This window comes from Ursus arctos, unplaced genomic scaffold (assembly GCF_023065955.2).
Source record: "Ursus arctos isolate Adak ecotype North America unplaced genomic scaffold, UrsArc2.0 scaffold_10, whole genome shotgun sequence".
NCBI classification, from domain to species: domain Eukaryota; kingdom Metazoa; phylum Chordata; class Mammalia; order Carnivora; family Ursidae; genus Ursus; species Ursus arctos.
The window spans coordinates 19,221,938-19,366,116 of NW_026622764.1; positions in this window are offsets into that span (position 1 = coordinate 19,221,938).

The following is a 144,179-nucleotide window of genomic DNA, read 5'->3' on the forward strand; positions in this document are numbered from 1 at the left end:
CAAGACGTATCTTCAAAGGCAAGGGAAACAAAAGCAAAAATGAACTATTGGGACTTCATCAAGATAAAAAGCTTTTGCACAGCAAAACAGTCAACAAAACTAAAAGGCAATCTACAGAATGGGAGAAGATATTTGCAAATGTCTTATCAGATAAAGGGCTAGTATCCAAAATGTATGAAGAACTTATCAAACTCAATACCCCAAAAAACAAAAATCCAGTCAAGAAATGGGCAGAAGGCATGAACAGACATTTCTCCAAACAAGACATACGTATGGCCCACAGATACATGAAAAAATGCTATCACTTGTCATCAGGGAAATACAAATCAAAACCACAATGAGATACCACCTTACACTAGGCAGAATGGCTAAAATTAGGGGCACTTGGGTGGTTCAGTTGATTAAGCATCTGCCTTTGGCTCAGGTCAGGATCCCAGGATGCTGGGATTGAGCCCCACTTCAGACTCCCTGCTCAGCAGGGAGTCTGCTTCTCTCTCTGCCCCTCCCCCAGCTCATTGCTCTCTCTCTCTCTCTTTCTCCCTCTCCCTCAGTCTCTCTGTCAAATAAATAAAATGTCTAAAAGGAATCATTAAAATTAACAACTCAGGAAACAACAGATGTTGCAAGGATAAGAAAGGTTTCCCCTCTTACACTATTGGTGGTAATGCAAACTGGTGCAGCCACTCTGGAAAACAGTATGGAGGTTTCTCAAAAAGTTAAAAATAGAACTACCCTACAACCCAGCATTTGCACTATGAAGTATTTATCCAAAGACTACAAACATAGTGATTCGAAGGGGCACATGCACCCCAATGTTTATAGCAGCAATGTCCACAGTAGCCAAACTATGGAAAGAGCCCAGATGTCCAACAACAGATGAACAGATAAAGAAGAGGTGATACACACACACACACACACACACACACACACACACACACACACACAAAGTATTATTACTCAGCCATCAAAAAGAATGAAATCTTGCCATTTGTAACACCATGGATGAAACTGGAGTGTATTATGCTAAGTGAAATAAGTCAGAGAAAGACAAATACAATATGATTTCACTCATATGTGGAATTTAAGAAACAAAAACAGATGAACATAGAGGAAGGGAAGGAAAAATAAAATAAGATGAAAATAGAGAGGAAAGCAAACTGTAAGAGATGCTGAACTCTAGGAAACAAACAGAAGGTTGCTGGAATGGAAGTGGGTGAGGGCATGGGGTAACTGGGTAATGGGCATTAAGGAGGGCACTTGATGTAATGAGCATTGGGTGTTATATGCAACTGAGGAATCACTAAATTCTACCCCTGAAACTAATAATACAGTATATATTAACTAAATTGAATTTAAATAAATAAATAAAAAGAATGCAGAAAGCATATGTAGGTGACAGCCTACAGGGAAATCAGTTTCACAACCAGAAGGAACCAAATTCTTTAAACAATCTGAATGAGCAAGGAAATGGGTTCTCTTCTAGAGCTTCCAGAAAGGAACAGCCCTACCTGAAACTTGATTTTAGTCCACTGAGACCAATGTTACACTTAAACTTTAAGAAATATAAGTAGGGATGCCTGGGTGGCTCAGTTGGTTAAGCAGCTGCCTTCAGCTCAGTCATGATCCCAGGGTCCTGGGATCAAGTCCCACATTGGGCTCCCTGCTCATTGGGGAGTCTGCTTGTCCCTCTGCCTGCCACTTCCCCTGCTTGTGCATGTTCTCGTGCACAAATAAACAAATAAAGTCTTTTAAAAAACCTGTAAAATAATAGTCTCGTGTTGTTTATTAGTCACTAAATTTGTGATAATTTGTTACAGTAAGAATATAAGAGTAATATTATATAAAATATATTTTATACTATCAAAATACATACAATAGGATATTAAGGTTGTACCCATTTGCCTCGCTTTTGTGTACAGCATGAATATAATAGATATCAATTACAAAAGTGGGTGTGAAAATTATCCTCATATGTCAAACTTACAGCTAAAACTGAGGAAAACTAATTCTATAATTCTTAGAGTTCTCAGAAAGGTCAAAAACATCAAAAGGAAGGCAGACGTTATAGAATTAAATTCTGGAGTATTTTTTGAAGAAAGCCCTGCTGTGCACCTAAACCCCTGCTCCAAGGCGAGTGAGTTGTACTTAAAGTGAGAGATCCTTCAGAGAATTGCTAGAACGCTTAGTATATGACCCGTGCATTTGGGGGACACTAGACTGATTTTGGACTTAGGCCAGGAAAAATATTGGGCAAGTGGAAGAATTGGCAAGCTGCTTCCATAGGAGAGAAAGCAGATGGAGAGAAAGAGGAAGAGATTAGAAGTGTTCACAGTCTTTTTCAAATAGATCTAAGAGAAATGAATCCCAAAACAGATGTAGAACTTGTAGAAGTGTTTACTGAAGGTCATTTTTAAAGGAATCTTATACTAGAGAAGTTATGCTAAGGGGTAAGAGTCTCTAAAAGTTGTTCTTACAGGTAGACATTGATGAACCAAAACCTGAGAGAATATTATAAAGGAAAAGATGCTTTGTCCACATTATGGCATTGCAGTCATCAGTTGTAGGAGTCTCCCCAAAAGCAAAAAAGAAAAAAAGAAGGAAAAAGTAAAAATAAAAACATAAAAAAGTTCTGTACACTTAGGAAAGTGCCATTTTATACTGTCTTGAGACCTAGAAACAATGAAATCACTTCTCCAGGTAAGAAGTAACCAGTCCTCTGAAATGAAACCTCTTTCGTCCCACTGGAGGGAAACAAAGTATCAAGTAGCAAATTGGGTCTGAGTTAAGCTGAAAAAAGCCAAGCTGACCACAAACCTTTTCCAGATAAAAGGCTGCATTAATAGACCTTAGCAGAAGGAAGAGGAGGGGAAGCCTTAGCTACTTGTGAAGATTGAAGCATGCAGATTTAATTTTTATACTGAAATCATGTTGCCAACCTAAAGTTTCTTCAGTGGTGTTATTATCTAAGAGCAAACACAAAACTTCTGGAAGTAGCCAAGTGTTCAACCAGAAATTTACTACTAGGGAAGAGAGGGGAAGGTGTAGAAATTTACCATGAATAAAGTTAAAGGATGACAAGATAAAATAACTTTTACTATGACTAAATCAAAAGTTATGTTTGTTCTGCATACTAGATACAATTTAGTAAAAAACATATTGATACATTAAAAAATATTTCTTGGAGCATACTCCTCCCCAATTGCCTTTCTCTCATTCCACAGGGCTAAATAGTCCTACAGATTTTGTTGGTAGCTTTTTCTCCCATTTGGTAATAGTTTTATGGATATGCATATTCCCAATAGAGTACATTCTTACATTTTTTATGTTTTTAAAAGTTCTATGAATACCTTTTTACTATTGGTTCCTTAACTCTCTTTTCTTTACTCAACATTTGATTGTTCTTTTTTTTTTAAGATTTTATTTATTTATTTGACGCAGAGAGAGAGAGAGACAGCGAGAGAGGGAACACAAGCAGGGGCAGAGGGAGAGGGAGAAGAAAGAAAACGACTGAGCCACCCAGACACCCCCAACATTTTGTTTTTGAGAGTCTCTCATCTTGTACCTGAACTTGTGATTCATTTATTTTAATATAAACAAAAATATTTTAAATATTCAGTATTTTATTGCTTAATTGCACCAGAATATATTTAGCCAATCTGTTGTTAATGAAGATTTGGGTGATTTTGTTTTTCCTGTTACAAACAAGGCTACCGTGAATATTCAGATACACATTTCCTAGTGCACATATATTCAATTTTATCTAGAATACCTGACATAGGCTCATTCATTTTCTTTACCAAAATGCTAACACATTTTGTTTTAGGTTTACTTCTTCTAAGAATGATGAGATTAGACTTTACTTCTTAGTCGGTATTACTATTTTAAAGCTTTATAAGTCTTAGAACACATTTTTTCTCACATTGCTCGTAATTTCTTGTTTATTTTCTTTGTCATTCATTCAATCCTGAAAAACAGCTTCTTGCCTTTGTTTTGGTGTGTGTGTGTGTGAGTATGTGTGTGGAAATGTACTTTCAGGCAGATAATTATAGAATTTTTATATTTGGATGGCCTGCTATAGTAGGACAATTATAATAAAGATGATAAATACATAATAAAACTCTGCTGATATTTTTATTTTATAGATTAGAAAAGCAAGGATCATCATTTGCTTATAGTCACACAGCTAATCAGGGCTAAAATTAGAAAAAAACAAAAACAAAAACAAAACCTGTGTTTTTGCCGTGGATAGCAAGTTAATTATTGAACAACTACAATATAGAAAGGGTGATCAATGTTAAACATTTCTGGGTTCATCGCATTTATATTTTCCTACTTACACATGCAGATATTTTAACAAGCTCTTATTGTTGAAATAAACATTTTAATGTTGTAGTGTTATTATGAATATTTTTGCTTACAGTCAACTGGATCTTAGAATTACAGAAAATTTGTTTGCACAACAGTGAACAATCTATAGAAACCACAGATAGGTGGGTGCCTGGGTGGCTCAGTCAGTTAAGCTTTGCCTTCGGCTCAGGTCATGATCCCAGAGTCCTGGGATTGAGCCCCACATCAGGCTCTTTGCTCAGCAGGGAACCTACTTGTCCCTCTCCCCTCCCCCACTTGTGCTCTCTCTCTCTCTCTCTCTCTCTCAAATAAGTAAATAAATAAATTTTTTAAAAAAAGAAACTACAGATAGGTAAGTAATGATCTTTTATTGTAAGTAATTCTATTTGAATATATATATATTTGAATTTTAGTTATTTATATTCTAATATGTATGTTTATTTTATATATATGTGAACACATATGTATATATGTATATGTATTATGAAATAAAGAAAAACTGAAACCTAAACAAGAAAGCCATACAATATTAGAGTTAAAACTTTCAAGCTCTAGTCATATTTTAAAGTAAATCTTCTTTCCTGGGAAAAAGATCATGCTAACACATCAGTCTGAATACATCTAAAAATTCGATGGAAATTGCCAAAGCTATATGTTGTATCTAGATAAAACAGGCAGTCTATTTATCACTTGGTTTTACCAGACTGAGTTAAGATCTATAACAATCTGTAAAAACTAATTTAAGGAAAAGGTTTTTATTTTCTTAAAAATTGAGGATTATTCCTCCTCTAAAGAATGTATTATAACAGGCATTTTAGCAATACAGTAGTGCCCTCCCCATCTGCCATTTTCCTTTGCATGATTATGGTTACCTAGGGTCAATTGTGTCCTAAGGCAGATGATCCTCCTCCTGACTTACTGTCAGAAGGTCAATAGTAGCCTGATGGCTGTGTTACCATGCCCACGTCATTCCCCTCATTTCATCCCATCATGTAGGCATTTTATCATCTCACATCATCAAAAGAAGAAGGGTAAGTACAGTAACAGTAACATATTTTAAGAGAGACAGAGACCACATTCACATAACTCTCATTACAGTACATTGTTATGATTGTTCTCTTTTATTGTTAGTTATTGTTGTTATCTCTTATTGTGCTTAATTTATAAATTAAACTTTATCATAGGTAGGTATGCATAGGAAAAAAAAATGTGTATGTAGGATTCAGTACTAACCATGGTTTCAGGCATCCACTCAGGGTGTATTCCCTACAGATAGAGGAGATTACTGCTATCTGTTAGAAATTTCATGAGACTATGGAGCACTTAATGACTTCCTTGAGATACCAACATTGTCTCCACTCCCTTAAAAGAATTTCTACCAGCATGCAATTAGTATTTGTCAAATTATCAATCATTTTATTATTCCATTGCTTGTAAACATTTAAACATTATATCTAGTCTCACTTCATTCAATCATGAAAAATGTGACAGACTATGAAAATACTTTATAGATATTACATTATATATGTTTGCCACCAAATACTACAATGTTGACAACTTAATTTTTATTACTCAGATTACTCTCTCTAAGATCACTTTAATGATTCCTTTATAAAAACTTATGTAGAAAATATCATCATTGGCTAGTTCAATTTGTATTTATTTTCTTTTATTTTAAACTTAAATTACCATTAAATCCGTGAATACATTCATTCAGCAAGTATTTTTAGCATCTCTTCTCTCTAAGGACTAGAAAATATGGTAAACATGAAAGAGTGAAGCATAAAACATAGGCTATGGTCTTACTAAAACTTAGATAATTAGCAAAGATCAGACACTAACGCCTGATTATTTTACATTCAATTTGAATAGTTTTTTATTTATCAAGATTGTTTATTCATTCAGCAAAATGAATGAATAAATTAGAGCATGTAAGTCCCAGGATAAAATTGTATGTTATGAAACCTATTCATTTCATTTCTCTTCAGTCTTTAACCAAAAGAATGGATTGCTCTATTTCCAGGATGGTTCTACTAATTAAAAAATTATGTTACTAATTATACTAATTAAAAAAGAAAGAATACAAATATCATCTGCAGAGAAATAGTTAACATAGCAATTCTCAATTCCCTATGACACAAACCTACTTCTTACCAACATACAAAGACTATGTAATTTGCAGGGGATGGTGAATTCATCTGAAGAATCTTCAGCATGCTTGCAACTGTCTACACAAATTCAGTGAAAAAGGTAGAGAAGGCTTCCAACACGATCCTTCAGAGAGATATAGTAAATGGCATCACCGCAGACTGGGATATTTTTTTCAAAATGATGATAGTTTATTATGTAATCCTTATTTATGGATGTTCTCATTTTATTTTTTTTTTTAAGATTTATTTACTTGAGAGAGAGCAAGCGAGCACAAGTGGGGGAGGGGCAGAGGGAGAGAATCTCCAAGCAGACTCCCCGCTGAGCACAGAGCCTGATACAGGGCTTGATCTCAAGACCCATGAAATGTTGACCCATGAGATCATGACCTTAGCCGAAACAAAGTTGGTCACTTAACTGACTGAGCCACCCTGGCGCCTCTGGATGTTCCCATTTTAAACTGTGGATTCAAGCTGACAGGAATAGTCTTTAAAATATAATTTTTAAGTACAAAATTATGAGTTTTTCTAAAAAATATTATTTTCCATTGAAGTGAAGCTAGCATGTATATAATTCTCAGAAAAATAATCACACATTTGGTATTATGTCCAGTATATACGGTTGAAAAATTGTGATTGTAAAGCATAATGAAAAATAAAAGTCACAGTTTAATTTTTGAATATGAAATGGAATTCAGATTTTTAAAATGCAAATTTTAATATTCAAAGACAAATTTATTTTTATGCTTATTTTTTCAATGTGATAAATATGTGTATGTATGTGCAAGTCACTCAAACCTATTTCAAAAATAGGTTTCTATCAGGGCAAATGAAATATGGATAGACAATACAAGTGCCTAGATAAATTATAACTCTGCCATAAACAAAATTATTGACCAAATGTCTAAATAATTCTAGTTGGTAAATTTAGGTTCATAAAATCTATAATTTATATATGTAACATATCCATCAGCTGAAATTAGTAAGTAATTGTTATTAACAATGCTGTTATGCCAGTTAATAATGACTTATGAATCCTATCTACCACAAGGAAGAACAAACAGAATTTGTTGATTGTAACTACATTTAGGGCTGCTTCATTGCACGACTTCAGTACGTATTTTCATATCTTAGTCTATGTATGCATAGTGTCTAGAGTATAAGGTACAAAGTGTGCATCTGTGCACAGTGACTTTGTGTTTGCTTTTATCCTCAAGGCTTTGTGTAGAATTCACTGGTTGTATTTGCAAATGGAAACCAGATCCACAATTTGTAAACCCATTGTTCCTACACTTAGTCCTGGTTTAAGGTTCGACAACACATTTAATATCTACAGCTCAGTTTATTCATCTGCAAAATGGGAATAAAATTGGTGTAATATTACAAAAATATTTTTTGTAAAAGTTACATATGTACAAACTACTGGATTCAGCTCATATAAGTAATCAAAAGTGTAGCTTAATTTAATGATACTATTGAATTGATGAAACTCATCAATTTAATATAGTTATTATTTAATGGCATTAGGAAGACAATTTCATGGCAAAATGAATGACTAGATATTTTAGAGTGATGTCAATTTAAAAACATACTTAAAAATACTACCTATTATGTGCTTATGATGAAGAGAAGTGTAACTTTCGAGAGCTCAACTGATGTGCAAACCTAAGAGAGACACATTGATTCTTAAATATTATTTTCTCTCCTTAGATATTAAAGATTGCGTCTCCTTTGTTTGGCACAGAGAACATAAACAGATTTATAAAGAAGCATCCACAATCATGTCTACATGATGAGAAATCAGTCTAGAGTGCTTCTGAACAAACCCATGTCTGAAGTAAAGACAGTTAGTTATTCTCTGCAGCACTCACACTTCACTCCAGGGAAAGCTCAATTCTTTTTTATCACAAAAGAATATAGAATTGGGAAAAAATTAATTGTCAGAGCCAGAAAGATTACCTGAAGCTATAACAGAAGAGAGGTTAGCAAGCAGAAGAGTGGGGAGAAAAAGAAAAACACTGGTGAGAACACATTATTTATGAAATATTGCAAATGGCCTACTGTAAAAAGGATATAAATATCTCTAAGTAAGCTTAATTTATTTTCACTGTTGAAATTGAATTTTTTATATCAAAATTTCTTTTGGTCAATTACTGTTATAATCCAACTAATGAAAATTCAAGGTACAAGAACAAGCATGGACATTTTAAATTCTGAATGAATTTCATTGGTAATGCTATATGAGTCTACTTTTGAACTCACTAAATGGGATTTCTCAGTCTCAGATTTATCTATCAGTAACTCAACACATTTCCTTCTTACTCCTACATAGCCTATTATCCAGGCAATTAAAAATAAAATTTGTCTAATGTAAAAAATCTTCATTTTTATTCATTAATTCAACAGGTGTTTACTGAGTACTCATTGGACCAGACACAAGAATATAGTGATGAAGAGAATATTTTTTTATGAACCTTACTTTCTACTAAAGGAAGTTGAAAATCTTCAATATAAACAGGTAAAATATCCAACACATTGTCTAGTCATAAGAACAAAGGAGAAAAAGCAAGGAAAGGAGAATAGGAGATGTTGGGGAGGTGTTGCAATAGCTCCAAATTTGGAACCTGAGCTACTAGAGATCAGGTTTACCATTTACAAAAACGTGGAAAACAGATGTGTGGAGAATATCAGGAGATCAGCTCTGGGTGCATTAAATTTTTGATGTATATTTAATTTTCATTGGGGTTCATGAGTCTGTTGTTCAAAGGAGAGATTTAGACTAGAAATAGAAATTTGTAAATAATTAGTATATGCATGTATATGGTATTTAAAACCAGGGAAACATATTACCAAAGGAGTAAATACAGATAGAGACTCAGTTCAAGGGCTGAACAGACTCTAGGGTTATGATGTGATATTTAGATGAGGGGAATTCCTCAGAGTTTACTGAGGAATATTGGCTAGAGAAAGAAGGAAAATAATTTTCATGTGGCAAACTAGAAACCAAGTGAAGAAATGAGTTCCAATAAAAAGAGAAATTAAAATGAAAGAGAGAGAAATGTGATTATATGTGTGTGTGTGTAATGGGCATATATATATATATATGTGTGTGTGTGTGTGTGTGTGTATAATGTGAAGTCTGATTATATGTGTATATATATGATTATATGTACATATATATATACATATATACAGATACATGTGCACACACATATAGTCAGTGTGTTACATGCTGTTGATAAGTAAAGAAAGATGAATATACAGCAACATGGATATTGTAAGTGGAGTGGGTTCAAGGGAGACTGGAAGGAGAAATTTGACACAAGTTATACAGACATTTTTTTTCAAGGATTATTGTGTAAAGAAAAGGATAGGGCTATAAATGGGTAAAAAGTACAAAGACAAATTGTTCTGTTTTGTTTTATTTTGTTTAATTTTTTGTTTGAGTGAGAGAAATTATAGCACATTACTATGTTTATGGAAACAATCCAGTGAATAGAAATATTCGATGGTACTGAAGAAAGGAAGGAATGTTGCTGAAAGGGTAAATACAAATTTAAAGAAAAAGTAATACTTTTTCCCATGCAAAAACAGAGATACCCCGTCTCTTGCCTTTTCATAGAACATTTTCTTCAGATAGCATTTTCTTTAAGTAATTGTAAACTCTTTCTCTGGCCCTTTAATATATGTATACAAATCATTTAAAAGCTAAATAAACGTCTTGCTGGTCTTATAGCCCAAGAATGTTTTTCTCAAGGACCTGGGAAGCTTCCCTTTGAAAGGAATTTAAGGCCTTTATTTCACAGTTTCTGAGAGAAGGTAGGGGTCTCACTTCAGTAAGTGCCTCACTCCAAGTTGCAAAACTACCTTCTGTCATAAAGATAGATGTTTATTTTTCCTTTGGATAAAGCCGGTTAGCTAACACAGATGGTCAGAATTACAGGTGAATTTAGGATGAACTACATGTAACCTAAGGGTGCCATCAAGTCCTCTTAGTTAAGAACAGTTTGTCTTAACATGTATGTAATGGTTGTATCTGCTTGACTTACATAAATGGGTGATTTTTTTCCTGTCATTAGTGGACTCTCTTTGATGTACATCACATTGTGGTTTAATGCTTATTCAATAATAAAACTATTTTCATTCTCCTCTTTTGTGAAAGGTTTTCTGGGTTGGCAGGAAATTTTGTTTTTAATTATATTCCCCCAACACCATACAGTAACCAAGTAGAGAGGTTGGCCTTAGCTAGTTGCTGAGGTAGTTTATCTTTATGGAAAGAGAGAAGGTACAATCTACGGCCACAAATAAGATGGTTGTTTCATATTAAAGACAAGACAGCAGGCCCCAAAGGGAAATTGCCTATGCTACGCCCCGTATCACCGAACTACGACTTAGGGTAATTACAGTTTCTACTCTCCTAGAAATGGAATCTTAAACCAGTCAGTCAGTAATCACCTGATCAGCACTAGTAAGGCAATCTGCCTGATGGACCCCTGCCATTTCCCAGGGGAAGGTATTCTTGCAATAACAAACCTGCTTTTTTGCCTAATGTAAATTCCTTGTCCTGTTCCCTTCAGCCTATAAAAGTCTTTCATTTTGTACAGCTCCTTTGGAGCGCCTTTCTAGCTGCTAGATTGGATGCTGCCTGATTCGAATCAATTTTTGCTCGGTTAGACTCTCAAAATTTAACATATGCATCAGTTTTCTTTTAACAGTAGAGATGGTGGTGAGAACTTATGGAAATTCTCTTTTGATTATTTTTCTTTTCTCGGTGATAAAAGGAAGTGAGGCCAACAATGAGAGATAGGATGTGATTTTTGAAGTGCCAAAGTCGAGGATCACAAATGGTCACCTAGGAGAGGAGGGAGATAAAGGTCAAGAAATGCAGCACTTTTTCTAGGCATTGCTAAGGCCCATACGAGAGGAGTGTTAATTAGTTTAAACTGAGTCAGGTCAGCGTGGAGATATTTTTCTCCAAATATCTTGAAGCATAATAGTTGTTGTACAAACTTGGTGGAGAGTTATAGGGTTATGTTTCAGACAAGTAACCATGAAGAACAATGAATGAAAAGAGGCTAAAGTCATTGAAGGTTTCAACAAGAGAATGATTATAGTGATTGACTGTGGAATTCAGGCTGACACAAACATATCAGTTACTTAAAACATATTAATTGCCTATAAGAGCCCAGACACTAGAATAAAATACGAACAGGAGAGTGTCCTTTGTGTTTTATTAGAGAGAGCACTGTAAATTCATGTAAACACATACATAAGTTAATTACCATCAGAATTGTTAAGGGCATGGAAGAATATGAAATAGGAAGATAGACATAGAGCTGGGAGTGGTTTTTGAACCTGTATATCGGGGTAGGCCTGACTGCAGAAGTTCTGGATTGAGACCTGAACCCAAAGCCATGCTGCAAAGATTTGAGGGAATCACATTTAAAAAAAAAAAAAAAGTGGCAGTGAAGACAAAGGTAGAGTGAGCTGGGACACATTTGAAAGATCAGATGTTGGCCACATAGTCAATGAAGGTTAGCTGGTTGAGGGTTAGATACGGAGGGGTAGGGAGGAACCAGATCAGGGAAGGGACCACATAGGATTTTATTCTGATTACGGTAGGAAGATAATGGAGGAGTTTAAGCAGGAGAGAAGGTTTTTAAAAATGTACCTCTTGAAAATATAACTATGATCATTCTGTGGAGAATGGATGTGGGATCTAGAAGTGGAGCCTGGGAGATCTGAACAAGATTGTTATGGGGGCGCAGGTGAGAAATGATGCTAACTTAGAATAGGGCTTTGGAAGTATAGGTCACTAAATAATCAGATTCTAGTAGTTCTGCAGAGTGGGCGCACAAGTATTAGTGAATGGAAATGGAGGTAAAGTAAAGAAGGGGATGGGTAACCATATACTTAACTATATACTTTTTTGTTCTCTTTGTCAAACCCTCACCCAGGATTTCAGTTGGAGTTTGGGGGTATGCTGACCAAGTTCTACCTCAAGAATGCACACGTCTTCTCTTTTCCTCTCTGTCTCAGTATTTCTTGAAAGTTCTAGGAGCCCTTATCCTCTGTATCAAAGAATCTTGGAAATTCGGGGGAATTAAAACACTTAGAGACAGTCCTCAATCAGTAGAGGGTGGACGCTGTGGGGAGATATCCCAAGTTCCTCTCCTGCAGATGAACAGTTTTAAGAGGCAGTCTGTGTTCCTCTCAGAGGTCCTGATGGAATTGACCACCCAATGGCTACATCAGCATTCTCAGTAACACACCCTACATTGCCTTTCCCCCTTTCTGTCTCATGCTCTCTGCTTCCTTTCTCCTGCTTTGTGGTACCATCTTCCCAAATAAACTAACTCTATCTCAGTCCCTGTCTTAGGTTCTACATTTAGGGTAAGCCAAATGAAATCATATGTTTTTATTAAGGATAAAAATAGAGATAAAAGAAAAATTCCATTCATTAAGGATAACAATGAAACTTAAAAATATTTCAGAGCTTAAGAACAAAAGTAAAAAACCCTCAAACTTGCCTTAGTGAAGTGATAAGATAAAAGGATTTTGAACCTAGAATTCTATACTTAGCCTGAGTAAACAACTAGTATGGGGGAAAAATACATTTTTAGACATGCAGTGCCTCGGGAAATGTATTTCTGAAAAATTGACCCACAGAGTCACTCAACAAAATAGTAACAAAAATATGAATTAAAAAAAAACTATTATGAATGAAAAAATCACCATGATAATTAGGGTCTGCTTGTAATTGCTCAGCACTGTAGAGTAACCAAGATATCTTGGTAGCAGTTCAGTGTACATATTTGAAGATCTACTTACAGGAAATTATTTGTATGACTGCCTGTAAGTAGTGAGGCTTAAGTTGTTGTCTTCATGTTCCAAGCTCTTGAGATCTAGGATAAAACATGGTAGAAAAATAAGTTTTTAGGCTCCTGAAGATTTGTCTTGATCTTTTTAGTATTTTCTAGTAGTAAGAATAAAAAAGTTGACCATGTTTACTCAGAACACCATTCCCTCATATAATGTATATTATCATACAGGTCTTTAAAAAGACAATAAAAATGACAAGATAAAAACTAAATAGAAATAACAATTCTTCTTATTAAGTGCAACATAGCAATATATTATCATAATAACCCCACTTTCGATACCACTGCTACACAGTTTTAAGTTCAAAAACTGATTTCTAATATAGATTGGGTTCCATTTAGTTTTATAATGAGAAGAGTGTTGAAATATGAATTAAGATATTTTTCTTTGATATCTTTTTTACCTGTTGGTAAACCTACCGGCAAGTTTGTGGGCACATGGAATGCAAAAAAGTACTCTAGGGTACTTTCTTGCCTGCCTTTTAATTCCTAATTATAAACTGTTTTTAGGAGAAAGAGGCTGCAGTGAGAGGGAATGCAGTGATGGGAGCAAAAACTATGGGGTATTGGAGGCAAAGTAGGCTCGGTGGGAGATGAAGATGAAGAGGAGGAAAGGAAGGAAAAGGAAAGAGAACGAGTCTGTGAGACAGTTTGAGATTTCCTCAGACCAAAAGGAAATTTCCCAGAAATACCCCAAAACTCCACAAGACTCCTTCCTGATGTTCAGCTGTTCTCTGAATATCTGGCAGGACCTCAGAGTGTCTTTGTGGTATGTGGGAGGATTCTAGAGCTCTGAGCTTTGCCAAACAGTTTGGTAACACAAACATGCATAACAGGTGACCTGAAGAGAACTCAGGGACTGGAAATCATCAGTAACTATTAAATTGACTACTGGAGGGGACCAGTAGGCACTTTGGCCCCAAGAAACCAGGTTCTGCCTTTAGGGCTAAAGGAGACTGTTGATAATGGTGCAGGTTAAATGTCCCATTCCCCAGTTGAAATAAATGCTAAAATCAGGATTAATTTGATTTCTCAAAAATATACAGAGGAAATATATCGTGTTCTTAGGGTTTATAAACTACAGTTCAAAGCAGTTTCATGAATTGCCTCATTCCTAGGCATTTAGTCATAGAAGTGTAAACAAAAAAGTAGAATTGGGGATATACTAGCATAAAAATGACTCCAATTTGAATCATATTGGACTGATTTGCTTCCACCTCTTCTGTGACCACAGTTAAGCATGGAATTAAAGACTGCTGATTGAACGATGTGTGGAGGTCCTGGTTGAAGGGTTTCAGTAAAGACATAAAAAGTGTTGTGTAATTATGATAAAAAGAGATGTGTGTTTTATCTTGTCTTTTGCAGGTTTTTGTTTATTTATTTTAATTCAAACACATTCAGACAGATATTTTGCTTTTCAGTTCCCCTAGAAGCATAGCCTGAGGCAAATACTCGCATGCAAGTAGTTTATTTGAGTGGTGATCCAAGAAACTCTGGCAAGGAATGTGGAAGTGAGGCAGAGAAGGGAAAAGAGCCAACATCGGGTGCATTATCAAGGAAGCTCCTGCTGTGGGTAATTGGAGCTTAATCTTGCTGGTGAATTCTGAGAGCAAGTATACAACAAGCACCTCAGAGTTATTCCTCCCACGGGGCAAGGGAGCCAGAATATTGGTACACAAATTTCCATCCATCATTGGTGGAGGGCTTTCCTTGGGAACCTTAATCTTAGCACATCTGGTTGGCTGTGAGTATCTGAATGTAGCAAAAGAAAGCCTTAGGCAAAAAGAATCACATGCTGGGATTGAGGAGCCCAGCTCAAGAACAGAGACTTTAGGGGCGGGGGCAGGAATTAAGAGCACACACAATACTTTTATCACAGAATCCACCTATCCCTGTTTTCTGGTATTTGACTGCTTGATTCATTGATAAACATGACTGTCTGGCCTTAACAGGCTTTTGAGTTCACAATTTCTGACATCACGGACTAGTTGATTCTCATGATTACAGATTTTTTACTTACTGTCTTAAACAATGCTAGAAATGAGTTTTTAGAAGTTTTCAAGGGAAAATCACACCCAAATGAACTTGTGTTAAATTAGCATTCTGTAAAAATGTGCATGCAATCCAAAATTCACTTGGGAGTGGGGGGAGCCACAGAAATATTCCCTGAAGGATAAATAAATGATCTTATATATATATTTTTTCACATTCTGACATTATGAAGTTATTTGTTTAGGTAATAGAGAGTACGTATTTTCTGTTTTCCGTATTCAAGCTTTCATGCCACTTATATAATTGAACTAAAATTATAGGTCATTTAGAAGGTTAGTAAGAGAGATGAAGGCATAATTCAAATTTGCTAGTCTTTGCTTTGGTAAGTGAATGATTTGGAACATTGTAGAGCAATGGAAAAGGATATGGTCCTGAAGTCTTATGCTCATTTTAGTTCCACCTGATTAAATTAATATTTATATAAACAAATAAGTTTGGGTCAAATCCTTTGATTATTAAACTCTTAAAAAATGAACAAAAATGAATCAAACCATCAAGTTGCATTGTATGAGTCAATGCTAAAATGTATGGATTCCTACGTTTTTAAATATCTGTTATTTACCTTTCATTCATTTATTCAAAACTCACAGGCATCTACCACATCATAGATCTTAAGAATATTGTACACCCTTGTTATAGCAATACTGGCAGAGCCTAGTACTTTCTTTGGTCAGGCCATCTAAGTGGGAATACAGGCACTCATATTAAAAATCTCTATGATAGTGACAAATGCTTTCTGTAATTTAAAGATAATAACCCTGGCATCTGCTTACTAATTTTTGCCAGTGCATATATAAACGAATACCAGAAATTTTGATGCATAAATGATAATGAATGACCACACGGTGGTATTTTCAGCCTTACTTCTTCCAAAAACAGCTGGAGAATAAATGTTTTGTTGTAATTCCTGATCTTAAACTTAATCAAAGGTAAAATAAATTATATTTTAATTTCACTATATAGTGTTCTGTAACAATTACTAAAGGACATTACACATTGAAAGAAAGGATAACTAGAAACAAGTAAGTCATTTTATAATATTAAATTTAAAGATACAGGAAGTTACTGAGTTTTAGAATTTCCATGGATTTTAGAAATAATCTCATTGGAATCATTCTTTTTGAACGTGAGAAAAATGACACTCAGCTTATTGGCATGCCTAAACTGAAATAGTCTGTGGCAGCACCAACATTTGAGCACAGACATCCTTTCTCCAAAGCTTAGGTACAATGTATCATTGCTTCATTAAGAGTGGCAGGGGATCCAGTCTTCTATAACACCCGTAATTATGTTTTTCACCTATCGTAGAGTCAATATCTCTGTATTCCCCTAACCATGCAGCACTGGTGATCCAGCATCTACAGCCCTGATTATAGTCCTATAGTAAATGGAGCAGAATATGTTACATGTTTATTGGGAGCACAGCAGGGAGTTAAGCTGTTTGTGGATGTGTATGCTCTAGATTATAAATAAATCCTTGCCTAGCACAACATGGCAGTGTAACAAAACTCGGCTCTGCCAGTGACCTTAAATAAAAAACCCCAGGCATCTTTACCCAGCCACTTACTCATTCCATTTGATAAGATTTTGGCTGATAGAAAGAAAAAGCTCTAGCTAAATGGTTTTGCTGAAATGGTATAAATGAAATGTAGGGAAAACATGACTGTACTGAGGGAGAGATGGTGGTGGATGAACTTTCCACTGAAAATAATGAATGAATAGTTGCTTCACTGAGAGAATTTTCCAGTAGACTAAATTGTCAAAGATCTTAATATATTATTATATGAAGCCAGAGATTTCCTAAATTCAACCTACTCTCTGAATTTGTCAATCATCTCTTAAACATATTAATCAGTTTAGGGTTCAGTTTGTTAAATCAAGACTTTGTTGTTTTAAATGTAAGTTTTTAAAGTACTAGGCAGCAACTTTTGTACTATACAGTACAATGGATATTGATAGAAGGGATATAATGGTTATAAGAACCCTATGGATATAATGGTTATAAGAATTCTATACTCTTAAATGTATTAGTGTAACATTCATAAACATAACACTTAAAATGTAGCCACTATAAAAGCATTACATATTAACAATAGAAGTGTTCCATTTGGGAAAAGATATTCAAATTTCCACACAAAGGTAACTAATATCTTATTTGATTTGTAAAAGTACATTGTTAGTCAAAATCATCAAATACTGAGCCATCACTCAAGGAAAAACCGTGTTGCATTTTTTTGTGTGAGACGAGTTTCTAGTAGTTGTAAGACACACTTTTTACATAACCATCTTTCACTAAAAAGCCATGAATATTTTGCACACATTCTTTTTCAGCATATCATATTCAGCACCTGCAAAATGGAGTTAAGCCTTGTTCAATTTAATTCAGAGTATTATAATAGAATGAAATTAGATAGGGGCGCCTGGGTGGCACAGCGGTTAAGCATCTGCCTTTGGCTCAGGGCGTGATCCTGGCGTTCTGGGATCGAGCCCCACATCAGGCTCCTCTGCTATGAGCCTGCTTCTTCCTCTCCCACTCCCCCTGCTTGTGTTCCTTCTCTCGCTGGCTGTCTCTATCTCTGTCAAATAAATAAATAAAATCTTTAAAAAAAAAAGAATGAAATTAGATAAAATATGTGAGAACATTTTGAAAATGAAAACCAGTCTATAAATATTACCTCTAGGAAAGTGTTTGAGACATAAATATTAAAAAATAATTCTAAGTATAGAAAACCCAATAAACAGACCCTCATTAAGAAAGATGCTTTTTGGGTTGCCTGGGTGCTCAGTTGGCTAAACATCTGACTCTTAATCTCAGCTCAGGTCTTGATCTCAGAGTCATGAAACCAGGCCCCATATTGGGCTCCATGCTTGGTGTGGAGTCTACTTAAAAAAAAAAAAAAAAAAAAAAAAAAAAATCCTTCACAGCAAGGTACAGGAGTTGCTTTTTGGGGGGGGGGGGGCGATCACTTAATCTCAATGCTGGTAACATAACTGTACTTCCCAGTGCTAACACTTTTTTGTGTTGTGTTTCTAAGTCCTTTTACTTCCAATTAGACTCTCTATTTCACTGATCTTGTCAGGATTTTTTGCCCCATAAATAAACATACAGTTATTACTCATTTGGCAAACCTTTGATTTTAATATGGCTTTATTCAGGTCTGTACACAAAGATATACAAATAAATCAGTGCCATCTTAGTATTTTTCCAGAGTTTGAGAGAACTTGAGAGATCATCAACACAACTTTTTCATATGCACAGTAACTACAATTTTAAATGATTTATATAATAGATATAAATAGGTAATAAAATAGCAAAAGCAGATTAACAAAGAACCATCTGAGAAACATGATGGATGCTAAACTCAGAAAGTAAGCTTGATTCAAGGATCTGCCATTTACTGGGTTTATAATATGAGGTCTTTGCAATTTTTTTTGCCCTCCTCCTCAGATTCTACATGTGAGAAACTATATAAATAAAAATAACATCAAACTTAAAGAATGTTGTTACTAATTCCATGCTTCTATAAAGCAATCAAAATTTCCAAATTCATTTGTAAAATTACTTGCATATTTACTTGTAAAATTTTGTTATATTTTCCAACTCAAGTAAAATACATTATGAAGCATATGAACATCTTAAGTTCACTTATTTAAACTAAAAACAAACAAAAAATAATTCCCAAAGTTGTTTTTCTAGACATTTCACTTTCTGGAAGTAATGGTAGGTCTTGGTTAATGCCAAGACATCTCGTATGTCTAAAATATAAAAATTCAGATGAACAATGAAGAATCCTTTCACTGAGAGACCACAGAGAAATACTAAACAGTTGATTTGCCAAATAACTAGAGAGTTCTCAAAACAACTTACATAAACTATTGCAAGGCAGATAATTTTGTTGTATGAATAAAGAACACAGATATTTAGATATATGCTATCCTTTTTTAATTACAATAAGGTTTTGAAGAATCTTATGGCTAAAAGTATTTTTCATCATTTTAATTTTTGTTTGAGTGTCACATCTTATTGCTTGGCATACCTTAGTCCAAAGTAGGTAATGTAAGATTTTAACTCTTCTAAAATCTATGTGGTAGATGTTAGATGTTTCAACTCTATCAATGAAAACCGCCCATTAATTCTACAGCTTACGTTTTCTCAAATATGAAGGAAATGGATTACAATAACTGTAAAGTGAGACAGAAAAAAAAAGGCCAGCTCTCTCAAATCTCATCAACTCTCCCTTACAGAATTCTCAGCTTCCTCAAATTTCTCTCTATATAGTTCTGTCGATTTCCAGAACATTCTTTCTGATATGATTTGATCCTCTCGGGTCATTCTTTGAAATTTGCCATCATAAATCTCATGCAGTTATAGTCGAGAGAGGATGTCTGTCTCAAGAGCACCTATAGCTATGAACTTCTGTTAAGTTACTGATCGTGAAATAAGGCTGTGAATATCTTTCCTCATCACAACTGAAGTCATTGTTACATAAGTATTCAATCTGCTGATAGAACTGCTAAAATTTAGTCAAAAGTTCTCTTAGTCTTTATTTATGATTTCATTTCAGCATTTTTTCTTTTGGACATGGGTATGATCCCATGATGGTCATGTGATAAATTCAGTGATCGATATTCTACCCAAATGGCACCCTTTCCCAGTAAGATTTACTAAGTCCCTTAAACAGATGGAGCCCTTCTATCTCATACATCATTACCTATATCATGTTATATACAGAAAAATACTTAACACCTTCACTTAAAATTAATTCAACTCATATTTATTATGTACCCACTACAGATATTCAAGATTGTACTGGACAATACATTCACAAAATTAGAGTATAAAGTGATAAGTGCAAAAGAGAATGCTGATTAACATTATAGATTTAGAACTAAGTGCCTGAGTTACTATCTATATAACCATGAACAAATTATTTAACTTTACTAAACCTCAGTTTATTGATCTGTACTAATAAGGGTAATAATGATACTTTGTATGATTGAGGTAGGGATTCAATAAAATTTTGCATATATGCACCTAACACATATAATAAATGCTGCTATTGCTATTATCTTGTGCTTATTATTTCCATTAATATTTGAATCGAGAAGGTGCTATTTCATTTGAGTTTAGAAAAATATTTGTGTTTAGAAAAAAATAGAAATGGAGTATGAGTGAAGATATATAGAGTCAGTGAAGGTAGAAACAATAGCATTAATAAAATAGTATACAGTTAATAGAAAAAAATTAGAAGGGAAATTAATTTTCTGCTCTAATTTTACCTAGTCCCTCCAGAAGTTCTTAAAAGAGAAAAGAGGGGCACCTGCATGGCTCAGTCAGTTAGACATCTGACTCTTGATTTCGGCTCAGGTCATGATCTCATGGTGGTGAGATAGAGCCCTAGTCTGGCTCCATGCTCAGCATGGAGTCTGCCTGAGATTCTCTCTCTCCCTCTCCTCTGCCCCTCCCCCTGCTCATGATCTCTTTCTCTCAAAATAAATATTTTTTTATATAAAAAGTAAAGATACAGAGCAGAAATATTCAGAATAAAATTTTTTAAAAAACTATATACGATTAGAAGAAAATTATAAAACTTTAACTTGATGTATTTCATCTTATAATTATGGTTTAAAATACTATCTCTCGACAATGTCCTAGGAGACAATAAAGCACACCTTTCAAATTTATACAAAACCACTTGGAAAAAATTGTAGTTTTAAATGAGATCACAGCAATTATATATGGAGAGATTATTAATAGGACATATGGTTATTGCCACTGATGTATCGTAACTATATTCTAGCAAGCATGCCTAGCAAAATGAATGTGCCTTTCACAGAATTGAGAAATTGGGATTTTCTTGGTTCGCATAAACATCATTAAGGTTGTCAGGACAATACAAAATGAATGTGCATATGCCATGACATTAAGTGTAACATTTTGGTCAAAACTGCTTTTGGACCACCATTAGAAAATGCTGCTTTTAGAAGCAAATCAAAGGTTTACTGTGGATTTTTTTCCATGTAAAAATGCTTGGTATAATATTCCTATGTTTCTGAAATCTGAATAAATTATGGCATATTCTATTTGGGGAATTACACACTTAAAAAATATTATATAGCTATCAATTTAGTTTATGAAGAGCTACCAGATGGAATTTGCACTATGTTTCCTGTGCCGTCCTTGTCAAGTAATTCTGGCAAGCAAACCAATCAGGTAACAAGGATGGACAGGTAGTCAAAGAAGAGAAAAATGGTTTTACTTCCTCCTATGGCTTGATTCTCATCTTAGTGAATGAAATAAATAGAAAATTTTATATCAGAATGATCACAATGTTAATGATTTCCCCACGTTTAACCCACTTTCAAATTTTTTTAGACTGTGGTCTGTAATATTATTTAACATAAATTATAAAAACCATAACTTTTCAAATGTATTTAAAAAAACACTTGTAATATTGGGCGCCTGGGTGGTTCAGTCCGTTAAGCATCTACCTTGGGCTCAGGTCATGATCCCAGGGTCCTGGGATCCAGCCCTGCGTTGGGGTCCCTGCTCAGCGGGGGTCTGCATCTCCCTCTCCCTACACCTCCCCCTGCTCATGCTCTCTCTCTTTCAAATAAATAAATAAAATCTTTAAAAAATACCTTTAATATTAATTTAAAATTTAAAATAATTTTCATCCTTTAATAAATTTATGTAAGTGAATAGAATTGAAAAAATAATGAAGTACAGAGTATCAAAGATTTTCCTTTTCTACAGTTTATCCAATTAATATAAATGTATGCATAGTCGCATAGATGTTAATATACAGCTGCTTAATAAAGCACAGAAAACCAAATACTTTCCAAAAGGATATATATTCTGGTGAAAAAAGAGAAGTGTGCCAAGTAACACCCACATACACTTGTGTATCACAAATATATATACAGTTATATCTCACATATATGTGATATCTATCTATAGATAGATAGATAGATGATAGATAGATAGATATCACATATATATTCATTCTTGCAACTGATTTTAGCCAAATCTACCTGACAGAATCCTGGTTCTGGTAGAATTTCCAAAATGAAACTAGAACAAATTTTTTTTAATTTAAATTTATTTCATGAAACCTTGAATAACATACAATAAACTTTTCAAATTGTTAACAGTTCTTGGCAGTCGACCTCTCAACTGAGCATTTTCAGCAATGCAAAGAAATGAGGGCAATGATCCCTTATTACACATAGTCTGGAAAATTCTAATCCAGTGGCATAAAAGACTTGTCTTCAAAATATACATCTACATGCCTTTATTCATAATTGCAGGGACATGCATCTTATTTCTAGCCCAGAGTTTTTTCCTGCCCAATCAAAACCTGCTGTGCATGTGAAACCTATTATATTAAAAACACATTTACATAAAAGATGGTTCCATGAAATTTAAAAACGCCATGAGAAGAAAGATGAGTAAAAGATCAAGTTTACGTTATCTTACTGAGCTTGATAAAGCTCATACTCTTCCTTTGATTTTAATTACGTATCACTTTCTATAAATTATTTAATGAAAGAGAGCTCATTGTCTTCAACATATCATGGATTTCCAATAGAATGATTTCTTTTTTTTTATGTTAGATTTGAACAATTCATACTCTTTGTGAATTTCGATTTCTGTATCCCAAAATAAAAAACAAAACAGCAGACTTACATGATTAGGCCTCATATTTACATTAGGCAGTATCACTTGAAGCATTTGAGCTCTGTCTGTCCTGACTGGCTTCCTGTAAGATGAACTCTGTTTTCTAAAGAACACCTAAATGTAACTGGAAAGCATCCTATCACAGTGGTGAAGAGCATGGCCATTAAAGTTAAAGGGATGCTTGACGGTTTATCCTGACACTTAAGATAGAATTTTTCAAAGTAATTGAATATGCCAAGTTTTAAGTTTCATAATCTGTCAAATGAGGTAGTGATAGCTCCTCCAGTTTGCGTGAATTAAAATCTTTCTGGTCTAGCAAGTAATTGAAGAGTAACTATTAATAATTGGTATTGGAAAATATCGGTGAGAGGTATTTGTGATGGTCTATAACAGGAAGATTTACTTAAGAAGGAAAATGATCTCCTATCTATACAAGACTTTTTCAGTGGGGTTTTAACAATTCACATTTAGTTTTTCCTTATCTGGCAGTTTTAAGAATTTTCATGTCATGTTAATAAAATTACTGCCAGTTTTTAAAATAATTTGCAAATCTGTAATACTATCAACCTATACATTACGGCTTTTCCCACTTTTTAAAATAGTTTATTATTTTTCATTTGTAATTGTCTTCATGTATTTATAGAACTGCAAGCTTATCTATAACATAAACAGTTCCCTCATATTTATCAAAATAAGGAATATAAGGAGTCAAATACCATGGATACAGGGTTAATATGTAACACTGGAAAAAGATACAGTAATGTTAGTCACACAGGAAAGAGAATAACACAATAGAAAGTAAGACATAGGACAAAGCACCAAAGCATAAGTTTAAATTAATATGGGCATGAAGGAAATCATTCTTCCCATGCACATAAGTGTGTGGAGAGCACATTCAAAATTTAATGGTGAGAGAGAGGACATGGCTCAAGTTGAGGGAAATAAACCAGAGTCAGATATTAAATGAATATATAGGACAAAGCACTAAGAGCAAGAGAGTACATAAAGCAGAGGAAATGCCAGTGTGAAAAAAATGGAAACCCAAAGCAGCAGAAAACAATCAGGTATTCATGCATATTAGCCATCACAGAGTATAGTGAAAATATAGTTCAGACTTTTGAGTTAGACAGATATGTACTGCATTCGAAAACCAATTCAATTATTATCTGTGTAAATGTGCTTCTGACTCAGTCCACTCAACTGTAACAATAGAAAAGATAATATTCTCTCTGGCTCTTAACAAATGCTAATCAATTGCTATTGATGTTTTGTAGCGATACAGGCAAAAGACAATCTAGGTTTTGAGGTACCTGAAGCTGATAAAATTTGTGGAGCCCTCTTAGGAAAAAAATGTAAATTGCAATTACCAATTTACATAAGAATACGAATTTAGAATGAGAAAGTAAATCATAAATTAACAAATACCACAAACTTCACAAAGTCAAAAATAATAACAAAACAATTTTATTAATGAACAGCTCAACACAGCCAAAGAATATATTTTTTCCTACAATATCACTAGCATATTTTATGACGACTTTTTCATAGTACAGTGATTTCATAATACACTTTTATAGAAATTATAGTTTGCTCTCTCCTCTAGCTTAATTAAAATTTATCTTAAATTATTATTATTAAAGAGAAGCAGGTTTAGAAAAAAGTTCACTTGGGTTCACAACTCAATACTGGAAACATCATGCAAATATTCAGAATTATTGTTAAATTTGGATAAACTGTTAAGAAGATTCTTTCACTTAGACTACAAAAATACAGGGCATTGCAAATTTTCATTTGCTGTGATGTCTTAAATATTAGCTGAACTGATGGTACTAATTAGCTAGTTTATCATGAATGATTCTACAGCATTACTTACATAATGGATTTTGTGTCTTACCTTTTTCAGTGTCAGTATTTTGTATCAAACCAACAACAAATACATCGTGGCCAATGAGTTCATACAATGCGATGATAAGCGGTAGGATGTAAAAAATTCAGTCCACACACTTAAGTACTCAATATTTGTTTTAATGCTATAGGCTTATGCCCTACAAATAGAGGATTTCTGGTACATTCTACTTCACACAATTCCAATACAAGTGAAAAATTATTTTCTTACATTGTATATGCTGCATTACTGAGTATATTCCTGGAAGAACACTACTTTTTTTTTTTTAATTCTTTTTTTTTTAAAGATTTTATTTATTTATTTGACAGAGATAGAGACAGCCAGCGAGAGAGGGATCACAAGCAGGGGGAGTGGGAGAGGAAGAAGCAGGCTCATAGCGGAGGAGCCTGATGTGGGGTTCGATCCCATAACGCCCAGATCACGCCCTGAGCCGAAGGCAGACGCTTAACCGCTGTGCCACCCAGGCGCCCCAAGAACACTACTTTTTTAAATAGACATCAATGAGAACCAATCTTCTTCATATAATTTTATATTTCTCAGGATAGTATAGTTTCCCACAGAATAGCTTCTGGCTTCAAGCATTTGAAATCTTGTTACTCCTCGACTCACATCTGATGCCAGGCAGTTTGTCATAGCACGGTGATGTCATAATATCATTTCAAGGTTTACTCCTCTGGCACAATATGAAGTGAACAAGCATGGTAGGCAGTACAATTACTTCTGGAAGCTAGTTCTACTCCGAGACTGATAGCAAAAATTTTACTGTCATTGGAGGTGCCAGTAATACCCTAAAACATTTATTCCACAAAGTTCAAACTCTACCTTCTCAACTTTTTCTGAGCCAGATCCTAAAAATGACTGTAAGCACTCCAGCACCACACAACAGAAGAACAAATAAGAGTAGAAAGAAACTGTTTTTAAGCAAATGTAGATAAAATATCTTTTTTAAAAAACATAGGACCATATGCATTGACTAGCTCAGACTACCATAAAATTCCTCAGATTTTATGTTTTCATAGTTCTGGAGTCTTAAAGTCCATAATGAAGGTCCCAACAAATTTTGTGTCTGGTGAGAGCTTTCTTGCTCGTGAAAGGGCCCTTTATTGGTGTGTATGCGGGTATGAAGCTAAATTTATACATACAGGGAAATTTATAGGGTTAAAAGCTTATATTAGAAAGGAAGAAAGATCTAAAATAAGTGACCAGAGTCCCTCGCAGGAAGTTAGAAAAAAAGGAACAAAGCACGTCTAAAGTAAGTAGAAAGAAGAAAGTAAAAAGATAAAAGCCAAAACAAAAAACTGAAATATAACAGAGTAACAAAGCTAAAACCTACTTCATTGAAAAGTTCAACAAAAATAATAAGCCCTTAATCGAAGAGAGAAAACACCAATCAATAATATAAGACATTACATATCCTACAGACCTTAATAGGTAATAAAAATATGAGAATATTAAGCCAACAAAATTAGAACCTTGGATGAAATGAGAGAATTCCCTTTAAGACATAAACTAAATTCACTGATGAAGAGATAGGCTGATTAATTCTTTATTTATCAATTACTGATAAGTAAACTAACACAAAAATGAAAATCTGATAATGGATATTTACAAAAATTGTACGGTGAACGTCTTACTACAATGTTAAATACTTAATTCTTGGATCCTAAAATTAGGGAAAAAATGGTTTGCTACCATCTTTCTTTCAAGATTATACTAGGGTATACAAATATTAAAGGCATACCAGAAAGGAAGAAATAAGGCTTTCAGTGCCAGAATATCTATTCCCAGATAGGCAACACTATGCTAACTTATTTATTTATTTATTTATTTATTTATTTATTTAATTGAAAGAGATACTAGCGGGAAAAGATATATTGTCAGATGGGATATAAATGTAACACCCAATTGCATGCTGCTTATAGGAAATTACTTGAAATACTTTAAATTACTTTAAATATAAAGGCATGAAAATATTAATAATTAAAGGATGTAAAAAATATACCATGCCAATAGTCAAAAGAAGTCTGGAGTGTCTCTATTAATATCATCCAGGATAAATTCCAGAGCAAAGAATATCACCAGGGACCAAGAGGTAATTTCATGATTTTAAAAAAAAAAAAAAAAAAAAAAGTGGTTAATTGGTCAAGAGAATTTAGCACCATAAATTTGGTGGCTTAAAACAACAAAAATTTATTCTCCTACAGTCTGGAGGTGAGAAGGCCACAGCCAGTTTTACTGAGTCGAGATCTAAGTGTCAGCAAAGAAATTTCATCTGCAGTCTTTAGGGGAGAATCCATTACTTGCTTCATTTAGCTTCCGGTGGCTGCCAGCACTCCTTGACTTATGGCCTCTGTCATATTGCCTTCTCCTTCTGTTGTCTGTCTAATCTCCCTCTGTTTCTTTCTTATTAGGATAATGGTGACAGCATTTAGAGCCCACTCACATAATACAAAATGATCTCATCCCAAGATCCTTAACTTAATCACCCCTGTAAAGAGCCTTTCTCCAAATGAAGTAAAATTTAAGGTTTCAGATATTAGGATGTGGATTCATTCTGTGGATTTATTCATTTTTCAGGCTATTAGAGTACCTTTATAGTTAGTTTTGAAAAACAGGTAATAATAGAACCCTAGATTTGATCTTTTCAAATTGTTTTGCTCTTAAAGATCTTTGTATTTTAAAGTTAATTTTAAAGTCAGTTCCTCATTTCTCCATAATAATTCACTGGAGATTTGATGGGATTTTTTTATATTTATAGAATACTTTAGGACATATTGTCACCTTAAAAATATTGAGCCTTCAAATCCATTATTTAATTAGAACTTTAATCTTTCTCAACAATATTTTATATTTGTCACTGAACAAGTATTGCACATATAATCACTATCTTCATCCACAGGTATTTTGATTCTTCCTGCTATTGTAAATTATTATTAATTTTTTAAAAGATTTGATTTTTTAAGTAACTTTTGGATTCTTTAGGATTTTCTTTGTATATAATCAACGTTAATAAATATAAATTGACTTTTATTTCATTTTGTTGCCTTGTTACACCAGTTAGAATTCCAATGTTGAATGAAAATTATTAAAGAGGACATCCTTACTTTGTTCTCATTCTTTATATTGTCTAATTTTACAGTTGTTTTTAAAGATTACTTATTTTAGAGAGAGAAAGGGAGGGAGCATGAGTGAGCATGTGAGTGGGGGGAAGAGGCAGAAGGAAAGACTCTCCAGCAGACTCTGTGCTGAGTGTGGAGCCTGATTCAGGGCTCAGTCCCAAGACCCATGAGATCATGACCTGGGCCGAAATCACAAGTCAGTCGCTTAACCGACTGAGCCTCCTAGGCGCCCCTAATTTTACAGTTTTTGTTGCAGAAAGGTACAATCCAGTACCACTTAAGTTCATCATGACTATTCTGATTACCATAGCTGTGTCAAAACTAATTTTGAAACTTAGTGGTTTAACTCGAGCAAGTGGTTTACCTTGCTCATGAGTCTTTCATTTGGGGAGCACTCAGTAGATCTTACCTACTCAACTTGAATTCAGCTGGAGTAGCTCAAGGCTAGGGCTAAAATTATCTACAGGCTTTCTCACATTTTGGCAGCTGATAGTGGTTTAGGCTAATAAGGGCTATAAGTGATAAATAGGGATCTTAGCTGGAATGTCTACATGTGGCTATGTTGCAGAATTTTGTTACAACATGGTAAGCGCATTCTATGAGCAGGTGTCCCAAGAGACATAGCCAGACTAAAGCTTCATCACGTTTTATGTCACAGTCACATAAACCACATTATTACTTTAATCAAATTCTATTTTTTGAAACATTCACAAAGCTACAGCTATTTGCAAGCAGAAGGAAAGTAGGCTTCACTTTCTGATGGGCCTGGTACATTTCTGGAGGGGCAGATAGGATCATAAATACTCCTACAAACATTTGTTTCAAAATACAACATATGGTAATGGTTCGATAATTTATTGTAAAGCTGTATTCTATTTGTGTATTGCACCAAAAAAATGAAAAATGCTAAACGTTCATCCTAAAGTAATGAATTTACAATGAAGTATAACGCAGATGTTAAAAGGAGAAATCTCTACATTTTCTTCTAAAGTATAATTTCCAGGTAAATAAAACAAGTCCTCAAAGTGTACATGGTAGCATAAGTGATACAAAAATGACTATAAATACATAGGTATGTGTATATATGTAGATAGCTCTGGTAGAATACGTAAGAAATTAACAACATAGTTGCCGCAGGATAATGAAATTGGGTGACAGGAAGAGAGAGGGAGAAGGGATAAATTAGCTTTCTTAATTTTTTGTGGATTTTAAATATTAGAATACATGTAATTTTTATATAACACGTACATGACTAGATAAATAGTATTAAGCTGAAAAGACAGCTGTTTATGTTTCTTATAATGTGGTAAATATTATCAAAGAGATGCTGTGAAGGAACTCTTGAATAACCCAGTACTTCTGGGGAAGTTGGAGATGACTTTACCAAGGAAATGACTTTTGACTTGGATATAGTTTTTTCCTAATGTTGGCTCATTTCAGTACTCATCATTTATTTTATCATTTTATAATTACATTTATTTTAGATTTGTTTAAATCTTCTCACTCACCAAATATACATCAGCTTCTTCATTTTCTTTTCTAGTCATTGGCCGTCAGAACTGAATCCTAGATTCAGATATACTGTAACTGAATCATAAACATTAGATAAACACAGGGCATCCAACCTCAAAATGGGAAAAGGGGAGATTGTTTATACCTGTTTGCTCTCTCTAAAGAAGTATATTGAAGGTTGTGTTTGTTTATTTATTTATTCCCCCCAAGGTGTTTTCAACCAAAATAAAAAAAAATAATTTATTAAATAACTAGATAATTCTGTGGCTTCTGGGTGGCTCAGTGGGTTGAGCTTCTGACTCCTGATCTTGGCTCAGGTCATGATCTTAGGGTAGTGGGATGAAGTCCGCATGGGGCACTGTGCTCCACAGCGGGTCTGCTGGAGACTTTCACCCTCTCCCTTTGCCCCTCCCCCATCACAAATAAATAAATAAATCTAAAAAAAATTTAAATCTAAAAAAACAACGACAGATAATTCAGCTAAGTGCCTTGACATAGGTTCTTATTACTGAAACATGGCTGACCGGTGCATTCTTTCCTTTACTTTGCCCATCTAGATGAAGTTTACTAAGTTAGAGCATGTAAAATTTTTTTCAAAATATATTTTTACCAAGAAGAATATTAAACATAGACTAAAATTAGTTCATATGAGTAAATAAAATATTTCTGGGGGAAAATTATGCCTACACTGTCAAGTGGAAGTAGATCTAATACAAACTTTCTACTCTCATAATTTGATCACATCAGGATATCATAAGTATGCATTTTGGTAAATAAAGGATTTGGTTCCTAAATCTAAAAGCCCAATATTGTGATGACAAATAACAGACCTTATATGTCTAAGCTTCCACTGAGAATTCAATTGCTTTATCTTCATTACTGAAGAGTGATACTATTTTTAAAGTATTTTATTTAAACATACAACTGAGTTGTGAATTCTATAACATGGTGGTTTTGTACAGGGTTAAAAATGCTCAATTTTTAGTGGCACAATTTTAAAACCACTCTATAATTATTCATTTCCAGTCGGTCACTATTTAGAGAATAATGACAGCCACTCTAGGAGTATGTTTGAGAAATTGTTGATAAATTTAGCACTTAATAATTAGATTATGTTATTAGAGGAGTGCTAAGTTTCAGGCATTGAAATTTAACAACTCCTGAAACCTCTTGTTGAGGGTACTTGATTCTATTCCCATGGAAACTGTTCCTGCCTTGACAAATAACCTGTAAGTAGATTTTGAAAAAATGAGTGTTAGAGTTTTAAGACTTTGCTGTTGGTGAAAATTTTAAGCATAACAATATACTCCAGGTGACATTTTCTTTTCCTTAACTTTTGGATATTACAATTAGAAAAACTGGGCTTCACATAAAAAATAATTCCAAACTAATTTATATAAATACTTGGTATTTTATTTTATCTTATTTTATTTTATTTTTAAAGATTTTATTTATTTATTTGACAGAGAGAGAGACAGCCAGCAAGAGAGGAAACACAAGCAGGGGGAGGGGGAGAGGGAGAAGCAGGCTCCCAATGGAGCATGGAGCCCCATGCGAGGCTCGATCCCAGGACCCTGGGATCACACTCTGAGCCGAAGGCAGACGCTTAATGACTGAGCCATTCAGGCGCCCCAAACACTTGGTATTTTAAACTGTATGTAAAATGGTATAATACCATTTGTAGGTAGGCTATAACAAATAAAAATATTATTTTTCGAAACTTAGGGAAATAAAGATAGAAAAATGAATTTTTAAATAATAAGCCAACAGTGTAGATAAAATGGAGTAATAGTAGCATAATAAGACAAAAGCAAGAAGAAAAAAAGTGAGAAGGAGAAAAAGGAAGAGCTGGATTAAATAAAAAAAAACTAGCAAGGTGATAGATTTAAAGTAAAACCTATCAATATTCACATTAAATTAAAAATATTCTGAACACCCCAATTGGAAGAGATATATTGTCAGATGGGATATAAATACAACACCATATACATGCAGCTTATAAGAAATCACTTTAAATATAAAGACATGAAAATACTAATAATTAATGATGTAAAAAATATACCATGCCAGTAGTCAAAAGAAGTCTGGAGTGTCTCTAGCAGTATCATCCAGAATAAATTCCAGAGCAAAGAATATCGCTAAGGACGAAGAAGTTAATTTCATGATTCAAAAAAATCCTTCCTCCTTTCTCCACTCTATCTGTCTCTTTCTTTTTTCTTTTTATAAACAATAATTAGAAGGTATCCATTTTATTTTCATTTCTTCAACCCTGTACTTTAACAACCAAGTCTAAAATTCTTTGTGTTTTATGGCTGTTTCAAGTTGATACGGTTTAGCATTCATTTCTTCAACTACAATTAATAACTCTAGTTTTGGGAGAAGATTTGGTTCACAATTTCCAAATGATATGTTTTTCCATAATAAATTAAATTGTCCATAATATCATAAACAATTCTTGGTGTTTACAAAAATAAACCTAAGTAGGCATCATCAAAGTAATCCTGGAAAATGGCACTGGTCTCATCTACAACTACATCACTAGCTTGCTGGTTGGACGAAGTATCAAGTTCTACAAAACAAATTACTTGTTTTGTTTTGTTTTGTTCTATTTTGTTTTGTCAGTTTACCTGGATTGGTCTTCTTATTGATAAAATATTTAGAGAAATCACATTTGAATGGTACATGCATCCCAAAAAGACCTTGTACCTAGTAACAGGACGCTGGAGTTGTTCCTGCATGTTTTTAGTTGCAACCATACCAAAGTTATTTTAAAGCAGTAGAGTTTTGAAGTGGGAAATAAACCTTCTGAAAATATTAAATTGTCTGCTTCCACCAAAATTCACATCCAGTAGAGGTTGGCTCAGGATTTTGCTTTTACTGATCTGAAGTCTATATTTTTGCAAGATAATTGTGGGTCATATCTTTCTCTACCTACAGCTTCCTCTGCAGCCCATGTGGTCAGAGGCATATTGTGTTTCAGAAGCATCAGGCCATCAACAGAGTGTTGCCACATAAGCCCCAGTGAAAGGGTCTGCACAGTAGGGCTGTTGTCCCACCATTTGCATTTCCTTTCGCCATATTCACTCTTGGATCACCTCATGAAGGAGCTACTATCTCCTTTCTTTCTTGAAATTTTTTCATGTACTACAGCCCAGACCATGTGCCCTGGTGCCTTCAGGTCCAGCCTAGTCATAAAACTGGTCATTGAAGGAGCTTGAAGTCAATGAGTAGAACGTTTCCCTTTATCCAATATATGTCCTTTCTGCTTGAATAGCCCACTCCTTACCCTAGAACTAAGAGAAATAACCAGCCTCCTCTGTTCTTTTCTTCTTTAAGGAGGAGCCAGGAAATGGGACTCCCAAGTCGCAGCTTGATCTTCCCTTTTCCTTTTTTTATTTTAATCCCCTGGCCAAATCTCTCTAGGTTGTTTGGACTTCCTAGTTGTTCCAATTTATACATTTGTCCCAGAAAAAATGCTACTGAGCTTCAGTATCATACGTACCATTAAAATAATAATGTCATGAGTAATATAAACACGGCATCAGTTTTTAAAACCTCAGTATTCAATAAAATATAAATCATGCTTTACTTCAAAAAAATGTGGTCAATACAAGCCAGTATATTTTTGGTAAACACACAGAAACTACAGGGTAAATGCAAACCCTGAGAGTGAAAGAAAGGCGCTTTTCATTTAAAATACTGTAATATATTGTCTATCAATCTGAAAGGTTTTCTCTGACATTGACATTTTAGAAATTAACTTCAGTAATGTATATAATTTATAATACAATTTATATATATATACACTGAGATAAAATATGTTAATAATGATCATCAAATTGGTATATATTAATTTTATCTGCATTAAAAATACTAGGAATCAATATTCTATAATATCTTAAAAGCTGTGTTGTCAACAGTTACCCTCATAATCCTCTGGTAGAAAATCATTATTCTTACCATGTTATACAGGTGAAGAAACTTACAGATTTAATGCCTCAGCTAATGATATACAGAAAGACAGTTAAGGCAAGGGTCAACAATCAGAATTTATTTGGGATGTCACTTTCAAACTGCTGTTTCACATTGACCTCTGAAAGAAAATCAATTATATAGAGCTTACTGGCTTAGAGAATGTCAATGCAATGCAGTTTAATTCATCATTAAACCTGTACTGTCTATTTTACCAGTTTATTGTTTACTGTGAATAATAATGCTGAATAAAAACCACATCTGGAGAATAAGGAAAGGTTTATTTATTGGGATGTCTACTAGACCTTAGTAACATTCCTACTTAAGTGCTTTCCTATCACACTGAAGACATTTTTTTTTAAAGGTTTAAATTCATTGAGTGATACTGAAGCAGAAAGTAGAAGAGATCATCATTCTGTCATACCAAATGTGGAGTGCTATTGCTATAATTTCTGGAATTGCATTAAAATATGTGGGGAAGTGAGCTTTCTCAATAAAAAATAATGGATTTAAAGGATAGCTGGAGTGACAGAAAGAGGTAACTAATTTTCCCAATTCCAGGCAGTTTATTTTCTGACAAAGAAAGCATATATCTATTTGTGGGTGGGGTGGAGAGCATTGTTATCTTCTGGAACTGCGTACAGAGAGGATGAGGGATTCATTCAAGGAATCCTCTTATAAAGAAGAAAATATGACAATAAATACAATGCATCCGACTGAAAGTATTGACTGCAGACATACAAATTATTCTCAAATGAATGCTTCTTGAATTCAATATTAGTGAAGTAGAAACTTAATGTTAACTTGTAATTTACTGAAATAATTTTAGTGGGAATTAAAACATCTAAAAGAATGGCTAAAAATTCCTATAAATAGTTCTAAGATAAAATTCCTAAGTAGGTATTTTGTAGGAGCTGGATTGAAGTCTTTTCCTAATTTAATTTGATAACAGTAGTTATGCAAATAAAATATCCTGTGGATTAAAAGTAGGTGATGTATGTTAGAAATAATATATGAGGGAGAAAATGGAATAGGAGTCCTCTGCATTAGACCGTACATGTTATAGATTGCACAACTCCAGCTGGCATCATTTAGATATGCTGTACTATGAAATGTGGCCCTGAAATTGTTCATGTGATGAGCCTGGAAAGGAAGGTTACTATATTTTCTCTAGTTTATTATACAATTGACCTTTTAGATGTAAGAGCTCTAGTGTTACTACTCTTAATTAAATACTACAGAATCTTGTGTCCATCTTTCTGTGCTTTGTTTTAGTCACTTGCTTTAGATCTACCTTCCAGTACTTTCGAAATCTCTCCTCCTCTGTTCTAAAGTTTGCTTAAGCTCTCCACTGAGTTTTTTCCAAAATTTACATTAAAAATTTCTAGATGTTCTATTTATATCTTTTAAAAATTGTGCCCCTTTACATTTTCCTTTGCTGTAATTATGATTGGATTATTTATTTATCTGTTTATACATTTGATGCAAATAATTTTTATAGACTTCCCGAGATTGTTTTATCATCATAAATTGCTTTGTTGTTAATGGTTCCATTTTGTTAATTCTAGTATACTCCCTCATGGATGATTACTATCTGTGTCTTTTATAATTTTAGATAATGCAGGCATCCTCAACAGAGTCAGGTGTTTTGTTTTATTATTTTTTACTCTTGGAATCCCTGGATTCCCTCTAGAGCAATGAGTGCTGCTGTGGGCTTTTATTGTGGAGGGGGGGAGCTACAGTGACTTTCCTGTTAATAGACCAGATTTTGCTTTATATTCTTCCTCCCTTAAGTCCTACAACATGCAGATGTTATGGACTTGGCTCCCTTAATCATACATGGAACAAATTTGGGGATTAAATTTTTCACAGAGGACATTTCTCCCACCTTCAACATTAAGGCCTAGGACAAATTTCTGGTACTTTCCTAGGTGCATATGCAGTTTTTCTCTAATGTAATTCTCATAAGTCTTGGATTATGTTTGGTAGTTTTGATTTGGGTTCTAGTTTCCGACCTCATTTAGGACCAAGGTTACACCTTTTCCTGTCTTACAGATACTTTATTAAACCCTATGTCTAGCAATTAGATCATACAGCTTTTCTATCCTCTCTTCCAATAAATTAATGGGTTTTCTTCTCCTGCTGTGCATTGCCATACATTTTTTTCTAGCATTTTCTAGGATTTATATTTAGTGTGGTAGTATATAATAAAATAAGGTAGGGTATGTATCTGCATATGCTAGGTTCAGCATGTTGCCAATATGTAAATAACTTCATAAGTGTCTTTTGTGTCTTTAGTATATCTCTCTAAGTCAATGTGTCTTACTTTCTCTCTGGATCACACATTCCTGTGCAGTCTTCTGCATTTTCCTTTCCCTCTATGTCATGGTCACCTGATTATGAATTTACATATACACAGGTAATTCATATTGGATATTTAGTGGAACTAAAACATTATTGTTTTAAGAGATATTAAAGATTATGTCTTTCAATTTCTTTCCATTGCTTGGAAATAATGGAAAGTAAAGAAAGTAAAGAAACTCAGACTGAGAAAAGTCAATGTCATTCAGTATGATATCCTAGCAATATCTCACTAAAACACTTTCTGATTCTGCAAATAAAAAACTTGTGGATCATATATTAGTAAAATTTGAGAAATTTTATGTTGCTCTATTGAAGTAGTATCAGAATTACTATCTGTGTTCTTCAAATACAGATCTTCATTAAATTAACTAGAGATAGTAATATGAGGCATGAAAGCGCTTTAAGTTACTTTAGAATAGCAACCTTGATTTTTATACCCATCGTGGCTTTTATTAAGCACTGTGAATGTTAGAAAATGGTTGTATTAATTTTTACTTTTCTGTTTTCTAAATGGTTCAGGTCATATTTACTAATAATTAACTATTTTTATTTAGGTTTTAAAATGTAAATATTATAGAGGTCTTTATAACTAAAGCTTAGTTTTATCATATGGACTTTCACATCAAATCACATATCATATTATATTCATATATCAAATATGTTTTTCAACTTACAAAGGTTGTTTAAAGAGTTTCTAGTTTCTATCCCAGACCAATGAATTAGAAACTTTGAAAATGTCCACTACCCATTTTCTACACATTAATCTTTTTAGTAATAGTACCCCTCAGAATGAAGCACAAAAATTCTTAGCATGTCATGGCTGGTTAATTACCTTTTGGCCCATGTTTGCTTATTCTCTGCATCTCCCGAAATTCCAAGCTAATCCCGTTTCCCCCTTTTCAGGGAATTTTGTGCATTTTATGTATTCCTAAAGATTCCATCTCCTCTCATCCATTCTTTGATCAGCACAAGTTGCTTTCCTTTCTTGGAAGTACTTAGAGTTCCTCTGGCAAAGTTTGACGTATGCCTGAAGTATCAATTCAGATATCACCTGGTTTATAAAATTTTATAGACCCCTCCAGGTGGTGAGAAAAAGATGAAGCATGTGTTGAGGCAGTAAGTTACATAAGAATCTCCATTTAATAATCATGACACAGTGTGAATGTGCATGGTCACCCTCGAGGGTTAGTGATAAACGCTTTTTTTTGAAATTATGTAAAAGATAGGGGGCGATGTTCCCTGTGTTTGCATGCATCTCATCCTCCAAACCACTCGCTCTGCTTGGTGTGACTTGACCACTGGAGTTTAGAAGCTCGTTCACAAGACCTGAGGAGTTATATACTTCTGTAGACTATTTCTTAATCCTTCATTCAGAGTGTTGTGAGGACAAGGAATGTTTTACAAGTGAAGACAAGTAAATTTAAGTACAAAAGACTTTTTTTTAAACCTACTTAAGAATAAAGCAAAACATAAAATTAAAAAACCAAAACAAAACAAAACATGTCTCTCCTACCTCAAGGCAATTTGCTCTTAGTTTCTCACTGGTATGGGGACCAGAATCTTATGATTTCTTTAAAGATCCTGAACCATGTAGTTTTCTTGCACAAAAATAAAATCAAGAAAGATTATATTCATTTTTAAATTAAATTTTATTTTTATTGAGATTTAATTGGCACATTTCATTGTGTAAGCTTACAGTATACATGGTGTTGATTTGATACATTTATATGTGCAATATGATTCCCACCATAACATTAGTTAACAAGTCTATGAATTCATACAGTTATAATTTCTTTCTTATGGTGAGAACATTTAAAATCTCTTCTCCTAGGAATTGTAAAGTGTATAATACAATATTACTAACTATATTCACTAGGTTGTGCCTTAAATATTCATTATTAATCACAAAATATATGTATGTTTTAAATACAATTCAACACTACAATATGTTAAAAAGTCCTCTAGAGAGCACACATTGAAAGTAAAGTTTGCTAAAATACTTCTACAATTTATGATCTAGGCAGTATTATCTATGAATTCATCTTTGAGAAGTACTCACACAATTGCTCACTGATACATTATATGTAAGAGAAAAGAAATAAAGAAAAGAAAATTCAGCCATCTAAAGGACCATCAATCAAGGCATTCTGAGAAAAAAAGCTCTTAATCCTATTTTAATCCTACCTCCTGATGTTAACTATTCTTTATAGTTTCATATGTATTCATCCAAGATATATGTCTATGCAAATACCATCAAAAGATATTTTAACAAAAAGGAATAACGTTATAAATATTCCTCTTTAACTTACTTTTTTCACTTAATAATACAATAATGTGGACTCTATTTTTTGCTATTCCAATGCAATTGCATTATTTTAACACCCACATAATGTTATTTAATACATTACTTTACACACTTTCAAAAGAATAATTCCATTCGTTATGGTGAATTTAAGTGATATTTTATGATACCTTACTTATTTTGTGATATTTTATGATGCCTCAAGCATATATAAATGTTGAGTACAAAAGCAATTTTAATATATAGATAAGCTTAAAAACAAGAAAGAGGGATATTCAAGAGCTAACAAAAAAGAGAACTCAAAGCCATAGTGGTAAGCTGGAATTAAAGTTGAATTAGTGTTTCAGTATATTTTAACTGGATATATATTTAGTGGCTTGGATTTTAAAATTAGGATGGAGATCAGACACATGCATGGTTATAACTAAAACTGATAAAACTTTATAAAGCTGCGAGCTGAGCAAAGCCATCATATCTGTGAACAGAGAACCATTGCTAATGAGTTCACATGCTGCAATCACAAAGCAGACACAGAAACTTACTGCCAAAGGTCAATTAGAAAACAAATCCAGACTTAGGTAAGGAGAGACTTTATTTGAAAAGATTATTTAAACAAAGAGAACAGTCTGATCTCAGTGTTCGCAAGTGTTTCGAAATCAGAGAGAAAATGGTTTTTCTTTTATAGGGAAGGATAATTGAGGTAAGCAGGAACTTTGTAGGGAAATGCGGCAAGCAGATGGAAGTGAATTTACAGTATCAGTGGACCTGTTCAACAGAAAATGTAGTCTCTATGGTCGGTCAATTCTATGGATTTATAGATCCATAGAGAATGAGTTTTTAAGGGGGATGTTCTGTACTATATTGATTGTTGAAGCTTGGAGTCAAGCCAAAAATCAGGGGTCTGTGGGGAGGAAACTACTGAAGATTTATTAAAATTTAGTCAAGCCAAGTTACTGAGTCAGTTATTTGTAATTATGAGCATTTGGTTACAACTGAGATCATTCGTCAATGAGTTGGCAAGTCCATACCCCAGGAACTAAAGATAAGAGAGCAATCTGAAAGAGATTTAATTCATTTAAGCTTAAATACCCTCAAAAGAGAGAGAGAGAAATGAAAATACAGTGATACAAAATATCGTGGCTAAAAAACTAATAGACCCTAAAATGCAAGAATTCACAATATTATAAATAGAAGCTATCAAATAGATTTGATAAAGTACCAAACAGAATTACTATCAAATAAAACCTACAGTCACTGTAATAAAAGAGCAACTTAAAGTAATTTAAACAATAGCTAAGGAAAAGTTAATGAAATGTTTTCGATATAATAAACTGGGAAAAATAATTGGAATATACATAATAGGCAAAGGATTACTATCTATATTTTAAAAACTTAAAAAATAAACAGTATAGGAAATGGTACAAAATAAAAATGATAACTCAAAAAAGAAAGTGTAAAAAGCCAATAAATATATGAAAATTATAAGAAAAATTAAAACAAAATACCATCTCTCAGTTACTATATCAGAAAAAAATGTAAGACTTTTTAAAGCCAGTAGTTAAATTTGGAGAACAGATGATGTTATATACAATCTTTGATGGAAGGTGATTGTTGCCACATTTGAGGAATAATTTGGCATTATCTGTTGAAATTTTATATGTGTGTCTTTGCCCTGGAATATGTGCTTCTATGAATTTATTTAATATGATTCTCTTTAAGTCTGTATAAGTATGTGCATTGTTTTTGACAACAAAAACATTCAAACAATCTAAATTCCTACTCTTAAAATTTTTTAAGAAAATACTTTTTAGGATATATTTGAACAATAAAGTTCAAAAATCTGAGAATTTTCAGATTTTCTTTTTTTGGCCTATAATTTGTCTGCTTTTTTCTCTCTATATATACATCATCAAGAAAAAAATCAGTGAGCTGTACTGCTATGATACATTTTGATCCCAAAATGCATCTTAATCAGATAACATTAATAATTATTGTAATAAGATAATTCACTTATTAAAGTTCTCTTACAGTCTTTGAGGACTTTAAATATTAATATATTAGAAATGTTTTATCTGTTATGGCCAATAAACTGAAGCACTATTTTTTTTTAAATTTTATTTATTTCTTTGAGAGAGAGAGAGAGAGCACAAACGGGGGAGTGGCAGAAGGAGAGAGAGAAACAGACTCCTTGCTAAGCAGGGAGCCCGATGCCAGGTGGATCCCAGGACCCCGGGATCATGACCTGAGCCAAAGGCAGACGCTTACCTGACTGAGCCATTCAGGCGCCCTTGAAACACTCTTTTTAAGATGTCTGTGTATATTCTTAAGACCTAGAGAAGCCAACTCCAAACCTAAGTAGCCTTTATTTATTTATTTATTTTTTAAAAGATTTTATTTATTTATTTGACAGAGAGAGAGCCAGTGAGAGAGGGAACACAGGCAGGGGGAGTGGGAGAGGAAGAAGCAGGCTCCCAGAGGAGGAGCCTGATGTGGGGCTCGATCCCAGGACTCCGGGATCACGCCCTGAGCCAAAGGCAGACGCTTAACGACTGAGCCACCCAGTCGCCCCTAAGTAGCCTTTAGAGCCCTGGAAACTGAGATATTTGTCAACATAACATGAAGGGCATATTTTAATAACGCAAGAGTCAAAAGACTCAAAGTGATGTGAAGTCTAGTGACTCATATTTTGGAATATTATGTTTTTTGGGTTTTTTTTGGTATCTTGCTGGTTATGGCACTGAGATAACTATATTATACAGAAAGAATCTTCTGCCTCAGGCAATAGATGGTAAAAACGTTAAGAACAATGCTTTTGTATTGTGGGAGTGAGCAAGCCTAAGAGAACTCAGCACATTGTCTGGTGGATACAATGCAACGTAAACTTCCCAAATCTGTTAATTCTTCTCCAGGTAGGTAGAGCCAGAGAATCAGAAGAGAAAAATAAAATGTTCTATCTTGGTAAGTCCCTAGGTGGGGCTATTCCATCCATTAATTTAGGAAGCACGACAGTAGAGAAGCTTTGTGCAAACTCCCCATGTTAACATATGATAGATGAAAAAAATCCAGTAAGAAAAAAAAAGTCTAAATGGCAATACAAGGTGGATAGTGTCTCAAGTGCCTCAGGCAGCCTCAACAAATTTCCTGTGGCACAATGAGACCTTGGGGCAACCTGATTATCTTGGGTGCCAAAATGTCCACTGAAGTATAAAGAAAAACTGACATATTTATATAGGCAAAAATTATAAAGAGGACTTGTTTCATAGAATAACGAATTAAATGTCAGTAACCTGCCTGTTGCTATAATTTAGGACTCTGATAAAAGGTGGCCACAGCTGGTGATGGTACCACATGGATAGACAACAAGCCACATCAGTCAGTCTTCTCCCTATACTGCCATATGCCTCAATACTGTATGATATTTAAGGCAGAGTATTTGGAAAGAGAGCACCCATTCAACTATCTGAAAATTATTATTTAATTTGAACTGGGTGAGAAACACAGTGCACTCTTTGAGAGTCATTTCACTAAAGTGATAATTTTTTTATAATTAATGATATCTTATAAAGTACGGAAAGGTTCCTTCTTTTTTCCCCCAGAAAACATAGATAGATCAGTTGATCTATTGATAGATCTATGTAAGTAAATAGATTTATAATTTATCTAAGATTTAATAGATATAAAGATATCTCTCTATAGATGATAGAGATATAGAGACAGAGACAGATGCAGAGACAGAGAACAGACAACAACCAAGATCTTCTCTTTCTGAATTCAGTATATTTTTTATTATATCATATTGCTGCCAGTCTGACTACCTGCCCCACAAGAAATTTGCTTTGATTGCTTTGTACGGTAAATGAACTGGTTTTTCACCTGCGGGCTTTGCTTATTCTTCTTAACACAATTCAGAGTTAATGATCCCAAATAATTGTCAAGCTTGTTCAGGGACCATCTGCCAAATCAAAAGAGACATTTCTCCCTGAGAATGAAAGTGTGTCTGCATATATGTTGTTATATTTATGCCTTGCGAGGAAATAAATGTTGTAAAGGGTCTGATATCATATTTTATAATAAAGGGGTCCATTTTTTATAATGATAATAATTATTGCCACCATTTTCAGAGCACATTTTATTAGGTCCTTTGCTAATGACTTTATGGGAAAGTATTATTAGCTTTATCTTCCAGAAGAACAAATTGTATTTAAAGAGATTATGTCGCTTGCCAAAGATCACCCAGATAATACGTGCCATAGATAGAATAAAAACTGAGAGGCTATTCTTAGCCTTTATACAACATCATTTCAATTTACTCAAAGTGATATGATCTTATGTCTGTATTTCTATTTATAAAGGTATATATCACTTCGAAAGTGTTAATTTATTGGTGATTTCTATATTAGTTGAATAAACCTTGATCTTATAACTGCTTTGTTGAGAATAAACTGCAGGGGAATAAGAGCAGAAGGAAAACCACTTAAGAGACTATAACAGTAATCAGAATAGAGACTGTTTTTAATAGTTCAAAGTGGTGGCAGTAAAGATGTGGTGAGAAGTGATAAAACTCTGTTGTATTTTTCAGTAGGATTTGATAATGAATTGAGAATGGAGTGTGTGAGAAAGACAGTAATCAAGGACAGTTTCGGGATTTGTGTTCTAATTGCCTACACAGATAAAGTTTCCGTTGACTGAACTGGGAAACAGTTTAGAAGTAGTTTTTGGAGTCAGAAGATGGGGCAGCAAAGGGCAGGAGTTAATTATGAACATGCGCAAGTTGAGATGCTTATTTTGCTCCTGACTGGGTTTGGGTTCATTGAGGAAAACAGAAATTTGATAGTGAAGTTAAAATTTATAATGTTGTTGGATGAGATGAGAGTTAGGGTTACAATATTTAAGGAAATCACTACCGAAGGTTTGTGAAGTTATTGCTAAAACGTAAGGCAAAAAAAACACTAAAGCACATAGCCCATAATTTTCAAGTATCACTGGGAAATTTTCATGAATTACTGATAAAACTCCCACTATCTCAGTCTGTACCAATAAAGCAGGTGAATCTCAAGTGATCACTTCTCTGGCTGTGATTCTCATATTTGTCCATACATCTGGATGCCATTCCCATAATTATCCTCCTTTTCTTGTACCATACAAATATTCTATGAGTTCTCCATGGTGATTAATCCTACCTCAGAACCATAGAGGAAATTGATGCCAAAAAATGTAGTTCTTATCTGTTCCTCACCATGCAGAGAGGAACTTAGAAGGAGATATCGATGATACTAAGTTGGAAAAATAAATAATCCAGTACAATTCCTAATTAAAATATTTAGTAAGCTCTTGGATAGAAGAGTTGATTTTTCAGAGAATGAGTTAGTATTAGAATTATAAATTTGGTAGTTGTCTTTGTTTCCTAGGGCTGCCATAACAAAGTACTACCAGCTGAGTGACTTAAAAGAATTGAGTCACAGTTCTGGAGGCATTCCAAAATCAAGGTGTCATAAGAGCCAGGCTGCTCCTCAGACTCTGGGCAGAATCCTTCCTTGCCTCTTGCAGCTGCTGGTGGTGACCATCGATCCTTGGTGGTCTGTCTCTGTCATCACATGAATTCTTCCTCTGTGTCTTTATTTTCGCATGGTATTTTCTTCTCCTTATAAGGATAAGGAGTTGGGTCTACCCTAACAGTCCATCTTAACTTCATCACATCTGTGAAGACCTTGTTTCTAAATAAGGTCACATTCACACATTGACTGGTACTGGGGGTTAGGACTTCAACATATTTGGTGGGGAGGGAAACAATTTAATCCATGACAGTAATCTTCAGAGCGCTGAGGGTATTCAAAGCCTTAGGTCTGGATAAAAACAAGTAGGAAGCCCATTTGGGTAAGGAAAATCTGTGGCCCAAAGCTTCTCATCTGGCACACAGAAGAGATAAGGAATCAACAAAGGAGACTGAGAGAGTGGTTATTAATTAGAAGGGTATATTTGTTTTCTATAGCTGCTGCTGTAACAAATGGCCACAATTTAGTGGCTAAAACAATACCATGTTGCTATCTTTTGGTTCTGGAGGTCAGATGTCCAAGATGGTTCTTACGGACTAAAATCAACGTGTCTGCAGGGCTGTGTTCTTTTCTGGCAGTTTGAGGGCAGGTTTTGTTTCCTTGTCTCCTACGGTTTTTAGAGTTTGAATTACTTGGCTTATAGTTTTCTTCTATTTTTAAAGCTAATTCAGTAGCCCCCCCCCCCCCGCCCCCTGCAGTTTTGCTTTTCGTGGTTTCAGTTACTTACAGTCAGCTGCAGTCTGGGAGGAGATGATCCTCCTTCTGACACATTACACATCATAAGGTCAACAGTGGTAACCTAATGCTATGCCACAATGCCTACATTACCCATCTACTTCATCTCATCACGTACACGTTTATCATCTCACACCATCAAAAGAAGAACGGTGAGTACAGTGCAGTAAGATATTCTGAGGCAGAGAAAGAGAGAGACTACATTCACATACATTTTACTATGGTATATCATTCTATTTTATTATTGCTTAACTGTTGGTAGTCTCTTACTATGCCTAATTTTTAAAGTACATTTTATTATAGATATGTATATATAGGAAAAAGCATAGTATATAGGATTTGGTACTGTCTGTGGTTTCATGCATCCACTGAGGGTCTTAGAACCTGTCTCCCACTCATAAGTGGGGACTATTGCAATAGCCAGTTCAGTTTTTCCCACGTATTATCACTGACTCTGACTCTACTGTCTTACTCTTCCATTTTAAAATGACCCTTGAGCTTACATTGGGCCTATCTGGGCAATGCAGGAAAGTCCCTCCATTTTAAGGTCCACTTATTAGCAAACTTAATTCTATTTGCAACCATAATTCCACTTTGCCATGTAACATAACATATTCACAGATTCTGGGGATAAAGACATGTGTGTCCTTGGGAGGGCATTATTTTGCTTACCACAGAGGGAAGCTAGAAAGTGTAGTATTCTTAGGTCCAAATGTTACAGAGGAGGAAAAATGATTGAGCGCGATTCAGTCTTGCTGATGGCCTAATTAAGTTAACTAGGTTACTTCCTGATGGTTCCATGAGGTTAAGAAATGAAAAATGAGCATAGATTTAACATCTGGGAAAACACTGGTAGTATGAGACGAGCAGGTGATGTGTATGATTTGGATGAAAGTCTCATGTAGGTAATTCAGGCAATGATGGTAAGAGAAAATATAGATAGAGCAAGTACTGAAAACTCCAGTGTTTATTGGAGATGTGATATCAGTTGTCACTAAGAATTCATGCAATCCTCACCAAAACTCTATTTAATAAAGTGGACATTTTTGTTATTTGCATCTCTGTAACATGCTATAGAATTATTCAACATGCTATGATTGATTAATATAATTTAAAAATATGTCATAAATAATGTTACAGGGAGTGTTGTATGGTGTTAAACTATTTACAATTGTGTGATGATGGACATAATATTGTAATTCTGCATAAATCTTGGTCTACTTTATTTTAGATATGGAAACTGAAGTATTAAACGCCCCTTTTATTTTGGGGGAGAATTCTTTAAACAGAGATTATATTCCTTCTTTAGTAGAGAATTAGGAAATGACTAAAAATACATTCATATGTTAAAAACTACCTATTATTTAAAGAGATTGCCAACTAATAATTTAGGTGAAGATAAAAGGTTTCTGAATGCTCTATTAAACTATAATATTGTTTTAGGATTTTATGATATTATGTTGAATATCCATCATTTTAAAATCATACTTTCTGAAAACTGTAGATTCTAAGTTCCTTTCTACCAGTTGGATGCTATTTTCCTTTTATAATGTCCCTAAGCAGCTTGATGCTTCAGTTTCCTTGTTTGTAAAAGAACTGTAAGCCAATCAGTTTATCATACTGTGTTGTAATCATGTAACTCAACAGAACTTGTATAAATTATGAAAAAGATATAAAATTGAAAACAGAAATTCAGATGATATTGACTTTTAGTAACTTTAAAAAAAGTAGTATTTTTTTGGAGGGAGGAGACAAAATCAAATGTTGCAATGTACCTGCAGAATCTCATGTTTCCTACTAGGGAGTTACTAAAGATAACACAGAGATAAGTTTTTATATAGGTTTATTGTTTTCTTTTTGATATAAATAAAAATTTGGAAAAGCCAATTAATGACAAAATATAATCATATCTTTTAAACAAAAGTTATTTCTGAATGTTGATGGTATATTTTGATAGTCATACATTACTGCTATTATGAACACTCATATGGGTTGATAAATATTTAGTTATAAAACATATTTATTTTTCTATACTTGGCTGTGCAACTTGGCTTAAACAGATTCAAAAGTTCTTGTCCCTTAAAAAAACAGACTTAAATTTTTTTTCTGTATCAAAATATTTACAGTGTACTTGACATGTGCCAAGCACTATTCTAGGAGCTGTGAGCAATTAAAACACACATGCGTGCACGCACCTGTCCCCGACCTGCCCCCACAGCTCTGACCTCATGCTGCTTACATTCTATGAGAGGACAAATTTTAAGTAAAATTAAAATATGTATTTATTAATATAATAACATCTATTTAACCCATGTGAATTTCTAAATAGTTTTAATATTGAAGCTAAATCTGATATTTTTAAGGCCCTACATCATAAATCCATATTAATGTGACTTTTTAATGAACTTTTGTTTTTATCTTTGAATATCATTGATTGGGCCAATTGAAAACTTGCCAAAAAATTATAAAATAGTTATAACTATGCACACTGAGATGGCAAGGGAATTTGAAGGAATGTTTAATTTTTATATGCATTTTAATAAAATTATTATAAAATTGTGATCATAAAACATAAATTTGAAGCACCCCCAAGTTTATAAATAAAATAAATAAGTACTGATTTTTAAGTGAAAATTAATGTATGTGACTTTTCTATTCAAATATCATACACAAATTATATTCTGAGGAGTTATCTCAGTTTGTTTAGTTTTTTCTTAGAAATATAATCAGCATGTTTTCAAGATACTGTTTTCCTGTGAACATGTATAAAGAGTTTTTAAAGTATTTTCTAAAATGTATCATTTTTATTTTCCCTATATTGAACTCCTTTGAATATCTAAGAATATTTGCTTATTATTTCCTAATATTTTAATATAATGTAGAAGCATTATCATGAACTTTTAAATTACCTCACATCATTTTATATTCACAAATTTGTATGCATGCAGTTGTCATGAAACTAGCCAGAGCTTTTCACAGAATGTGCAATTAACCAATGTTCAAAATTGCTTTTTCTATCTGGACATACAAATAAGATGCAATACATTTTGCTAGAAAAATTGCATAAAGATTATTCTGCCATATTTTAGCACTAGCTACATAATTGGATGCATTAGGAGTCTAGGAATTTCAGCAAGAATCTGCATTAATCCCCACCAAGCTTGAGTTAGACATAGTAGAAACCCTAAAGAATTCTGTGCTCTTAATTACTGCTCCTTTCTTTTTCGATATAGAACTCCCCTGGTGAAGAACGACTGAAGAAAAATCCATCACTGAGGCCCTCAAAGTTTATAATCCTTCCCAGTGACCTTTCCATGAACCCAAATTGAAGGACATTTTTAAAGAAAAGAGTGTGTAAGTATAACATTTAAGAAACTGACTTAATTAAAACAGTAAACGTTAAGTTGGCATGAAAGCAATTTCTACTAGATCACCTGTCAGCATACCAAACAACATTTTTTGGTTTTGTTTTTAAGCTGAACCTCCTCAACAGAGACCGATATATTTTTTTTTATCAGAGATAATTGTATTTTAAAGACATTTTTAAAGGTCACAACAGACTTAAATTTGCTATAGTTAGAAATAAACTTTTAAAAATATTTAAGAGTTTAATATGAATACTTTACTTTTAAATTCTGAGAGTCTTTTATAAATATCCATGTTTAGGCAATCTTACATATGACTGCCTTGTCTTCACTGTAGCTCCTCTTGATTTATTTCATTTCTAGAATGATTTTGAAAATTGACAATGCAGTAGTCTCTAAGAAACTCCAAATCATGAGACTGTAACATACTTGATATTTCTTAGCCTAAAGCATCATTTAAGTAAAAACTTTTTCTTTCATTGTAATTCATTTGAATCATCAGTACCTTTGTACCATTGCCTGTATTGTGCACAACGATATTTCAGTCTTTTTTAAAAAGATTTTATTATTTATTTGAGAGAGAGAGACAGTGAGCGCATGTGTTCACAAGCGGGGGGGGGGGGGGGGGGGCGGTGAGGCAGAGGAAGGAGCAGACTCCCCACAGAGCAGGGAGCCTGAGATGGGATTAAGTCATGACCTGAGCCTGAAGGCAGACACTTAACTGACCAAGCCACCCAGGAGCCTCTATTTCAGTCTTTTGGAAACGGCCTCTACACAGGTGTTTTCAACAGCTATGAACACAAAATCTAACCATTTAGTGGATATTCATTAGTTATTTCATGTTTGTCACAGTTTCTGGTATCTAACATGTGTTTAAATTTTGTTGAGTTTGTATGTGATCCCAACTGACCTTAAGTAGTGAGGAGAGTAAATAAGGGGGGAAAAAAAGGATGGTTCATTTCCTTCCCAGTGAAAATAGAAACTTTATTTCTTCTTCTTGGTTCTCAAGAGTGTCACTGAAACACTGTTGCAAATGCCATGATTTCCCCTTCCCCTTCATTTTCACCGCTTTCAGCTTTCTGCTTTGGTGTCCCAAACTTGCTATGTTAAACCTTGTTCAACTTGTATAACTTTTCTGTGAGTCAGGATACGTCTGTATCAAACAGCAGAAAGTTAAATCAAGCCCATGTTAACAAAACAAAGGGGAATTGGAGATGGGATGACTGTCAGGGCACCTCAGCACCACCAGAAGTGGAGTTGCCTCCTGGGAAACTGCACTCAGGGATTTGAGCGTTGTTACACCCCATCTTGGTACAATGTTTTCATACCTCTCCAATTGTCAGATTTGTTTTACCAGAATAGCTTCTCTACAAAGCAAGAGGACCTGACTGTCTGATACACCTTAGGTTGCTATTTTAAAATAGAGCTTCAGAGGATTACCAAAAAGTCTATGTTTACAGTGGGCTCCCAGCTTTAATCCTGTCACTCACATCGTTGCTACAAACACTGAAACAAAGTTCAAATTATTTACGTTGGTAAAAAGGATAATTGTAGTAACAGGTTGTTGTAGTAACTGGCATTAGTGTGCTTATAAAACCACCTTAATGAGAGTAAGTCTTTGAATTTACCTGCTTTTACCTTAGAGCAAGGTAAAATAAAACTTTGACATGTACTCATGCCTAAATTCTTTGAAAAAAAAAATGTTCTAGCTATTATTTTTTCTTAATACCAACACCCATATCATGATGACATCCTCTCTTGAACATAGCCTCTACTGTTACACTACTTTAGTTCCTTGAAGCAGCCTTGTATAGTTATGGTAAGAAATTGGATCAGATGTGATTACTGACTGTAACTATAGATTTCAGACCTCCAAGCAGACAAGGTAAAATTCTTATTCATCGTGGAACCTAGAAAAGGATATATCTTATGACTAGTTGATTTATTTTAATGAGTATCTAATTTACATATATGTTTAAAGTCATTTTTGCCTCTTACATGTTATAATATCAATGGAAATATAATTGTGTTGATGAAACTTAATTGCTACTGTATTTCAAATAATATATTGTGATTATTGATATTTTCAGATAATTTGCAAATGCAGAATTAATATTGCCAAAAATACCATAATATAAAAGCTATATAGTTAATAGTTTTCTGATTTTTTTCAGATAACTTACAAAAGCAGAACTAATATTACAAATAAAATTCTAATATAAAAACTATATAGTTAACACTTTACTACTCACTATAGATAAAAAAAGATAAAAAATTAGATGAAATAAATTCAAAAATAAGTGTAAACTCCAATGTAACTTATCTAAAAGCATTGATATAAAAAATGATTTATAATGCTAAAATTTTTTTATGACTAGGTTACAGATGATATCCATCATCTTATGAAATTCTTCAACCTTCCGATCTTTCTGTCGAAGTAATCACTATTATTACCATAACGGGATAATATTTATATACTATATATACTCCATTATCCAAACCAACTATAATTTCCCAGAGTATAAGACCATATTTTAAAAGTGTCTGTACCTACAATAGTAGCTAGAACAAACTATATTATTGTATCAGAATCTATCATTCCTTTTTCTCACTATATTTTAATATGGGACAGAAAGATTTCTTGAAATATACTTCAAATTAACATTATTATCTAATACTAATCATCACTTTAAAAACTCAATAAATTTCTCAATGAGAGTATTAGAAGTGAGGTGTCATCTACAAAATTTTATATTTTTAGAGGCAATACTAATCTTTAGATTACACTTATAATTAGACGAGTCTACAAAGAACTGTAGTAATGTTCAAGCCTGTGAGTAGAACTGGCAGTGAGTCAGAGATTTTGAGTAATGTTTGGCAGGATACATGTGAAATAATCTTTTATCACAAAGTGTTTAAAATCCCTATTTCTGCACTGTGATTTATTCATTGACTTGTTCCTTCTAAGGTGAATAATAGAGCCATTGGACAGTGCATAGCTCTTGAAGTGATCTTAGAGGTACTTCTCCTGACAGCTGAAGTGTTTGTTGTGACATTTAGTATAATTTTGCAAGTTTTGACTATCTTTCAGAAATACTAACTTCCCCATATTTTTTCCCTTAATTCAACTTAGCAGTGTGTTTCCACTTAATCTTAAGAATCTTCTGGCCTCTATGACCATTTTCTTGTGGTAATTTTGAAAATTCCCTCAGGTCCAGATGGAAGACACGCCAAATAAGTTTTCTATCAACAACAGGCAATGCTGAGGAATAAAGACTAACTTAATTTAATTTTACTCAACTTAATCTTTTCATTCATCCACAAACATATATAAAGTACTTGTAATGGATAAGGTACTTGGATAGGCCTTGATGATATACAGAAATATTAAAATATGGACACAGATTTTAAGAGGCCTATGTTTTAATAAGATAAATAGATAAGCAAATCAGTGATTATAAAACAGTGCTTGAAGTGCAGTGGGGGCTATTGAAGATCATTGAAAGAGAAAACAATCCAATATTTGACGATTAGCTGAGGTTAGGAACATGAAGTAAGGGGTTGAGACATTTTGGGTGAAGGAAACAGCACTTTAAGAGCCTGAGACATAAAACAATGGCACATTATGTACTTGGAAAAAAATGTAGATCAGACTTAAACTTCTATTCATGAGTAAGATATGACCTGAATGATTCTTTGCAGAAAACTCCTATAAAACTTGGACGTAAAACACACAACATTGTTGAACAAAAAGAAGTAAGCAGATTGTGGTGGAGGTACATAATCATAGAAAGGGAATTTTACAAGTACATTCCCATCTTTTATAGATTTTATCCTGAGGTCATGCATCATCAGTGCTTCAAATGAGGGGGCAGTGGTAGTGGGAAGTCAATAGCTTGTGGCCTGGAAATTTTGAGACCCGAATATGGAGAGACTCTGGTTTACAAAGAGAGGGAAAAATTGTGATAGGAAAAGAGGCAAATAAGTCTCAAATTCTGTACATCGTATCACTCAATCATGCATGTCTAGACCAAACAAACAAACAAAACCCCACACAACTAAAAACATCCCAAAAAACCCTCAACTAAAAACAAAGGATCTGAAATGAGACCAGAGATACGGCCCATGAAACAGTTTTTGATTCAAGGCCAATTAAAATAATTGAATGCTAAAGCAGAAGAAAAAACTCTCAACAGAGAAAAATAAAATAATCTCCTGTCTCCCCCAGGTGTTATTCACAATTTCCAGGACTCAATCTAAAATTACCTGATAAATGAAAAACCAGGTGAATGGAAAACACTCTCAAAAGGAAAGGAAATGAACTGAAACCAGTAACACGATGTTCCTAATATTACAAGTATCAGAAAACATGGTAAAGTAGGTATTATACTTACCCAAAGAAAAGTTTAACACAATCTACTCCTAATGAAAGGAAAGAGGAATTCTCAGCACACATATATGTATGAGAAGAAGGAAGCAAATGGAAATTCGAGACCTGAAAAATATGATACCTGCAGTAAAAAAAGTTCATTGGATAAAATTAACAGTTTAAAGGAGATGGTAGGGGAAAGGTAAAGTAACTTTGAAAGTACCGCAATAGAAATGACCCAATGTGAAGAACAAAAAGAAAACATATTGTAAACAATGAACAGAGCTATGGGATTAATTAGATAATATCAAATAATCAAACGTCTGTATATTTAAAATCCCAGAGAGAAAGGAGAAAGATTAGAGCAGAAAAATTGTACATATATATACAATTGTATATATATACACACACACACATCTCTCTATATACACACATAAATACACAAACATATGCACAAATACATACATATGCACACAAATATGTATGTACATATAAACATGTGTATCATATAATTTGAAGATATAACTCCTTTAATTTCCCCACATTTGATTAGCTAAATTTTCAGATTCAGCTCATAGAACTAGATCAGTTTTTTAGTTTGCTTTCCATTTTGTTATTTTGAAAAAATGTCTGTGTGTGTGTGTGTGTACATTTTATATATATATATTTATAAATAAACGCATGCATATATATGTATATATACATACAAATATATATGTGTATATGTGTGCACATATAATAGTAAATATATTTTATATATGCATGTATACATATACACACATACATATGAGATTTAGAACTGTTATGAAATTAAATTCTGTTACTCAACTCAACAATATATCTTGCAACACAAATATAGGTATAAAATATGGACCAGCTTCATAATTTTATGCCCAGTTTGCTATTGCTTCACTTTGAACTGCCCTCTCCTTGCTATTGATGCATAACAGCTGAGGTTGAGCATCTGTACCCTCCAATGTTAAAGTCATTAAAGGCAATACAGAAGCTGTTGCTCTGGGAGATGTTATGTGGTGGTATCATTTCGTGCATGAGGGTATCCATTATTTAGTATGTTTGTTTATTTGAAAAAAAAAATTGTATAATTTCTTCAAAATAGGAAGACTGCCAGAATGGTCTCTTATTAATTGAGCAGTCTTCTTTATTATTTATAGCTATTGATGATGCTAACTTTGAACACTTGGTTGAGGTAGGTCATAACTATTCATTGTATAAGTTTGTTTTTCCCTTCTGAATATATGAACCTTAGTCAACTTTTACATTGGGATTGCAAAGTTTGTTTTTTTTCTGGTTCCAGTTCTACCTTTGCTTCTACATTTATTGCCTGCTTTCTTCTACAAAGAAGCAGTTTCCATAAAGGTCAAATTTTAGCTTATATTAGATCTTGGAGAAGTGTAGAACATAGAAATTCAGCAGAGCGAGAACGAGACAGAAGAGGTTGTGAACCAATGAAAAATACTTTCTCAGAAATAGACCAGACAAAAATCATACAGCACTTTTTAAAGCTTCAGTGGCAGAATCAATACCAAGAGTTGTCAGAAAACCACTCGGTACTGATATGTCTAGATTTGAGAGGATCAGCACAGACTATTTCACGCCTTATTAGGGGATTGAAAATGTATACAATTATTCTAGTTTGGGAAGAATAAATGGCAGTTTCCTTAATCCACATGCCTGGGAAATTTATAGAGTTAGGATGCTTGAGGAAGACATATGGAAGATGAGACTTACTAACGGTATCAGGCGGTAACAAAACACATCAGTGATTGAGTTGTATTTGGATTGATATATCATCTTTTTATTAGGATCATACTGATGCATAAGAAGTTGTAAACAATTGAACAATTGACAATTGGGCAGACCTGGAATTTAAGTTGTATTATTTACAATAAAGGGACCCCCAAGAGAGTATAAAGAAGAGCACATCATAAAAATAAATGATATAATTTAAAATGTAAATCCAGATTCCACTTATGCCTAAGAAGTAGGAAGCCAGAAAGAGTGTCACTTCTATCACCATCACAACAAAAGCAAGGTAATCTTCAAAAAAAAAAAAAATCTTAAATCCACCCATTAAAATTTGAAGTTACACAGCAATGGGATGACCTAACATCTAAAGAAAGACAGATGAATGTAAGAAGAGACAGAGCACAAGCACTCCCTCACTTACGGCAGAGGGTAAAGAAGGGAAAGATAGAAGTGCCTTACACATGATTAAGAAGGATTTAGTTACGATTCTTAATTTGTTGCTAAAGACTGATGTGGTTTAGCATGAGAGCTGTAGACAGATTTTGTAGCCACAGTTGTGTTTTTCATCACGAAACTCCACAAGGCAAACCCAAGAGAATCTGCGGGAGGAAAAGAAGGCTGGATAAAGTCACCCACATTGTAAGGTCCTAGAAGGTAGAGGCAGCCATAAGGAAAAGACAAAAACCTTGCCAAAACTCTTCTCTTCTTAGGACAAAAGCCTGAAATTGAAAGGAGAGTAACAAACCTTGTGGACCATAAGGTAAAATTTAAATGTATTGGAGATGGAAAAGGAAAAATATTTCTTTCTTAAGGGTGTGGTCATTTGCAGGCATACATATAATTTCCTTAGACATGACAGTGGGTAATAAGGGTATTCTCTGTCTCAGGACATACTTAGCTTTTAGAATACCTTTTTTTCCTGGTCTCAGAAGCCAACATTTCTCACTGATTCTGCATTTTCTCCAACAAGCTAGCATGTACTGAGTAAAGGCAAGAGCCATCTACCTCAGGGGAAGAACAATAACACAGAAAAATTAGGGATTTTGTAGCTACAGTTTTCTTTGAGAAAAAGGTACATGAAAAAAATTGAGGGTAAAATAGGAATGATAAGGGAAAACTCCAGCAAACTAGTCCCCACTCTCTAATCATAGGTAACACTAGATGTCTTTGAGTTGATACTAAACTCATGTTAACTATAACAGAAAGGAAACAAAACACAGTTCTATTGCTGACTAGAAAGTTCAACCCCCTATATTAGTGGCTTAGCAGTAGGAAGAGTATTGATATTAAGAGTCATAAATATAATTTAATATAGAATCAAATGTTCCTCACAATGTTTAGTATTCAAAAAACATATGACACACACAGATACAAGGTAAAAACCCATTATAAATTTAATGAGTAGGAAAATAAAACAGAGTAAGATGGGGTGGGGAATTTTAAATAACAATAACTAATATGTTAAAAGACCTAATGGATGGGACTTTTCATTTTTGGTTTTCAACATAAGGAGCTTGAAAGTTGTCCCTCCATCCTAACAGCAAATAAAAAGCTGAACAGACTGAAAAATCAACAACTGTTCACGTGAGGACATAAGACAAACTGCTGCCCCCATGATTGGACAGGCAAATACAGAGAATAATAACTTAAAGGAGTGCAAACTGTGCAGTAATGAGGAGTAGAAAAGCCTAAATTATATTTGATGAATTACTGGAGGCTCAGTGTAAACAACTCTGAGAGTTAAAAACTCCAGGGGAACCCTGTAATTTTCTAAGACTTAACTCATAATAAATATGGGAGAAAAGTCCTCCCCTGCTTCCAGCAGGGAAAGGGGAAAAGGAACCATTTTGCAATATGCCAGAGCACTCTTCTTACTAACAAGGCCTGACCTAGGAAGAAACTACTTAGTCAGAGCCTAACCTTCTGGGGGTATTATTAGAGCCTAATTGACTCGAAGGAAAGGAAACCAACCCCATCCTTTTCTAGTCTTCCATGCAAAAGAAGAAAAATATCCAATGACAGCTCAGTCTAGCCATCCTCTCCCAACCTAAGAGTGAAGGAAAAAACACAAAACAAAACACCCTGAAAACACTTTTCAAACACTTCACCATCCAGAAGTAAAGGCTCATTGAAGACTGATACATAATCATAAGGACTATAGAATGCTTTCTGTCCTCAGACACCTTACCAGCACATTACTAAAAGCCTATTTATTTTACCTGGTACATCATGGCCAATCCAAAAAAAAAAAAAAAAATTGCAAGCCATACCATAAGGGAAACAACACAATTTGAAGAGACAGTACAAGCATCAGAACCAGGCATGGTAGGGATTTTGAAATTATCAGATTGGGAATTTAAAACAACTATTATTAATTTGCTAAGAGTTCTAATGAATAAAGTAGACAGCATTCAAGAACACATGGGTATTGTAAGCAGAGAGAAAGAACCAGAAAGACCTGCTGGAGATAAAACATACTGTAATAGAAATAAAGAGTAACTTTGATGGGCTTATTAGTAGATGACATGGCTGAGGAAAGAATCTCTGAGTTTAATAGAAATGTCCAAAACTGAAAGCAAAGAGATCAAAGACTGAAAAAAAAATCAGAATATCCAAGGGCTATGGGATAACTGTGAAAGGCATAACATGAGTGATGTGAATACCAAAAGGAAAAGAAAAAGATAAAGAAACAGAAGAAATATTTGAAAATATAATCACTGAAAATTTCCCCAAACTAATATTAGACAACAAACAACAGATTCAGAAAACTAAGAGAATGTTAAGCAGGATAAGCGCCAAAAATTTAGTCCCACATATAATTTGCAAATACAGAAAAATCAAAGATAAAGAAAAAAATCCTGAATGAAACCAGAGAATTAAAATACCTTATTAATAGAAGAACAAATAATTACATTTGACTTCTCTTCGGAAACCGTATAAACAAGAAGAAAGTGGAGTGAAATATTCAGTTCTGAGAGAAGAAAAAATAAAAAACAACTACCAACTTAGAATCCTATATCTTGCAAAATATTCTTCAAAAGTGAAGAGAAATAAATACTTTCTCAGACAGACAAAATGAGGCAATATGTTATCAGTAGACCTGCCTTGCAAGAAATGTTAAAAGAAGTTTTTTTAAACAGAAGGAAAATAACATACATCAGAAACTAACATCTAAATAAAGGAGGAGCTCTGAAGAAGTGAAAGTAAAATAAAAAAACTTTTGTTTTTTTATTCTTAAAGATTTATTTATTTATTTTAGAGAGACAAAAAGAGAGGAAGAGCACAAGTGGGAGGGGGAGAAGGAGAAGAAGAGAGAATCTCAGGCAGACTCCATGATGAGGAAGGAGCTCAACGTGGGACTCGATCTCACAACCCTGAGATCCCAACCTGAGCTGAAACGAAGAGTCAGACATTTACCTGACTGTGCCACTGAGGCACCACTTATTTTTCTTATTCTTAATGGACCTCACAGATAATAGTTCTTTCAAAATAATATGAACAATATGAATTATGTATGCCTGTGTATATATTTTATGAATATATGATTACATAATATAACATATATATTCTTTATATGCTAATATATAAGTAAATAATATATAAATAATAATATAACATATAAGTAATATAATACATATATGTAAAAATATATAATATATAGGTAAATTATATAATAACATATACGTAATACATATAATAATATATAAGCAAATAATAATATATAAGTAAATAAATGATATCAATGATATAAGGGATGAAAGGGAAGAATTAGGATTATTTTGTTATTAAAATGTACTCAAAGTACCTGTGAAGTAGTATAGTGTTATCTGAAAGTAGACTTTGATTAGCTGTAAATGTATATTGCACACTCTATAACAATCACTAGAAAAGTAAAAAAAAAAAAGAAAGGAAAAAAATTTCATACAGAATTCTCAATTAAAAGCACACAGACAGAAAGGGAAAGACTGGAAGACAAAAATAGGAATGAAGAATAAGGGCAGAAAACATTAACAATTGTGGTAGATATTAACCTAACTATATTAATAAGTCTGAATGTTGATGGCTAACTGTACCAATGAAAAGACACAGATTGTCAAAATGGAACAAAAATCACAACTATCTGTTGTTTACAAGAAACCTACTTTAAATATAAAGACATATAAATTAAAAGTAAGTGGGTGGAGGAAATATACTATACTAATGCTAATTTAAAAAGAAGTAAGAATAGCTTTATTAATTTTAAACAAAGTAGACTTCAAAGCAAGGAAAGTTATCAGGGATAGAGAAAAACATTGCATAATGATAGAGGGGTCAACTTACTAAGGACAAAACAATCTTTACTTTGTAAGTGCCTAACGATAGAGTGTTAAACTATGTGAGGCAAAATCTAATAAGACTGCCGAGATAAAGAGATTAATTCACTATCATAGTTGGAAACTTTAATAGCCCTCAGAAATGGACAGACTCTGCAAGCAGAAAATCAGTAAGGACATATTTGAGCTTAACAAAAACATCAATCAACTGGATATAATTGACATCTGTAGATCACTTCTTTCAACAATAGCAGAATACATACTCTTCTCACACTTACATGGAACATTGGTCAAGGTAAGCCACATTCTGAGCTATAAAATACACATAAAGAAATTTAAAAGAGGGGGGATTGGGTGGTGCAGTAGGTTAAGTGTCCAACTCTTGGTTTCAGCTCAGGTCGTGATCTCAGGGTCATGAGACTGAGCCCCACATTGGGCTCTGTGCTGAGCATGGAGTCTGCCTAAGTTTTTCTCTCCCTTTCCCTCTGGCCTTCTCTCTTGTGTGCTTGCTAGCTCTCTCAGATAAATAAGTGAAAGAAAGAAAGAAAGAAAGAGAGAAAGAAAGAAAGAAAGAAAGAAAGAAAGAAAGAAAGAAAGAAAGATGAGAGGAAGGAAGGAGGGAAGGAAGGAGGGAAGGAAGGAGGGAGGGAAGGAAAGAAAGAAAAGAAAGAGAAAGAAAGAAAGAAAGAAATCTTTTTTAAAATAAATTTGAAAGAATAGAAATCATAATTTTATTTGGTCTCCTCTCAGACCACAAAGGAATCAAACAGAAAGATAACTGGAAGATTCCAAAATTGTGGAGATTAAACAACATACTTCTAAATAATACATGAATCAAAGAAGAAATCTCAGAAGAAATTTAAAAATATTTTGAAACAAATGAAAATGAACATATAGCTTATCAAAATTTGTGGGATGCAGTGAAATGCAATGCTTAGAGGGAAATTGATAGCATTGAATGTGTATATTAGACAAGAAGTAAGATCCAAAAACAATACTCTGTTTCTACCTTAGGGAGCTAGAAAAAGAAAAAAGAACAAGTATTTGATAAAATCCAACACCCATTGATTATAAAAACTCTCAGTAAAAAATTGAGAACTTCCTCAACTTGATAAAGCATAGCTTAAAAATACCCTACAGGTAACATTATACTTAATAGTGAGAAACTTGTAGTTTTCCAACTGAGATCAGCTACAAGGTAAGGATGTCCCCTCTTTTCACTCCTTTTCAATATACTAGAAGTTCTAGCTAATGAAATGAGACAAGAAAAGGAAATAAAAGTATATAGATTGGGATGGAAGAAATAAAGCTGTTCAGACATGACATGATCATCTAGTGGAAAATCCGAAAGAACTGAAAAAGAGGCAGAAAATGGAGTGTCATCATTAAAATTCTGAGAACACAAAGCAAAACCCTTAAATCCATGCACTATACTCTGTGAAAAAACATTCAATTATAAAGATAAAATATATTTTTTAAAGAAGTGTTTTTATTTCCATCAGACTTTCACTGTAGGAAATGTTAAAAAAAGATTCCCCATGCAGAAAGATGATAATTCCAATAAATAAATGATTTTCTCCATAAATAAATTAATTCTATGAAACTTGGTAAAGTAAGGATAAACATAAAAGATAAATTATTATGTTTCATTTATTTAAAAGATAGTTGACTTTCTAAAGCCTTTAAACATTTTCAGCAAAATTTGCCCAGAGCACTGTCCAGCCCTGGGACAACTCCTAATGAGGAAGAAGAAAGGGAAACCTTCTTGCTGGTCTTTGAAGCAACTGCTAGACAGGCTGAGGCTACAACCACAGTCCTTTGAGAAGAGTCCGCTTCCTCTGGCACCGGCGAATGAACCAGAACTTCAGGCTGCCATCCAGACCATCCTTACTCTTCCAGCCAATCTTGTGTTTGGGGGATGATGGGCCATTTAAAACACGCACTGCGTTCTTACCACAGAGCGTCAGCTTCTTTCTTCAAGTCATCCCCTGCCCGTTGCGAGTTTTGAATAGATTCCGGTGTTCTGAAAGTCAATTCTAACACTTTTTGCCAGCTCATTAATTACTGCTGGGGAGGAACAGAGCTCTAGAATTAGCATGCTTAACCCCTTACTCTTCTTCTCTACCTGAAAATATACTAAGTATGTGTTGATCTGTTTATTTATTGCATGCCTTAGCATCCAAAAATGAAACACAAATATAGTGATTTTATTTTGCTCATCATCTGGCCGTGGTAGTATAAATCATGCAGGCCCAGAAAAGAATAAAGCAGGACAGTAAACAACAGAAGATGACCATTAAAAATCTAACACTAAACTTGGAGTAGTAGTCCAGGGAGAGTATTCTTGTTAGGTTGTCACTCTCCTCTTTACTGCAACCAAGTTTCCAAGCAGTTCTGCAATTCCCTGGGGACTTACTATTATGTCAGTTCAGGGAGAGGGGAAAAAAAAAAGAGCTGTGGGAGGTAGACTACTACTTAAAGTCTTGTTCCCAGAGAAGTACACATCACTTGTGCCCCAACCTCATTTGGTTACATGTCTGAGAAATACAGTTCAAAAGCAGAGAGAACGGATTTTGGTGAGTTACAAGCAATTTATTCTGTGGAATAGTTAGAATTGGTTTCCTTCCTGGTCATTACTAAAGAATGGTGGTTAGTTTTCTTGGGAAGAGTAATTCACTTCTTAGGAAGTGAAATCCAGGAAGAGAAGGTGCATATGGTAAGGTCTGGAGACAGGTAAGAGTTTGGAATGTTTCATATCTGAAATATGGCATGCCCTAAAGGGAGAGTAGTGAACATGTTGGAAAAGTATGCAAGGACTAGACCAAACAGGATATTTGTGCAATATTTTATATTATAATTATATATTTATATTGTATATCATATGTACAAAATTTTTAAAATTGTATTTGTGTTGCAATGTGAAGCTTCTTAATAGATATTAACCAAATGGAAAGTGAATTGATTTTACATATTTTAGGGATCACTAACTCTGTAAATGCAGAATTAGCATGAAGCTTAATATATTCATGATCAGTGAGGAAGCTTTGACTAACAGAATGGCAGTGAAGATAAAAATAAATATATTATGTTTAGAAGTAAAATCAATAGAAAATACTGATTTTAGAAATATTGACACAGACTTGCAATTTTTAGCCTGAAAAAAAAAATTTGTTTCCAAATAATTGAAAAGGTATCATGTAGTAATGTTCTGTGTTACTATTTGAGGTCATTCTTTATACAGTACCTTCCATAGAATACATTCTTGATACGTACATTTTAAAGTAATGAGTGCTTTTTTAAAAAATATTTTATTTATTTGAGAGACAGAATGAGCAAGAGAGAGCACGAGTAGAGGGAGAGGCAGGGAGAGAGGGAGAAGCAGACCCTGTGCTGAGCAGGGAGCCAAATATGGGGCTAGATCCAAGGACCCTGAGATCATGACCTGAGCCGAAGGCAGACGCTTAACCAACTGAGCCACTCAGGCACTCCACGAGTGCTTTCAAAGACAGAAAAAGTACAACACTAGGGGCAGAAAAGAGAAGAATAGATGGTGCATATGGAAGACATTCAGCTCAATATAAAAAAGAATGGTCTGAAAATAAGAAAACGTTTTAATATGAAACCAGATGTTTTAAAGCCAATGGCCTTTTCATAAAAGGTGTTAGATTATCTGAGGTTAGACACGGAATCACAGAGAAAGAACTACCCACTTAGTGGAAGACTGAAAAGCTCTGTTCAAACTTAATGGACAAGGAAACTTTGTGCTTAAATAAGTATTTGAAAACAATGTAGACAAAAAACAAAGTCCAAAAGGGAGACAAATCCTGGCGAGTCGTCTTAGTACTAGCTAAAAAGATTGCATATGTCCTAGCAGGTAATGTGCCCGTGGCAAAGATAAAGAGCATTCAAACTTGCGTTCTATACATGTCATTCATAATTTTCCCTAATACTATAATAAATATGCATATTTTATTTAAAAGAGGCAGTGTTTAGATTCCTCTAATATGACTTAATTGATGAGCCAATGCATTTTATACTTTAAAATCATACTTTTTTGTGGTTAAATCAACCTGAAAATTGATACTTGGTATAAAAATGTATTTGTATTTTAATATTTTTTGAAAGAATTATTAGAGCCTTGATTGAACCTATTACCTACTGTGAAAATGAGAAGGATTTTTAATTAGTTTTATTGAAGCTGTGCAGATAGTGATAAATGATGAAAATCTTTTTTTATTATTGCTTGTTTTTGTTATTAATAATTGTATAATGGAATTCAGTATATAACCAGTTCACCTCAATTGTTTAATTTTCAAAGTACATTTTACTGAAATACGCTTCATTAGAAAAATTCAACTTTGGAAATGGAAAATCCCTTCAAATCCGAATGGCAGTTAAATAAAATAGTTCAGGTTGATCCTCTCCTCAAGGGAAAGAAAGAGTGGGTCTAAGTCAAAATACAATGGGAAAAGAGGGGATTTGACATAAAACGTTGCAGAATAATGTGACATGTGTTCATAGAACTTTCATTAAAAACTCAAAAGTAAATTTCTTTAAATTGGCACTCAGATATGAGCATTTGTTCAAACAGCAGAATTCACATTGTAGTAGTTGCATAATCAGCAAAAATGTCAAACATTTTCTATGTTATTCCTTTTTCCCCCTCTCTGTTGCAGTGACAGAAGTAAATTGAGTTTTTATGGACATCCTCTGTTGGGATCAATAGTGTGTTTGACAACTATCAAATGGTAGAGTCCAGGGGTCTAATGTTTTACTAAAGAGAAGGATTGGCCAGCAAACTGTGACAAGGACCCTCAGAAATAGTGTTTTTGTATCTGCTGATACTGGATTTTAAGGAAAACTATTTTATTTTATTTACTTTTTTATAATAATTTTTATTATGTTATGTTAGTCACCATACAGTATATCCTTAGCTTTTGATGCAATGTTCCATGATTCATTATTTGCGTATAACACCCAGTGCACCATGCAATACGTGCCCTTCTTAATACCCATCGCCAGCCTATCCCAATCCCCCTCCCCCCTCCCCTCTAAAGCCCTCAGTTTGTTTCCCAGAGTCCACAGTCTCTCATGGTTCATTCCCCCTTCTGTTTGCCCCCCCTTCATTCTTCCCTTCCTTCTCCTACTGATCTTAAGGAAAACTATTTTAATCTAAGTCTGTAACTACAGTCAGCCACCACCATCATCTCCCTCCCAGTATGCTTTCCCTTATGTACAGGGAATTACAGACTTGCAAGGATTCTTCTCTCCGTAGAACATTTAGAGAAAGGGGATTTTGACTCACAGTGGTTTTTTGAGTCAGCCCATTGTAACAGTTAGTTCTTTATTTTCTGATTCTGGTCAATCTGCTTGGTCCACTTTTAACATTGTTGCCTAATGTGATCTGTATGTTATAGTTACTTTCCTCCATAGTTCTGATGCTTCCACCCATCTACCAGCCATGTGTTCTAGCTTCCCTAGAACACCACCACCTTTGGTCCACTCCAGGTAGTAGGCTTCCACAGAAAGGTTGAGCACAACAGATGATAATTTCAGCATCATCCAGAATGTGGTGCTCTCCTTTCCTAGTTTTTTGAATATGTCTAGCTCTGCCATCCTAGACTCTTGGCCTTCAATTGCATATCTCCAAAATGTTCCATTAACTTACTGAAACCTGAACAAGAAAATATGGAAATTTTGAATTACAGCTTTTCTGAGCTGCCAATGTCATCAACCTATTTGGTATTCCCACTTTAACTCATAACCAGAGAAATTATATATTTTTATGTAATTAACTGTTCAAGCTTTGAGAATAATGGCTGTGGATTTTCCTGTTACTAGGATTACTATGCTTGGCCTTCATTCCCATTAATTCATTGAAATATATACCCTTTTCCTTCCTCTCAACCTTTGGGTGCCATTTTATTTTTAGGTGAATTTCTTGTAAAAATATACATTCAGCTTCACTCAATTTGATTCCCCAGCAAGGGTAATGAAGGCATTCATGTTTAAGGTGTTGACTAATATTTTCATTTTTATTACTGCTATCTCAAAAAATGGTTTATTCCTGCTAGCCATTTTATTTATTATTATATTTTATTTTTATAGTAATTACATCATATTATAATTATATTCTATTTTTAGATACCCTAAAGTTGTATATGGAGATATTTAAAATATACTTTTATCAATATCAAGACACAACCTTTTGATAGCCCAACTTTTGTCCTGGGGATCTGTTATAGTAACTTAATGAGTTAAAGATCCTCATTAGATAGTGAATCTCTTAGAATTAGAACTTTGCACTATTTCTATCTCATTTCCCAGTGTCAGAACAATTTATGAGATAGGAATCCATCAAAATCCTAGAGGAGAACACAGGCAGTGAACTCTTTGACCTCAGCTGCAGCAACTTCTTGCTAGACACGTCTCCAAAGGCAAAGGAAATAAAGGAAAAAAATGAACTATTGGGACTTCATCAAGATAAAAAGTTTTTGCACAGCAAAGTAAACAATCAACAAAACCAAATGATGCCCGACAGAATAGGAGAAGATATTTGCAAATGTCTTATCAGATAAAGGGCTAGTATCCAAAATCTATAAAGAACTTATCAAACTCAACACCAAAAAACCAAATAATCCAATCAAGAAATGGGGAAAAGATATGAACAGACATTTCTCCAAAGAAGACATACAAATGGCCAACAGACACATGAAAAAATGCTCCACATCACTTGGCATCAGGGAAATACAAATCAAAACAACAATGAGATACCACCTCACACCAGTCAGAATGGCTAAAATTAAGAAGTCAGTAAATGACAGATGTTGGTGGGGATGCAGAGAAAGGGGAACCCTCTTATACTGTTGGTGGGAATGCAGGCTGGTGCAGCCACTATGGAAAACAATAAGGAGCTTCCTCAAAAAGTTGAAATAGAGCCACACTATGACCCAGCAATTGCACTAGTAGGTATTTACCCCAAAAATACAAATGTAGTGATCCAAAGGGGCACCTGCACCCCAATGTTTATAACAGCAATGTCCACAATAGCCAAACCATGGAATGAGCCCAGATGTCCATGGACAGATGAATGGATAAAGAAGAGGTGATACACACACACACACACACACACACACACACACACACTAGAATACTACTCAGCCATCAAGAAAATGAAATCTTGCCATTTGCAATGACATGAATGGAACTAGAGGGTATTATGCTAAGCAAAATAAGTCAGTCAGAGAGACAATTATATGATGTCACTCATATGCGAAATTTAAGAAACAAAGCAGAATAATAGGGGAAGGGAAGGAAAAATAAAACAAGACAAAATCAGAGAGGGAGACAAACCACAAGAGACTCAATCATAGGAAACAAACTGAGGGTTGCTGGAGGGGAAGGGGGTAGAAGGGTGGGGTAACTGGGTGATGGATATTAAGGTAGACATTTAATGTAATGAGCACTGGGTATTATATAAGACTGATAAATCACTGAACTCTACTTTTGAAACTAATAATACACTATATGTTAATTAATTAAATTTAAAAAAATTAAAAAAGTAAAAACAAAGTACTTATGGACAAAGTGCCAAAAAAAAAAAAAACCAAAAAAAAAAAAAAAAACAAACCTTCATGCCATACAGACTGAACTCAAGGAAATAAGAATAAAAAGATTATCCCCTAGATCCTATTGCAATGATCTTCAACTCTCCTTAAGGGTCATATCTTCTTCAGTACCCATCTTTTATTCAGCAATGCGAGCCTCTCCATTTTAGTTGATCATGCTAGGAAATAAATCTACCCAATTGTTCATTTCTTCCTCAAGTTGTCTTCATTGTTTCTATAATATTTCCCTATTCCAGCATATATTTGAATTACACTCTGCCTTTCATTTAGTTTGTGGCTGGATTCTGTTTACCCATGGTCTAACTACTACCTTCCTTTTTCAAATCTCTCTCAGTCCATGTCTCTTCAGAATTTAATTAATGGTTAATTTTCTATTCCATGCATATGCATATGTTCAAAATGAACATTTTAAAACTACATTCAGTAATTATCAATACTTGCTACTAAGTAATAAGAATACAGAAAGTATGAACAATGGTTTTATTTGCAAAGAACATTCAAAGTTTAGAATTACCTGTATTGAAACTAAACATATTCTTGGGCTATTATAAAAATGCATTTTCACATTGAACAAAGTTAATTAAAATATAATATCCATTCAAAGGATATAAGGTCTCACCTGACCCAGGATTAAATTGTATAGCTTCAGTTGTTTGTTTATTTATGAGAACTGAATCCTAGAGGATCATTGATAAATTCAAGCATCCAGAGGCATGTGTTCTCAGAAATAATTGAAGAAACTGGTAATGTTTAATCTGGAAAAAAGAAATATTGTAGGGCCTGTAATAATTATACTCAAGTGTTTGAATAAATTTCCTTGAAAAATTAGACCACCTTACCTCAATGAGAGGAACTCATAGCATAATTGAAGGAGATAGAAATTAATTCATTATGTGAAAGGACTATTAGATGTCAATAAGTGAAATTGGCCAGCTTGGAAATTTTTATATCTCCAGTGAGTGGAAACATTCAGAGGCTGGATAGCCATTTATTGAGATACTTCAAGAAAAAAGGGGTGGTGAGTGACTATGTGATTGATTGATCACCTCAGATCTGTTCCAATCCTAAATTATTGAGTCTGTGAAATAGCTTTAGTCTCCTCCTCTTGTTCCTAGCATCCTCATTTTTACTTTTAAAATGTTTATAGATTTATAATAGTATTATAGCAGTCTAATGGGATTATTTCCTCAGAAAACAAATGAGTAAACTGAAGGCAGCAATACAAAGTGATTTCTATAAAGACCCATAAGGAGTTCCAAAAATGGAAAATATGGTAGGTTGGAAACTTAAACCTACCCTAGAATGATTAAATTTATTGCAGGTACAAACCTAAATATAAATATGATATAGTTATTTATTTCACTGAATAAGTAGAAATTTCAATTTATGGAAAAGAAGATAATTACTGCAGGAGAGAATATTTGCTATTATTTAAGGAGCTAGCTAAGGGACCACCATGCCTTGGCACATTGTGAGATTCTATTTATAGATTAGTTTGTTGCTGTTTTTAAAAAAAGTAGGGTTAAGGTTAGGTTTAGAGTTATTTGTAAATTGATAAGTCAAATAATTAAGTGGATAACCAGTTTTTGATATCCCATTCTAAGTATGACATTGGTAACATGGTCCATTGTTTATTTTAATAATGCACTGAGGAAAGAATTATTATCCTTCTGATATAGGTAAAACTTTTATCCATCAGGAATGGTCCATGATGGGGCACCTGGGTGGCACAGCGGTTAAGCGTCTGCCTTCAGCTCAGGGCGTGATCCCGGAGTTATGGGATCGGGCCCCACATCAGGCTCCTCCGCTGTGAGCCTGCTTCTTCCTCTCCCACTCCCCCTGCTTGTGGTCCCTCTCTCGCTGGCTGTCTCTATCTCTGTCGAATAAATAAATAATAAAATCTTTAAAAAAAAAAAAAAAGAAAGAAATGGTCCATGAATGTTTTTATGAGGAAAACAATACATGAAAGAACATATGATACATATGATACAGGAAAATAGGACGATAGGAGAAAAATTGCCTTCGAGTCACTTAGATCAGACAGCAAGTAGGGAAGAACTTAATCTCAATATTTGGACAGTCATATGAAATGGGAAGCTAAAGGAAGTGGTAAAGGAGAGAGAGACATAACTGAAAGCAGCACATGGATAGGAGAGATCAGAGCATGATGAATACTTTCAAAATTGTAGAATTTGGGAAGGAGATAAAGTCTGGAGAGGAATTCTAAGAAGCTTTCTGAGTAATGAGCTCAGAACACCCATGAAGGTCTTTTTAGGGAAGATTCAATTAAAAAAATATATTCTTTGGGGCACCTGGGTGGCTCAGTCAGTTGAGCGTCTGACTCTTGGTTTCAGCTCAGTTCATGAACTCAGGATCATGAGATCCAGGCCTGCGTCTGGCTCCACACTCAGTGGGAGTCTGCTTGAGATTCTCTCTCTGCCCCCCCAACCATGCTTTTGCTCTCTCTCTCTCTAATAAATAAATAACTCTTTAAAAAATAAAAAAAATAAATATCATTCTTTATTGTTTCTGGAGTCAGATTTGTGTTTGTATTAAATTATATTAAGTGTAAATAAATTTGTGTAATATAACAACATGTAGAAACTGAACCAAAGAGGAATCTAATGTTTTATAAATTATTTTCTTCATATATAATTCTAATTTCAAAATCCAAGTTATTACCAAAGACTTGATTTTATAATTTATTTTCACCTGGATGTTTCCATACAAAATTGTTCCAAATAATTATCTTCAGAAATTGATTGGGCATTTTGTACCTTTGGGCCAGCTTAAGCATAGGTTGTACTCTATAACACAAGAGAAATGCATAATGATTAATTATACTTGGTCACCAGATAAAATAATTAAAAATCCATTATAATAAGCACTAAAATGTAACTAAGTTAAGAATCATGACCTATTATTTAAACTTAAAAAGCAACATAACTTGAAGCAATTGCAGGTAATCAAACTCTATTTGAGAATTGTCCCCTTCCTCACACAAAAAATTTGTTCAGAGTTGAAAATAGCATCTTTGTTTTTTGGTAGTTTACTGACTCCCCGCTGTATATCTTCACCTAAAGTAGCATTTTAGAACAATTAGTGACTGTAGAGATGATTATAATGTCACAAATGTGGGATTATGACTTTAGCTAAAGAATAAACAGCAGGAGGAGAAAGTCTATTAAGGAGTAAATATCCTCTTTCCAGAGAAGTATGGTTTGCAATTAGAAAGAAATGGGAACAAGAGAGAACAAAAAGACTCAGTTATAAGCACTTATAAATTTTTATATTGTTGTTAGTTTTTATCAGGAAAATATTCCTATTAAGTAAACAATCCACTGATAATAAAAAAATTAGAACATTATAATTTTGAGATGTTATTCTTTCTCTAGGGAAAGAGAATGAAATGTTTTTAGAATGGCAAAAATGATGGAGTAAAACATAACTAAAAAGTTTGAAAAATACCAAGTATATATGTAACTATTAACTTTAAATGGCTAAACAGGGGCTCCTGGGTGGCACAGTCGTTAAGCGTCTGCTTTCAGCTCAGGGCGTGATCCTGACGTTAGGGGATCGAGCCCCACATCAGGCTCCTCCGCTGGGAGCCTGCTTCTCCCTCTCTCACTGGCTGTCTCTCCCTCTGTAAAATAAATAAATAAAATCTTAAAAAAATAAAATAAATGGCTAAACATACTTAATTTAATAAGTTGAATGAAAAGCTCTGCTAAAGTACAAGGAAAGCAAGTAGACATCAACAATTTGAAATAGTCACCTCATCCATATCATAATATAAACCAGATTAAACAAAAAATGGATAGATTCAAGGTCCAGTCTGTGCAAATATTTATTTCTTAACTTAGATCAGTATTATTTTTCAAATAATGTTGAAAAAAAAGAGAATATAGAATGATAGATACGTAGATAGATAAATAGACGATAGACACAAAACGATGGTGGGAGTCAATTGAGGTCATAGATCATGTTTTTGAGGAAACTCTTCCAAATGTAATTTCCTTCTAAAATCTTTTATCTTCAATTCCCTAAGTAAAATATATATTTACAGTGATTGAAAGAAAAATATTAATATATCTGAAGGACAGGTAGAATTTTTAATTAAAAAAAAGCAGAAGGAAATCTTAAACTCCTAACTTCATGTTGTAATAAGTAAATTCCACATGAAATAAGATTTTTGGCTGACAGTTTTTAGGAAAAAAAATTGGAATTCTAAAAGAGATAGAGAAACATGATACAATAATGACCAAATAAGGAACCTGAATACTAGAGGGAAAAAAAGCAATGAGTTCTCATTCAAGAATGTTAAATCCAAGTTAGTTGTCCCTACAGTAGACTGGGTAATGGAGAGAGTAGTAGGAAATGAGGTTGGAGAGAGGACACAGCTAGATCATTTTATTAGGGTTCTCCAGAGAAATAGAACCAATAGGATATGCATGTATGTGTATATGCATATACTTACAGATACACATACAAACACACACGTACACACACAAAGAGACTGATTTTAACGAACTGGCTCATGCAGTTGTGGAAGCTGGCAGGGTTAAATCTGTATGGCAGGTCAGCAGGCTAGAAATTCAGGAGTTGATGCTATAAATGTGAGGCAGACTTTCTTCTCCAGGAAATCTCAGTTTTTGCTTCTATGGATTTTTAACTAATTGGATGAGGTCCATCTACATAAATGATGGTAATACCTTTACTTAATGCCAACTTATTGTAGATGTTAACCATCTAGGTTAACCACAATACCTACATTAGTGTTTGGTTAAATAACTAGGTACTATATCGTAGGTAAGTTGACATAAAACTAACCATCACAATTAAGTAGAGACTTTGGGACTGTGTCAAAAGATTGGCATTTAGTCTAAATGCCGTGAGAGGCTTTGATGGGTAGTGGGCAGATGGAAGGAAATGTCCAGACTGTAAACCTGGGGCCTAACAGCAAGATATTTATATTATCTGCTTATTTATAACAGTGGTTTGGAACAGTAATAGACATATTTCAAGGATGATGATCAAGTGGATTGATTATGAACTCATTTACTTAAGAAAACTTCCCAAGCATCTCAAGAAAATTCTCCCAAGCAAGGCTTGGAGCAAGGCTCCCAAGAAAGATAAAGAGTTCATTTCTACAAGTGTTTATAGAGATAATTTATCAAAATACTCAAGGAAAACTACAAAGATATTTCCTTAGACTGAATTTTTGCTTTGTTTGCTTTTCAAATTTCCAAATGTTCTTTTTTAAAAAAAAAAGAAATTCAGATAAATACAGTATATTCCAATTAAAAAAAGATAAATTTGCATTGATTTTTTTCAGTATAAACAGATTTATTTTACTATCTAATCAGTGAGAAGATGCTGCATATATATTTTTAATAGCTAAAACAAAAATTGAAGATGGATCATCGACAATGGGAAATTGGACTTAACAATTATGGAACACAGGGATAGAATAACAATGTAGGTGCATTAAAACATATTATGCTTTTATGACTTTCCTATCCTATATTGTTTTTCTTAGCCTAAAAATATTATCTCCAAGTCTTTTCTAATAAGCATAATTAATTTTTTTCTCCATTTCCTAGATATGCTAAAATTATGTACTATCACCACTATTTTAAAACTCATAAACTATTATTTAATTCATAGAAATTGTTTTCTTAATATGAGTTATCTAGCTTATAAAAATTATAACTCTGCATTCATATTGAACTCTTTCTTTAAGGACTCAAATAACTTTAGTCATTAGCTAATTGAACCACCAAATAATTACATCCTTGTAATTTATAAAGCATTTAATGGTTTCCTTCCTTTCCTTCTTGGATATTAATCTTTATTTGGATTAAAAATATGATACTTTGATAACATCTGTTATCATTCCATTATTTGGAATGGCTTAGGTGAAAGTAACTCAATTCTTAACAATTGTAAAAATAGCAAAAAATTTTTATAAAGAAAATATAGGGCTTGTTTCTATATTTAGGCAGTCTATTCAATACTAGAATTTCATTTTATTCACAATCATGATTCAATGGTAGGCAAGTTCATAGACTGGAAAGACACATGGAAATGTACAGTACAGAGTATATAGAAGGTAAAGTGTATGTTGTAAGTTCATCATAACTAGCATACTGTCTTTTGGAATAGATTGGTAACTATAGAAATGGACTTAATCATTTTGAGGAACTCATACTTGACTACTTTAACAAGAACATACATCACTGCTGAAGTTGCAGGGGAACTTGGTTTGTATGGATAGTTGTTTGACATTAACACTGTACTCCAACCTGACCCAGAGAGTCTATCTTCAAACACGACTCCCGTGGTACATTTCAACTCATCCTGTGTGGTTGGTTCCCTATTGAGTTCATCTATAGCTTCTATCTTTGCTTTTGGAGACCTTTGACTTCAGAAGTTATTCTGAAGAAAAAATCACAAAGGTTCTAAGAGTTATAGATGCCTCATAACCTCTACTTAAAAAAAAAAGTTCTTGTGATAGTATTACTAAGGTAGGACTCATTAGTAGTATAGACTAAAGTAAGAAAAGTCTACCCAGAATGTCACAATAAATAATAATACAATCAATAAAATTCTGTTATTTTTATATAAATTTTATATTTATATTCTGTTATATTCTGTTTTTATATTTATATTCTGTTATATTTTATATTTTTCAAAATATAATTTTAGATCAAGTTGTAAAAATGTGTAAGAGTAACCTAACTTGCAAATTATTCTTGCACTTAGTATAATATTAAAGGATTATTTAGAAGCCACAATATTGTAAATATTGCTCACAAAATCCGTAGTAAACTATTTTAATCTTTTTATTTTCATTTTTTTGGGACAATGCCATTTTTTCAATGTTATAGAAATGATACCTTCCTAATTAATAAAGAGATTTACAATAAGAAGTTAAGGAAACTTTGTAGATTTTTTGTTTTCATAAAATAGCAGAGGCAGACTTATCTACTCACTCATGCATTTAACAAATACTATGAGATATCCTACTGTGTGCCAGGAATACTGCTAGATACTGGGAATGAAACTGTTGAACCAAAAGAAACACAGTCCCCACTGCTATGGAACTTTGGTCTAATGGATGCACCAGCCTTGGGGAAAACAATAAATACACTGCTACAGATTGAGATATGTTCTAAAGGGAGGCAAAGGGGTTCTGTGAAAAATAAGTTAGAAAAATATCGTGATTTTGAATGGGGTGTGGGGGTGAGGAAAAGCATCTGAGGGAAATTTATAGCTGCCTTAAATTCTGATGTTTGAGTGAAATTAGAAAGCATAATGTTAGGTATCAAAGATTTGGCTTAAAGGAAGGACTAGTGCAGAGAGGAGGGAAACAATTTAAAGAACCTGTGGTTCAAGAAAACATGGAATGTTGGTGGAATTGATGCAGGGTCAGTGTGACCTGAGCAGATGCAACCAAGAGCAGATTCAGATTCATAATCAATCAGGATAGAGAGGTAGGCGGTTATCACATCACTGAGCCTTTAAACCTTTTGAAGAAATGATTTCTTTATCCAAATAGCAATGGAAAGCTGATGGAAATGCTAAAAAAAAGTGAGTTAAATCATCAGTTTAAAAATGTTTTTGGCTTTCATGTGTAAGACCAGAGTATATGTACAGAGACCAGCATGAGGAACACAAAAGGTCAGCCATTGAGATGGCAAAGAAAATCTGACTTTGGACTTTGTACATTGACTATCGTTTGTGAGAAAGAGGAAGAGGAATGGATGAAGGACTTCACATTGTCTGGCTTGTACTTCACTTATTTCCAGTATTTTGGGGGAGCTGGTACTTTCATAGGATAATTGGAATTTAGTTTTAGAAATCATTTGAGATGTCGAGACATTCAATGGATGTGTATCTGGTAGCTAGTCAGGTGTACGAGTTGGTAGCCTAGGAAGAGGTATTGGCAAGTATATAAATGTGGATATTATCCACTGATAAGAACCACGGAAGCTCTAGGGATAAGTGATTTTCCTAAAAGGAAAGCAGAAGACAATTTGATAAGAGAGCCTGATATGATACCATTAAAAAAAGGGATAGGCTCATAAATTCCACTTTTAGGGTTAAATATTAATAGAAAAATATTTTTCTCAACACGCTCATTCTTGGAACCCCTCCCATGTTCTTACTCAGTTTTATTTTACTCTTAGTATTCTTCGCCCTTTAACATACACTATAATTTGCTTATTTATAATAATCAACTTTCTATTTTCTCTGACAGCAATGCAAACTCCAAAAAGGAAATTTTATCTTTACTGTTTTTTTCTTTGACAATACCTTGCACACAGTTGGTGCTCCATGAATATCTACTGAGTGAATGAATAAGTGAATGAATACTCATTCAATTGTAGAACAGTGATATGTTTGAAATCATTGAGGGTACATGATAGTGGAATTCTTTGTTGGAAAAGAGGCTGGAAATGATGTCTGTGTTCAGGTTATCATAGGACCTTGAAGACTCTGTATTTCAGAACTTTATCATTTAGGTGATTTTAACCTACTAAAAAATTTTATAAAAGAAATGACACAATAAGACTGGTATTCTAGAATGGTATTTCTTGTGACAATATGAAAACTATTGGATTATAGTAAAACATTTATAAATATGACTTAGAGATCTGTCCAATTCCACAGAAACTTGGAAACGTTAATAGCAGTTTTGGCAAGAATGTGTGTAAGTTTTATCATTGCAATCTTGATAAAGCAAGTGATGAATGAACAGCAAACCTAGAATTAGGAAGCAATTTAGTACAATGGACAACCTAGGGTGCGGTGTGTTTGTGTGTGTATGTGTTAAAATGTGTCACAGAGAGGAGACTTAGGATTTACAATCTGTTGTTCATTTTTTTTTTTTTGGTATGGATTTTGTGTGCAAAATTCTAGCCATTCCTAACTAGCCTAGGTCTCAACTGTCTCTCAAAACTTAGCTGGTTGAGTGCGGGACATCCTTGTTTCATGCCCTTATGTATTGTATGGGTATATAACCAATTACTGTCAACTTCTGTCCCCTGCTCAGTCTGGGTATTTCCAGCCTGTAAGCTGACACTCAGAACATCTGGATCCTTGTGTTATGTTGAGTCCACTTTCCATTTTCGTATTGAGAAGTCAGGAAAGAGAGGAAAGAAATTGTGCTCCCTTTCTTTAACCACTAACCACTTTAATCACTATAATAGTGATTTGGGCATTTACCTGTTTTCATAGGAAAGCATAACCACATTCACTGGGGAATAGTTCTTATAATCATTTAAAATTTTCTTCCTGAGTTCTGAATTATAATGTGTCCCCACCCACTACCCTGACAGAGATAGTATGGCTGATTCATCAGTGTATTGAGCTCTGAGTATGTAATAGGAGAAGGGAAAGAACAATATAAATTTCTATCCACAGTTAACTAGGGGATTAGTGATAAAATAATGCTAATAAACCAGGCACTGAAAATTGGAAAACAGCTATTGTATGAATAATACACTTTCTTATGTCAAGGACAAATAAAACCTCTGAGATACCCTAGGTGAAACTGAGTGATGATGTTTCCACGCTACCACTCTAGTCCCCTCCCCACCCTTTCACCAGCTCTGGAATCCAAGTTAGCAAGTAACACGCAAAAGTAAATTTGATTGCTGTAATTTGGCATATCTACTGTTCATGTGTCTCATCATATATTTATTTGATAATTTCTAGAGCACTAAACGAACACCAATGATTGTGTAGGATTTTTTTTTTTTTAAGTTAGCAAGGCCATTCCCTTCTGTCACAATCCCCATGCACATTTTCCGTATGTTGCACCTTAACTTATGGCAATGTTGCAGACCTCTATGTAGATACACGGTGAGGGTTTGGAGTTACAATGAGTGTATTTCAACCCTATCCCAATCACTTTTTATACACCTCAGTTTTCTCACTGAAAATAAAGATATCATCTATTGAGTAGAGTGCTTTTGAGGAGTCAGTGACATAATCCACGTAGGGCACATAAACATGATGCCTAATTTGGAGAAAGCCTTCAAAATGACATATTACTGTGGCCATTAGCATAGCCAGTGATCATTATCAAGAGTACTACATCACAAATGTATCACTAAACAGGAGTAAATGTGTAATCAACAAGTGTGATTCAGTCAGAGAAGGGTTCAGATGACATTTTTTGTTGTTGTTTATTTTTGGAAAATCTGTGCTGTCACATGTGGCATGTATCTATGTATATTTATGTCTTGCCATAATATATATTCTGCATTTGCTTTTCCATGTTTTCTGACATTCTTACCACTCTTTAGGTATATACATTTTCTCCAGGAACTTCTTTTTTTTTTTTTTTTTAAAGATTTTATTTATTTATTTGACAGAGATAGAGACAGCCAGCAAGAGAGGGAACACAAGCAGGGGGAGTGGGAGAGGAAGAAGCAGGCTCATAGTGGAGAAGCCTGATGTGGGGTTCGATCCCATAACGCCGGGATCACGCCCTGAGCCGAAGGCAGACGCTTAACCGCTGTGCCACCCAGGCGCCCCACTCTCCAGGAACTTCTGAAAGTACAATTGCAATACATTCTATGTAATAGAAACAAGATATGAAAAATAATTTTGTTAATTGATTTCTTAGCAAAAATTAGGAAACTAAGGGAGTGAGGGACAGGAATAATCAGCTTTACTGTAAGGAAGGGAGCAATAAGAGGAAGATGACCTTGAGCAGTGACTTGTAGGAAAATACGGTAATTGGAACCATAGTCATAGAGCACAAAGACGCTACAAATAAAAGTATGAAGAACAAACTCAGAGCCCCACAGATTAGCCCTAGACCAGAACATCCATCTGTCTGTCTATAGTGCCAGATTCATTGACAGTAAATAAAAACAAATAGCATTTAGAGTAGAAATACAGACTATATCTTTATTAATATTTCATAACTCATTTTAACTATAAATGAGGGTTTTAATAATTCTTGAATGATTGCGAAATGGTTTCTGTTATGAAATATTGGCAGATTATCATGCATGCAACAAAGGTTTATTTTGATAATTATTTATATTATTACATGTAGAATTATTGACAAAAAAATCTGTTTGAATCGCTTCATTTAAGGAAGTGTTTATAAGTAAGGAATACATAGTTTTATCTCTAGGGAGGACAAAATTTAATGAAGAGTAAATTCATTGTATATCCAAGTATGAGAATTATAATATTTTTTCTCTATTTACTTGGGTAAAAGAAAGACAGACTTTATAACATGTATATTATTAATCTGTTGCCAGTCAAAAATAGTTCATTATAAAAAAAACAACATTAAGAAGACAGAGAATCTGAAGAGTACTGAATGCAAACTTTTGTTTTACATATAAACAACGTGAAGTACAAATATGTGTGTCATGTGGTTCAGATCATCCAGAAATAGATATGTTCATATTTACATTTTAATTTGTTTATATCTGTATTTGTATTCATATTATTAGTACTATTAATATTAATTTATGATATTAACTTCTAAACATTGCTTCACACATTTTAATGCATAGTAGTCAGTATAATATTGTTTTATTTTTAAAATATTCTTTTTTTAAAGATTTTGTTTATTTGAGAGAGAAAGAGAGCACTAGATAGAGCAAACACGAGTTGGGGGCAGAGGGAAAGGAAGAAGCAGGCTCCCCACTGAGCAGGAGCCCAAGGAAATCCTCAATCCCAGGACCCTAAGATCAAGACCTGAGCTAAAGGCAGATGCTTAACCAACTGAGCCACCCAGGCACCCCTCAAAATATCCTTCAAAAGATTCTAATTCTTTTGCTTTCTTTTTATTCCATGTTATCACTTTTTTCTCAACAGCTTTTATATCATATTGCTTCTTTCTATATTTTCTATATTTCTATATTCACTTTTCCTAAAAAATGTTTTACTCTCTGCCTCATGATTAATTTCTTCAACTATAGATTAAAAGAGGAATGTAACACTAGTATTAAAGGTGCAGAACTATTCATCCAAGTGACTGTAACATCAGTTCTTCTGGAAAAATCTCCACTAACTACTTATATTATTTTGGGTTAGTTCATTAATTTACATAATACTAATACTTACAAACTAGGTGAATTGCTTTAGTCTCTTTTTTACTACAAGATATTTATATTTTGCTTATCAGCTTGAAAAGCTATCAGCTGCAAGTAACAATAATCTAATTAAGAGAGGCTTAAACTATACAGAGCTTTATTATCCCACTTAACAAGACTGCTAGATGGAGGTGGTTGCTGGCATCAATTTTTCTGCTCAACAAAATCATCCAGGATCTGCTCTTTTCCTTTTATATTCCTCTATAATCCCAGCCTTTGGGTTTTTTTTTTTTTCTTTTTCTTTTTCCCTTCCTTTTATCGCCTCATGGTTACAGTAGGACTGCCACAATCTTTTGCATCAAATCTATACTTCAGGTCGGATGAAATAAATGGTAAAGGTAGCAACATAAAGCTCCTGTCTTGCACTTTCACAAGAAAGTAAAAGTTTTGCCAGAAGTTTCCCAGCCAACTTGCCTTTTTGTTTCACTAGCTGAAGTTGGGCATATTGTCTCTTTGAACAAAGTGGAGAAAGGGGAGTTGTAAACCTGTGTTGGCCAAATAATGGACTGTGCCTGCCATGGTATCTTCTATGGATACTTTGCTATTTCTAGCTCCTGGACTCTGTGAGGACGTTAGCACTGTAACCAACTTATCTTTATGTGATTGTGCCTAGTGCTATTGAATTGTTTATAAATTGGAACATTTTTTTCTGTTCTTTATCTTAAAAATCACCCTCCTGTTCTGGTCTCAGGCATTAACAATGATTGATTTAAAACAAAGGAAGAGGGAGACCCATGTCATCAGTCCTTCTTAGCAGTGGTTCTGAATCGTTTATTGAGTTAAACGATATCTAACAATCTGCTCTCTATTTGTCAGGTTTCTCTTCCAAATGTAGACACTGATAGCAAAGTTCTTTTTTTTTTTTTCATTTTTACCAGTGAATTCATAAAAGTTTTTAATATTGACAAAGACCCTAAATAAAGCTCCAAATTTTTGCCATTGTTAAAAAAAGTGTTAAAAGTGATGAAGTGCATTAAACCAACTTCTTTTACAAATACAATAATTATAGCACATCTGGCATCATTTCTGCTGGCCCTGCCCTGCTGCTTTTCCTCAGTGGGGACGTGGGCTGCAGATGTTGCCGATGCAGCTGGATAGTCACCCACATTCTATCACCCTAAGGCACAAGAGCCAGAGCCAAAACCAACTCAAAATTCCTGCTGCCAAAAACCTTCAGAACAGCAGAAGTGCCTTGAAAACAAATAGGTCCTGAATCATCAAAACTCAGCTTCATAGAAATTATTTTATTTATAAAAATAGGCCAAGAAGTATAAATTGTTTCATTTTTCCTATAAAATATTTATAAAATTTTGTTATGAAATTCTCTAATCATTATAAACCACATTATAAATATTATCTATTTTATCCTCTGGATCCAACAGAAAATGATTTTATTTAGAAGAGGATTTAGTGTCTATTCTCCTGATGCATGTGTATATCTAGAAAGTAAGAGTGCTTAAGATATTGTGAAAAAGATGTTTTCCTCTGAATTGAGAGTTATATTTTAAGAAATAAAATACGTGTAAAAGTATTAATATATATGTTATATATTAATATATGTGATGGGAATGAAGCTACTTTCACTGTATTGTGCTCCCTCTTCTCTGACAGCTAAAGAAAATTTAATAAATAATTTCTTCTAGAAAAGCCAAGGTTTAGGTTTGCTAGTAGTCCTTTCTTTGTCTCATCAAAACATCATTATAAGATACTTCCCCATTTTCTTTTGGTGAAATCAGATCTTGAAGTACTATACTTCCCTTTCACTCACTTTCTTCTAGATTTTTAAACTTTCCTGCTAATTAGTTTCCATAGTATTAGTGATAAAAATAAATTAATGCAATGATTAATTTAATTACTTACTTGCCATAATGAAAGGGTATGATTAAAAGTGAAACAATTTTCTAACATGTTTATGTATAATAATTAATTTCATATTTAATCCACTCACAACTTCTGCATTATTTTCCCATTGCTGCTGTGACAAATTACCACAAACTTAGTGACTCAAACTAACACAAGTTTATTATTTCACTGTTCTGCAGGTCAGAAGTCTTAAAATCAGTTAGTCAACAACATAGCTGTGTTTCTTTTGGAGGCTCTGGGGGAGAATCTAATTCCTTGCCTTTTCCAGCTTCTGGATATTTCCTCCTTTCCTTGGTTCATGGCCCTTCCTTCATCTTCAAAGCCAGCAATATCTTCAGCCTTCTCTCCTTCTCTCCCTCTTATAGTTCCATCATCATATCTTCTCTGACTCTAACCTCTTGCCTGTTTCCCTTTTTTAAGGACCGTTGTGACTACATCGGACTCACTCAGACAATCCATAATCTCCCCACTTCAAGATTATTAACTCAGTTACATTTGGATTCCTTTATTAAGAAAAGTTGCATATTTACTGATTTGGGGAATTAGCATGTAGACATCCTTTGGCTTCCATTATTCTACCTACCCAACCTTCCCTTGCAATTATCACATAAAATTTTACATAAAAAGGGCTGCCTCACATAACTACCTATCACTAGTTCACTATCTAGATGGGAATGATCTAGAAGTGAGCTGAAAACAAATGTAGAGGAAAAAATAAAGTACATGTCATTAATTTTACATTCTTTATTCATGGAAGAATGTATTGATCCTACTTTGTTAATGATTTGTCATGGCTTGATTTCCTTAACCACAGAGATTTAGATGGAGAACATTATTTGGAGAAGAAAGTGCTGATGTAAAAGCAGTTGTAAGTAGAGACCAAGAGCCTGATAGTCTTCCTTGGGCCAAGGATCAAATTCCAAAGAGTCAGTAAACTCAGGTTGTATATAAAATTCGAGTATGCATGTAGAAACGCTAAAGTATTTTACCATATTCATGAAGATATGGATTCCCCAAACAAACTGTACTACTGTGAAAGAAAGAAAGATAAAGTTATGATAACAGTTCAAAATTATCCCATCTAAGAAACTCAGCAGGATGATTTACATTTGGGAAATATTTCTAAAGAAGATTCTTCAAGTAATTAAAATTATTTTGTTTGGAACAGGAAGCACTTGCTATCTGAAATATTTACGTACAGAAAATATAGTACTAGTGATACAAAATGCTTGCTGTTTTTCTTACCAAACAGACAACTTTCTTTTGGAGTCATTGATCATTTCGCTAATAATTTCATAATGTTATTCCTAAAAGAACAATTATATAGACTATAAGCATTACGGAAAAACACATTCAAAATATGTTCATATGGTGAATCTTCAACTTTGAAGCCTGAATGGGGTTTCTGGTTATACACTAGGCTGAAGTGAATCCTTTATTTGGGCACACATTTGACTAATGCACACATTTGACTAAGACAATACAGAAATTCTATTGTGCTAATCAACGAGTTATCTTTCTTGTCTCAAAATATGTGAATATGCTTTAATTAAGCCTCTAATTGCATGCTGATTTTAATGTGTGTAGAAACAAATTAAGAATAATGAGATATTAAATAAAATGGTAAGTTTTCCTCAGCTCTAGAATTTGTAGAACTTCCTTCTCTTGATAAATATAGAGATAGTTGTGAACATTACTTTAACTCTTGACTTCATTTTATGTTTGTACAGCACAAAGTATAATTTTTCTATTTGCTCTTTCATGGATCTCTAGTTATCTTTATTTACTTTTGTTATGAAAAATTTAATTTGACCACATGTTTTTCTTTCTTAGAAATTTGGGATATAAGCAATCAATCTTTACACTCCATCGTATTACCATGAATTAAATTAGTTGTCAAGTGAGAGGACTATCAGTTCAAATGCTTCATTGTGCAATATGCACATTATAATAGAAGAATTACCTTACTTGCTATCTATCATTTTCAAGCAGTCTTTAAAAAAGACATAAGCAGATGTCAGACATCTGGAAGTTTCTGGTGACAGGTCATTTTGAAAGAAATAATTTAAACTTTGAAGATAAAAATGGAAATATGTAGTTACCTTATGCTGTCATGGAATTCTAAAAAAAATATAAAATAATCTCCCTTCTTAAGGTTTTTGTATGTTTTGAATATACAGCTCTATGTTTTATAGGTTTTACATCCATGACAGGGAGAGGGAATGAATGAGAGAGAAAAGGAGGGCGAACTATATGAGTTTTACCATGTATAATATCCTCAATGATTTAAAAAAATATTTTAAAGTGTTTACTTAAATTCCAGTTAGCATACAGTGTACTGTTAGTTTCAGGTGTACAATATAGTGATTCAACACTTCCATACAACATTCGGTGCTCATCACAACAAGTGCACTCCTTAATCCTCATAATCTAAAATTCCCCGAGACTAGATTAATAGACCAGAATGCATTGATTTTGTTTGGAAGGAAAAAATCGCACATAAGAAATTGGGATATTTCTCTTTTAAATGCTAAGTGAGGATAACAAGCATGTTTGGAGTAAGAGGTCACAAAGATAGGATAAAGTAATATGAGCTAACATTTATTAACTAAACCAAATGCTTTATATAAACTGAGTTGAGTGGTTTATCTTTAAAATCTTTTTTCCAGCCCTCTGATACTAAGCTTTAGAATTAACTAAATTTCAGACATAACAGTGACTAGGCCTATACATGTTAAATAACATGTAAACAGTAATATAGCTAGTAAGTTCTTAAGATTTGGGATTTGAATACATTCATTCACTCAACAAATGAGTTAAGCGGGTGCCAGAACACTGAGGATGCAAAGTCCTACCCTCATTGATTCTACATTCTACATTCTACAGGAAGAATCATACAGTAAATGGGTAAAAATTTAATAGATCAAGTGATGATAGATAACAAGAAGAAAAAAGTAAACAGGAGATAAGAAATTAAGTGAACAAACCTTACAAATATGTGGGGGAAGAACATTCCCTGCAGAGAACTAGCAAGTATAAAGCATGTGGGTCAAGAAAATAAAAATGCAAGAAGCCAGTATTAAGACTCTGCGGTGACTTATTAGGTGGGACACCAGATAATGTGTGGCCTAGTTTTACAGATCATAGTAGGGACTTGAAGTGTAGTCTGATATACGAAGACATTAGACAATTTTGAGCAGAGAAAGGACATGCCATAGCTTACATTTTAAAAGGATCACTACTGGCTATTGGTGGGATTGGGTTGGAAGAAGAAGTGAGATAAGTACAGAGGCCAGACAGGGGCTAACTAATTGTCTGGGAGACAAAATATATTTGCATGTACAAAAATAGTAGTGATGAAAGTGTTTAAAACTTTGCAACCATTTAAAAAATAATCTCTATAAATTTTAGACATTGATGAGAGATACCAAATAAGTTTATGTCGAAGTCTGGAGGACTGCAACATAAAAATTTTGATAAAGGTAGAGATTTTAATTGGAAAGACCTCAGCCCTGGGTTTGGATGAGAAGGCCTGGGGAAAGATCATAGTTATAGAATAGAGCCAATGACAAAACTTTATAGAATGGTTAGAGAATGATTTAGTATCAAGCTGAAAAGGAGGACATTGGAAAAGGAAGTCAAGGTTAAGTGGGCAGTGAGTTCAAATGGAAGCAAGTAGAAAGTGTTAACCTAAAATGAAAGAAATATGATTTCTTCTTAATTGGCTAGGAGTAGGAAGTAGTAGGAAGTGCTATCTTTAAAAATCAAAGAAAGTCGATTTCCTCTTAATTGGCTAAGTAATTTGACATGTTAGTTTATGTTAGTTGAGTATCATGAAATAAATGGTGGATTTTGTTGACCGTAACAGTAAGAGTATCAACAGAAAAGTGGGGGACATAAGCCAGTTTGAGGTGAGTTAAAGAGTGGAAATTAAAAACCGTCTTTAAATAAAAATGACATCAACAAGACTGATGCAACAGTAAACTACCAGTTTTCATACCAAATGGCTGGCATTTAATAAAATAATCACCAAACCTCCAGGAAGACCAAATGACAGAAAGAAAGAAAGAAAGAAAGAAAGAAAGAAAGAAAGAAAGAAAGAAAGAAAGAAAGAAAGAAGAAAGAGTAAATGCAAATATATTACAGAGGCAGTAACTGATGTGGGGTATGTGAGTGAGTTTATTTGTTGATGTTGGCTTTCTGTGGGGGGATGGTTATTTTTATACACAATATTGTGAGTGGGGAACTAATTCTCAGTAAAATAGTGATTGGTGTTATAAGGAAAGTGAGAGTAATTTAAGGAGTAATGCTCTTCTGAAACTTGAAGGAAATGGAGATTCAAAGAACAGAACACAAGTAGAGTGGATTTTTTTTTTTTTTTTTTTGATAAATGAAGGGACTTTTTTTTTTCTATTGTAATAGAAGAGAAGAAAGAGAATGGGTGAACATGTAGGTAGGATTATATGTATGGTAGGATGAATGATGTCCCCACTAAATTTCTATGTGCCAATATCTGAAACCTGTAAATACGTTATCTGCCGTATCAAAAGGAATTTTGAAGACGTGATTAAGTTAAAATTCTTGAGATGAGGTGATTAACCTGGATGATCCTGGTGGGCCAAAATGTCATCAAGGGTCTTTGGAGGCAGAAGGGTCAGGATAAAGAGGGAAATACGAAGATGTAAGCAGAGATCAGAGTAATGCCATTGTTGGAAGAGGCCCATGAACCAGGGAATGCAAGCAACGTCTAGAAGCTTAAAACCAATTCTCTCCCAGCGCCTCCAGAAAGAATGTAGAGCTGCTGGCACTTTAATTTCAGTCCCTTAAGACACACTTTTGGAATGCTGACCTTGAGAACTGTAAGAGAGTAAACTTGTGTTCTTTCAATCCACCTACCAGGAATTTGTTAGCAATAGGAAACTATTACATTAGGTTTGATTGTGGAAAGATAAGGAGATTGCAACTAAGCATTTCTTTCTTATAGAAGAATGTACCTCCTGAGATGCACATAGAGCATTCGAGAGTAGGAGGTAATAGGACAGAAGAGCATGCATAAAAATTTTGTACAGAAGATGAAAAATTTAGCCAAAAAAGGAGAAGCAATGGAGTTTCTCAGGAAATGAAAGAGAAAACAGTCTCATCATGTGTATAGGTTTTACTAACCAATATTCATGGTCTTGGATGCAGAATAGAGACATTTCTTATGACTAATCTAGAATTGTTTTCAATGTGGTAAAATGGAGTGAGGGATGCACAAGTGATTTGAGAACATTGGCTGGAGAGTGAGTTTTAGGATGAGCAATGAATCACGACAAGAAGTTCTGAAGCCAGAAAAGGGTTGATGAATAGTGCTCCAAAAGGTAAAGTCAAATGGTTTAGAACTGAATAGGTTGATGGTTTGTACCAGGTGTGGGGGGGAATTGGATGCATAATTATAGAATACAGTAATCAGAGTGGGTAGCAGTGAGAGACAGAGTCCAGGATTTTGGATGATTTATCATGTTCACTTTACTTAGTGTAAAATCACTAATAAAGGTACAGAATAATAATTTAAAAAAAGAAACAGGTTTAAGTTAAGAACAAAAGTCTTCATTCAAGGAGAGCAAATCACCAAGAAGACAAGTGGCAGCAAGAAAGAGGTAGTGGAGAAGATAGTGCAAATGGCATTTTCTAGATGGAGATGACATTTTTCTACAGGAGTAATTTTTCAGAAAGGAGGAATTAATATTTGGAAATTCACAATGAGAAACAAGGATGATATTATTGCAATCTATGTAGTTGAGAATACACGTGTAGATTTGAGAAATGTGTACAAAACCAGTTGTTAAAAATAATCATTAGTGAGGTAATGAATGATTTTAAAAACCTCTTTTCATAAACAGGACATACCACAACAATAACGCACAACAATGTATCATCACTGAGATTTCCTTACTTCACCAATAATTTATTTTTACTAGAAATTTCTAAAGAGAGATATAATAAGAAAATTATTCTTCCTAATAATCTGACAAGGATCTGCTTTAACCTATTATAAATATGTAAAAATTTCTTAAGGTATGACTGCAAATAGATGCCATAGGTTGATCATCTGTTTTGATCTATATAATATCTCACAAGGGACCTCTGCGTGTTTCTACTAATCGCAGCACAGAAATTGATACTAGAGTAATAAAAACACTGTGGGAAACCAATCCAAGCCTGCAGTGGAGTTGTATTTTTGTTTTTTCATCATACCCTTAGGTACAGCAGCTTTGGACAGATATGGACCCCAAAGAATTAAAGGAATCTTCAGACAGCAGGGCCACCAACAAAGAAATTCATTTCTATTAAATTTTGGCAACCCAGGATTTGAAACTTGGGGATTTTTAGTAGACCATAAAACTCTCAATTAATCACATTAATTAAAGCATTTTAATTAAAGCAATCATTAATCCTTGATTAAACATAAATCAATACCTCATTTCTAAACTCGGCTTATTTACAATAAGAAAGGGGATAAAGTTCATCAAGTAAAAATGAGACAAATTTTAACATTAGCTCTGATTTTGTTCTATAGCTGAAATGGAGCTGCTGGAAGTGCTGCGACTTCTGTAATCGTGTCAGTAGGCGTTGTTTCATCATTCATATAACTAAGCATTTTTTTTCCTACCATGTTGTCACTTTAGTCTCCACGGGAAATTAGTTATGTTATAATCATTCTGTTTAAATTGCATATTTATTTCTGAAAATATATAGTGGATTACCTTGATGCCATGTCAGGAAAGACAATTTCCAAAGTAATTTTCAAAATGACATATTAAAATGGATTTCTTCCAATTTAAGAGGTAGTTGTTAAGTTGGTTACAAATTTTATTTAATACTTTTATGGAAAAAATGGCTCAAGGACAATTTATTCTTCTGAGGGGCATATGTTTATTTAGCAGAAATACTATCGTCTTTATTTGGAGTTTGGTTAAGCAGAGACATTATTGTGAAATTATAAATAAAAATGCAAAATCTATAAGAAATTCAAAACAAAATTAACCGGATAATAGATTTGCAAGACTAGTTGAAGAGAACAAAATGGCAGCAAGACTCAAGTGTATCCACTTAAGTGTTACTTTATTCACTTCTCTAATCAGATTAGTCTCTCTGCAATTTCCCTGAAGCCTTTTAACATCACTTTACATATGAGTTAATTCCAAAGCTGTATAAGGATAAAATGAAGGTCAGTGTGAGGCTCTGTATGACTCATCACCTGATCTCTCCGAACTTTATGTATAAAATTCTAAGATTAAAAAGTCACATTTTTCTTGGTTTGGCTACCGGCATTCCACACGTCTCTGAATCATTCTTCTTACAGAATATTGACAAAGGAACCAAGGGTTGGGTTTTTTGTTTGATTGTTTTTTACATTGGCTGCCTTTCAACAATCAAGGGGATGACTGCATACTCCAGCAACAGGCAGAAAGACATCAAAGGAGGGCTTATTCATGACATTTCTATGCGTTTGGGGACAGGATCCCATTGGTTGCTATTTTACCTGTTTTGATTTTGAAATTTTTACTTTTTTAACTGAAGAACTGTGATTTTTGGTTGGTATGACATTATGTTACCTGTAAATTTCCCTTTCTGTTCACAATCTTATCTTGACTTAAAGCAGTTTTTTTGCTGCAGTCAACTCAAAAAGAGACTCCCCAAATCCCTAGCTCTAAAGCTCCTGCAGCTGTGGAGGGTACGGACTCCAGGGCCTCCTCTCTCCTATAAACATGTCATCTTCTCTAAGGCCCGTACCACTGGCTGTGCAGTCTTCTCGGGGTCACTATTGAGATTCTGTCTCCTCACCCCCTACTTTCTTGTATGGACAATTTCAGCTGCTCTATTCAAAATCCTTCTGTGGCTTCCTATAATATCTTGAACAATACCTGAACTCCAGTGCTGGTATATCAACCCTCTGCCTACCTTTGCAAGCTTATTCTGAACTTCCTCTTGATCACCAAGCATTCAACATACAGGTTGTTTTCCAGAATCTCAAATAAGCCCATTTCATCCCACTTCTGGTTTGTAATGCACACTTTTTCTTCTCATCAGAGGCAAGATGCTTCTCTTTCTTTAGAACTCAATCTAAATGTCTTTCTCTCAGAATCAAGGTGTAAAGGAGTCCATTTGTTCACTACAATAAGACTACCCTCTCCGTAATACTAAAATAATTTCACTAACACTGAGAAGTTAGGGGATCTTCACTTCTCGCAGGAAAGCTGAGCTTCTGTTATGAAGGAAGTCCAGTACAAAATGCACCAGTATCCAATTACTTATAGCCAATCTACTTAAACCATACTATATTCAAAAGAATTTTATGTGTTGTTTGTTGCAAAATATATCTAATCTCAACATATGTGTTTTCTCCTAAGTGTTGGTTCATAGTCAAAAAATTGACTGAAGCCTTACCACAGTAGAAAAGATCCATTTGATTTTTAAGAGACAGTCTACCAGGACTCTAAGCCATTGGCAACTTTGAAACAACATTTAAGTACTATTGTCAGGCCCAGAAACTGTTCATCAATCTCTTTCTTCTATTTGCCTTCAGGAGTGAGAGTCCTCTACGGCTGTATGTTGAACCACATTTTAAGCTCTCCTCCCCTTCCCTGACACTGCACTTTCCAAGAATGTTGCTAGTTTCTGATGTATTATAGATAGCCTCTAGAGGAGAAGCAGTGCTGGTACAATCACAAATCACACAGTGGGAATCCAAGACTCCAGGTGATTTTTACCTTCGAAGCTAAGCATATTTGATATACACCTCATTTTTACCTCAATACAATGTCGAAAATGTATATTTAGACACATACTTGAATCGTAAATATTATTCAAATTCATCCTATATTAGGCACTTTTGGCTTTTGTCCAAAACAAAGCCTCGAACAGTGCTAGTCATACACAGGTACTAGTGCAGGGGTATAGAAACACTTACCCACCACCAAGACAATTAAACTGATCTAAAAGAAGGCTTTAAAAATTTCTTCAGATCTAGCAGGTTTAAAGCGTGGTCCGGATCAAGTTAGCATTAATCTCTGCTTCCATGAAGAATTCTAGGGTTTTGATTTAATTTGACATGTAGCCAGTAACCGCACCTTAGTTCAAGTGAACCATGATGAGCTAAGGGAATTTATAACCCGATATAAACCGGGCCCAGAAATACAAAGTAAAATTAAATTGAATACCATACAATTTCACAGTGTCTGAGAGTCCAGAGTTTGGGAGAATTCTTAAGGATCATCTCTATTTTCCCTGGCCTTAAGCACATCTTTCCATTGTGCTGTCTGATATCCTTACCATTCTTCAGAACTTCAAAAGTGTCTGTCTTTCCCCATGCCTGGTAGTTCTATACATATCCAACCTTTCGAAGTTTCATCTTGTATCCCAAGTAATTTAATAATTATTTTCCCCCAATCAGAACTATTTTACTCCCTAAAGAGCAATTTAGTATCACCTTTTTACATAATAAAATGTCTCCTGCTTATCTTTTAATATAATGAGCTATATTTAAAATCACAGACCATTTATTAGTTTATTATTGTGACAGGACTAGATCTTTTGAGTAAGTCATATGTTATCAGATTTGACTAATCACTCAATTTGTTACCATGTTTAATTTAGTAGCATCTTATTTAGGATATTAACATATTTATTTGTGAGATAGGTTCATGACTGTAAGATTGTGTTTAAATGTGCTTTCCATTCCTGCTTTTTATAAGCACATGGCCCCTTATCAGAGCAAGAAGCAAGAAAGGAAACATGTTTTCTCCCTTTCTCTTTCAGTCTCCACAAATGTCTCCCATAGCAGACCTTAACTAGAAACTAACTGTAGAATATGGAAAGATGAATGTGAATCCGAGCAAGGGAGAAATATGGATAGCTAATACTGCCCTTGTTTCTTTATCTTGTCACTAGACTGTAGTTAAAATGAGCTAAAACCTTCCTCCATTACTCTTTACACATTTATTTTTTCAGTTCTTATATTCCTTTTGTCCTCAGCTATTCTGGTTAATTACCTCAATGCAGCTTGGGTGGTCAGTGTTTTATCATTTGTAGCATGGCTCAAATCTTCATTCTGCGGTACTTTTAGACTTCAGCAGCCTTGCTTGTGCGAGGTTGCTATAGTTTTTCATTAACATTGTGACTGGAATGGTAGTTCTATGAGGCAGAGCGGAATACACCACAGGTTCCTGGCAAAATCTTCCTCATATGAATAATGTAGCAAATTTGAATAAGAAAAATAACCATACTTCTCTTTTTTGCCTATTAGTCTTATGGTCTGATAAGAGTATCACGGCAAACAGCCAATCTAGGCTTCTATATCAGTGGAAGCATTGTTGAATACCCTGTCAAAGCAAAAATTGTACTCAACAAAGTTAAAAAGCAAGGGAGACTTTATTCGAAACTATTGCAATAGGGGAGAGAAACAGAATTCAGCCTGAGCTTAACTCCACTAAACTAAAAATAAGATAAAATTAAATTAAATTAAAAAGGTCAAAGAGATTTTAAGAGCTGGAGTAGGAGAAATCATAAGCCATTTGCATTTGCTAACTGGCTTTACTCAAAGGTAATGTAAATTCTCTGCTAGTTTCATGACAGGAGAGAGTATTACAACTTGGCCTGTCATAGTTAGGCCTCTACATTCCCACAGAAACTGGGATACAAGGGGCCCTATCTCCCTTGATAACTGCATTTCAAAGAGATTGTTCCCAGGGCCTTGAGAAAGACATTCCTGGATTATAAATCTGGCAAGAGTCTTTAAAAAGTCTTTATATTGCAGAGAGACAGTTTAAGAATGCACAATTACAAATTTTCTTTTTTTTTTTTTAAAGATTTTATTTATTTATTTGACAGAGAGAGACAGCCAGCGAGAGAGGGAACTCAAGCAGGGGGAGTGGGAGAGGAAGAAGCAGGCTCATAGCGGAGGAGCCTGATGTGGGGCTCGATCCCATAACGCCGGGATCACGCCCTGAGCCGAAGGCAGATGCTTAACCGCTGTACCACCCAGGCGCCCCAATTACAAATTTTCTAAAGTAAATGCTCTAAAAAAATTAAAAAAGGAAAAATTACAAATTTTCTAAAGTAAATGCTCTAAAAAAATAAAAATAAAAAGGGAGTTTAGAGCCTAGAGTCAGGAAAAAGCCTGTGTAAAGTTCTGTCTATCTAAGAGTAAGTTAAGGCCAAATAATTGGTCAGTCCTGATGGAATTATTTCTACATTGCATACTAACACCTATAAATAGGAAACAAAATTTTTGTGCCTCTCCTACATCTACTCTTTGATACCTGAACTAAATAAACATCACTGGTATGGAAGAAACAGAATTATTTGTCTGTGACTGGTTTAGAACAAATGCTGCATTCTAGACCACGACCCACGTTCAGTGACTCTCACTGCACCTTGCTGTCTGTTCCAGTACCGGTGACAACTGGCCGATAATGTGTAAAAGCTGGACTTTATCATTCCCACTGAGGACTCAGGGCGACTTCAGTGGCCTCAACTGCTCACCTGAACTAAGGGATTCCAAAGTACATCCTTTTGTGCTCTTTTCAGGGATGTTGGCCCTCTCCTTACAAATAAATTGCCCAGTATTGGCACACACCCCTGGGCCCTGTCGGGGGTCTTATTAATAGTTGGTTCATCAGACATACATGACAAAATGACTTCGACACCACCACCTCTCTAACTCTTTTGAGTCTTTCTTCTAGAAATATAATATCAATTATATATTTAGTGTTAACCACATATATAATTTTAAATTTTGTAGTAGCCATATTAAAATAAACATTTAAAATATGTTAATAATGTATTTTATTTAATTCACTATAGTCAAACAATTATTACTTCAACATGTAACCAACAGAACATCTATTAATGATATTTTACTTCTGTTTTGCACTAAATCCTCAAAATCTGATGTGTATTTTAAACTTAAGCCACATCTTGATTTGGACGAGACACCGTTGCTTGATAAACACATTTAGGTAGTAGATACTGTAACGGATACAACATTATTTGACTATACCCAGAAATTCCTGATAATTTAATCTCATGTTGAGTATACTACCCCTAAATCTGTTTCAGAGATCTAGCTGAAAGAGAGAGAGAGAGGGAGACATTGCTACATAACACATTTTTCCTCCCCTCTTAGTTTAGCAAACTTTTTCACAAATTACCCATGGTTTGATGATATGAAATTGAAAACCATGAACACTTTTGACATCTCAGGTTCAACTTCTTAACTGGCACCCTGGGATAGGCTGGCATCTGAATATAATTATAGATCAAGACTCATTGCTGAGTAGTGGGAATGAAGAAAATTGACAGGCACTCCAAAAGATAAGTATCTAAATTAAGGTCTTAATGGACTTCCAATTAATACAAGACAGATTTCATCAGACAGTGGAAGGGGAACTATCTTTGCTGACTAGAAAGGTTCAGTGAAATGTGGAGTTTGTGGTCCTTGGAATTACTTAAGTGTCATCATTCCAACTTTCAGGGGCCTTTGTTTGCTTGGTTGGTTTGTTTCGTTTTATTTTTTTCAATGAGTAACTTTACCAAAGAACTCTGGGAAGTCTGTGAATTCAATCTGCATAACAATTTATCATGCACTGATAACAAATTCATTGTATGGTTTTTGGCAATCTGATATATTTTTATGAGAGTCATAGAAACTTACTGATTTTCTTTCTGTACCTTGAGCATTGAATTAAAAAAAGCCTGTTGTCTTCTTTTTTGGTTTTTCAGTACTGTGAGAAGCAAGGGCTTCAGAACCCTTGTCTTTTGCATGCCCAGTACAAGTGTTCTGTTAGCCAGTGCTTGGTCTTCTATAGCTGTTCCTTCCCTTCTGTAGGCATTTTATTCTAGGCAAACCACAGGTAATGATTTAAGTGACAGTTTCGACATTATGTGCCCGAGGTTACTACATTCCCATTCTCTAATGTCAGTCTCATCCTCATTGCCTTCAAGCCTACAGTAGGTCAGAGACCCTCAACCTGAAATCTTATCCTTGAGGGTTAGCTGTCTGCCACGATGTTTGGTACTGATTACGGAGTCACTCATGTTTCAGCTGCAATTCAGTGCATTTTTCATGAAAAAGAAATTTAATACAATGCAATGTTCAAAACAACAACACAGAAACCCCAAAGAAATTGGAACCTAATCTATTTGAGCTACTCAAGAGAGAACATACAGCATAGTACAATTGTGAGAAAAGTAGATTTCCACTGATATTTAATGTTTTTCTTATTTTATTATAAGTGATACATTTTTATTGTAAATTAATGTAATGATATTTATTGGGCATTTTCAGTGTGCCATGAATCTTGAAATTGATTATTGCATTGATCATAGAGGAACCATACAAGATTAGTACTGGTACAATAACTTCTTTTCCAATAAAAACGTGAGGCATATGGTAGTAAAGCAACCCAGCCAAGGTCACACAACTGTTAGGGCCAGAACCAGGTCTTGAAGTTGAGTCTCCCTTTCCAACTGAAAACCCCATATTTTCAACTATTATGTAATACAGCATCTCAAAATTTAAAATTATCAGCAGTATCCCAGAGGTCACTAAATTTTGATAGAATAGCTGGCACTTGCCAAGCTGATATAAATAGATATTTAATGTTTGTCTCTTCTGGTGACATACATAGGTTAATCTAGGAAGAAAAATGAAGTTCAGAACACTGTATGAGTATTTTGACTTAGAGCCTACTCATTATTTCACTGTTACCATTGCAGATAACATTTAAAGGAAATTTCTAATGTCTGTTCCTTTACTTGCAGGGTACACAACAGCCATAGAATATGATTTTCTTGGTTGTATTCTTTCTTGTAAGGAGAGAAATGAACAAAGTGACCATATGTGTTCTTTCTGGATGCTTTGAATTTATTTCTGATTAATATTTTAAAATCTTGAAACCCACATACAGAAAAGTGCAGGTAGCATAAGCATACCTTTCAATGCATTTTTGTAAATCGACCCTTCATAAACTTCATCCAGATCCTGAATCTGAATATTACCTGCACCTCAGAAACCTCCCTCAGGTCACCTCCCAACACCACTTCCATTTTTTCCAAGGTAACCTTTCACTGACTTCTAATTCCATAATGCATTTTGCGTGATTTAAAACTGCATATAAAGGAATTGTAAAATGTGTGTTCTTTTGATTTTGGCTTCATTGATTAAGCATTATCTTATTTATGTTGTTCACATCTGTAGTTAGCTGATTTACTTTGATATGGAGTATTCTACAGGACAAATACCACTATTTACCCATTCTACCATTGGTGAAAATTTGGGTTATTTTACATTTCTGGTAATTATTAATAATGTTTTAATTAGAATTCTCATTCATAATTTTGATGAATGTTTACATACATTCCCATTGATTGGAAACATGTTCAACTTAACCATAATATTCCTAAGAGATTTACCAACTGGGAGATTTTGACTCCCATCGACAGTGTTTGAGTGTTCCTGTAGATCCCTATCTTCACGAATACTTGGCTTTGCCAGTCTTTTCCTTATAACTACTTAAGTGAGTGTGTAGCTGTGTCTCAGTGCTCTTTCTGAACATGTGTTTGCACGACTGTTAATATAGTTGAGCACCTTTTTACATACATTTTTGGCTAAGTATCTCTTGAAGTCTCCTGTCCATTTTTCATTTAGGTTGTCTTTCTTGATTTACACAATCGTCATATATATTTTGGATATTAGCCTTTTATCGGTTATATGTTTTTCAAATATTATCTCACATTTAGTGGCTTGCATTTCCATTCTTGTAATTGTGTATTTCGAAGAAAGAAATTCTAATAACATTTGGAGTTATATTATCCTAGTGAGAGTGTAAATGTGGTTTCTAAAGAGTAGTTTTCATGAATGACTTGCCTAATAGGTATTCTGAATTTGACATTTCTGTTTCATATAAGAAAATTATCTACTAACTGCCCAAAGTGGTTCAGTTTCCTGACTGTAATTGATAAGTCTCAAGGCTTTAAGTTGCAACACTTATAAAATCCAAACTGAAAAGAAATTCCTTCAAATGAATACCTATATCTACTAATTCTCCTTCCCTTTGAAAATTATAGTTGTTCACGTATTAGTAGTTCAAGTTGAATTTTTGTTAAAAAAAAAGTCTCTCACACCCAAGAGGAATTTGTTCCCATAGCAATAGCATAATATATTTTGTTTATTCTTCTAGGCTGATAGCACTGCAGACTTTAGGTTTTGACTGATACTGATCTATTTTATTCTTCTTTGTAAGCTGAGGAATATGCTTGCTCAATTTCACAGGAGACTAGACCCTATCAATTTTCACTATTTTCAAAATTTCTAACACTTCCATGTGATATTTTGAAAAGTGTGTCCCATTTCAGATTACTTCTGAGGAGTTGAGACTTTCTGTTTTCTTATAGACTGAACATCTTTGTGGTTGTGGTCTTGTGAAATATATTTCATTTAATTCTTTCCTCTGCAGAAAACAAGTGAAAAGCAACTTCTTGGTCTCTTAATCCACTCTAGTGCAGGTCCTACTAATATGGATTTTATGCTTTTCCTGAGCACAGTATTTTATCTTTTTAAATTTAATGTTGTAAGGAGATGTGTGTGTATGTGTGTGTGTGTGTGTGCATGTGTGAATAAGAAGCTACTTCTAAGGCTATTCAGTGACACCAGAAGTGAAAAGACATTTCACAGTTTTTTAGAGTGACATCAGATAATCTGAACACATTACAGAATTTCCTCATAGGAAGGATTTCCTTTCAATTCAGTCACTTGAAACAGACAATATTATAACAATAATTAACCAGAATCGTAATAGGGGAGACAGAAACACAATACAAAGCAAGTATCAATCATGGCATAGTTACTTCATTCCCTGCCAGAGATCTCGGTTTCTGAAATGGTAAATCAATCATAGATGTTTGAAGTGAATTATGAAGGAGGAAGAAGATTATTGAAGTGTATTGCATGTTTTGACAGCAATTCCACTGTTAATCCTTAATTTTACAAATAAGCCTCACTTCAATGAGATCGTTGTACAGTGTTACACAATACATAAGATGAGGATTTAGAATTCAGACACAGTCTTGTAAGACAACAGATCCCACACATGCTGTCATCGGTCCCCCATAGGCCTTTGGAGGTGATCTTGAAAATGGTGGTATTTGACCAGTTTCCAAGGTTCCAAGCTCTCACCTCTCAAATCCACAGGTAGGATGCAGGCAGTATATGTTCTTATTCCTGCTGCAACAACTTACCACAAGCTTAGTGGCTTAAAACAACACTTTTTTTTTTTTTTAACCTTACACTTGGGGGTATCAGAAACTCTAAAGTCAAGGTGTGGTGTAGGAGCAAGATGGAGTCACTCATGTTAAGCAGTATCTTAAGCAGCCAACGGCATTGCAGCTAAGACCAGATATCCCCCAAACCAGCAAAGACTGGCAGTACTAAGGATTGATAACAGGTAAGACCACAGGAACCTGGAAGAACCAGGAGCTGCTAATCATTAGAACCAGAAGAGGCCTGAGAGACCCAAGACTGACTAAACTCCTTTAAAAAGGGAGGACTTCTGTAGCCAACTATCAGACTCTCCAGACGCCCACTCTTTTGAATCTGACTGCATTAGAGAGGCAACTGCCATCGAAAGTTCTGCCTGACTGATCTCCAAACATAATAGAAATCCTCTACTGTGTGAACATAATAAGCAGTAAGTGCGACAGCTGGCCTAGACTGGACCGAATCCTTATCTGAATTGTAGACTCAGAGACTAACTTTAAATTTGGTTTGTTAACTGCTTACCCTTTGTTGTATCTTGTTTGTTGTGTGACTTTGTATCGGACTTTGTTTTGTGTTATGTGTATGAAGCCAAGTTAAATGTGTAGTGAAATATTGAGTTTGGAATCGCGAACATGCTTTACAAGTGTGGTAACCTTGCTTTATGATTGAAAAAGCTGACCGTGTGGAAAGACACAGCTCGTATACATGCGTTCATAGGGTGCTCGTGACAGGTAGATAAGGCTATTCTTTTTCTTTCTTTTTCTTTTTTTTTTTTTTAATTCTTATTTTGTTATATTAGTCACCGTACAGTACATCCCCAGTTTTTGATGCAATGTTCCATGATTCATTATTTGCGCATAACACCCAGCGCACCATGCAATATGTGCCCTCCTTAATACCCATCACCGGCCTATCCCAATCCCCGACCCCCCTCCCCTCTGAAGCCCTCAGTTTGTTTCCCAGAGTCCACAGTCTCTCATGGTTCATGAAAGGCTATTCTTTTTCTGAAGGCTCTAGGGGTTAATCCGATCCCCAAAATTTTCAGTCTAGAAACCACCTACACTCCTTAGCCTGGGGCTCCTTCCTCTCTCTTCAAAGTCAGCAGTGCAACATCCTCAAATGACACTTTGTCTCTGACCTTTGCTTCTGAGATCACACTACCTTCTCTCTCTGACCCTCTTGCCGCTTTTATATAAGGACTCCTCTGATCCCATTATGCCCAGCTGGCTTATCCAGGATAATCTTCCCAGCAAAAAACCTTTAACAATCAAATTTGCAGAGTCCCTTTTTCCATGTAAACTAACATATTCAGTTTCCAGGGATTAAAACATGAACATATTTTGTGAGTGGGAGAAATTATTCAACCTATAACAATACACCTTCTGGCCTTTAAAGATTCACATCCATCCACATACAAAGTAAATTCAACCCATCTCAATATTCTTCAAATTCTCAACCCATCACACCATCATTCAATTCAAGGTCCCAATCTCATCTAAATCTCATCAGCTCCAAAGTCTCAAATTTCATTATCTAAACAAATTAATCCTGATTTACAGAAAGTTCTGAATCTAATCCATCCTGAGGCACAATTCCTCCATATCTGTTGACCTGTTAATCCAGAAAAGAAGTCATTAACTTTAAAAATACAATGTTGAAGCAGGCATAAGACATAATTATAGAAATACCCATTTAAAATTGGAGAAAACTGAAGGAAAAAAGGAGACATGGGTCCTAAACAAATTTGAAACCCAACCTGGTAAAATCTATTAGGACTCTTTTATTTATTTATTTAATCTTTATTGAGGTATGATTGACAAATAAAATTCTTGCGGTGAGATCCCAGAATAGAGCAGCCTGGTGACAACTGGACTGTAACCCTGTGCGATCCTAAGCAAAGTACTCAGCGAAGCTCACCAGAATTCTGATTTAAAGGACTGCTAGATTCTGGAGAATTTTTGTTGGTAGACATATGGTGATTTTTAGTAAGAATCTTTTTTTTTTTTTGTAAGTACTTACAATCACCTATTTAATAATCTCTCTCAGAGTTTAATTAGGTTTACCATTTATAGCTTGCAGAGTATGTTTTCTTATTTCTGAAATGAAATTTTGAAAGAACTCTTAAGTTTGTCTGATTTTATTCTTCCCTCCATTCCCCTGTGATCCTCTGTCTTGTTTCTTAACTTCCAGATATAAGTGGAATCATATGATAATTGTCTTTCTCTGATTGACTTATTTTGCTTAGCATAACACCCTCTAGTTCTAGCCATATTGCTGCAAATCGTAAGATTTCATCTTTTGATGGCTGAATAATATTCCACTGTATATTTACACCACCTCTTCTTTATCCATTCATCTGTCCATGGACATCTGGGCTCTTTCTAGGGTTTGGCTATTGTGGTCATTGCTGCTTTAAACATTGGGGTGCAGGTGCCCCTTTGGATCACTACATTTGTGTTTTTGGGGTAAATACCTATTAGTGCAATTGCTGGGTCTTAGGGTAGCTCTATTTTTATATTTATTTATTTATTTATTTATTTATTTATTTATTTATTTATTTATTTTTTAAAAGATTTTATTTATTTATGTGACAGAGAGACAGCCAGCGAGAGAGGGAACACAGCAGGGGAGTGGGAGAGGATGAAGCAGGCTCCCAGCGGAGGAGCCTGATGTGGGACTCGATCCCGGAACGCCGGGATCACGCCCTGAGTCGAAGGCAGACGCTTTAACGACTGCGCTAGGGTAGCTCTATTTTTAACTTTTTGAGAAACCTACATTTTTTCCAGAGTGGCTGTACCAACCTGCATTCCCACCAGCAGTGTAAGAGGATTCCCCTTCCTCTGCATCCTCACCAACATTTATTGTTCCCTGACTTGTTAATTTTAGCTATTCTGACTGGTGTGAGGTGGTATCTCATTGTGGTTTTGATTCGTATTTCTCTCACGTCAAATACTGTTGAGCATTTTTTCATGTGTTTGTTGGCCATTTGTATGTCTTCTTTGGTGAAATGTCTTTTCATGTCTTCTGCTCATTTCTTGACTGGATTATTTGTTTTTTTGGTGTTAAGTTTGATAAGTTCTTTGTAGATTTTGGATACTAGCCCTTTATCTGATAAGACATTTGCAAATATCTTCTCCCATTCTGTTGGTTGTCTTTTGGTTTTGTTGACTGTTGCCTTTACTGTGCAGAAGCTTTTTATTTTGATGGAGTCCTAATAGTTCATTTTTGCCTTTGTTTCCCTTGCCTTTGGAGACATGTCTAGCAAAAGTTGCTGAGGCTGAGGTGAGGTTGCTGCCTGTGTTCTTCTCTAGGATTTTGATGGATTCCTGTCTCATATTGAGGTCTCTCATCCATTTTGAGTTTATTTTTGTGTATGGTGCAAGAAAATGGTCCAGTTTTATTCTTCTGCGTGTGGCTGTCCAATTTTCCCAACACCATTTGCTGAAGAGACTGTCTTTTTTCCATTGGATATGCTTTCCTGATTTGTCAAAGATTAGTTGACCACAAACCATAAGGAGACTCTTAACTCTAGGAAACAAACTGAGGGTTGCTGGAGGAGAGGTAGGTAGAGGGATGGGGTAATTGGGTGATGGGCATTAAGAGGGCAATTGATGTAATGAGCACTGGATATTATATGCAACTGATGAATCACTAAACTCTACCTCTGAAACACTTAATAATACACTATATGTTAATTAATTAAGTTTAAATTAAAAACCCCTTCTGTCTCTATGATTAAAGTTGTTATTTGGAAAACAACAACAACAACAACGAACTGTTAGGAAATAAAAGAGTGTTAAGAAAAAGAAAAGAGTGTTGCACTTAGTCTGTGCTAATTTTGTTAGCAGAAATTGAAAACTAGTATATGGGCAATAAACCACATGATTAATGACATCAAGACTGCCATGGTCTTATAGCATCCGCTTTGGGTATTCTTCTCATGGAACACAAAGTATCTTTTTGTAAATCATAATAGAGCTTGTAAAGTCCCTTCAAAGTTTGGTCTCAAAAAATTTGGGGGTATTTTTGATTTAGTATCTGGGACTGTTTGTAAATGTATGATCAGTTTCTTGTCCATTGCTGTGGTGAGAGGCAGCATATAAAATGTCATTGAAGAAGAAAACAAATATTCAATATCAGTGGCATAGATACTGGTCATTCCTGGAAGACTTACACTCACCCTCCATTATAAAATGATAATTTAATTATGGAGTTTTGAATGAATTACTACTTAATAAAAGCCAAGAGAGAAAGTCAGCTCAAGGTATTAAAAAAAATAATTCTGTCATCCTTGCTTGGAGAGTTAATTCTCATGACCATTAAAGAGAGGTGCAAGAAATATTGGAGAATGATATATTGGTATAACTCAATCAATATTAATGACAATTGTGTTTTGTGTAAAAATGATGTTCGAGACAAGATGTTGGGTATTAGTAATCATGCACCAAACTTAAGGAATAATTTTAAATTTCTCCAAAGACAGCTTAATAAAATGTAATCAAAATCCAAGAATTAACCTTAACTTCTATTTTTAAAAAATGTGTGTTTAAGATATTTGAAGAAATTCAGTGCTTGAGTGAGAATTTAGCATAGCTAAAAGATTCTGAAAACCCACTGAGATTCACATTACTCAGGCTCTTTTTTACATGTAAGAAATTTCTGATCTTAACCAGTGGTGAGGTTTTATTATTTTTGTTTGAAATCTACTAGGAGTATACAGATTTTTTTTTAATTATTTACTGTTTTCAGGAAGTTATTAAAATAATCTAACAATCTTTGGAATATAACATCTCACACTGCTAAGTATGTTAAACTGTTGAGTTTTAAAGAGATATTAATAAATAATTTATAGTAGATTAAATAAAGTTTTAAGAAGTTATTAAAAGTAAATTTTTCTGTTCTTTAATCATCCTGGTTTTACAATAAAATATGAATTAGAGTTACTTCCTGAGAAAAAGGCTAATAATGTAACCTCCAAATACTAAACTTAATACAGTGAAATTGGAGAGATGCAATTAATGGATTAAAGGGATTTGAATAAATTAGCAATTTGTCAATAAAATCAACAAATATCCACTTACATTAGATCATTTAAGTATTAGACTAATCATGTTCCTGCCTGTTATCTTTAAAAATAGATCTCAGGTTAAACCAGAAAAGTAACATGCTAATGTGTTACAGTGTATGAAAAATTGTTTTGTGATCAAACTCTGCTTCAGACCTATTGACAGTGATGTACATTTATACACTTCTGACAGGACTGACTATGTTACACAGTGAAACACATGACTGATTGGACTTTATTCAAGGTAATGTACAGAATCAATAGTATATTTAAAGGACCTGGAAGAATATGTGATTCTTAACAGCTTTAAATATTAAATTTGTTAAGTTTTCTTTCTTTAAAAATAAAAAAAAATCATTGTTTTCTTTTTTATTATGGACGATCCAGTTAGGTAATTCATCTTTGGATAAAATAAGCACATTTTCACACCACTTCTCTCTCATCTCTGTATCTATCTCTATGTCTATCTGTCACTGTCTCTCTTTTCTCTTCTTGTTCTTAAAAGTGACAAAAACTCTTTTTTAATTTCAAAAATCAATCCTAGTAAGCTGGTAGTAATTATAATAACTTATGATAATGGGAAGTTCCTATGAGAAATAATAGCAATAAATTATCATTGTTTATATACCAATCAAGTACAAAATACTCTTATTGGCACAAGAGTATTTTCTATACACAAAATTTTATCATGTTCAATAATTAATTAAATTATGCCATGCTGATCTAATTAAAACTGTGAGATTTTACATATATATGATAAATGCATGCCAAAAATTTAAGTGTTAAAAGAAAAAAAGCAAATTAATCTTTCATGAAAACAAAAGTGTTTCATATGTTATATAATAATAATGGAATATATTAATATAAAAGACATGCATATTATTTCCTATAATGAAATTATTAGCTTTCATTAAATAACTCGTTTACTATAAATTGTTTAAGGTAATGGATTATATTATTTCCACTGAGAATGTAGTGTGAGTTTCACTATTACTTCTCACCTCAACTTCAAGGAGAAAAACTATTTGCTTACCTTGAATTAGAATATATTAACCTGAAGCATTGTGGTTTGGAAGAGAATAGAAAATAACTTTCATATATAAATTTATTTTATAAGTATATTGAAACTGATGGCATTAAATTTTAATCTTATATTATGCTTATAAAATGGAAATGACTTAAGTGTTTGTTCCAGGTAAAGAATTTTTCTCACTTAACTCATTTTTACCTAGATCTTCCATCATATGGTGGAAGGAAGAAGCATTATAGCCTAATAAACATAGGCACCAAGTTCCAGTCAGAAATTACCTGAGTGCAAATCTCACCTCTTCCACTTAGTGGCTGCGTGATCTGAGACCGTTCTTAATATCTCTACAGAGGGGTCTCTTTAAACCTCTGCTGTTGCTGTCTTGAAATTCTTAACATGTTTAAACAAAGAGATTCGCATTTCTATTTGGTGGTGGATTCCACAAATTTTGTTGCTGATTATGGTCATAAGTTAATATGTATGAAAAATCATCCTTAGAAAATGCCTGGTATGAAGTGGTATTAATTCAACTCTTAAATTCCTGAAGTTCTGAATATATTTACCAGGAAGTCAGTTACATATATTGCTATTTTTCCCCATTTATCTTTTTTAAAACTTTTTATTATGTTATGCTACTCACCATACAGTTCATCATTAGTTTTTGATGTAGTGTTCCATGATTCATTGTTTACGTATAACACCCAGTGCACCATATAATACATGCCCCCCCTTAATACCCATCACCAGGATAGCCCATCCTCACAACCCTCCCCTCTGCAACCCTCAGTTTGTTTCCCAGAGTCCATAATCTCTTGTGGTTCATTCCCTTTTCTGTTTACCCCCGCTTCATTCTTGCCTTCCTCTCCTACCCTTCTCCTGCTATTCCTTATGTTCCACAAATGAGTGAAACCATATGATAATTGTCTTTCTCTGCTTGACTTATTTCACTTAGCATAATCTCCTCCAGTCTCATCCATGTTGCTGCAAATATTAGGTAATCGTTCTTTCTGATGGCTGAGTAATATTCCATTGTATACATGGACCACATCTTCTTTATCCATTTGTCTGTTGAAGGACATCTCGGCTCCTTCCAGAGGTTAGCTATTGTGGACAGTGCTGCTATGAACATTGGGGTGCATATGGCCCTTCTCTTCACTATGTCTGTATCTTTGGGGTAAATACCCAGTAGTGCAATTGCTGGATCATAGGGTAGCTCAATTTTTAACTTTTTGAGGGACCTCCACACTGTTTTCCAAAGTGGCTGTACCAACTTGCATTCCCACCAACACTGTAAGAGGGTTCCCCTTTCTCCACATCCTCTCCAACATTTGTTGTTTCTTGCCTTGTCAATTTTTGCCATTCTAACTGGCATAAGGTGGTATTTGATTTGAATTTCCTTGATGGCTAATGATGTGAAACATTTTTTCATATGTCTATTAGCCATTTGTATGTCTTCATTGGAAAAGTGTCTGTTCATATCTTCTGCCCATTTTTTGATTTGATTATTTGTTTCTCGTGTATTGAGTTTGAGAAGTTCTTTATAGATCTTGGATACCAGCCTTTTATCTGTAGTTTCATTTGCAGATATCTTCTCCCATTCTGTGGGTTGCCTCTTAGTTTTTTTGACTGTTTCCTTTACTGTGCAGAAACTTTTTATCTTGATGAAGTCCCAAAAGTTTTTTTTGTTTGTTTGTTTCTCTTGCCTTTGGAGATGTGTCATGAAAGAAGTTGCTGTGGCTTATGTCAAAGAGGTTACAGCCTATGTTCTCCTCTATGATTTTGATAAATTCTTGTCTCACATTGAGGTCTTTCATTCATTTGGAGTTTATCTTTGTCTATGGTGTGAGAGAGTGGTCAAGTTTCATTCTTTTGCATATGGCTGTCCAATTTTCCCAGCACTTTTTATTGAAGAGCCTCTCTTTTTTCCACTGGATGTTTTTTCCTGCTTTGTCAAAGATTAGTTGACCATAAAGTCGAGGGTCCATTTCTGGAGTCTCTATTCTGTTGCATTGGTTTATGTGTCTGTTTTTGTGCCAGTACCATGCTGTCTTGGTGATCACAGCTTTGTAGTATAGCTTGAAATCAGGCAACGTGATGCCCCCAGCTTTGTTTTTCTTTTTCAACATTTCCTTGGCGATTCTGGGTCTTTTCTGGTTCCACACAAATTTTAGGATTGTTTGTTCCAGCTCTTTGAAAAATGTCGTTGGTATTTTGATTGGGATGGCGTTGAAAGTGTAGATTGCTCTGGGTAGCATAGACATTTTAACTATGCTTATCCTTCTGATCCATAAGCATGGAATGTTTTTCCATCTTTTTGGTGTCTTCTTCAATGTTTTTCATCAGAGTTCTGTAGTTTCTAGAATATAGATCATTTACCTCTCTGGTTATATTTATTCCAAGATATCTTATGGTTTTTGGTGCTTACATATATTTCTATTATGAGGTATTTTTTATTCTCAAGTACAATGTATATCCAGTCTCCTGTGTTGTTAACACATTGTTGCCCATCAGCATCCTCTTTCAGTAGCTACTGTGTTCATGCAAGTAATCAATATGTTAATGTGGATAATTTTGGATTACAACAAACAAATTTTAACTTAATTTTTTATTTGTTTAACCAGACCAAACAGTACCCCTCACCTAAATATTCTTGTTGTGGTTTTTTTGTTGTTGTTGTTTTGTTTTGTTTTTCTTTTTGTTTTTAACTTAAGGGCAAAGAAAATCCAGGACAGTAATTTGAGTTGCTAGCCTGCAAGGTCTTTCCCAGTGAATGATGCAAATGTTAGTGTACCATTATTAGGATTCTTACTTGACCTCTTAACCTTTTAATCGACTTTAGATTCTTAAACTAATATTTCTGGGAATTTTTTTGTTATGACCATAGAGGAAAAATGAACTTAGTGTCTCTCATTTCTGTGTATAATTGTTAATTTTTCTTTCTAAATTTAAGGTCCATAAGAAGAAGAAACATGTTAATTTTGCCATTGCTAAAATATTTATTTTTATTTCTTTACAAATATTAATAGATCAAAACCTATTTTTGAATGAATAAATTGATGTATTGAAAATAAAATGTGGATTGTCTACTAGCCAGACCAAGTCTTCTGGATGGCAATCCTCCAAACACATATACCCACCTTTAATTTGGCACATAGCAAACCTTTTCAAGCTCCAAACATTGACTTTTCTTCAGTACAGAAATATTTTCTTTTTTCCATTACATCAGTGGTCATTTCTTTTAACACATTTGTTCTAAATTTCCATCAGAAATTCCCATTATTTAAAGGTTTCATCTTTATTTATTATGGGAAATTGGTTACATGAATGTTGGAAGAAAATGTTTCTTAGTGGAGCCAAAAGAGAAAGGGGATTATGAGAGACTAGAATGGAGGAGGAGCTCCTTCTGTACCTTGGCTCAAACATATGACTTGTGTTCCTGATATTCTGGATACTGAGCCACTTTCAATGGTTGGGTTGGAATAGCACTGCTGTTGAGTAAGAAACCAATAGCCTGATTACACTGAAGACCACTGCAGCCTCTGCCTACTACTATAGCTCCTGGAAGATCAATCAGAAGCAGAAATTGAAAAGAAATTAAATGTAACGATGTCTTCTTTCTTTGATTAAGAAAAAAAAATACTTCTTTGTTCTGTACCTGCTAATCTGTCATTTTCTCTCTCCTTACATTCACATATTCTCCTTCAGTTCACAGAATGCTTTTTACTTAGGGTTCTGTAAGTGTCTCCCATGTTTTATTAATAATTAGGCACCTTTCACGTAATAATCATATCTCTAGTCTTTGGGAATATAGATTGCATTAAAGATCATTCCTGCCATCTTATGAAGTCTCTTTGTATGCCATTAGAGAAGTCATCAAATAATCAAATATAAAGTAGAGGAGAAAAATATCTTGTAGTAGTAAGAGCTATATGGAGAACTTAAATGATGGTACAATACATAGTGACGTCAGCTATTCTAGATGAGGCAGAGAGGAAAGCCTCTCTGAGAAGCTAATATTGTATCTATGGTTTGGGTGACAGGAAGGACCCAGACATCTGAAAATAAGAGGCAGAGATTATCTTAGGACAAGAAAAGAACTAATGGAAATATCATAAAGCAAGAAAAAAAATGGCATTCTCAGGTAACTGAAAGAAGGTAAGGTTTGGATGACCTTAGGATTTGAACCAGTCTAAAAAAAATCACATTTTAATTTAAGTATGATGACAAGTCATTGTATTATTTTGAGCAGAGGAGTGACTTAATAAAAAAAAAGACATATGTTTCTACTCATTTAGAATACAGTAGAGGTTATAAAAAGACTGTGGCTTTTTCTTGTAAGCTCTCTCTCTTTTGCTTTTAGGAAAGATGTCTGTCATGTTGTGAGCTGTCCTCTGCAAAGTCCTACATTGCATGGGATAGAGAGAGCTCACTGGTCAATAGTGATGAATTGAGGAGAGGCCCTCAGTACAACAACCTGAACTGAATTCTAACAATAATTATGTAAATGATCTTGGAATTGAGTTCAACTGAGCCTTAGATTGGAACTCAGTTAATTTCCCCTGTTAAGACTTCAGATGAGACTGCAGTTCTGTCTGAAAGCTTGCCTGTCATATCATGAGACATCCTGATCCAGAGGAACCAAACTAAGCCAAACCTGAGATCCTGATTCATAGAAAATAAGATACAGTATATTTTCTTAAATCACAATGCTTTGATTTAATTACTCCATTAGTTAAATCCTGCATACCAATAGTGTGTATGTGCCAAGATTTTAGATTTAATATAGTATAATATTGGGATAAAACATATAAGGCATATATAAATATATTGTGTCTAAATTTCTTAAACTATGTGTAAAAATATGAGTGCAATATCACTAGCTATAGTTAAGTCAAACAAGGTTACCACAATTCTCATGAAATCTTCATTTATTGAGTGGTCAGGAACTTCTGATGTCCCCCTAGTTAGAAGACATTGCTGTATCAGTCATTTTCAAGTTTCTTTTCCAGATACTTGAAATTTAAAAAAAAAAAAAGTATTTGAAAATTGGCAATGAGCTTAGATGTTAAGGTAAAAAGAAAGATTATGATTTTATTTATGCATGAAAATATAATGAGAGGAATGCTATGTGAATGCAGAAACCAAAAGGGAGAGGAAAACTTTGAAGATGGAGACAAGTTATAGCAGCAGTGTGACAAAGAAGCAGACAGATAGCAGTGGGCAGAATCATATTAATAGTGGAACATTAGGAGAAAGATTTATTAACTGCTGCAGTTACTTATTGGGTTAGAACAGTTTTAAATCTTCCAGGGCCCATGACTTGTATGTACTGTCTGTGGACTTTGAAAATGTTATCCCCTAAAGGAAATTATGAACTGAAATACAATGTAAGTCATGTATATAATTTAATTTTTAATAGCCACATTAAATAAAGTAAATGGAAATATTTATTTAATATATTTTATTTAACTTATTTATCCAAAATCTTATATCAATATGTAATCAACATAAAATTTACTAATTGAGATATTTTACATTCCTTTTCCCCCAAAAAACTAGCGTGTATTACTTATAGCACACCTCAATTCAGACTAGCCATATTTGAAGTACTTAATATTTACATGTGGCTAGTGGCTACCACAGCTTAGCCCTTATACCATTCCACATTTATTCTTTTAATAAAATCACACAACCATCATTTATTATGATTGGGGTTTGTTGCTTGAAATCAAAAGATCCTAGCTAAAATATAAATTAATTATAGCTAGTTGAATTCATGTGCATTATTAAAAAATAGTTAATGTGAAGGAAAATCACAATGTCCATGGTCATATTTTAGGACCATGTTTTTCAATATTTTTGTAAATTACTTGATTAAAGATGAAGCATGATGGACTGATAATAAAATTTTCCCTGAAAATGACAATGTGAGGATGCTTCAGAACCAGAATTCCTAAGGGCTCAGCAAGACTACATCTACCAAGTCCATATTTGATAGAAACAACTATAAACCTCCAAATTAATGTTTAAACTTAGCTTTACCATGCAAGACAGGAAAGGCACAGCTTATGAACATCATTTCGAGCAAACTTAGAATTGTTAGTTGATGTAAAATTATGATAATCCCGCAGTTTTATAGTTACAGTTCCCTTGGTAACAGTAAGAATAGCTGGAGAGAAATCATCATGATACCTCTGGCTGATGTAGACAGACCATATATGGAAGGAGGAGCTCAGTTTTCACTGAGAGACATTAAGAAAGATTTGAAAGCCGGGTAGTGGAATAACTAGTCTAAACTAGGACTCAAACCACATCCAGAGATAAACGAATACAGAGATTACAGATGTTCTACCCGAAAAAGAGTAGACAGCGTGTGTGTGCTTTGGGTGAGGCTAGAAAGGGGGGCCCGGCAGTCTGGGAATGAACTGGAAAGAGATTCTGCTCTCTTTAGATAGTTGAAAGAATTATGCTGGAAAGAAGGAATAAATGTACTACAACTCAGAAGAGATAACTGGGACCATTGGTACAAATACCTGCAAGACTTTGGCCGTATTTATCTTAAAGCTACTCCCATAAAGAATTAGGTCTTTCAAAGCAGTGATTATCTGAGTGCCTTAACTGTTTTAGCAACAAATAGATGATTCTTGGCTAGACTTACAAAAGATTCTTTTTATTTCTGAAAATCTTGCCTTCGTGTTATTCTTTGAAATGCATATATTTTGGCCTTCTGATAATTAACAATAAGAGGAGAAATTTAAACAAAACAATTTAAGTATTTATAAAGTAAACATTCAATACCCAGAAATAAAACTTGACATGATTTTGGTGTCTAAGTATTCATTTCTAGTGTTATTTTTATACATTTAAAAATGGATGTAAACGTGAGTGTATTTGCATGCAATCTCTTATTAGAAAAGAGAATTATACTATAGGTATTTCTTATGTTACCCTTTTTAGTTTGACAAGATTTTTTACTCCTTTCCAGATCAGTTACTAAAGGTCTAACACATTTTAACAGTTAAGTAATATTCCAAAGTATAAAAGTGCCACAATATACTTAATCATTTCACTATCAATAGATATTTATACTTACTCAGTTTTCATAAGCTGTAAGTGAACATCTTTTTCTATACCTGAGAAAGATTGCCATAAGTGGAATTGACCTGTCAAAAATTAAAATTTCAGTATTATTGATATAATGTATTTACTTGAAAATGCAAAATAATGCATCCACCGAATGGATTTCATATAGAGAACACATCCATAAAAAAGGAACATATAAGCAACATATAAATCTTAAACTGTTAGATTTCAAAGGACCTAAATTTTGTTAATATTTCTTTTTGTCAGTTGAAAGATTATGGCTTACCATACACACACAAACACACAAACTCTTACATCTTAATTTCAAACAAAAAATATTCATGGATATCTTGAACATTTATACAAAATTAAAACTCTGTCTTAAGCATGTTGGTTTATGCTATTACATTTCTTTTTACTGAAAAATTCAGGTTTATAAAAATAGTTTCAGAAGAAAAATTTCTCTTTAAAACATGTCTTTAACTTTTTCTGACTGTAAAATACAATATCACTTTAGATTGACCATGAATACACTGAATGTTACAACTTAAAATAAAACATAAAATTGGATATTTCCCAGAGTCCACAGTCTCTCATGGTTCATTCCCCCTTCTGTTTACCCCCCCCCATTCTTCCCTTCCTTCTCCTAGCAATCTTCATATTTCTTATGTTCCATAAAGGAAACAAACTGAGGCCTTCAGAGGGGAGGGCAGTGGGGGATTGGGATAGGCCGGTGATGGGTATTAAGCAGGGCACATATTGCATGGTGCACTGGGTGTTATATGTTAATAATGAATCATGGAACATTGCATCAAAAACTGGGGATGTACTGTATGGTGACTAATATAACAAAAAAAATTATAAAAAATTAAAAAACAAAAAACAAAAAAACCCCATAAAATTGGATAAATATTTTCCCCTGACATACATTTAATAAACAAATCATTTAATAGGATTTGAAATCAATTTTTAAATGTCTTTTTTCAAGTATCTTATATTCATGCTATGCTTATTTTTATTTTTATGACCTTATAAGTTGCTTTTCAATATCAAAAAAATTGCTGTTCTCCTATGTTTCATTCTATGCAGATTTTAGTACAAGTCAATTCCAATCAGGATTGCTCCATAATCCCTTAGCTCCCATACACTATTGAATTATCTTTCTAAGTAGTCTCTGCTGCCTCATTCAGAAGCATTTTAAATTATGTAAGACCTGTTTCAATTACTCAGAACATTTTACAAGTGATTTCTGGACCCAATTTTATGATATTATTAAAATGTAATGTATTTCTATTTGAACAGTTTAAATTCTATATCTGCATGTTGAAATACTGAACATACATGTTAATCGACGAAATTTTGATATACAAAACTGACAAACTTTTGAATATGCAGCTTAATTTGTCAAGTCAAAAAATAAGTGTATCTGGATAGTCTGCAAAGATTGTGCTTGAACTTGTTTGAGCACAGTTCATATACAGAGTTTGGCATAAATTTCATCTTTATTTTTTTTATTTTTTTAATAAAAATGTATTATTATGTTATGTTAGTCATCATACAGTACATCTCATGTTTTTGATGTAAAGTTCCATGATTCATTACTTGCATATAACACCTAGTACACCATGAAATACATGCCCTCCTTAATACCCATCACCAGCCTATCCCGTTTTCCCACCCCTCCCCTCTGAAGCCCTCAGTTTGTTTCCCAGAGTCCATAGTCTCTCATGGTTCATTCTCCCTTCTTTTTACCCCCCCTTCCTTCTTCCCTTTCTTCTCCTACCAATCTTCCTACTTCTTATGTTCCATAAATGAGTGAAACCATATGATAATTGTCTTTCTCTGCTTGACTTATTTCACTTAGCATTATCTCCTCCAGTCCCGTCCATTGTTGCTGCAAATGTTGTGAAATCGTTCTTTTTGATAGCTGAGTAATATTCCATTGTATATATGGACCACATCTTCTTAATCCAGTCATCTGTTGAAGGGCATCTTGGCTCCTTCCACAACTTGGCTATTGTGGACAATGCTGCTATGAACATTGGGGTGCATATGGCCCTTCTCTTCACTACGTCTGTATCTTTGGGGTAAATACCCAGTAGTGCAATTGCTGGATCATAGGGTAGCTCAATTTTTAACTTTTTGAGGGACCTCCATACTGTCTTCCAAAGTGGCTGTACCAACTTGCATTCCCACCAACACTGTAAGAGGGTTCCCCTTTCTCCACATCCTCTCCAACATTTGTTGTTTCTTGCCTTGTCAATTTTTGCCATTCTAACTGGCATAAGGTGGTATTTCAATGTGGTTTTGATTTGAATTTCCTTGATGGCTAATGATGTTAAACATTTTTTCATGCATCGTTAAAATGTAAGTAATATATATCTAAATTATCCAGAAAATTTTGACATCCTCCATTCATATAATTATTTATTTATTTAAATGTTTCTGTAATCTGTGCTATTCCTAGGAAAATTATTGTTACAAAAACAAGGTCTTAAGGATATAAGTTTATATAATTAAAGTATGTCTCTTAAGACTTAACAAGAAACAATAAGAAAACAATCCAATTAAAAAACAGGCAAAAAATGTGAATAGACATCTTACCAATGAATATATACAGAGGCCAAAAAGTATATGAAAAGATGTTCAACATCCTTTATCAGGAGTTACAAATTAAAGCAATGAGATACCACTATGTCCCCAGAATGATTAAAATTCAAAAAAAAACCTGGTAACACTAAATGGTGGCAAGGATTGGAGTAACAGAAACTGCCAATCACTGCTGATGGGAATACAGTAGCTACTTTGCTGTGCAGTCTGGTCATTTTTACAAAACTAAACTTAGCCTTACCATATGATACACCAGTTACCTCCCTAGATGTTTCTAGGAATTGCTAACAAATGAGTTAGAAAGTTATGTCCACACAAGACCTCTACATGCATGTTATGTCGGCTTTATTCATAACTGCCCCAAACTGTAAGCAACAAACAGGTGAATGGATAAACAAACTGTAATGCATTCATTCAATGGAATATTACTCAGCAATAAAAAGAAATGAGCTATCAAGCCACAAAAACACATGAAACAACAGTACTACATAGTGCTTAGTGAAAGAATCCACTATGAAAAGGTTACATACTGTATGATTTCAACTACATGGCATTCTAGATAAAGTTAAATTAGGAAGACAATAAAAAAATCATTGGTTGTCAGAATTTTGGGGGGAAGGCAAAAGTGATAAACAGGTGGAAGACAGGACATATTCAGGGAAGTGAAACAATTTTGTATGATGCCGTAAGAGTGAATGAATGACATTATGCTCTTGTCATAACCCAAAGAAAATAACACACAGTGTAAACTCTAATGTAAACATATAGACTTTAGTTAATAACAATGTATCAATATTGTGTCGTCAATTTTAACAAATATACCACACTAATGCAAGATGTTAAAAATAACTATTTGAGGGGGATACAGAGGGAGATGTTATATGGGTACTCTGTGCTTTCTGCTCATTATTTCTACAAAACTGTTCTGAAAAATAAAGTGTATTAACTTTTTTAAATGTTATGCACCATAATATAGATTTGACCATGTACTGTGGATTTTCACAGGAGAGGAGATGAAATTTACTAATTTACTTACAGAAAAGAATTTTCTTTTCTCTCTCTCTCTTTTTTTTTTTAAATAACTTTCTTATTTAAAAATGAAAAAATGAGTAAAGGATAATATTTCACATCAGGTTTTGTGATCTCTTCTGAAAAATACATGAGAGTGAAAAATAGGAAAATCCTGAACAAGATTACCTTTTAGATTAGGAAAAGGTTTTTGGAAAAAATCTCATTATCATGCTCTTTGCTGATACCTCACAAAAATTGTAGGAAACCGGGGATAGTCAATCAGCCAAATTAGTGAAATATTTTTATTTCTTTTTATCTTAGGAATAATCTTAATGACTCCTAGAATCATGGCTGCCTCATCTTCTCTGAAGCAGACTGTATTTTATCTGCCATAACATAGGAAAAATTAGAAATTTCAGAATACCCAGAAATAGAAGTCAAGAATATATTTTCATATGCTCTTTATAATCTATCAAATGTTCAAACCACATGCAGTATAAAGTCCAGCCATAATGTTCAGTGCTCTGCCTGTGTTGCTCTCTGGGTGCCTGGGAGTGTTGGGAGATGCATCTCTCTGCAGACTAATTGCCACTTTAGGGAGTGCAGGACAAGAGATCTTCAGATGCTTTTATGTCTTTCCTTGGATGACATGGTAAAACAATGACAACCTCACTTTTCTTTACCTGGGGTAAAATAGGCATGTTTCTTCCTAAACTATGAAAATGATAAAGCAGCTAGTGGGATTCTTGCCAAACAAGGGAAGGGTAGAGGTTTTAAGCAATGGATTTGTAAATTCAACTTATTCTTTCAGAGTACAGATAAATGAACTTCACAAAGACCTTTGACTAACTGCTTAAAAACACTCATGTCTACCTTGAAGAAGAAAAAATTATGTGGGTATGTCATATCATTTCATGACATTAGTGGTTGTACCCAAAATACATGAAAATGAAGAAGTATGCATTCACCTTCATTATGATGCTGAGTAAATTAGGAAAAATACATAAGTATTAATAATTTCACCATGCAAAGCGAAAATATCCAAAAGTATCCACTAAAGAAGATGAATGCATTACATTTATAATAGAAAAATAGAAAATATACTAAACATACATAGTCCCTTTTTTTGGCCTACTATATGGCTTTATTTTTTTAATTTGTGGGGTTTTTTATATTTAAGAAAATAATATCATTGGAAATAGGACAGAATAGGAGTATTTTGTTGCTTTCCAGAATGGCAGAAAAATAACTATTTAATCATTGATCAATTTTCATTTTTACACCACTAAATTAACATAATTTAATCCAAAATTTGGGGATCAAAATGGAATAATTATAATCTAGATTAAAGTGTTGGTTAGGCTCTTTGATTTTCACATAAGGATATGGATTTTACGAATTAATTGAGCAATAAAAAGTCTATCCGTTCTTGATTGTCTGGGATTAATTATTCAATAATGACATGAGAAACTTTTTACTCAGATCAAATTATCTTGAGGTACCAAAGAATTGCTTTAAGAAATGATTTGAGGAGGTTCAGTTAGTTAAGCCTGTGTGCATGCACACGTGTTCTCTTTGTTCTCTTTGTCTCTCTCACAAATAAATAAATAAAATCTTTTAAAAATTTTTTAAAAAGGAACTGATTCGAGGCCATTTTCTTAGAGCTCATTGATGTAACTTACTGTAAGAAATAACTTTCTGAAAACTACTTTGCTTTTTACTATAGAGATACATTGCCAATATCAATTCTTTTTTCTAAATTTAAATTCAATTAGCCAACATATAGCACATCATTGGTTTCAGATGTAGAGTTCAGTAATTCATCAGTTGCATATAACACCCAGTGCTCATCACATCACATGCCCTTCTTAATGCCTGTCGCCCAGTTACTCCATCCCCCCCCCCACATCTCCCCTCCAGCAATCCTCAGTTTCTTTCCCATAGTTAAGAGTCTCTCACAGTTTCTGATACTCTATAAACTCAGTATGAAGGTCTGCTCAAGAAATCATTTACACAACTAAAGATCAGTATAACTGTATTTCCTTTAAGGTGAAATGACACATGTTGTCAATTGTTGATGGTTAACTTGTGAGCAAAGTGTCAGCAGCTTACAGGATATGGAGCAAATTAGATAGAAATATATATTTTTAAAAATTTCATGGTGTTATCCAACAAAGAGAGTGTTTTGTGTAACTCTCTCTGTGAAAGAAGTATCCTGAATTTTGAAGTTACCTTTTTGCTTGCTGACTTAAAATGATTGAAAGAAAATCTCCTGAATATTCCACATAAAGTTTTTCTTGTTAACATAACTTTTTTGGGTGGAATCCAAATATTATGATATTCTCTCCTTCTCTCCCATGATTACTGTGAAGAGACTGGTTGGTCCAGGACAGACAGAGGTCCTTTGATGGCTTAGGGCTAATAGAAATTAGTTTTCGCACTTAGACAGACAAGATGCAATTTGCAAGCTGAGCTGTCCTGGAATGTCGAGGTCAAAAAGCTAATGATTCAGAGTGGAATATTTAAAACTGAGAGATGATTGTTTCCTTTGCTGTGCAGAAGCTTTTTAACTTGATGTGGTCCCTCTTGTCTATTTTTGCTTTTGTTATCTGTGCTTTTTGTGTCATATCCAAGAAATCATTGGCAAGACTGATGTCAAGAAGCTTTTCTTCTGTGTTTTGTTCTAGTGGTTTTATAGTTTCATGTCTTAGGTTTGAGTTTTTGATCTGTCTTGAACTGATTTTTGTGTATAGTAGAAGACAGGGGGCCAATTTCTTCTTTTTCCACATGTATATGCAGTTTTCCCAACATAGTCTGTTGAAAAGACTCTTTTTGACCTTGTGTATTCTTGACATCCTTGTTAAAGATCAGTTGACTATATATATTATCAAACATACATGCACGTATGTTTACTTCTGAGCTCCCTAGTCTGTTCCATTGGTCTACATGTTTATCTTTATGCCAGTGCCATACTGTTTTAATTACTATAGCTTTATAAACACATATTGAAATCGAGAAGTGTGCTATCTGCAGCTTTGTTCTTTCTTAAGATCACTTTGCCAATTTGGAGTCTTTTGTATTCTATGTGAATATTAAGATTTTTTTCCCTCTTTCCTCATAAAATGTCATTTTATGACATTATAACATTAAATCTGTAGATCACTTTGGGTAGTAGGGACATTTTAATAATATTAAGTTTTCTGATCCATGAACACAGGGTGTCTTTCCAGTGATCTGTGTCTTCTTTCATCAATATTTTGTAGTGTTCGGTGTACAAGTTTTCACCTTTTTGGTTAAGCTTATTTCTATGTATTTTATTATATTTGATACTGTTATAAATGGTATTGTTTTCATAACTTGTTTTTGGGTGGTTTATTGTTAGTATATAGAAATGCAACAGATTTTATATATATATATAACCTGCTACTTCACTAAATATTAGTCCTAACAGTTTTTTTGTGGAGTCTTTAAGGACTTTATGATATCATAAGATATCATGTCATCTGCAATAGAGATAGTTTTACATCTTAATTTCTGATTTGGATGCCTTTTATTTCTTTTTCTTCCCTAATTGCTCTGGCTAGAACCTTCAGTACCATGTTTAATAGAAATGGCAAGATTGGGCAACCTTGCCTTTTTCCTGATGTTAGAGAAAAAGTTTTCAGTTTTCATCAAGTACTATGTTAGTTGTAGGTTTTTTACATATGTCCTTTATTATATTGAGGTACATTCCTTTTATAACTAATTTGTTGAGCGTTTTTACCATAAAAGTGTGTTGAATTCTGTTAAATGCTTTTCTGTATCTTTTGCAATAATCATGTGATTTTAGTAAACAAACAACAGAATAAAAGACGACCTACATAATAGGAGAAAATATTTGCAAATCATATATCCCGTAAGTGATTAATGTCCAAAATATATAAGAAATTCCTGCAACTCAATAACAAAAAATTAAATAACCTGATTTAAAAAAAATAGACCAAGGACCTGATTAGATACTTCTCTAAAGAAGATATAAAAATGGCCAACAGGTAAAAAGAAAGTGCTCAAAATCACTAATTATAAGGGAAAATGTAAAACAAAACTATGAGCTGTCACCTAACACCTGTTAGGTTGGCTATTATTAAAAAAAAAAAAAAAAAAGAACAAATGCTGGTGAGGACCTGGAAAAATTGAAACCTTGTACCCCATTGGTGGGTATGTAAAATAGGAAACAGCAGTATGGAGATACCTCAAAATATTAAAAATATAACTCTTATATGATCCAGCAATTCCACTTCTGGGTATATATCCAAAAAACTAAAATCAGGATCTTGAAGAAGATATGCACACTTCCATATTCATTGCAACATTAGTCACAATAGCCAAGATATAGGGAAAAAAATCAAAGTTTTCATTGCTTATGAAAGGATTTTAAAAATCTGATATGTTCCTACAATGGTATATTATTCAGCCAAGAAGAAGAAGGAGGAGAAGGAGAAAAGGAAGGAAGGAAAGAAGGAAAGAAGAAGGAAGGAAGGAAAGAAAGAAAGAGAGAAGAGAAGAAGGAAGGAAATACTGCTATTTGTGACAACATAGATGAACTCAGAGCACATTAAACTAAGCAAAATAGGCCAATCACAGAAGTTCATATCCTGCATAATTCTACTTCTATATCTAAAATAGTCAAATTTATAGAAACTGTGCAGGATGTTTGCCTGGGGCAGGGGGTGAAGAGAATGAGGAGCTGTTGTTCAGTGGGTATAATGTTTCAGTCATGGAAGATGAATAAGTTCTAGAGATCTATTGTATAAACATATACCTATAGTTAATGCTGTGCTCTCAAAATTTGTTAAGAGGGTAGATCTCATGTTAGGTGCTCTTGCCACAAAACGTAACAACAAAACAAAATGAAATAAATGAAATTTAAAAACCCCAAAAACAAAGGGACACAAGGACAATTTTGAAAGTGATATGTATGTATGTGTATTACCTTGATTTTGGTTATGGTTTCACAAGTGTGTGTGTATATATCCTAACTCATTAAATTAAATACATTAAATATGTACAGTTTTTTGTATATCAATTATACCTCCATAAAACTGTTTTTAAAGGTTTAAAAAAAACTGAGGGAGATGATAATCATGGAATGAAGTGATTGTGCCAAACTAGGAATTCCAAGGAGAATCAAATAGGACAAGTTGAGAGTAAGAGAAGTTATGGATAAGAATTCTTTGCTTTTGGTCTAGCGGTGATCAACATGGCACCCTACCTTGGTCTTGTTTTGCTTTAGTCAGAAGTTTGATTTGATTTAGTCTATGCAAAATATTCTTGTCTTAGATTTTTGAAAATGCATTGATTTGTTTCTTAATATCAGTGCTTTTAAGAAGGCCATATACTCCCTTTTAGCAGAGCCCTTAAGCATATTCCATGCACCATACAACACTTTCACACATTTAACTGATCTGCATGGATCTTAGAAGCATCTGAAGATTTACCTGGTGACCCAGGACTTGAATTAACATTTTGGGGGGAGGCAGATGGCCATGAGGTTTTAACATGAATTAAAGGTTGAATCGTGTAAGAGTACTCTTTTTTGAAGGCTCTAAATCAACTAAGCCTAGTAAATATTCAGTCTTTCAAATGCTGTGGTCACCTAAGTACCTTTTATACCAGTGACATTTACCACCTGTAGCAGCTTCCACTACGGCGTGCTACCCAACATAGAGATTGTTCCCAGCCAGAGAGGAGCCAAGTCAACTCTCTGTAGTTTTTGAACAAATATTTTTTTTAAGTATGTACATTTTATAAAATTGTATGTAATATATACTGTATATAATAAATGTGTATACATTAAATTCATGATTCAGGGGCAGGAGAGTACCATCTTGACAATATTCCATTTGGAAGGGAAAGATAATCATTTTTTTATAATAACTTTTTATTATGTTATATTAGTGAAAGATAATCATTTTTAAAATAAACACTATTGTCTTCCAGTCTGCATACCTATGGGAACTACCATTCCAGTCACTCATTTAGTCAATCAGTTGCTGGTGATTGCATAATATTTATTGAACATCTTGTGTATAACAACATCTGTTAATAGAGGACAGAATGCTGAATAAAATACAGTTTCTGTCTTTAGGGAGTTTAAACATAGGATGATAGTCATATAAATAAATTAATTAGTTAAAACATTTTATAGATATGGATATATATTTATTTACATTTATATATAATATAAATTAAATTATAAAAACATATTGATTTATTACATATGTAAAACTAGAAGTATACGCAAAATATAAAATGGGTGTATTGAAGTGCAAACTGTAACAACAAAGCTCTACAGAAAACATCATTTCTGAGCTAAGATTAGAACCTAAATGGAAGGTCCTTGAGTTCAAAAAAGTAAGAGGGCTTCTGGTTAAGTTGCAAAAATAAGTGTATATACAGAAAGATAATGAAATGTCAGAATGCCTTTGAGAAAGTTTAACAATCTGATAATCTAAGAATGCAAGTATATGCAAGTAAGGATAGGTGGAAGGTGGTAAAAAGCAGCAAAATAACAAGCCAGATAATAGGCAGAGGCCACACCATGGTTATTCCATCCCACATTTCTTCAAATCAGACATAATTGTTTTAGACAATAAAGGCACAATGAACTCTGGTCACTCGGCCATTGCTTCTTTTTAAAAAAACTACAGGAATAACTTGACCTTCACCCTAACTCTTTGCAGACTTTCCAGATCTACTCTCAAACAGGACTCCTACCCAATACATGAGCACAAATTATATAGTTCAGTCAGAGAGTCTTTTTACATGTATTAAATAAAGTAGATTAAAGGAAAAAAGAAAGAAGAGAAATGGAACTGGTAAATGTGGGGGGGGAAACATTTTAGTTACATATCCTATAAGCACAAAATATTTTATATTTCTTGCTGGGTTCACAAAAAGTAATATGAATCATTAGAAGGAATAATTTTTAAAAATGGATCATAAGTGTCTTATTCTCTTTTGCTTAGAATGATCCCTGCCAGAATGCCAACCAGGAAGTAGAACTGGGGTCAGGACTAGGGTGATGATTGCTTGAGCATTATAGACAAGTGAGGACCTGACACCAATCTGGCTTCTTAGTCAAAATAAAAGCAAAGGAAAAGGTGTTACACTAGGATCCAGGTCAAATGCATGCGATTTTGTGCACAGGTGACTATGGAAAGTAATTGGATGTTAAAGCTATCAGAAAGGAATTATAAAATACAGTAAAAGGTAGGACAAGGTTATAGATTAGTTTTCATGTTTGAAAAACACCAGTATACTCTTCTTTCATGCTGGTTGTTGTATGGGGCAGATTTAAAGATCAATTATTGCCAGGTAGATTTAAGAGGCATTGGGGAAGTACATATTCATTGAATTATAAGTTCCATAGGCAGGGATTCTGCTTTATCATTTTAATTATCTTTGTATCATGATGTCTAATATGACTATTTGCACATGGTAACAATATATATTAAATAATTAGATTATCAGTAAAGCAGTGCATTTGAAGCCTAGAAATATAAGTAATAGATTTTCCATCAAATACAAACAACAATTTCTATAAGGTTCAAACAACTTCCAATAGGAGAAAATAGAGAAGATATATCCAAACCTATGGATAATAACCTATGGTAATTATTCTCACAAATGGGAATTTTATCACATAAAATGAGTTACTTAAGTGGTATATGGCACCTTATCTTCTAGAGGAAGCCTTTTCTTATCTAGCCAAAGATCTACTCACCTGCCAAATGTGATGTATCACATGTATTCATTTTAATTTAAGGGTCTTGGCCTTGAACTAAAATGAATGCTCTTTGAGGAACCACTTATAATGGGCATGCATATTAGAAGATTTGCCTGAGTACATTTTGGAACTCTGGAAAAATAGAAACTATTTTTATTTTCCAGGGTTGCATCTGACAACATCTCATGGTTGACAGGTCAATCCTAATAAAACTATATATCTGACAATCTAAATGGCAGGCAGAGGATAGAGATCTATCTCCACCTAGAAAAGTTGATGGAATATGTCATAAACTAAGAGGACACAATAATATCATGACCTTGTATTTAATAAGTAAATGATCCTTAAATTTAAGTAACTTGAATCAGTTCCATGATACTAACTATATTCTTCTGTTCGTTGGATGAAATTATATGGTAATATTTAAATGTACCAGAAAAAAAAAAAACCAGAAAATATGAACATTCTGTTTCAAGGAAAAGAAAAACAGCAAAGGATTATTTATATCATATATGTTATACTTAATAAATGCAATTATAAAGGAGTCTCCAGAAATTTTTATGTCTTTTTAAAACTTCTTACACACCCAATAAATTAAGTGGTTATAGTTACATAAAATTAAAATTAAAACCATTTTCTGTGGAATTAAAATAACAATTTTGGTAGGTTTTATTTTTTTATTTTTTTATTTTTATTTTTTGCTGTTGTTGCTTTGTTTTCAGGGAAGCCACATTTCGTTGACCTCTTATTACAGAGTGTAGCTCAGCTAATTATTCCCTGGTAATAGTAGAAAACAGCCAATGCTTTTCCGTATCAACACTAATGCATTGTTTGCATTTGCCCCGTCAGATGTCATTAAAATATTGATGCTGATCATCAAGTGATCGTATCTTGCCATCTGCGGTGCTTCATAGATTTAGTCAAGCTTCGCTGTAGTGTCTTCCATTTGAAAAATGAAGAAAGCTTGTATACAAACTAGGGAATCATAAAGCAAATGTTTTAATTGTTTATAAAAATACAATGGTTGCTATGTTTATGAATTTTGACTAGAAAATGATTGTTTAAAATTTCTATTTATATTATATAATGTTTTTCTATTATATAATGTTTTTCAAACTACCCTTCTTTTTCTCCTAAAAAAAAATTTTTTTTAAAGTAATCTCTATACTCAACATGGGGCTTGAACTCATGACCCTGAGATCAAGAATCGTGTGCTCTTTCTTTTTTTTTTTTCCTAAGAAATAATAGTATGAGTACGAAGCTTAGATTTAAGTCTGTTTTTCCAGGGTTTATGGGAATTTGCATTATTTGATTTTTTTTCAAAGAATTTATATTATGAAGATAAAATGAAATTTACATTTCAGGAAGGGTTTTTTATTCCAACAATGGCAGAGTAACTTACATTGAACTAATATTCTTTTAGATAACAATTAAAAACTTTTAGAGTAAAAAACATAAAAAAAAAAAGCTATCTGAAGACCTTCCAGTGCAACAGGCAGAATCTAGTAGAGCTGAGAATTCACTCTTTTCTCACCTGTTAAAGAAACATCAGCAATGCCTGTGTAGTAGAAATAATAAACATTCACTTGCTATAGTAAAAGTAATGAGTAGAAGCTCTTTAAAACTTTACTTTTTTTAACCTTAAAATAGACTGTAAAGTGTTGTCTTATTAGCATGATGTTCAATCAGTACTTAAGAAGGTTAATTCTTGTTCAAACTCTAGAAACATTTTAAAATAGTCACATGAAGACAAAAGAGGTTTAAATAAAAATTGTATGTTATGTGGGTATTTAGCTGAACACCCAGCTAGGCAGAAGAACGGATTGATTTTGTTTTTTCCGACAAAATCTAAACACCACAGAGAAGTACTTGTCACTAGGCATTAATACCAAAGAAAGATAGCTGTGGGAAGTATCCTTTAGCGGAAATGAGAGAATCTGATAAGATATAATTTTCTATCCCTGAGACGTTAGGGAGTGTAATACTGAAATTACTTTATTGGTTTGCTTCTCACCCCCAAAATGAACCTAAGAGAATAAAAAAGAGAATAAAAAAAAATTTTTTTTTTGGTCTAAGAGAATAAAAAAAAATATTTGACATCTTAGATTTCAGGAGATCCCAAGGGGAAAACAAGTAAAGATTTTAGGAAGAAAAAAATTTAAATATCAATGACTATCAGAGTTAATTTCAGACATTTCAAGTAAAGCAGAGTTATGCCACCCATGATCAAAAACATTTTAAAAGATTATGTATTTAACTGCGTCTGATTCTGAAAGCTGAATTACTCACACTATGAGAAGATCTAGTGGGGAAAGAAGTGAATTTATACTATAGTGGTCATATCATGAGAGAATATAGGAATGTATCTAAAAAAATGAGGTAGCTATGATTAGCTTAGAATATCCAAGCCAAGAAAGAATGAACTATAATGAAAGACTACAATGTAGGCACATCTACGATATTTAATGTTGCATGAAAAAACAATTTGCGTGAATATTAAAAAGTTTATGCAAAGTTTGGAACAACCGAAGCTAGACATTATATTGTGTGGGGATGCATGCATGGGTGAGAAATGTAAATAATATAAAAGAAGGTAATGATAAATACAAAATTCAGTATCGTGGCTGCCTCCTGAGTCAGGAGAAAGGACTGAATGAAGTGCAAACACATAATTAAATACCAGGGTTTCAATGATACAATTTTTAAGCTGAGCCGTGGTTTCATTCATGACTGGTGGTTCCATGGTTTCATTTTATTATTATGCTTCATAACATATACTTTTGTATGAATTTTGTACAATGCAAATATTTTTTAATGTGCAGTTTATTTATAATGTATAAGATTTTTATGATTTGGTTGGCAATGAAAAAAGTGAAAATATTCAATTGGTTAAAGGTTGTGAGCAATTTTATATGGATAGAATGCATGAAGATAATCAGACAATAAAAAGTAGATTGGTGTGCAGTTGTACATTTAGTTTTTGAAAAGAGCATAGAAAAAAATTTAGACATGCATTTTATGCAAATCATATTTCTGGCAGCAGTTGTCTCCTTCTTGCTACAATGAATGCACAGAATGTTGTCGTCTTCCCTGACATTCAAATTCAGTAGGAGCAAAGATATAAATTCTATTTTCTACCTTTACAAACTTTAAGTTTTAATGCTTAGCAAGGATAACTCTGGTAAATACTGTTTTACTTAGAAATCCTAAAATAGGTCTGATTATATCTAAGAGAAAACATATCTTTCAAAAAATAAAATTAATAAAGAGCACTATTCAAATAAACTTTCATTCATTTACTTTTCTTTACCTTTTCACGTCTTAATGAATGCCAAAAGCAATCGATTTAGTAATGATTTTGATAGAACACTTTAAAATCTTTATTTCAACTTTTGATTTGATAGCAGCTTTTATCAATTTTAATTGAATTAGAGAAATAAAATTAAAGGAGGAGATTTGCTTAGCCATTGATATTTTATTACTACATTGTTGTTTACTTTTATTTATATATCTTGTCATTTACTCAGTGAAAAATGATAAATTCAATCCCTTTGCCTGGAATTGTAACAAAACTAGAACTGGGACAGAAAACTATTATGCTGCTTCCGGGTTGATTAAAAGCGCCAGGCGCAAGACAAATTAGTTTAAATTATGTTAGATTTCTGATAATTTGGCACCACAGAAAAGTATTCGATATTAAAAATATTTTTAAATATTTTCATCTAGATTTGAAGACAACAGCATTGTCCACTGTATTTTAATGCATGGCCCCCAAAAGACTGCTGAATGCGTAGAACTAAAAAGAGGCCAAATATCAAAGGGATATCAACTAAGATGGCAGCTCTCTGCAATTGCTAACGATGACTTCCAAATCTTTTCAGCTCTAAAGCTTTAGAGATCAAAGAGCATCATAAAGCCTCCTGACATGTAAGTGTGATCTCTTTAAACATTATACTAATCCAGGCAAGAAATATGTGTTGCTGTAGTCTGTTTTTATAGACAGTGTTTTCAGTAGGTATGCCTGTTTATTTAAGTTGCATCGCTGTATAGTTGTCAAGTATTCACATCATTATTTAACTTATTTGTATCACGTTCTCTCAAGAAAAAAAATTACACGATAGTTTTCAAGCATCTTATATGGAAAATTACTTTCACATCTTTTTGTCCTTTGATCACATTTTGGTAAATATAATCTGGGGTTAATAATCACACTATTATTAATGGATTAATGTTAAACACGTATTAAATAATATTTTGTTATATAAATTAATTTTACTTCTAAATTTAAGAATTCGACTATAATTATGATTTACTACTGATAATAAAATAAAATACCATTTAGATAAATAATGTACCAAGGACAAAAGTCTTTAAAGAATATTAGGCCATCTAGTTTAGGCTAAATAAGCTTTTGAAAAAGTTTTAGATTGTAAGCAGATGTCTATGCATTTCTATATGTGTGTATATTTACAATTAGAAAGTACATAAAGCATGCAAAAATATAAAGAGCAGAAAGAAATAGAGAAAGAATGAGATGAAGTTATTACAGAAACTGATCAAACAGACATCCTTATTTGTATTTATAATTCTGCAGTTGTACACTCTTCCCCATTAACTTTTTCATTTTGGGATTTTTCCACATATGTAAAATAATGAGATATTTTTATAAGGATCTTAAAAATCCCACCATGTTCTTTTTAGGTTCAACAATATTTGAATATTTTAGGGAATTTCAAAATGTTGATTTATACATTTTTAATATTATTAGTTATTAAACATGTTGAATGTCATTATATTAAAAATGTTTAAATTTGAATTTTATAGATAACATTCAATCATATGACTACACAACTTATTTAATCATTTGTTATTGTGTATATGTAACTCCCAAAGGCAAACAATGGAAATATTGAGTAATAAAATAAATAATGATAACACTGAATTATAACTCACAGAATGAAAAAAAATATGTGAATTTCTTTTGAGGAAATAAATAGATGATAAAATTATTGGGCAAAAGTTTGAGGAAAAGTAGAACAATAACATATGCTCAAATTATCTCCCCTCAAAATTGTTCTTTATCACAAAAGAAAAAAAGAATACCTTTAATGTGAAGAAGTCTTATGGGAGTCATCTTAACCAGTTGAACCAGTCATCTTAATGAGTTCAATGCCACCAATAATAAAAAGTACCAACATCATGTATTCCCTGGCATGATACACGGAGAAGAAACATTACTTCTGTGGTGTTCTTGCAAAAACATATAACCTCAATTAATTTAATTATGAGAAAACATCAGATAAACCCAAATTGAGGGTCATTCTACAAAATAAATAACTAAACAGCATTCTTCAAGTGTCAGGGTCATGAAGTGTAAGGAACAACTGAGGACTGGCACAGATTGGAAGAGATTAAGAAACCACAAATTCAACTTTCAATCACACAAGCCATATTTCAACTGTTCAATACTTTAATATGGCTAGTGATTGTCATATTGAATGTCACAGATTATGTGATATTTCCATCAATGAAAAACATTCTATTAGAGCTACTCTGAATTATAAGAGCTTGTATAGTCTCCTGCATTATCTAAAAGTGAATTAAATGATTAAAGCAATTTCATAGAATATCAAGATTCTGTATCTAGTGATTTTTAATCTTTTAATTCCCCAGGTGAGCCCCCATAAAAATCTGACTTAAGTAAAATTATCTCCCCCTACTAGTTAAATAATGGAACGCGTCTACTTTAGCACCATTATGTATGTGTCATTTACCCAGTGTTTGACTATCTCAGAATAACTTTTAAATTAACTGGAAAACCATATTTTCAAAGTCAAGTTGAACAAGAGCAGCATACACTTAGGGAAGTATGTTTGTGTATGTGGGGGAGGTGTAAGGTTAAAGGTTATGGTAATAGGACTACTTAAATAACGTAACTGACAAGGAAGGGATAAATCAGTGGTGCCAACTCCCTTGTTCCTTTCGCTTGCTCTTGCCAAGTGAAGCACTTGGATGAGCTTAATGATGAAATAGGGTTTTAACAGCTCCCTACATAATATGTTGGCTATATTAAGCCATTGAAGACTCCATCTCCAATTCAGAAGTGAAGTCAGAGAATGGATTTCAGGTATTTTCTGAAGAGGATAAATATAAGACAACCATTAACAGCCCTATTTTGTGATGATGCGTCAGGATGTGTATCATCTGCTTCCTCCAGACACATCAATGATGACTGGGGAAAATCCACACCGATCTCATTCTCTCAAGGCTATTACTTCAGAAGAAGGAGTTGTCAACTCGTTGTTTTCTCTTTCAAGGAATCACTTAGAGGATTGACACATAACTATTATCAGTTCAATTGGTTTTCTTTTTTTTGGGCAACTGAGTTAGTAGAAACTAATGAATTTAAAAAGGAAAAGTGCAAACAAGTATTGACCAGTAAAACCAGCATTTCTATTCACTCAAAATTACCAACTTTTAAATACTATTTTTTCTGCCCAATTCTCTCATTAGGCGATGAGACGTAATTTATGTAGGAAATTTTCCAGAAATAGGTTAACAGTTAGCTCTTATTGCTTCATCCTCTAAAATGAGATAATCACCAGCAGAAATTTTAAAGCCCCACATAAGCCAGCTAATTATATGTGCACTTTGTCAAATGAATGAATGAGAACATACTGATTCTAATTAGTTAGCAGTAGATGAATAAAGATGTATTTAAAATATATCTATATGCATTGTGCAAGAAAATGATTATTTTCTAGTTTTATTCATTTATATAATAGGAACTCAAACATTTTTTTACTAGAACTATAAGGCCATTTCATGTATGTAAATATATATTCCATTTGATTGTGTCATAATGTCTCGTTTACTCACAGGATATAATTACCTGGTGAGTCATATTGTCAATTTTGAAAAATTTATATAAAACTAGATGGAAACAGTCTGTGTTTCATTTGACAGTCATGTTTTAATTATTCAGAATATACCAGTTAGGTGTTTATCTTATTTTGCTTGAAATTATTTATTGTTCTACTTCAGGGTATAATTTAATCATTGCATCTGTATTTTTTCCATTTCTGATTACCTAAAAGGAAAAAGAGGATAAACTCTTCCATATTCCAGTCACAAGTCTTTGCTGACACGATCCATTTATGTTCAATAATTCACCTCTCTTGTGTCACTCAGACCAACTTGGTATTCATATCTCTGAGTTACTTGACATTCATCAGGGTCTTGTTCTTTTCTTGGTCAGAGATGGAGGAAAGAAAAATAGTCGTAAATACATGAGGCTCTGGCATGAATACACAAAGAACACTATTCTTGGCAAAAATGCTCTGTGTCTGAAATGTCAGATACAAGGCTCTCATACAAAGCATGCAGAGAGAGTGAGCAAGCTAGCAAGCAAAAGATTGAAACTGTGCAATTCGGGGGTGAAAAATCGACCATCTCAAGTGGCTTAGACCAGGGACCAGTGACAAATGTGGCTCTGTGAAAGTGCTGTGCAACTAAGGGGTCATTGTCCTTAGAGTCCTCCTATGACAATATCCTCCCTCGCTTCTCACTCTCAGGGACAGAACTGAAAACACAGTTTCTCTGTCATGTACAAAGAGCCTCACATTTTCCTCCTTGGTCTAAGGTAAGGCCACAGTGACACAGGGAGTAGATACCTTTCATAATTTTATTCTCACTTCTAGAAGACATTTTTAAAAGGACAGTTAGGCTACCACAAGGTTAAAAAAGGAATATGATCTGTCACTTAACAATTATATATTCTAATAAGGTAAATTATCTCTAATAAGGTAAAGGAAGAATTGGGAAGATAAGGTTTAAGTGATCCTTATCATCAATAATACAAATGAAAACAATATCACCCATTAAAAATTATTTAGCCTTGTGAACCAGTTACTGAGATAAGAACTTTCACTATTTCCTTAAATCTTCAGGACACCCTTATGAATAAAATATTATTATTATTATACATTTTGGAGATAAGGAAACTGAAGCCCAAAGTAACATAGCTAATAAGGATAAAGGCAGCTTTCCATATATTTCTTTCTGATCTCACAACCCAATTTAATAATCCGATTGCACCACTGCTTTAACAGTCTTTTAAAATGATATCAGTATTTTTATTTCCTCTCCTAAGAACATAATAAAAATGAAAAAGAACCATCAGAACAAATTTCATGCCATGAATTACCTGAAAAGAATGTTTCATGTAATTCATGAAGTTTCAAAGTGTAATATATTCCATAATATGTTTTTCTGGAAGATTTCAATAGTTGATGGTTTGAACAAATTCAACGTAACTCATTAAGTCCATTATTAAATAGGGCAGGTTAATAACATGGGATCTAAATGATAAGCACTTTACAACATTGTGATATTCTTTGTTATAAGGAACATTTTTATTTGGGAGGGGAAAAGCCTAATATAGAGAAAAGATGGCATACTTGTTTGTGAAATACACTTTTAACAGCCAGTTTGCATTTTTAAATTCTGTATACCAAAATTGAATTTTAAATGTTATTTTCAAAATATTAGTCTCCCTTCTTCATATATCTCTTACGTTCCTAAGGTAAACTGGTTTTTAATGGGCCGAATTTTCAAAATTACATAGGTCATCTAAGTTTTCCTGTATTTTGATTATGTCATATTTTGTTTTCTCAGTGTAGACATTGGCATTATTTAACCTACTCTTCTGATCAGTTAATTTGCCATGACTTTTAATTGAGTTTTATGAGATACACAGGAGTAAACTGTGTAAGCTTATCCAGTGCCTTATCTTTAGCAATACAATACACACATACACATACCCACACACACCCACTCACCTACACACACACACACACACACACACACACACACACACAGAGCGAGACAGAGACAGAGAGATGTCTAATAACACTAACTTCAGATATGAAACAGGAAAAAAATTTGAGAATCTATTTTTATTTGCACAGAACATGCTTAAGGGAAGTGAAAGAGTATTAAAGAATAAAGAGTAAGTTGCATGCAAAAGAGAAAGAATCAATTTAGAAAAGTTCAAATTATGTAGTAAATTATTATGGTAGAAGAGCCTAGTAAAAAAAAGAGATTAAGTAATATTTTCCATTAAAATGTACAAAATGTTTTCATATATTATTGAATTTCACAGTAAGTTGTTGAGGGTTGCAGAACGCCCATCCTACTAGATAGCACTCCCAAAATATTCCTAATGTCCAGTTGAAATTTTATGGAGAGTGAAGGAATCAGAAGACCCTTATGGACTTCTTCAAAATGTAATTTACTAAAATCAGTGATTATGGTCATATTTCAGGAAGGAAGGAAGGATGGAAGGAAGGAAGGAAGGAAGGAAGGAAGGAAGGAAGGAAGGAAGAAGGGACTCAAAGATACAATTTTATGTATTCAAACCCATGGAATTCAATAGCCAGTTTTCTCCTAAACCTAATGTGGACTTCACAGTTCATAAAAATGTACATGCAACAGTAGATTTAAAGCCTGGTAGAAAATAATTTACTATAAAGAGACTTGCCTTGATTGTTTAAGCCCTCAATGTTACAGTTAATAAATTAAATAAAGGTTTACCAATATAATAAATTAATGTGAGCAATCTTTAAGGAAAGAAAGGGGTGAAGAAAAAACTAAACCACCAGGACTGTGTAGCAAAGTTGTTTATTAAGTCAATTAGTTACACACACATTAAGTATTGATTTGTTATGAGGTATTTGCTGTTTTTGTTTTTTAGATTCTCGATGCAGTTATATTTTTGGTTACATGGTTTATATATTCTGCAAAATCCATACTCTACTAAGAGGTAGACGTTTTAGGATGAATTACTTGACTTAATCCTACATATGTCCCTAACATCTAATTTCCTTAATTATTAGGAATTTTAAAATTATTTTTTAAGATCATTGTGGCAGAGGACATTTACATATTTTTATCTGAAACTTTATTTTCAATATATTTTCATGCATTGTGGGTTTTTTTAATTATGAAGCCCATTCAGCATTAAATTTGTGAGAATCATGGAAGTTTGAGGATAAAATGGCTGAAATTAAGCAGTGCAGTGAGTAACTTTTCTTTCAGAGGGAGTGGAATGCCTGCATCTTCTGCATGATAATCAGTTCAGTGGCAGAGACTATTGATTATCTAATTGTGATACCTTTTAATTAAATCTGTATTCAAATACCTCAAAGGGAATGTGATCACTTGTGAAGTAATGCATTTTCCATGTTTCTCATAAAACTGTGCCTAATGCTTTAATTCTGTATTCTAAATAGTACTCCTAGAGATAGATTCAATGCTTTCCCAAAAAATATTGATTTATATCCTCATATTTGACAGCCTAACACATTTTCCAAATGGTCCCAAACCTTTCTTTACCATTTAGGATCTTAAAAAATAAAGTGTAGCTTTTACTTTATTTAGATCTTACCATAAGCCTAATAGAGACTTTCTTCAACTGTTATCTTCCCAATGAAAACTATCTTGCCACCCCTATTTAAAACCCAATGCCACCTAGATTTTAAAATCCCAGTTACTCTGTTCTGTATATTTCGTAGAATGTTTATCAACCATCTTAAGTTTTCTATATAATATGTTTATTTATTCTGTATATTGTTTATTGCCCATTGGCAGATACTTTTATCTATATTTTGTTATATATATATATATAACAATACAAGTGTATATATATATGTATATATATACATATATATATGTATATATATATTTGTATTAATTTTTGAGTTGGGCATGAATTTGAGAATATAATATTTAGTTAAAGTGATGTTATATTCTTTCCAGATAGTGATACTACATAAATGTCATAATGGCAGGAGATGGGGTTATGATTTTAAAGAAGATATAAATCAAATGAGAAATTTAATGTTCTCAAATTTAGGAACACTTCTTCCTTTGAGATTTTTGTTTTATTTTAGGATTGTGTATCTTCTAAAGTGTCACCCTCACAGCTGTGACTTAGGACCCCCATCAAAGCAAGGACCTTCTTAATTCATCTTAGTATTAGCACATTACTTATTCACTTTATGTCCCTAAATATTTGAGTTGGAAGAGGCTACATCATAAACTATTACAAATAAAGTGATTATCAGAAAATCTATTTCCTTTATGTTCTAAATAAAGTAAAGTTAATTGCCTGTTTTATAGCACGTATGTAGCAAGTATATAGCAAGCTTCTCCTCAACATCCTTTTGATTTATTATTTCCAATATGAAAATATCACCGTATCTGCCCTCATCTCCTACTTACACCTGAACTATAAAAATAAAATTTCAGGGGCGCCTGGGTGGCACAGCGGTTAAGCATCTGCCTTCAGCTCAGGACGTGATCCCGGCGTTGTGGGATCGAGCCCCACATCAGGCTCTTCCGCTATGAGCCTGCTTCGTCCTCTCCCACTCCCCCTGCTGTGTTCCCTCTCTCACTGGCTGTCTCGATCTCTGTCAGATAAATAAATAAAATCTTTAAAAATAAAATAAAATAAAATTTCATTTTGTCTTGCAGAAACAATCACCTTATCTCTCTAGCATCATCATCATCCACATCATCATCTATCATCTTTTTTCAGAATGTGGAAGTCATGTTATCCTTCTGTTCTTTTAATAAAAGGTAGGGAAGAGCCATAGACCTATTATAAGGCCATGTTACTCCATTCACAATATGTGGTTGTGGTAGCAGTCACAAAAACATTATTTACATCATACACACACACACACACACACACACACACACACACACGCATATATGGTCTCTTGACCATATTTGAAATTCACAAAGTTATTAGAATCATAGCACTCAATTTAAAAAATAGTATACAAAAAAACACTAGGATTGAAATATACCAATAAGGACACATATTGCACTAAATGAGACATCACAATAAAAATGGGAGAGATTAAAAGAACTGTGATGTTACAAAAAATACTTGAGATTGAAAATATGGTATACATATGTGGGAAATTAGAGAATACTACAAATGCCACTCAGTGGCTGTATTAGTTTCCTAGGGCTGCCTAACAAAGCATCACACAGTGGGTGGCTTAAAACAATAGAAATTTATTCTTTCACAGTTTTGGAGGCTAGAAATCTATAATCAAGTTGTTGGTAGGACCATACTTTCATTAAAAGCTCTAGGGGAGTAACATCCTTACCACTTTCATCTTCTGGTGGTTGCCAGCAAACCTGGTCACTCCTTGGCTTGTAGATGGGTCACTCAATGTCTGCTCCACCTTCACATGGCTTTCTCATCTGTGTGTCTGTGTACAGATTTCCCTTTCATTATAAGGACAATAATCAGTGGAATAGGGCCTCCCCTAAACTGATATGACCTTATCTCAACTTGATTACATCTACAAAGATCCTATTTCCAAATAAGGTCCCAGTCACAGGTTCCTGGAATTAGAACTTCTACGTATTTTTTGGGAGAGACATAACTCAATGCATAACAGTGGCCTACACGAACCAGTGTCAGTAATTTCTTACATGAAAGAATTTTTAAATCTATTAATATTTTAGACCTAACTACTCTTAATATCCTCTCCAGTGCCCCGCTCTCTGTTTTCGCAGTCTGATTGTAATGGGGGCTAAAACAAGAAAGGGATGGGGAGAGAGGACTAGGACATTCAGGTTGCGGTTTGTTTCTATTTGTGGAATGTCAGGGCAAGGTTAGGTGGAGTTGTTATCCAGAGATGATACAAGATAACTAAATTTAAAGTTATATTTAAAGCAATGACCAAGGAATATTGCTAATGTTCAAAATCAATCTTTTCAGCTGTCCAATAATAGTACAGTGGAAGAAGGGAAATAAAGCCTCATGCTGTCAAGTGAGAAAAATGGGTATATTTTAGGAAATGGTGTACTTGTGTGAATTAAGTGGTTTTGTTTGCGACCTAGGGTATTACTCTCTTGCTTTTGGCAGATATTGTCTTACACAAGTGCTGGTCATCATGATCCTTCATTTAGGTAGATCAGGCTACTCTCAAATTATATCTTCAATCTGTGAATATTTTTACCTGACTGAGCACATTGGCATCTAAATACTAACATATACAAAGAATGTCACAACTATGACCTAAACATGAAAATCTTTGCTACATGACTTTTACATTTTTCAGTTAAAAATAAAACCACACCTTTTTTACACTCTTTTAATCCTTTATAAGTTATTCAATTATTTGGCTCCCTGTATGCCCTTTCTTTCTTTTTTCCTTTCCCATTGTCACCCTCCTAAATCAGCTTTTCTGCCTCTCACTTTGACTCTTGTAAAGGCTTGATAATTGGCTTGCCAACACTAGTTTTCTTCTGCTCTGATTCCCCCTTTGGAATTTCACTGAAGGGTTGATCTCCCTAAAACACATCTCTGTTCAAAATCCCGAGATTCAATTAAGAAAGAACAAACAAACAAAGAACACTCCAGTGTTTCAAAATGTGATTCAAACCACTTTCCATTCACAGAATCCACTCACTATTTATAACTTTTGTGAAAATAAACATGTTTCATGCTCTTGCTTCCTTATGCATTTTTCCTCCAATTACCTCTGTTTGAAATAATGTATCTTCTACATTTACATTTATCAAAATTCTTCCTGTTTTCCAGGGGTTGGCCAATGAATAACATTTTATATTTTATAGCTCACTGAAATGTAGAGGAAAATTCCATCAGAACCACCTATGTATTAATTTATCCTTTTAAATCAATCCAATTTATTTCTGCTACAGAAATCTATCTATGGTACTCTGCAAGTGTCATTTCACATGCAAGCTACATACACAGGGCTCTGTGGTCATGAACTTCTAATCTAGGGCTTGTGAACTCCTGTATATAACTCAATTTCCACTATTAGGTTTAATACAATGGGTTTTTCAAAGCATGTTTGCTAAGCATGGAAATTATGCCTTCTCACTATTAAATATGATGAAATTCCTCATGCTTAACCTCACAGAGGTAGTCCTCAGACAAAAAGGTGAGACATACTTCCTGATTTTACACGTTGAAATTAATGTGTCAAGATTTAGTTAGTATTTGAGGGGCGCCTGGGTGGCACAGCGGTTAAGCGCCTGCCTTCGGCTCAGGGCGTGATCCCGGCGTTATGGGATCGAGCCCCACATCAGGCTCTTCCACTATGAGCCTGCTTCTTCCTCTCCCACTCCTCCTGCTTGTGTTCCCTCTCTCGCTGGCTGGGGCGCCTGGGTAGCGCAGTCGTTAAAGCGTCTGCCTTCGGCTCAGGGCGTGATCCCGGTGTTCCGGGATCGAGTCCCACATCAGGCTCCTCCGCTGGGAGCCTGCTTCTTCCTCTCCCACTCCCCTGCTGTGTTCCCTCTCTCGCTGGCTGTCTCTCTGTCACATAAATAAATAAATCTTTAAAAAAAAAAAAAAAAAAAAAAGATTTAGTTAGTATTTGGCAAGCCGCTCTCACATTTACGGAAGACATCCATCTACCTACGTAATGACAATGACAAGTGATAGAAGATAGTTTAGTGAGGGAGCATGAATCTCAAAGTAATATTCTTTTTGGAGTAATGGGAGCTATTAAAATTTAAAAGAGGATGGAACAATTTGGAATGATATTTGGAAGCAAGGAAATGCTGACCACACTTTTTCATCTTAAGAAGGATTAAAATTTAAGTCAATAAATAGGATTTACTTGACTGGTTGAGAGAAAGCCCGGGATGTAGACTGATTGTTCTTTGAAAAAATTCATGGGCTGAGAGTACAAATAAAAGGTTGCAGAGTGAATGGACATGTAGGACATTTGGTTGCAGATGAAGACATGCAGAAAATTTTTGAAATGAGAGTCTTGATAAGGAATGATTACTATGGAAGTTTTATCACATGATAATCAAGGAAAATAGGGATTCTGTCCTGAGTAAAATTATTAGATTCATAGGGTAGCAACATGGGCAGTATAATAGAAGTGAGTTTCCTGGATACTGAGAGAATACCTTTTAATCAGTGATAGAGAAGACACCCAAGGATCAGCCATCGGAGGATGTGTCCCCTCCCAACTCCTCACATCCTTTCAAATAATCCTCAATATTTATTTTGTATCACGGTGTTCCATATGGTCATACCAAGTGATAAATCTGAAAAATATTTAGCATTTCTTTATTCAGTGCTTGTGTCCTCACCTTTCCTCAAACCTGGTACTGCACAAATCAGCAGGGAGATGTTATGAAAGGAAGGGAATACAAAGGAGCAAAATTCAGGCACAAGGCACATAAATAAATCAAATTGGATGAATCTAAATTGATTAAATATATGTATCTTAAAGAGTATTTTTCAAGTAGAAGACCTAGAAAATATGTCCTCTTTAAAAAAAAAAAAAAAAAAGCTCTTTTCAGCATTTTTTTCATCCTCCACCAACATCACTGCCTTCTAATACTATGGATAAAATTTTTAGCTAACATGTTCCATATGAATATAGCCACAAAGGAGACAAAATAGCAATAATGTCATCATTACCACTAATTAAATTTTGGTTGCACAAAGTCTAGGAAATAATTCCTTCACTAAAACTCAGTCTCAATTTTAATTTGTTTAAAAAATTGTTTCAACAACTTAGAAAATATTTTGTGAGATAACCCAAAAGGAGAGAAAGAAGAATATTAAGAAAGTTTAAAATCACCTGTTCTTGGGTGCCAAGGTGACTCAGTTAGCTAAGTGTCTGCCTTCAGCTCAGGTCATGATCCTGGGGTCCTGGGCTGGAGCCCCATGTCAGGCTCCCTGCTCAGCAGGGAGTCTGCTTCTCACCCTGCCCCTCCCTCTACTCATTCTCTCTCTCTCTCTCAAATAAATAAATAAAATTTTTAACAAAAATCACCTGTTCTTTAGTTTCTAGAAACAATACACAGACCAGGTACCCTGGATTGCCAGCTGACCCTTTCCAAAAAAAACCCCAAACCAACCTGTTGATCATTTACAGCTGTTATTTAAACCACTGCAGTAAGGAAGATATTAGAGGGAGAACATTAAGAGACTGAGTGCTTTTACAGCGGTACTGGAAGGTGGGCAACTGGTTAGTATTGGGTTGATGTTACAGCATGCTAGCTTTGGATTTGTAGAAACAAGAGGAGAGGGAGCTTTGGTGGGCAAGCTGTAATCTTGATGAAACATCTATTTCAGTTGGTTCACAGTCTTATCTTCCAAGAGCAGATACATTTTGGAGCTGACCACTTGTTCTCAGTTTTGCTTGTAAAAGGGCAGGAGTTCATATCTCAGTTTGCAGTATTCAGAACAAATCAGAATTAAGAACTCAGTTATGTATTGCTTTTGGAAAATAATGGGCAATTTTCTTGTATGCAAAATAAATGTAAGGCTATCTATCTAATGGGAAGTTGTAAAGAGTAAAAGAAGTAATATATGCAAAATTCCTGGAAAAATAGTTAGTGCTCATTATTATTCTATTACCCATGATAATCATTTAACAATTGCTTTGCAGTCCTCCATCTGCATCTGTATCTAAATTTATCTATAACTTATCCATATCAATATTTAAATATCCATAATGGTATTTAAATATTTTTTATATCTTTACCATCACTCTTTTTCTAGTAAATTTCTTTTTTTCTATTATACTATGTCTGAGATTCATTCAGGTTTATTATATAGCTCTATTCATTCATCATCACTGCTGATAAAAATTTAGGGTTTTTTTCTTTTTAAAAATACAAGCCCTGTTGCTCTATCATTTTGCTTTTGTTTTTGGTGTAGATTCTAGAAAATTTTAAAGATATCTGAGTTAAATTGAGTCATAGGTATGTATGTTGTTAATTTTGTAAAATTTGTCAAATTATCCAAAAGAATTATAGTTGTATACCTTCCCCAGCAGTGTATTAAACTCCCAGTTACTCCAAATCCTTGCCAAGGTATGGTGTGTTAGACTTTTTAATGTTTTCTCTTTCTGATGGAGATTAAATTATATTTCATTCCAGTTCATTGAATTTGATTGTTTCAAGTGAAGTTGAGCATCAATGAATATGTTTATTTTCCATTTGTGTTTTTATTCTATTGATTGCCTATTTTTAACTTTTGTCAATTTTTCTACTGAGTTATTAGTGTTTTGATACTGATTGGTAGAAGTTGTTTATACATTCTAGTCACTAATAAGTGTTGCTTATATGTGTGCAAATAGCTTCTCAGTCAATAGCTTATTTCTGTCTTTTATGGTGTCCTTAGATAAACAGAAGTTTTGTGTTTTAATATAAAAATGTCATTTTTTAAAGGTATGCTGCTTTTTGTGTTATTTAAGAAATGCATAACTAATCTGTCTGGTCATGCAGATACTCTCTTCTTTTTCCTGATAGTTCTAACTTTATGATTTTAACATTATTCTTTTCTCTAACTGAAGTTTTGTGTTTGCAGAAATTATTATATTGCTTCTTTTGAAAGTGGGTGACTATTTTTTCCAGCACTATTTCATGAAAATACCATGATTTTCCCAATGACCTACGATATATACGTGGACCTGTTTATAATGTCTCAAGTATGCTACATGGGTTTATTTATCTTTTCCTGCATCAATAGCACATTTCTTCCTGACTGCACTTTGATAATATGTCTAGTTCTCTGGTAAGGCAAATTCTGTAACCTTGTACTTCTTCAAAACACGATTAGTTATTCTTGTTCTTCTGCTTTTCCCAATACATTTTAGAATCAATATTTCAAGTTCTGTGAAAAACTCTCTCAGCATTTTGATTGAAATTTCCCTAATTTCCTAGATTATTTTGGGAAAGAAATGAAAACTTTACCATATTGATTCTTCCTACCATAAACATGGTTATCATTTCACTAATTTATGTCTTCTCTATATTTTTCAAAAACTCTCTTCATGAATATTATGGCAGTACTTTGTTATTTTCACTTCATGACAATTTATATTTTTGATACTGCTTGCATAATATAATTTTATATGCTATATTCTGATGCTTTAAGACTGGAGCATAACAATGTAGTTTGAAACATGTATTCAAAACACAAAACTGCTTGCTGGGACTCTCTTTTTTATATCTACCACTTCTGACCCCTCTCCTGGGTTACCTAAGATGTTACTGTCCTGTTCTGCCAACTGAACCTGATCTGTGTACTTTTTAGGGTAAGAATTATAACATGTTTGGCAAACTATGTATCCCTACACTTCAGCGTAATTAAATCTAATTCATCAAATGTCCCAAGAGGTCCACACAAAATGTTAGAGATGCCACTTCTAGGTGAGCTCAGTGGAATAGAAGGCATTTATTTCATTCATTGGAGATGTGTTCATTTTTCCCACTTCAAATCAGTGTATCTGTGCCCACTGCTTATTAAGAGATCTAAATTTTTATAGTAAGGTTTAGATTGTTATGGTGGTGGAAAATAAATTGAATTTAGAGGTCGTGGTCAATAATAATACAGTGTGGAGAGGTGCTTCATACATATTTATTTTTATGAAAACAAACTTCTCTGAGCTAGAGTTATTTTTTCTACTACATGGGAATCAATAGTCTCCTACAATTTCGAAAATTAGATACCAGAAATTTTTCTCTAGTAACCTATTCCAGCAACCTATAGAGACCAGGAATCCAGGGGTTGGAGACAGAAGGAGGTGGATGGTTGGAGGATTGTCATATGTCAATAGTGATTTTGCAGTAGGGAGAGTACACGCCACAGAATCATGCAGACCATTTGTTTTGTGTAACTTCTATCATCCTCTGTTTTCTCAATTATAAAATTGACATGTTTCTAAATATGCTTTATTTTGAAGATTAAATAGTATAATATGGAGCTTACCTCAGAACCTGACACACAATAAGCACCCAGAGATGGCAGAAATGTAATACATTTGACAGGGCAGACAAACCTTACTGTGGACAATTCATTACTTGAACTAAAATCTGAGGAAAAAAAAATCGTTATGATTATCCCATAATGGCAGATTTGCAAGATCCTATGCAATTGAACTTGCTAAAAGTTAAAAGATACACAGAAAACATGTGAAATTACCTAATATTATTAATGTACTCATTTTGTAGGTTTCTCTTCACACTCCAGTCTTATCCACAACCTCTCTCTTTTTTGCTCACAAGACACTAGTCACCTGTTGGCCCCTTGAGCATGTTGACAACAGATGCAGTGCACATTTTGTCATACTTCAAATGCACATTTTAGATGCTTGTTTCCCTCCCTGTCATGTGGCTCAGTCCTTCTTACCTTTAGGCCTCAGTTATATATCATCTTCTCATTGAGGCCCTGCTTAATCGTGCTGGCTAACCTTCCCACCAACAGATTTTTCCATTACATCACTCTGTTTATTTATTTCCTTCATAACATTTATCACAATCTAAAAATTCTTCTTAACTTACTGATTATATTTTCTACCTCATTAAAGTATAAGCTCCTTAGAGTTATTAAGCTTTTCTGATTTATTCTCTATTTTCAGTACCTAAAACAGTGCTTGAAAATAGAAATTTAGACAATTGTGCCATTAAGCAAATTTATCATTAGACTGATGAAATAGGAATTTGCTGGATCTCTACTAGTAGTTTTGATCTTGACTTCTTAGAGACTGATTAGTTCTTAAAATGAATGCACCAATCTATTTTAATATAGAAATAGGCAAAGATAGAAATACATATGTAAATAGATATTTCTGTATAGAAATAACATACACACACTTTACAAATTGTTTCTGGACAGTTTTTTCAGGATTATATTTGACTCCAAACAAGTAATGCTGAAAGTTAATTAAAAATAAAATTAAGAAAACATGCTGCCTAAAATATTCATATATTCTTGTCTATAATCATGTACACATAAGTTGTTAATTTGTGGACTTTTGTAATATTTGATATCTTAGATACAAAATTAAGCAACAGATTTTCAATGTGGGATGCACAGGGCAATCTGACTTCTTAAAAATGTCTACTGAGTTTGTTTAAACCATCTGGAATCAGACTGTTTATCTGGCACATAACTGCCTAAACATATTCATTTTAAAATGAGAATCTGACACCTTGCTGGAAATAAACAAGCAACAATAAAACTACATTAAATTACATTGTAGTTTCTCACTATGCAAAGTGAAGCAGTTGACTTTAAGAAGAAATGTCTGAAAGTAATGAGAGACAGAAAGCAAAGCATGACAGGTAGCTTGAGAAAAATCGTGAAAGAAAGTAACTGCCAAACAGATAAATTAGTTAGTAGTTCATTATATAGAGATTATAAAATAATTAAAATGTTAAACTTAACATAACTACAGGATTCTTAGTAAAATTCAGTGTCTTCTCAAATGTAATACATGATATTATTTCTGATCGATTTCAAGGTAAATAATTTGAAAATCTAAAATGACATCCCAGTGGGTACCACCCCATCTATAAGGAAGCTCTTTATTATATCTAACCTGAATCTCACCTCCATGATTCGATCAATTCCTTTGTATTTTGTTGGTGAGAGAGCTGGATAACAGATCACTATCTTTCCATAAAATAATTGGATATGAAGTGAGATGTGATCTTAAGATCATTACAAAGTTGAGTGGTTGAAAGTAATGAAATTTTCGCTGACATATACAGAAGTTAGAGTTCCTGCATCAATATGGATTTATTTGAAAATATAACAACAGAGAAATAAGAAGTAAATGAAGGGGCAGCAGATGTCTGGTGCAGCGTAAAGACCTCTGAGAAACTCCTTCTGGTTAGCAAATTTTTCACCTCAAATATTAGTCTTTAAAACTCATAAGCAACTGAGTCCACAGTTTAATAATAAAAACTCTTTTGAAAGTAAAGTCTCCACATCTGATGCAGGAAGAGGGTCATTCTGGATTGTGTCTCTTTTTAATATTAACAAATATACAATTGGGCATTGATATGATATGATGATTTGCCAAAGAAAATTATATAACTGAACCCACCACTTTTTCAAGGCTGGCATTGTTATGTTCCATGTTTTAGGGTATCAAGAAAGGGCAAGATCTCAGTGCAGAGCTACTAATTTCATAGATTAATCTACTAATCCCATAAAACAATAGTGGTGCCTGTAGGATAATATGGTTGTCACATGTGGATTCTTAGATGTCAAGAAAAAAACATTTTCTTACTTTTTTTGAATTCTTTGTAACAAGAAATTTCTTTCAGCTAATGAGAGAAAGGGTCTTCCTTCTCTTTATTGCTAAATTGCTCCTCCCTGTGGAAGGAGGAACAAAATCACTGGGTTCTTTGATAGGTCATTCCCTTGCTGATATCACTCAAAACCATATGTCATCAAGAGATTCATTCCCCCCTTCCTTTTGTTTCTAACCCCACTGGGCCTGGCCCAGCCCCGAAGAGGCAGATGTATAAATGTATAAAAGAGTGAGTAGGTTCATTTCCCTGGCTGTGGAGTAGGAAGGCTGCCCTGGCCCTGGGTCCAAAATGCACTTTCCAAACCAGCCTTAATAAAATAACATTGATCCTTCAACATAATATTTGTCTTGAAACCCTCATGATTTACAGAATGTTTTGTAGACAGCCTATGAGATGCCCTCCAGAATCTTTGTATCATCTCTCCTCATAAAGTTTGCTCCTAATCAGTAGAATATGGCAATGTTGAGAGACTATCATTCCCACGTTAGATTACAAAAGATTGACTTCCGTCTTCCTAGCCAACACTCTCTTGAGAACAATTTAAGTACTAATAATGGTTTCATATTGCAATTAGTTACTTGTAGAATGTGTAAGTTGTAAAGTAATATACAATATCTCAGACGATGTCCAGGTTTCTAGTTTGGGTCACTCGGTTGTTTGTGATTCCATTAGTAGAGACAGAGAATAAAGAAAGCAGATCAAATTTTGGGAAAACTTTAACAATTGTGGTTTTTAAAATTATTAAGTATGATGCGGCTGCAGGCATGTAAACAACTTATCCCGCAAACAGATGGATATTTGAGCTTAGATTACCAAAGTGTGAACATCAGAGCTAAAGATATGTACTTGTAAAATAAAATCATGTTGAAATGATAAGACTATGTGGACTCTCTATAGAAGAGTAAAAAGAGTGGGAAGCAGAAGAACTAACATGTAAGGGTCAGCTCTAGAGAACAGACTCATATAGGTACATTAAAATGCAGAGAAATAAAACAATGAAGAAAGACTAGTCCTTGGGTAGTCAAGAGAGTAAGGTGGCATGACTCAAGTTGTGATTAAAATGTAATATTATATGTATTTAAAACATATTTTTAGGGGCACCTGGGTGGCACAGTCGTTAAGCGTCTGCCTTCGGCTCAGGGCGTGATCCCAGCGTTCTGGGATCGAGCCCCACATCAGGCTCCTCCGCTAGGAGCCTGCTTCTTCCTCTCCCACTCCCCCTGCTTGTGTTCTCTCTCTCTCGCTGGCTGTCTCTGTCAAATAAATAAATAAAATCTTTAAAAAACAAAAATAAAAACAAACAAACAAACAAAAAAACCCATATTTTTAGAACCTCGATTGAGTTTGTGCATGCTATAATCCCCATCTTTATCCTTGATAAAGTTACCTAGATTTATTTCATAGATTTTTCTCTAATTTACTTGAACATGATACTTGGTGCACAATCTGAGTATTAACATCCTTTGAAACAGTATTTACTAGCCCAAGACTTCTAGTTTGGGAAAGAATGGACATACAAGATTGAACATGCAATATGCTCGATGGAACGAAGTGCCTAATAATAAAAGGATTAAATATGTTTACTAAATTTGGCAATATGAAAGATGTTAGCTTCCTCTAACCAAGCAGTTTCACCAAGAATTTAGATTATATAGAACCAAAGAGTTAATTGAAGTTAGTAAATAAGGACAAAGGGAAGAATTGAGCTCCAGAGTCTATGATTTAAAGAAAAGTATAAAGAGGGTTATCTGGGTGGCACAGTCAGTTGAGCGTTTGACTCTTGATTTTGGCTCAGGTCACAATCTCAGGGTCATGGGATCGAGACCCTCATTGGGCTCTGTGGAATCTGCTTAAGATTCTCTCTCCCTCTGCCCCTTTCCCCCCACTTGCTCTTGCACTCTATCTAAAAAAAGAAAGAAGGAGGGAAGGAAGGAAGGAAGGAAGGAAGGAAGGAAGGAAGGAAGGAAGGAATAAAGATATTATGGTAGAGGTAAATGAATGTTCATGTAGGGTTCTTATAAAATAGGAGACTTTAGTTGTTTATTCAGATGTGAAGAATCACAGAGAAAAGGAACAATACAAAATCAACAGAGAGAAAGACCCAAAAAGATCTAGAAAATATATCACAAAACAGATACAGTGAGATTCCATAAAATAATGGAAAGGATGTTTTCATGATC